This window comes from Grampus griseus, assembly GCF_964374135.1.
Source record: "Grampus griseus genome assembly, chromosome: 6".
Classification (NCBI taxonomy): domain Eukaryota; kingdom Metazoa; phylum Chordata; class Mammalia; order Artiodactyla; family Delphinidae; genus Grampus; species Grampus griseus.
The window spans coordinates 35,815,664-35,939,134 of record NC_139000.1 but is presented as its reverse complement, the minus strand read 5'-3'; the positions used below and the strand labels follow the sequence as shown (position 1 = coordinate 35,939,134).

At 40.3% G+C, this 123,471-nt stretch overlaps 1 protein-coding gene and 1 pseudogene across 10 annotated transcripts; one reads left to right on the top strand and one right to left on the bottom strand.

Annotated features, from left to right (window-relative positions):
- Positions 1–5,069: 5,069 nt before the first annotated feature.
- On the bottom strand, positions 5,070–5,834 carry LOC309824450 (large ribosomal subunit protein uL30-like; annotated as a pseudogene). The gene has a single exon. The product of its transcript is annotated as a large ribosomal subunit protein uL30-like (transcript).
- A 9,417-nt stretch (positions 5,835–15,251) lies between these two features.
- On the top strand, positions 15,252–85,877 carry MELK (maternal embryonic leucine zipper kinase; the record flags this gene model as incomplete). 9 transcript variants are annotated; one of them, XM_082657329.1, is made up of 18 exons in its annotated part: positions 15,252–15,337; positions 16,620–16,705; positions 19,518–19,634; positions 19,753–19,797; positions 23,686–23,829; positions 24,767–24,835; positions 26,600–26,692; positions 31,451–31,549; positions 49,323–49,391; positions 50,810–50,908; positions 57,434–57,520; positions 64,389–64,517; positions 68,170–68,292; positions 75,183–75,414; positions 76,434–76,530; positions 77,739–77,907; positions 82,920–83,023; positions 85,508–85,877. In XM_082657329.1, the coding sequence occupies 18 exons, from the start codon at positions 15,280–15,282 to the stop codon at positions 85,683–85,685; spliced, it is 1,998 nt and encodes a 665-aa protein (XP_082513455.1). In that variant the 3' UTR covers positions 85,686–85,877. The 9 variants fall into 9 exon arrangements, with proteins under 9 accessions (XP_082513455.1, XP_082513456.1, XP_082513459.1 ...); XM_082657330.1 differs by lacking the exon at positions 19,753–19,797; XM_082657333.1 differs by lacking the exons at positions 19,753–19,797; positions 23,686–23,829.
- Positions 85,878–123,471: the final 37,594 nt, after the last annotated feature.

Here is a 123,471-nt window from a genome sequence, read left to right as displayed (position 1 = left end):
CAACAGAACTCTCTGCATTATTTCTTACTACTGCATACAAATCTATAATTATCTCAATGAAGATTTCAACTAAAATACACAAAATAGAGTATAGAAAGTAAACACTAAATCTTCTTTCCATACCTTATCCTAATTCCATTTTCTAGACAGAATGTTAACACTATAAAGTATATCCTCCCAGACATTTTCCTGTACTTACACATTTTTCTAAACAAAAATGGGGCTGTGTTTTGTTTATATCAGTAGCTTATTTTGTTCACTTAGAAAACAGACATCGTTTCATGGCGTTTAGGGTTGCCAAATATAGCAAATAAAAATGCAAGATGTTCAGTTGAATTTGAATTTTGGATAATGGATAATTTTCTTAGTATAAATATGTCCCAGCATGTTGCCATTTTCTTTGGCAACCCTAATGGCAGTATATTACCTAATTCTTTTGAAAAGTTGGTTGCACAGTAGTCCACTGACATTTAGCCTTTTCCTATTGATGAGGGTATTCTTTAGATCAGAGTGTTCATCATAATTCTCGGTAATTCATAAAGTCTCTTATATTTGTATGGTGCCTTAAATTATTCAAACTTCTATCATATTTCATTAAACAAAAATTAACTGAGAATTACAGCAGAAAAATCCTGGGCTTTGGATTCCTGGCTGTTATTCTTATCAGATACTTAAACTTCTTGAACTTCAGTCTCCTCATTTGTAAAATAGGAATAAGAATACCTACTCTGCAGGATTAGAAATAACGTGTATACAACCCCTAGTAGTGCCTAGCAGAGAATGGAACTCAAGAGATAAATCATTGTTATTTACAGTAATGTTAAGATCCTGTGGTAGGTGCTAAGGGATAAACGGAATTAAGAAACATATTCCTGACATTTTTGGGTTACATTTTTTTTTTTTTTTTTTTAGCGGTACGTGGGCCTCTCACTGTGGTGGCCTCTCCCGTTGCAGAGCACAGGCTCCGGACGCACAGGCTCAGTGGCCATGGCTCACGGGCCCAGCCGCTCCGCGGCATGTGGGATCTTCCCGGACCGGGGCACAAACCCGTGTCCCCTGCATCGGCAGGCGGACTCTCAACCACTGCGCCACCAGGGAAGCCCTTGGGTTACTTTTAATTTTGAAATAATTTCAAAGTTATTGGCAAGTTGCAAGGATAGAACAGAACAAGGAATTCCCACATACTCTTTACCCAGATTCACTAATTCTACATTTTGTCCTATCATCCTCCTCCTCCTCCTCCTCCTCCTCCTCTCCCCCACTGTCATGTTTTCCTATGAACAAGAACATTCTCTTATACAACCATAATTTAATTATCGAAATTAGCAAATTTAGCAAATTCCCAAAGTAGTTTTCAAATTCAAATTCCTGAAATATTTTTAATAGGTTTTTTGGAGCTATCTCCTTTTCTAGTAGGACTATGGCCCCAAACTTAACTTTATGTGGCTTCCCATTTTCTCTTGGATTGGATATAAGAATCAAGGCACGGTTTGTAGCCTGAGGTGTGCGAACCTGACTGGCCTCAGAAGAGAAACAGCATTGCTATGAACAGACTGAAGCCTTTGCTTCCCGTCCCCACTGATGACTCAGCCGCAAATGGTGCCGACATTCAGGCACTCATTCCACCACCAGAGAAGCACAGCTCTCGCCTTGCCTTGCCAGGCTCGGATACTCTTACGCTGGCAGAGTGGCTGCGTGGGCTTCCTCTGAAATGCACAACTGCTCATCTCCCTTTCCTGGTCAGCACCCCTCCCAACTCTAGCCTGGCACACAAGGACCTTCACAAAGGGTTCCCTGATTACTGGCTCTTCCTTTCCTGCCACACCCCTTGTTTCCTGTGCTCCACCCAACATACCTTTCTCCCAGGAGACTTGTGTTTTCTTGCCTCTGTGCTTCTGCACATAGAGCTCCTCCTGTCTGGGGAATGCTCTACACTCGTCAAATTTTTCTTTTTCTTTTTTTTTCAAGGCCTAACTCCAGTACAAAATACCTCAATCCCCTGATCAGAACTAATTGCTCCCCATTTCCAGCTCTAAACAGCATGGCTGAGTGCACTTGTATTTGGTGCTTCTGTCTGGTCCTTTATTAAAGTTGGTTGTCTATGGATCTGGCTATTCTGTCTTTGAGATTCCTTGGGCAGAAGACACATCTCTTTTCTTCCCTTTTCTGGCATTGCCCTGAACAGGGTGAGGCATAGGGTAGACACTGGTGACTGATAAAAGAATGAATAGCATGAATTACCCTGTGTGAGAGAGGCAGACACTTGGTTATAGAGATGATGCATGTAAGTGCACATTAATCGTTCAAAAAATTGTAGAGGGTTTTATTATTGCTGCTAATGGTGTTATTATTGGTAGAGATGTTACATTCCAAATGGCCTGACCCACCCAGTTAGTGACTCAAGAAACAAGAAGCAGCAGAATCATATCCAATCTCCTTATTGTCCATTTGAGGAAACAGGTTCACAGAGGGGCAGGCACTTCTTTCAGGTCAGGTTCCACAGCTCAGAGCCCTGCCTCCCTGCACTGGACTGTTTTGTCTTGCAGCCTAATTACTTTCCTTAAGTCAGTAATACTCAAGCTCTTTTGAATATGTACACTCAACATAAGTTTGAAAAACTTTAAGTAGATATCTAAATTTTCTCACCATACTTTTAGTAATAATTTTTATAACCTCCTTTATTTATATAGAATTCTAAGTTAAAAAAACTGTAATTTTCCTTACTACTCTTAACCATGTGAGGCAGACAGGCTTGACTATATTAGCCCCATTTTACAGGCAAGACTGGAAACATTCCCATATTTAGTATAAGACAGATCCAGGATATAAACCCTGGGCTTCCACACTCACAGCTGCTCTTTTCGCATTACTTTTTGACACATCATTTTAAAGTCATCTGATTTTACAATGTTTCACAGTATCAGAGTGACATCTGTAACATCTAATCCTGGCAGGTTAACTCCTGAGCCAAGCAATTTAATTACCTCATAATCTGGCACATTTTAAGGCACTGTTAATACCTCCAATTCAATCTCACAGCTATGTTCGTAATAGGGAAGAATATTTTGTATTCTAGTACAAGTTAATCAGTAAAGGGATGTTGCCTATAAGCTTAAATTATACATAACGGCCAATCTCTGGCAACCCTGCCTCCCAGGTAATGAGCATTAAGCTAAAATACCTTTGTTTAGCTGGCCAGGCTCACCTGTGAACGAATAACACATCCCCTCCAGAGGCTGACGGGAAGTGTTTGACTTTACGCCCTCCCCTTTCAGTATAAAAGAAGCCTGGAGGAAAAAAAAAAAAAAAAAAAGCCTGAATTCTAACTCAGGCAAGATGGTTCTTTGGGGCACGAGCTCGCCATCTTCTCAGTTTTCTGGCTTTCTGACTAAAGTGTCTATTCCTTGCCCCAACAACTCGTCTCTCCATTTATTAGCCTGTTGGGCGGCGAGTAGTATGAGCTTGGGCTCAGTAACATGTTTGAGCGCCCCATGAACCAAAACTGCAGCAAAGCTGGTCTTTTTTTTCCTGTTTTTTGCGGTACGTGGGCCTCTCACCGCTGCGGCCTCTCCCATTGCCGAGCACAGGCTCCGGACGCGCAGGCGCAGCGGCCATGGCTCACGGGCCCAGCCGCTCCGCGGCACGTGGGATCCTCGCGGACCGGGGCACGAACCCGTGTCCCCTGTATCGGCAGGCGGACTCTCAACCACTGCGCCACCAGGGAAGCCCCAGCAGAGCTGATCTTAAAGGACCAGGGGACACAATAGTTAAGCATGTTTTCAGCTCTTAAGCTGGGCCTGGCACACCCTCACCAACTGCTTAGATGGCAAGTTGAGGCAACTAAGTGAGTGACAGGAGCAGAGGGAAGGCCCATTTAGGGGTGGACACTGATGACAAACACAAGCAGTGTCAGACCCTCTTTTTAGGTCTAACATCTCCACAAGTGTTGGTCTACATTATCACTTGCAGGGTAGAGGGCAATACTTCTGGAGTCTAGAATATATAAGGAAAGGGTCCAATTAAGCTGCTTGCCTGCAGCCTAAAAGACCAAATATTGCTAATTTCATCCATGCCAAACCAAGAAAATGGTTCACTCTTTCCTGATTTGGGTTTAAGGAGAGGACTGATCATCAGGGAAACCAGAGAATTCCATCCTGAAGCCCGGAAGAACTAAATGGTGGGCATTTCCCTGAGTCATAGATGGTACAGGGACTCAGTAATCTACCACCGTGTTCTTAAAAGGAAACACTCATTTGGCTTGAAGGGAAAAACCTACCTTGGTAAGCTCTGGTCTTCCATAGGACATGGAACCAGAAGAGACTAGGAAGGTCAGAGCCTGGGTGACCAATCCTGATAGTGCGGGACTTCTTCACATAAGGTGCATGGGTCCCTGAGTAGGGTCTACAAATACTCTAAACTTCCAAGACAGAATTGGAGTTTCTGCATGTTTTCCTGGGGAAAGTGTCCTTCCCTTCTCATAGATCCAAGAACAGGTTAAAATCCTGAGCTAAAGAAAAGCATTAAGCCAGCTGCAGGCAAGGATAAGGAAGCCATCATATACACTTAGAGCTCTGTGTAAGTCTGAGAGCTCACAACGCTGTCACTGAAGTTAGAACATGGACTCACAGCAGAGACAACCGAGCACTGCTTTTGTGCTCTTCTAACTGTACTTACAATTCTTTCTAAAACAAGGCCCTAGGAACCCCTAGGCTCAAGTACGTCCCTGGGGTTGGTCCACTGCTGTCTTGTATTCATGCTTGGGTATTCATTCACCAACATTAAACCCCAGGATAGAAGATGTGACAAAGCATCCCTCCTCCATGGCATGAGTCTTTTGCTGGTTTCAGAGGTGGATGGTGACCAACACCAAAAATACATAGGAATGTTTCCTTGGACCTGGCGTGGGATGAAAAGTGCCTGCCATGACTATCACCATCTTTTCCCTGACACTTCCCCTCCAGTTTCTGAAGATATAGTAGAAAATAATCTTTTTTGAAGATACTGGGTAACAATTCCATAAAACAAAAACACATGCTTCCAAATGCACTGTGCTTTCAAATATTCTGGGTTTAGTTCAGCTGCCGGATGACCTGACTGATGCTTTCTCCTCGATAGTCAGGTGAGCCCACCTCCTTGAGGAAACCCACTCTATTCTTGGTAGCCTGGCGGGCCACTGGGAGTTGGAAAGGGCACAAAACCCCTGAGATCGACTGAAAATTCTTCCTCAGGAAGGCAACTTCATGAATGAGGTCTCCCAAAGCAAACGAAACCAAACTTCCCCAGGTGCTCCTCAATCACTGTGTAGTCTGTCGGATGGTTTTGTTCTTGACCTTGGCTTGTCCACGTTTCAAGATGAGTTCCCAAACAGACTTCAGATTTGTAAATCCCCAGGTCATATAAGGTTCCACTCTACAAAGCGTTTTTATGGTTTTAGGGGTTACTTTCACAAAGACACCACTGAAAATCTTATTCAGGCGAAGTCTTGCAATGGTCCTCTGCACCAGTGAACTCACCCCATTAATCCTTTGGATGAATACAACAAAGGCCAAAGAATATTTATCTGGCACTTTCAAGCCATGAGGTTTCACTTCTAGTCGTCTGAGGTGCACCCTGTCACATAGCTGCTGCCAGGAATCATGTAGAAACCATTCTAGTTGCTTAAACTTGAGCCCTTTTCCATTCCTCTGTTCCTCCTTGTGCAAAAGCGCCTGCTTTGCCTGGGTGGCTTTGAGGGCCTGATAAGCCTTCCTCTTTTTCAGGAGGTTTTCTGGAACCAAAGGGATCTTCCTTCTTTGCTCTTCCTCCATCTTTCCCATACTGTGGCTACTGCTCATGTACAGCCCCACCGGGTGGGGAAGAGAGGAATGGCTCTGTGTCTACTTGACCATAGAGACGTCTATTCTAGCTCAGGGGTCCTCAACCCCCAGGGCGCAGACCGGTACCGGCCACACAGCAGGAGGTGAGTGGCCAGCTAGTGAGAGCGAAGCTTCATCTGCCGCTCCAAATCACTCGCATTACCGCCTGAACCATCACTTGCATTACCCCTCCTCTCGTCCCATGTTCAAATTGTCTTCCACGAAACCGGTCTCTGGTGCTAAAAAGGTTGGGGACTGCTGTTCTGCCTCATGGCAGGGCGACCAGGACTGCTGCGCCTTCTTAGCAGCAGTGAACCACGGAGGCCTTGCTAACCCTTATTCCTGCCAAGAGTTGCACAAAGCTTCCTTCGCACTGCCTCCAAGCTTTTTACAGCGGTGTCATCTTCAAAATCCAGCCCTTTCCGTTTCAGCTGTATTCTCATAATGCTGGAGACCAGGCTATAAACACTGAATGGCTTCCCACCATGCATTCTCTTGTTATAATTTTAAATAGTCACAAAGGTTTTAATTTTTGGATAAATTGTAAATATTTTTAAAACAACTGGTTATTGTAAACCTCTGAAAGTAAAGCTGTAAGTCCTTAAAAGATATGCAATGGATTGGAAATACCAGAATGATTTGATACCCACTATTATCCGATAAAAATTACACGAACAAAATAAACAATTTACTTTTTAACTTGCTTGTTTTCCCTCTTTTTTCTCCTAACTCATATTTTGGTTCCACAGAATGTTATCTTAGTTTAATTTTTTTTTTTTTGCTTGAAAATCTTTTATCCAGTGCAATAGCACACTTCATTGCAATAAAAATACACATATAACACTATTCCACTTCACAGGTAGGCAGAGCAGAAAAATTTAGGGCAGTGAAACTACTCTGTATGATACTATAATGGTGGAGGCATGTCATTATACATTTGTCTAAGCCCATAAAATGTACAACACCAAGAGGGAACCCTCATGTAAATTGTGGTCTTTGGGTGATAATATAGGTTCATAAATTGTAACAGATGTACCACTCTGGTGGGGGATATTGATAATGGGGGAGGCTATGCATGTGGTTGGGACAGAGGGTTTAGGAGGAATCTCTGTACCCCTCCGATTTGCTGTGAATCTAAACCGTTCTTTAAGAAAAAGTCTCTTTAAAAAATACATATATAAATTTATACTTAATATTTTTTTCTTTCCTCTTGCTATAATTTTTTTTTCCTTCTGGATTTTCATTACAATTGTAGTAATTCATGCAGCCCATGAAAGTCACATAAATAATGACCAAACAGTAAAACGTATTAGAAGGACTTCTCCTGTGATGCTAGGTAGGTGTTTCTGGTACCTTGAGCTATCTAATGGACAATTTGTCCCCTGGGGGTTTTATTCCTCGTGGCAACATATTTTAGTAAGATTTTTACAGGGGAGAGGTATACTTGTCTTTTGTTGGATGGGAGAAGGGCCACTGGGCAAGGGGAGGACGAAAATGAGACTGTGACTACTAGCGACTTCTCTGCAAATCAATTTTAGGAAAGAGAACTTAAAGTTGAATTATGTAAAAACTTTGTATGCTCACGACACCACGAAAATCTTCACGTGCCCTCCGGGGAGGGGCACTCCAGGTCGAAGACCAAGGCCTTAACTCACCTCTCAGCAAGCTCCAGAAGCCTCTTAACCATCCCACTCCCTGGGCCCGCTCGCTGTCCTAGGGCGACAGCGCCCCGCCTCGCTGCGACCGCCCAGACGCCGCTGCGTCCCCGCCCCTTCCGGCGCGCGAGGTTTGATTCCCTTGGCGGGCGGAAACGGCCAGAGCGTGGCTATCCAAAAAGTTTCTAGGAGATCTCTGCGCTCACCGGTTCCCTTCGGACGGCAGGCCGGCGCGTCTGTCTTTCTGCCTGGCCCAGTCCCTCCCGGCCTTCCGCCCTCAGGTCAGTGTGTCCCGCGTGGGTGAAGGCCGGGGTTCCGGCCGTGCGCGGCGCGGGGGACGGCGGCTCGGGCCCAGGGTGCTCCTGGCTCACAGGAGACTGGGGAACTTCACCGGAGTCCCACCTTATGAGCACGGTTCCTTGGATGAGATAGCCTTTCCGACCCCTGGTTTCCTCTTCTGTAAGTGGGATAGGGATCGTATCCGCCTCCGGGTTATCGGTGAGGTAAAGCGCTTGCCACCTAGGAGGCTGTGATAGATGTGAATTCCCATTACATGTTTCCATGACACTGACGGTCCGGGAAAGAAGTTCAAAGAAGGGTTTCGAGTTATTTCTGTTCGTACAACTCAATTTACTAGGCAGTTCAGTAAACAAGGAAATGTGTTATGTCTACTCACCCCCTTTTCAGAGTCCAAATCCTTCCTTTTCCTTCACCTTCCCAAAGTAGTGGCTTAAGAGCCTTAACACTAAAAGGGGAATATGCACCGAATGCTATAGCACTAAAAGGAGTGACCTACCGGGAGACCAGTGGGAAAAAGGGAGACTTCCAAAGGAGGGCGTCCCAGGAGAGTGATCAGGCCTCTAGCTCCTAGGATGAATAATTATCCTTGAGCTTCACAATTGGTATTTCTTCTGGTAGTGGAAAGGGGGAAGGTAGTGCCTGGAGTTTTGCTTACAGCTCAGTGTTCCTAACTTTTTTGTTCATATTTTGGTTTCTATCTCTGTGTTGTGTGGGATAAATCAGAAACATCCTTACTGTATCTTCATGGGCGTGTCTCACCAGTGGATCTGTCCTTTCAGTATTTCTACTATGGACCAACCAGATGGCCAGATCAGTCCCTTACTACCTTTGGGAGTGAATGCCTCTTTACTGGTGCTCCCAGAAGCCTCTGCAAGGGAGCAGGACAGTATGTTAATTAAATGTATTACAAGGCCACATTATATGCCATTCTGTATTTTACTTTTCATTTGAAATATCCTCAGCATCAGTGTCATACCAAGCTCACTAGATAATGTAAATGTATTATACAGCAGGTAATAGCATAGCCCAGATAAGACTATGTTGGTAGGAAAATGCCCCCAATTTGTTGCTATCTTATAAAATTTACTGATAAATTTTCTTCCACTATCTAGGCAATTCCTTCTTTCCTCAGAAAAGTTCAAGACCCCAATTGTATATAGCTCCAGTTCTTCTACTTAGTCACATTCAGAAGGACATTCAGGTGTATGGGGTCTAGTTTCCTTCTTCATTATCCACAGTTGGGAGGCTGTCTTCCACATTGACTGATCATATACTTCCTTTAGCAGCAAGTGGGTTACTCCAGTCAAAAGTCTTTTCTGTGTTCTGTATTTCCAGACTCTAGAGGATAAACAGGGAGAGCACTTCAGAATATTTAGAACCAGCTCCACTTCTACAAAATTTAAAAGCCAAGTAAAATCTGCTATCATTATAGCAGTTTTGCAATGTAAACACCAGTTTTCTTATACCGTAGCACAAATGATGTTCCCTGGATTCAGTAGATACAATTTAGGGCCACATTTGTATTACTCGCCTAAAGACATGGTGTGATTTGAGGGAAGGGGGTAGATAACAAAATGGAAGGAAGAAAAATAGGAGGTGTGTGATTTAGTCTTACACTGGTGAGAGTTGATCTCTGCTAGTTGACTGGAGGCCATAACCTGGAAGTTCAAAACTCATTTGGGAAAAATCTATCAAGAAGTTGGTTATGACACTCTTATATCCCTGTCTGGGAAAATGAATTCCAACATCATACTAATTGCTTTCTCTTTCTGAGTGTGGCAATTTGAAATAGCCCAGTCCTTTGTATGGAATTTAGGCATGTGCAGTGGTGGCAATTTGGAGTCTTACTTATACTTCCTAAGGCCTGCTTCTTTCCCTTTGTCCATTTCCATCTAATGTTTTTTTTTGTTTGTTTGTTTTTGTTTTTTGGCGGAGCTGTGCAGCTTGCAGGATCTCAGTTCCCTGACCAGAGATTCAATCCAGGCCATGGCAGTGAAATCCTAACCATTAGGCCACCAGGGAACTCCCTCCATCTCATGGTTTTTAAACTTTGAAATGTCTGTTTGTGTTTCCTCTTTAACCCCTGTGTTCTGAATGCCCCAATACTGCATTAGTTGGAGCTTTGCTCTCTAAGGAACCTGATAGCCTACTTTTATAGCAGACCACTTTCTAAACAGATTTATAGCCTAACATTCCCCCATTTCCAGAGTCCTGCTCATTCTCTTCTCCATCATCAGGATCCCAAAGGTTTCTTAGCCTTGTGTTGACCTCTATACCTTTACTGCTATTTTTCCTGTTTTAAAAATTCTTAGTCCTATGATTCCTGTCTTTTGGGGGTGTGGTTCCACTTAATTCCCAATTTGCTCCAATAACAAATGCCCTTTAAAAGGTTTCTGAATTAGTAAGGATATTTCTAATCCTGTGTCTCAGGTGCCCAGGGGGAATAAATATGTCCTCTCTGCTGTCTCCTTGCCTGGAACAACTTTTGCCACTCCAGTGGAAGCGGAAATATTTCATATTATATCACCAGCTTTCCGCTATTATCAGGACTTGACTTTGCTTCCTTTGTTTGCCTACGCTGTTCATGCAGATTCAGCTAGATTAAAAGTTCCACCTGCTTATTAAGTTGGTCCAATGCCACCTCTTCCTAGGAAATGACTAATATTGTTTATTGGATCAGAATGTCTTTTGCCCATGATCTTTATCTTTCTTGCTATTTTAGCTTTGACATTGCTACTAAAACCTTTTTTTTTAAGCTGATTTTTTTCTTGAGTTTTGATATTTTTCCTTCCAGAACTTCTGCTCTAGTGTTCATTTCACTGACCAAATTTTTGAAGACTTTTTACTTGCTAAATAGCATACCTTTTATCTCCAAGTAAAATGATTCCTGGAATCAGAGTGCTTTAGGCATTTTGTAAGGAAATTTAAAGGGATCTTAAAAAAAAAAAATCCTCTGTGTCTCTTGGGCTTTTGATAATTTCATTCATTTTTTTTCTCCACTTCAGTTTAAGAAGATACCCATCTTCACTGTAGCAAGGACCTTCCCTATTGCTCTGTCTTTTCCTTTATAAACTCACCACAGTCCTGAGGTTGAACTCATAACTCTAGGTCTTCCAAAGTCATACCGTTATTAAGGTTTAATAACATGCTGGCCACTCAGCTCTGGATGAGCCAGGATGAAGGACAGAGAACTTGAAAGTAGTAAACATGGTGCTGGCCACTTAACCAATCACAGAGCCTTCAGCAGACTTGCTAAAACCCTGCCTGTTGGTGAAGGGAGACTGTCTGGCTCTAGAAATGAGCACTAGCACCAGGTTTCCACTACTGAGAGGCATTAATTAAGATGTATGAGTTTTGCCCTTTCCAGGTAGAACTTTGCCCAAGTCCCATTTGGCTATGCATATACTTACCTAATCTTTGTAAATGTTACAGAGAGTGGGATCCTGGGATCTTGAACTCTGTGGTGCCATACCTAGTCCAGTGCTAGGGCACAGAAGGAGATTTGTGCACAGGAGTCAGACCAGGCAAAGGAGTTTATCACTAGCTGGGTCTTGGACTCAAAGCCCTTTGTGAACTCCAGAGCCCTTGGTGTGCTGTGCTGACTCAGTGACCTCCACTTCCCTGGGCCCCTCTGATTCCTGCGTGGCTTTCTAAGGGGTGTGGAAGCATCTCTTTCCAAGGTTGAAATCTCAAGTCCTGTCCTGTCACACTGGCCTAGGAAGAAGAGCTCCTTAGAGAAACTATCTATATAGGTTCAGAGAGCTTGCACCCCATGTCTACCTCTAAGAAAGCTCCATTTTGCAGTACCTAAACTCAGGTCCTAGGACTTAACCTACTTAACCTATATAGGAACACTTCCAAATTTATTTAGAAATCTACTTCCTAGAAACTTTCTTTTTAGTAGTGTTGCTTTTTTCCTTCCTTCTTGGCTTCCATGAAACTGTATTCGAATTCTTGCTTTTCTAATTGTTATCTCCATGCTCTTCCTCTTGCCACTCCTAGCTATGGGTCTGGTATAGGAAAGGCCTTATCTGTCTTAATTGTCTGTCTTTCACTTTACAGTCTTTACTGTAATTGATTTTGTGTGTGGTGTGAGGTAGAGATCCAATTTTCTTTTTTCCCATATACCTAACCAATTGTCCCCGCTCCAAATCTGCATTTCCTTTTCCTGGTACCTCTGAAAGCAGTTTAAATTCAGTGCATGTCAGCCTTTTCTTCCTCTGGGATCTTTGCACCTAAATTCTCTCTTTCTGGAATGCTCTTCCTCTCATTCTTTTTGGGTTAACAATTCCTGTTAAGGCCTATCAACCACAGACCATTAGGGACACATCCGTGATTAAAAAACAATTAGGTATACTTAGCTTGCTGCAGCAAGAGAAACCATACACCCTAGGATCTTGGGCATCTCAGTAAGAGTGAGTCGAAAGGGGCTTACAGGATTTGAGCTTGTGCTAGGGAAGCAAGGACCAGTTTTTTGTTTGTTTGTTTAGTTGCGGCATGTGGACTTCTTTTTTTTTTTACATTTTTTAATTTATTTGCGGTATGTGGGTCTCTCACTGTTGTGGCCTCGCCCATTGCGGAGCACAGGCTCCGGACGCGCAGGCTCAGCGGCCATGGCTCACGGGCCCAGCCACGCCGCGGCATGCGGGATCTTCCCGGACCGGGACACGAACCCGTGTCCCCTGCATCGGCAGGCGAACTCTCGACCACTGCGCCACCGGGGGAGCCCTGGACTTCTTAATTGTGGCATGCAGGCATGTGGCATGTGAACTCTTAGTTGCAGTGTGCATGTAGGATCTTGTTCCCCATCCAGGGATTGAACCCAGGCCCCCTGCATTGGGAGCATGGAATCTTTCCCACTGGACCACCAGGGAAGTCCCAAGGACCAGTTTTGGAATGGATACTGTCAAAGAGCAGGAGCATTTCAGCATTTGGGTATCTGAGGAAGCAGGAAGTGGGAGGAATGAGGTAGTGCTGAGGATGTCCTTGGTGAGAAAGCAGCAGTCTGTCAAATAAAGGAACATTATCATTTTAACTGCTTCATATAGAAACATTGTTTACATGGTCCTGCACAGTTCCTATTGGAAACGTTGTTCAAGTTGTGATGGGAAGGGCTGATTTGCTTTTTCTTGCTTCTCATTCTTTGAGTTAGATCTTGACTTAAACATTACCTTCTCAGTGACCCATTCTAACCACTGTTGCTTATTTTCCCCAGTATTTATTACATACTGTTATTTATTTATTTATTTATTTACGGCTGTGTTGGGTCTTCGTTGCTGCGCGCGGGCTTTCTCTAGTTGTGTCGAGCGGGGGCTACTCTTTGTTGTGGTGCACAGGCCTCTCATTGTGTTGGCTTCTCTTGTTGTGGAACACTGGCTCTAGGCGTGCGGGCTTGAGTAGTTGTGGCATGTGGGGTCAGCAGTTGTGGCACATAGGCTTAGTTGCTCCGCAGCATGTGGGATCTTCCTGGACCAGGGATTGAACCCGTGTCCCCTGCATTGGCAGGTGGATTCTTAACCACTGAACCACCAGGGAAGCCCTTTATTACAAATTATAATTATTTAATTCGTTGTCTGTTAATTTTCCTTTTGTCTTCTCCACTGGAATGCAAGATCTATGAGGGCAGGAACAATATTTCTTCTCTGTTATAGCCTTGGTGCCAAGTGCAGGTCTGGCACATCACTGGTGCTCAGTAAACACATCTGTATGGATAAATGAATGAATACAAGAAAGTTCAGAGTTAATAGTCTGATTGCATTAGCAGTTCTGCCAGATACAGTGCTAATCTCTAGTTAAAGTCAACTAGGAACTTATCCTCCCCAAATAAGACAAAGCTGGTGTGAGTATGACCTCATGTGTACTCACCCCATGGTGTCTTGTAATTCTAGTTAATTTTAAAACTCAGGAAGACAAAAATCAAATAAGACCTCCTAAGACTTTTACAACTAATTTTTTATTATTTATTTATTCATTTACTTATTTAATTTTTATTTTATATTGGCGTATAGTTGATTTACAATGTTGTGTTAGTTTCAGGTGTATAGCAAAGTGATTCAGTTATACATATAACCATTCTTTTTCAGATTCTTTTTCCATACTGGTTATTACAGAATATTGAGTAGAGTTCCCTGTGCTATATAGTAGGTCCTTGTTGTTTATCTTTTTTATATATAATAGTGTGTATGTGTTATTTTTATAAATTATTTGATATATACTTAAGAGTATAGGGACTTCCCTGGTGACGCAGTGGTTAAGAATCTGCCTACCAATGCAGGGGACACAGGTTCGATCCCTGGTCCGGGAAGATCCCACATGCAGCTGAGCCCGTGTGCCACAACTACTGAAGCCCACCCACATGCCTAGAGCCCATGCTGTGCAACCAGAGAAGCCACTGCAATGAGAAGCCTGTGCACCACAACAAAGAGTAGCCCCCGCTCGCCACAACTAGAGAAAGCCTGTGCACAGCAACAAAGACCCAATATGGCCATAAACAAACAAACAAACAAACAAACAGAGTATATGTAACACACGTAAGTTGTGAAGCATAATAAAATATGTATCTCATTACATGTATCTTAAAATTGTATATCATTGGAGTCTTAATTTGCATATCCCTGATGACTAATGAAATTGAGCCTTTTTTCATCTTTTTATTGGTTATTTGTGTTTATTTGTGAAATGCCTTTTTATTTCATTTGCTTATTTTTCTGTGGGGTTGTCTTTTTCTATATTGTTGTGATGGAGTATATGTATTCTGGATGAAAGTCCAGTTATAAGTGTTACAAATATTTTCTCATATTTATGTTGTTTTTTTCTTAAATGATGTCATTGGATATGCAGAGGTTCTTAATTTCAGTGTTATTTAATATTTATTTATTTATTTAAATAATGCTAGCTTTTTAAAATTTATCTATCTATCTATTTTTAAAATTTTTTTTAGTTTTGGCCTTGCCACACGGCTTGTGGGAGATAGTTCCCCGACCAGGGATTGAACCTGGACCCTCGGCAGTGAGGGCCTGGAGTCCTAACCACTGGACTGCCAGAGAATTCTCTATTATTATTTTTTATGATTAGCACTTTCTGTGTCTATTTAAAAGATCCTCTTCTATCCTGAAATGATGACAATACTATATTAAAACTTCAAAGGCTTACCTTTCATATTTAAGTCTTTATTTGATCTGGAATTGATTCTTATGTATGGTGTGAGATAGGAATCCATTTTTTTATATGGCTAATCAGTTTTTCCAGTATCATTTATATGCCTAAGACTTATTTATATTTGTAGTTACAAGAATGAAGGCGATAGTCTCTCTCTTTTTTTTTATATAGTAGCTCTATTTTTATTTTTTAGGGATCTCAATAAGAATGAAGGAGATAGTCTCTTAATAGTTCCTTTTTTGATCATGTACTGTTTTTGTTTTTGTCTTACAGGTTCTTTTTATAATTTTGAGTAAACTTCCAGGAGGACTATGAAAGATTATGATGAACTTCTCAAATACTATGAATTATATGAAACTGTTGGGACAGGTAATTATTTTCTTCTTGGAGAGGATAGGTCATCTATTTGAGAGTATAGTGTATTTGGGCAGCCAAGAGCTTTTTAGCCTAACTTATGTAGTTTTAAAATTCTTCAACCTATTTTAGTAAGAAAAAGTGGAGCAAGAGAGAGGAGAATTGTAGGAGGGGCCTTGTGGTTCATTTTATTTAGAATAAAAGTCACTAGAGAGTTTTGAGCCAAGTAGTGGTCTGACCTTTTGTTTTTAAGGTTCACTCTGGCTGCTTGGTTGTGAAAAGACTGGCTGGGAGAGGGCAAGGATGGAAAAACATAGATGTTAGGAGGTTATTGCAATAATTTAGGTGAGTGATACTGGAGATGATGGTGACTTGGATGGTGATAGAATTGAAGGTAGTGAGATTCTGTGTATAGAAAGGAGTGAGATTCTGTATACAGACATATACACACATATGTACATTTAAGTATAGTATATTGAGGCATAACACATAGTAAAATAAGCAAAGTGTACTAATTTTGATGGAGTTTTTGTACACATATACCCGTATGTTCCCTGCTCAGATCAGGACATAGAAATTTCTAGTCAGTGCCTGCTGCCTTTCTCCCAAGGTAAACATTAATATATTTTTGAAGACAGAGCCAGTGTGATTTGTTGGAGGGTTGGATATGTGGTGTGAGACAAAAGCGAGGGGCTAAAAATGGCTTCTGGATTTTTGGCCTGAGCACCTGGGAGGATGGAGTTGCCATTTACTGAGATGAGGAAGACCATGGGAGGAACTACCAGGAGCTTCTTTCTAGAAGCGCTCAGCTGGCGGTTTCTTTTAGATACCTAAATGTAGACCTTTATCCAGCTTTTGAGCCAGTTTTGAAACATAATTGCTTATTTTTACAGTTTTAACACTGAATGGAAATTTCATATTACTTGTCTTTTGTCTCTCCAACTTCATATTGTGTTCTGGCAATGTTAATTATAAAGCAGGTTTAATTGCAATGTTAATTATAAAACAAATTTCTAGAGAATGAATCCTTTTTTCCTACTTCTTCATTGCAAAATTAAAGATATCCTATCATGGCGAAGAGTCTTTAGTTAGTCATTGGATGAGGAGAGGCTAGGATCATGGCCAACACTTTGGAAGCAACAAGAAGAAAGGGCCACAAACTTCAGAAAAATATAGATCAATAGACCCTTATAAAAGTATGTGGAAAGGTTTTTTGTGCCTGAGTTCTCAGTTTGCTCTGATGATGATATTTAAGTTAGTTTGCTTCTCTCTTCATAATACATTTTCCCATACTTAGGTGGCTTTGCAAAGGTCAAACTTGCCTTCCATATCCTCACTGGAGAACTGGTAGCTATAAAAATCATGGATAAAAATGCACTAGGGGTAAGTTTAACATTACTTAAAAAATATTTATAGATCAGTTTTGTGAATTAAAACTTGAATTTGCTCTAATGTTCTAGTTACTGCTCTTTTATTAGAATAATATTTCCATAGCCAGTTATGTATAAATCTATGGTTTTAAAAAGTAATCTGGGGACTTCCCTTGTGGCGCAGTGGTTAAGAATCTGCCCGCCAGTGCAGGGGACATGGGTTCAATCCCTGGTCCAGGAAGATCCCACATGCCACGGAGCAACTAAGCCTGTGCGCCACAACTACTGAGCCTGCATTCTAGAGCCCGCGAGCCACAACTACTGAAGCCCACGTGCCTAGAGCCCGTGCTCCTCAACGAGAGAAACCACCGCAATGAGAAGCCTGCGCACTGCAACAAAGAGTAGCTCCCGCTCGCTGCAACTAGAGAAAGCCTGTGCGTAGCAATGAAGACCCAATGCAGCCAAATAAATAAATAAATAAATTTTTAAAAAAAAGTAATCTGGGGAAGGAGTTACTTTGTTCTTAATTTTAATACAGGGCAATGGCACATATTGGAAGTTGACAGGGTCCATTTTTCTGCAGTTGTTTCATAGTCTTGTAGGTGTTTCTGGGTATTGATATTTCCCTTCTTTATCTTCTCATGATACCCTTACTAAATGTTGATCTACTTTATAGTATAGATCGATCTTATGTCCCAGAATTTTATTCAAAGAATAAATTTTACTCAAAATTTATTCTAACTATTATTAGAAATTATGAAATCCTTTTCTTAATCAGCCTTTTTTTCCTCTACATGAATGCTTCTAGGATTGAGTTGCTCATTACCTTCTAAAGCAGCCCATTTAATTTGTGATCTTGGCTATAATGTGCATAAAGTTTTCCATTTTTCTATTAAGGGAGGATCTGTCTCTTTTGATGGTCTTTGGGCATTATATACCCTTCCCAGTGTTTGAAGTCATCCTGAGTGGTCTTTTTTTTTCTAATTCTTTCTACCATCTCTTGTATGGTTTCGTTTCTATGCTTTGTTCTGGTCTCTTTCTGCTGAGAATTCACTAGTCTCTTAGTATGCATCTGTGATTGTTTGTCTTTTTGGAGATAAATTAAAAAAATTTTTTTTAAATCTTTTTTTTTGTCCTCTGACCAAAAATCTCTGAGGGTTAAAGTTTTTTATTCTTTGCGATTGAGTTAGCATTATAATTATTATTAGTATACAGTTGAGTAAAACAGCACAAACATTTTATGTGTTGATAATTATCAAACATAAAAATCACTTTACTGAAAATGCATATTTATATGAGACACGTTGGACTTTTTTGGGGGTCTCTCTTTTTGTTAGGACGAGACAGAGTTTAATATCAATTGTTACTTTATTTTTAAGGATGGAAGTGCTGATTAACATACATAAATTAGTCAAAGAGAATATGTTTTGTTATAATAACATCACTCACTTCTTTGAACTCCTTCTGAAATATATGCCAGAATCACACAATGATCTATATCAGAAATTATTTTTAATAACCTATCAACTGACAATTCAGGCTCTCCTTCAATATTTTTGTTTTCAGTGCTCAATACTCTATTAAACTAATAAAAAGGTATTAAAAAACATTTTTCTTGAGCATTTAAACATTGGTTACAAAACTGATTAATTCCCTTAAGCAATTTCAACTTCAGTTATAACTTTAGTATGACTTATTTACTTGGACACAGCAAACACTTAAATAGCAGACAAAATGTGAACTGTTATTACAAAATGCATTACCACATGAGTACTCAAAACTTATTCTAAATCATCAATATGATGATATTAGTTCATTATTTCTAAACTTGTTTTTGTATTTTTTATTGTTACTATGTTTATTTTAGTTACTTCTTGGGACTCTAAAAATATTTTGATTACTTTCAGGGTTTTAGTCATCAGACTCCCACATCCCCCAAAAAAGAAGGAAAAAAAATTATCATATCAAAATAGTCAAAGTTACAATTGATTCTTGGTTAAGAACTAATATCTGGTTGCATGGCCCTAGATAATTGGATATTAAACCACAGATCATTAGATCAAATCCCTTTTTATAATAAAATTTTACTTGTTTACTTCATGGATATCTGGATTTCTATCTTTAATATGGACTTTGAAAGTTTTTCAACTTGGTTTACCCTCCTCCCCAACCAACTTCTTTTTTTAAAAAATATTTATTATTTATTTAGGCTGTGCCAGGTCTCAGTTGCAGCACACAGGCTCTTTAGTTGCTGCATGTGGATTTCTTAGTTACAGCATGCATGTGGGATCTAGTTCCCCGACCAGGGATTGAACTCAGGCCCTCAGCATTGGGAGCATGGAATCTTACCCACTGGACCACCAGGAAGTCCCCCAACTTCTTATTTTGAAAAATTTCAAGCTCCTTGAAAAGTTGGAAGACTGAGACAGTGAATACCTTTAATGTACATTCACCAATTTTTAGCTCAGCATGCTTCTTAATGGACATTGCTGGGACCGAAGTGGTAGCCAAGGCATGTACACTGAGTAGTGTTTCTGTCATTTTCCTTGTTTGGAATGCTAACCTTCTAAAGGGAGTCTGAGATTATTTTAATTTTTCTAGATGTTTTACTATTGCCCCACACTGAGCTTGTCTTTCATAAAACCCTCAAGGCCTTTTTAAAATGTACACACAAATAAGTTTTGTTTTTTATTTCTATATTGTTGAACAAATTGTTTTGAGGCTGTTGATTGCTTTTGCTACTTAGTATTAAAGTTGGTGATATTGATGCTTGGAGCACTTCCCAAATAGGTTTATTGCTCATTTAATGAAATGTTTTGTCACAGAGTGATTTGCCCCGGGTCAAAACAGAAATTGATGCCTTGAAGAACTTGAGACATCAGCATATATGTCAACTCTACCATGTGATAGAGACAGCCAACAAAATATTCATGGTTCTCGAGGTCAGTAGTATGTTCCAGAGACCTAAAGTTATTTGGTCATTGTCTTAGTCTGTTTGGGCTGCTGTAACAAGATATCACAGACTGGGAAGCTTCTGAACAACAGAATCATTTCTTACAATTCTGGAGGCTGGGAATTCCAAGATCAAGGCACCATCATGGTCGGGTGAGGGCGCTCTTCTTGGTTCATAACTGGTACCTTATTGCTGTGTCCTTATATGATAGAAAGGGCTAGGGATCTCTCTGGAGCCTCTTTTAGAAGAGCACTAATTTCATTCATGAGGGCTCTGCCCTCATGTCTTAATCACCTCCCAAAGGCCTCACTTTCTAATGCCACCATCTTTGGGGGTTAGGATTTCAACACATGAATTTTTGGAGGGACACAAACATTCAGACCATTCTCACTCATTTTATCAATAGTTATGGGAAAAGTACATTTCACCTGAAAGATTAAATTTTTTTTTTTAAACATCTTTATTGGGGTATAATTGCTTTACAATGGTGTGTTAGTTTCTGCTTTATAACAAAGTGAATCAGTTATACATATACATATGTTCCCATATCTCTTCCCTCTTGCGTCTCCCTCCCTCCCACCCTCCCTATCCCACCCCTCCGGGTGGTCACAAAGCACCGAGCCGATATCCCTGTGCCATGCGGCTGCTTCCCACTAGCTATCTACCTTACGTTTGTTAGTGTGTATATGTCCCTGACTCTCTCTCGCCCTGTCACAGCTCACCCTTTCCCCTCCCCATATCCTCAAGTCCGTTCTCCAGTAGGTCTGTGTCTTTATTCCTGTCTTACCCCTAGGTTCTTCATGACATTTTTTTTTTCTTAAATTCCATATATATGTGTTAGCATACGGTATTTGTCTTTTTCTTTCTGACTTACTTCACTCTGTATGACAGACTCTAGGTGTATCCACCTCATTACAAATAGCTCAATTTCGTTTCTTTTTATGGCTGAGTAATATTCCATTGTATATATGTGCCACATCTTCTTTATCCATTCATCCGATGATGGGCACTTAGGTTGTTTCCATCTCCGGGCTATTGTAAATAGAGCTGCAATGAACATTTTGGTACATGACTCTTTTTGATGAAAGATTAAATGTTAAATGGCTTACCTGTTTGAGTTCTGTAACAATTTAGATCAAGTAGGCATATATAATAAATTGGAGATACATTGTAAATGTATCCTTTCTGATACCCTCCTAATGGGATGGTGTAATTTAGTGGACAGAATATGTTAGAATTTGTTCCTAGAGGGAAGGATTCATTTCAGTGTTATATGATGTATTAGCCTAGGGCTGCCACAAATGTGGTTTAAAATAGGAACTTACTGTCTCATAGTTCTGGAGGTTAGAAGTCTGAAATCAAGGTGTGTACATGGTTGCTTCCTTCTGAATCATCTGTTCTATGCCTCTTTCCTAGTTTCAGATGGTTGCTGGCAATCCTTGGCATTCCTCGGCTTATAGATGCACCATCTCTGCCTCTGTCTTCAAATGGTGTTGTCTTACCTGTGTGTCTGTGTCTGTGTCCAAATTTATCTCTTCATACAAGGATACAAACAATTGGATTAGGTTCCACCCTAATCCAGTATGACCTCATTCTAACTTGATTACATCTATAAAGACCTTATTGACATATAAGGTCACATTCACTGGTACCAGGTGTTAGGACTTGAACATATCTTTTTGGAATGACACAGTTCAACCCGCAGCCTATAGGTAGACTTTAATGTATGTGTTATTTGAACCAAACTCTTTCAGGTTTTAACCTGCCCCTTTTGGCTTGAAATGTAAAGTCTTTAGAACATGTATCATTCATTTCGTTTCATTTTCCTTAGTCTCAGCCAAATAATTTGTAACTGCACATCATTTTGACAGATTAACTCTGTTTTAAAAGCACATTTTAAAATTCATAATGCTGAAAGTTTTGGACATACGGCCATTTTCTCTTTATTACATTGTAGATCCACCCACATGGTTTACAGTGGTGAATTTAAAGCCTTTTTAAAAGTTGATCCTTTTGTCCAAATTAAATACTTCAAAAAAACCCAAAATCCATGAACCTGGGACAAAATTTAAAGGATACAAGAGAGGGGACTTCCCTGGTGGTCCAGTGGTGGAGAGTCTGCCTTCCAATGCAGGAGATGCAGGTTTGATCCCTGGTTGGGGAACTAAGATCCCACATGCTGTGGGGCAACTAAGCCTGCGTGCCACAACTACTGAGCCCATGTGCCTCAACTAGAGAGCGTGCGTTCCGCGAACTACAGAGGCCCTGTGCTCTGGAGCCTGTGGTCCACAACTAGAGAGAGAAAACCTGCACGCCACAACTAGAGAGAGGCCTGCGCCGCAATGAAAGATCCTGCATGCGTTGAGGAAGATGCTGCGTGCCACAACTAAGACACAGCCAAAAAAAAAAAAAAAGAAAGAAAATAAATTTAAAAAATAAATATTAAAAAAAAAAAGATACGAGAGAGTATATATTGAAAAGTAAAATTCTCTCTCTCCTCTGTCCCAGTCATCCTGTTTCCTTTCCCTTATGTTAATCACTTACTTTTTTGGTTTCCTATGTATTTTCCGTGTACTTAGAAATACCTATGTATATTTTATATATATATATATATATATATGTGTTTTCACATATATTTATGTGTAGCTTACTGGTTTCTGTCATACAAATGGTCACATACTATAATATTATTCTGTACCTTTTTTCCCCCCTATTTAACATGTTAGCTTGGAGACCATCAATGCATATTCATAGAGATTTTTGATGTTTCTGTTTTACTCTATTTTGTATTTCTTTATTTGAAAATACAAAGTAGGCTGTTTTCTTTATGTAAATCTTATTGGATAGCATTTAAAAAATTGACTAAGTATAATTTATATACAAGAAAATGAACACATTAGGTACATAGTTTTTGAAAAAGGTACATACCCATGTATTTCCCACCCCACTCAGGGTGTAAAACATTTCCACTACACTAGAAAGTTTTCTCCTGACCCTTGAAGTTAATCCCTGTTACCCCACCATCCCAGTGCCCTTCTCAACAACCACTGACCTGATTTTTATCACCAGAGATTAGTTTTACCTATTCTAGAGCTTGATAAAAATAGGATCATACAGTGTGTATTCTTTTGTATTTGGCTTCTTTTATTCAGCATAATGCTTTTTGCAAGTCATTATATCAGTATATTCTCTTTTACACCTTGCTTTTTTCACTTAATATTGGAGATTGTTTCATATCAGCTTATAAAGAGTTTCCTCTTTTTTTTTTTCTTCCTTCTTTTTATGGCTGCATGGAATGCCATTTTATGTAGTGTGAGTACGTTCGTGTTGTTTCCAGTCTTTTGCTGTTACAAGCTATGCTGCTGCAGTGAATGATCTTAAACGTGCATTGTTTTTTGATGTGAGAGTGTATCTATAGGAACAGTTCCTAAATGTGAACGTATGAGGTCATAGGCTATCTCCATCTGTAATTTTAATTGATATTGCTAAAATGAAATGAAATCTTAAATGGAAACCCTCATTTACAGAATAGTGGAGCTACTCTGGTGAAGAAGGGATGGAAAACCTAGATAGAGCTTTGTGCTCTGGTACCCGTTCTTTTGTAGCCTCTGAGGAACTTGTGTATAATTGGTTCTTTCTGGTATAGACTAAAAATCACTGATCTTCCGAATGGAGAAGCAATAATTGCTGCTGGGTTTTTGTTTGTTTCAAGTAACTACACTAAATGTGAGTGCATTAAGATTAGAATGGGTATTAATACTTTGCTATAAAAATCTAAAAACCCTGAATGAACTTAAAATCACAGTGGTAGTTGGTTCTACTTCTACTTACTGGTAATAAAACTGCTCGAGACCAAAAGCTGTTGTTCTCTTTCTTGGAATACTGAGAGTGTATTTTTGAATGTGCCTTACTTAGTTTGTTCCCTTGCTTGTAAATTGAATTAATAATATCTCTGAGTTAGGTATAATTTTTTATTTTAAATTCCTCTGAAGTGATTTCTGTAAGTAGTAACAATATTTATGTGACTATTGCTCTTTAAGTATTGCCCTGGAGGAGAGCTGTTTGACTACATAATTTCCCAGGATCGCCTGTCGGAGGAGGAGACCCGAGTTGTCTTCCGTCAGATAGTGTCTGCAGTTGCTTACGTGCACAGCCAAGGCTTTGCTCACAGGGACCTCAAACCAGTAAGTGACTGCTTCACAGATGGTCACCTGAGAGTTCAACATCATTTACCTGTCATTACTAGGTTTCCAAATGTTCTTTCTGTTTAGAATTTGTCTGGGCTTTGCTTTTTGTTGTTGTTGTTGTTCTATTCCTAATGTATCACTTCTTTTTCCTCCTTGACTTTTGACTCCTGGTAGGCTCTTCTGGTTAAACTTATTATTGGCATTCTTTTTCTCTGTCAATCATGTGTGACATTATAAATATCTTTGTAGTCAGCTGCAGAATATGAACCTCAGGGTTTTATTTCTAGGAAAGAAGAGTTGTAGTATTTTCTTTGAGAATATTGTCATTGAGTATTTTCCTCTCAATACTCTCTTCCTGACACCATCTTCCTTTAATTTTCATTCCATTATGCTTCAGAAAGGAACAGTTCAGTGGAATGAACAGACTCAACTTTTCAAGGACAGAATAAAAATTTGATACTCTTAAGTCTGTAGGCTCTGACTGATATGCATGATGGTGAACATGGATTTTAATGTTATTTGGTACTAGGGTTAGGGACCTAGAATTGGTCTAACAAGATATGGCAGTTTCTATCCTTTTCCCTGTTTCTATCCATTCCCTCTGTTTATATCCAACACTTTGATTTGAGTTCAGACTTGCTCTTTTTGTTCAAACTTGCTTTTGGCACACATTGTGTTTGCTTGTAGTTGAACCTCAGAGCACCAAAGAGAAAATGGTTTATGCTAATGTGTCTTGAGGGGAAGCAGGATAGTTATCAACATTCATCTTCTCTTCCCTTATGTTCTTGTCATTTCATTCTTTTTTAATGATTTTCATTCTTGTACCCACGCTGTTTAATATAAACAACCTTAAAGTGATTTTAGAAATAGCTAGAGGTGGGATGTGATATAAGGAAGACAGTATATAGTTATGAAAATATCTTTGTTTTTTCAGGAAAATTTGTTGTTTGATGAAGATCATAAATTAAAGCTGATCGACTTTGGTCTCTGTGCAAAACCCAAGGTAAGTGCAGAGATAAAAATGCATTTATTTCCTTTGTCAGTGTTCTTCTTAGTATGTTATCTTACACTGACTTCCACCTAGTCTTTATTGAGCCTGGTTGCGTCCATTGAGAAGAATGTTCAATTTCATGGTTTTTATAAGTTCTCTAGATGATTTTAATATACAACCAAGGTTGAAAACCACTGCTCTAGGTCCAGGGTTGGTCCTGCTGAAGACCCCATGGGTATGCTGTGAGAGAATTTACAGCACCTAGGTGACAGGAGGCCGTCACGGTGTGAATGCTGAATTGACCGTGTTCTTGCAGTTAGAGTGTGTTGCCACTAGATGATGCCTTTGTTGATTTAGATATGAGTTTTGGGAATTTAGTGCAAATCTGTTCTTTATTATCCAAATGGTTATATAACTAGCAGTTAGTTACATTTTGAGAGACAATCCCCTTTCCTTCTAATAGAAGAAGGAAAAAGTCCATATGCACTTTAAAATTTATACCGTGATATATTTCTTTAATTTGCACTCCATAGTTAGGTACTGGTGTTCTCCAGCATACCTTCTCTTTGAGGTGACTTTGAACTTCTCCTGTGTGGCTGCTGTAGGAAGCTTCCTCCCGAGTTCTCTAATGATGGTATTCACAGTCTCTAAAATGAGCTGTCTACCCTCATTAAGGATGTTGAAATTTCAGACCTGTCTCAGCCCTTTGGAGTCCCATGATTATTTCCTGCCCCAATCAGAATTAGCTGCATGCAAAGGGAGGCAGATTTTGCCCCTTTGGCTGAATGTCTGATTCTTTCTGATTTTCCTCTCCTTCCCTTGGCTCTTCAGAGATTGTCAGTCGAGTCTCGTGTCTGGGAACCAAATGCTAGAAGGCATTTTTTCTGATCAGCAGGCAATAAAGATAAAGCATACTTTGAGCAGATATGCTGGTTTTAAGTCATGTTCATCACAGGAGGCAGTGGAGAATGTGTGTGACAGACTCCCTTAGCCTTTATTTATGGCTGCCACAGATTCAACCCACACAGACACCATCTCAAAAAGCAGGGGTTGGCTGGGAGAGGGTGGCCTCAGCTTTCCTAAGCTGAGGAGCTTACTTCTGGGTGTGTGTAGCAGTTGTAAATGAAATCTCACAATTTCACAAGTCATCTGCCATTTGTGGAACTCTGTATAACTGTTGGGTAGTGGTATCACTTTCATTATGTCTCCATATTTCTGTGGGAGACCAGAGGAGGTTGAGCAGATTCCTCATTTGAACAATCTGGAAGCTCAGGTCGTGATTTGTGTTATAACCGAGTCTAGAAAGCAGACTCCCAAGGCACTATTCTGTGTAGCATTTGCTCTCTTCCCTCTAGGAGAAAAGAAACTCTTCTGTATTTGTAAAGATTTGATATTGGAGATAGGGTCCCATAGAGAAATAACCCTTTTTCCTTGAGTACTTGGGAGTGGGAAGACATGGGTGCTTGGATGTATGCTAAGCTGATTATTATGCTAATGGATGCCTAGGAAGTACGAACCTGGCTTGACTGAGCTAAGGGGAGAAGGATTTTTTTTGTGTCGGGTTGTCGTGGTATTGGAAATCGGGGAAGAGGAAGCCACATGTGCGTGCATGCACATAGGCAGAGTATTGAGTTGGCAGCAGAAGTCTTTTATTTTTATTATTTGGGGTAATTCTTCATCTAGCATCTCTCTGCTTGTGCTGAAGAATGTTTATCAGGGTTTTAATTTTCTTAAGGGCTGTAGTTAATAAGTGTTTCATTTTTATCTTATTGGCAGGGTAACAAGGACTATCACCTGCAGACATGCTGTGGGAGTCTTGCTTATGCAGCACCTGAGTTAATACAAGGCAAATCATATCTGGGATCAGAGGTAATTATTCACTGATTAATTCAATATATAACCAATATACATTTATTGGTGACCTGTAGTAAGTCAGGCATTGTATGTTGAGGGTGAAATGAGGTAAGAAATAAACTTGTTAATCAAAGAGCTGTGTATTCAGAGAGTGAGATATGTAAAGTAATAAGTGAAATGAACAACTTGCAGTAAATATAATAATACACAGTATACTTCTGAAACAAGGATATATTTCTGGTTGTTGTGGTTGCTTGTTGTGGTTGCTTTTGTGTTTAACTGTGCCATAGTTTTAGACTGATTAGTCCAGCCAGGTAGAACATGAGGCCAGGATTATAGGCGCAGTTTTCAGAGATGCTGGTTAGCACAGAGAAAACGTGTACTTTGTTCACAGCCAACTATTCAAGGCCAGCAGTCCCGTGTAAGAGGCCCAGGCTCAGAAGGCCTGGGCATTGCCTGCTTAACCACTGGCTACGGCGAGCTAGTCAGCCCCTTCCACTCTCTGGAGTACTGGTTTTGCTGATATTAGTATCATAAAATTAAAAAGGTTTAGTTGTCAGAAGATCTGGAAATGCTAGGTTGAACAGTTTTCTTTAGTTAAGGACATCTCCAAATCTTAATATGTTCCTGTACAGTGTCTTTTTTTTTTTTTTTTTTTGCGGTACGCGGGCCTCTCACTGGTGTGGCCTCTGCCATTGCGGAGCACAGGCTCCAGACGCGCAGGCTCAGCAGCCATGGCTCATGGGCCCCGCTGTTCCACGGCATGTGAGATCTTCCCAGACCGGGGCACGAACCCGTGTCCCCTGCATCAGCAGGGGGACTCTCAACCACTGCGCCACCAGGGAAGCCCTGTACAGTGTCCTTTGAGAGTAGAACATCACAGACGGCAGCTAGTCTCAATTTTATGCACCTACAGAATCCACTTTTTACGTGGAGCATCTTTTGGAACTGGTGTTATGTGGGAGAAACTTTGAGATATGCCGGTTTACTTAATTTGTAACATGAGAAGATGGGGACTAACTTGTTTTTGGTGACCTTTTATTTGGATATAATCTCAAACTTACAGAATAGTCACAAATGTGGAGTGAGGAACTTCTGTATATATTTAGCCAAATTCATAATTGTTTACATTTTTCCCTATTTGTTTTATCATTCTCTATGTTTGTCTGTATGTGTATTATTTTTTGAACCAACTGAGAGTAAGTTGGAGACATCATACCCCTTTATCATTAAATACCATGTATATATTTCCTAAAGGAAGGACTCTCTCTTTTATAACCACACTTTAGTTATTGAAATCAGATAATTTAACATTGATACAATTTATTAAATATTTATTTATTTGGCTGCATTGGGTCTTGGTTGCGGCGCGTGGGCTCTTCGTTGCAGTGCGCGGGCTCCAGGGTAGGCGGGTTCAGTAGTTGCGGCGCACGGACTCTAGAGCGCTTGGGCTTAGTTGCCCTGTGGCATGTGGGATCTTAGTTCCCCGACCAAGGATCGAACTCGCGCCCCCTGCATTGGAAGGTGGATTCTTAACCACTGGACCACCAGGGAAGTCCCTGATACAATTATTTAATCCACAGTTCATATTCAGATGGTGTTAATTGTACCAGTAAGGTCCTTTATAGCTATATTTTCCCTCTAGTCCAGGATTCCATTCAGGATCATGCATCGCATTGTTGTGTTTCTTTGGTCTTCTTTAATCTGAAAGAGTTCCTTAGGCTTTCTTTATCTTCATGACCTTGAAATCTTTGAGGAAGCCAGTTATTTTGTAAAATGTCCCTCAATTTGAATTTTTTTTTTTAAAGAATCTATTTATTTACTTATTTTTGGTTACGTTGGGTCTTTGTTGCTTCAAGCAGGCCTTCTCTAGTTGCGTTGAGTGGGGGCTACTCTTCGTTGCAGTGCACGGGCTTCTCATTGCAGTGGCTTCTCTTGTTGCGGAGCACGAGCTCTAGCGCACGGGCTTCAGTAGTTGTGGCACACGGGCTCAGTAGTTGTGGCTCACGGGCTCTAGAGCACAGGCTCAGTAGTTGTGGCTCATGGGCTTAGTTGCTCCGCGGCATGCGGGATCTTCCCAGACCAGGCCTCGAACCTGTGTCCCCAGCATTGGCAGGCGTATTCTTAACCACTGTGCCACCAGGGAAGCCCCCTTTTACTTTCTGTCTCTATGAGTTTGACTATTCTAGGTACCTTGTATAGTGGAATCATACAATATTTTTGTGTGTGTGTGACTGCTTTATTTCACATAGTGTAATATCTTCAAGCTTCATCCATGTTGTGTAGCATGTATCAGAATTTCGTTCCTTTTTAAGCTTGAATAACATACATTGCATGTATATATCACATTTTATTTTTCCATTCATCCATGGGTAGACACTGGGATTGCTTCCACCTTTTGGTTATTGTGAATAATGCTGATAGAAACAAATATCTCTTTGAGACCTTGCTTTCAATTCTTTTGGATATACACCCAAATGTGGAATTGCTAGATCATATGGTAATTCTATTTTTAATATTTTGAGGAACTGCCATACTCATTTCTGTAGTGGCAGCAACATTTTACATTCCCATAACAGTGCACAAGGGTTCCACATGATAGATCCTTTCACAAAAATCCTTTGGAGCGAATACTGTTACTCTGTTTCATAAGAAGATGAAGAAATTGAGGCTCAGAAATTAAGTGCCTTTGCAGGGTCACAGCTGGCAACTATGGGTCAAGATTTGAACTGAGTGAGGCCTTACTGCACACCTCTACTCTTTTCACTGTTCCATTCAGTCTCCCAGAAGGAGTGGTAATCATATGCCTGATGCTCACAAGATTCCTAGAGGTCTGGTGATGAGGCCCTGCTGGTTTGAATGCATCAAGATTTTCCTATAGGATCTTGTTTTCTTATCCATTTTAGTTCAACTTTCTATCCTTCTAGGACAGTTTCTTAAGGACAGTGTACCAAGGAATTGTCTGGGGGCACTTGTTAAAATATGCAGAGCTCAGGGCTGTGCATGTTTAGAGTTTTTGGTTTTGTTTTCTGAGGTGGGGCTTTAGCAATCTTCATTCTAAAAAAAGTATTTTTGGTTATTCTGTTGCTCATGGTCCAGATCATGCTTTAAGGAATGTTCTATGGTAAACATCTCTAATTCATTTTGTAATTTCTCAGAGGAAGTGGTTTCAAACCCCTCTTCCCCCCAGTTATTTTTTTCTTATTTGGCAGTTGGTAGCTTATAGATTTACTTGTATTTTCTTTGGTTTATGGTTTTAGTTGATTCATTTATTCTCATATCCATTTCAAAACAGTGAAGTGAAGGTGCTTTGATGCGTTAACTGAAGAATACTTTTTCTGCTTTTTTTTCTCTCTAGCAGGCTTTTGTAGATTTCTGTGGGGATGTTACTACTATTTTCTTCATCTTTTCCTTTAACCTCAGATGTAATCTCTCTTTTGACCTCTTCTTATGGCATTTGATGAGGCCATGTTAGCCCACTCTTCCCTGTGTAGTCTCTTTACCTTGACTATAACACCCTGGTCAGGAGTGCCATGCCGTCAAGACTCAATTTATAGATGAAGCATTTGATATCTTTCAGGCATAAATGGTTAATTTCTGACCTCCTGCAACTTGGAAGAAAAATCTGGTGTTTGCTTGAAAGTAAATTGTTCACTCGGGGCTTCCTAGTTGAGTCCTAATAATTTGATGCGATTTGGTAGGCAGGACTAGGTGTGAAATTTGTGTTATTTCGTATAGGTACTACCTAGATGTGTGATGCTGCTGAAGTTATTTTAACTCTATTTCTCCCCTCTGTCCTTTCCCCCCACCTTTTTTTTCTTTAAACATGCTACATGCTGCCCTTTTACCTCTTAAAATTTTCCTAAGGTAAAGGCTAAGCTCCTTTCTGGGACTTTTTTTTCTTGCCCCCTCCCCTCCCTTTAAAAAAAATTTTATTGGAGTGTAGTTGCTTTACAATATCGTGTTAGTTTCTACTGTATCCTTTCTGGGCTTTTGAGATTTGTAGGCCTATTTGTGCTGGCAGGCTAATTTCTATTCTCGATCCTTGAAAAATCAATTGTTGAATTTTATTAAGGTGTCTCTACATAGAGAGGACTTTACAGTATAGCTTAGTTACATTTGCAGATTATCAGCAGTAAATTTTAAGACTTGTTTTGACATCCTCATGCATGTTTACATAATCCTCATATGTAATAAACCCTGAGTAGTACTATAGTTTTGTCTTTCAGAATCAGAGACCTAGGGACTTCCCTGTTGTCCAGTGGGTAAGACTCTGCACTCCCAGTGCAGGGGGCCCAGGTTCGATCCCTGGTCGGGGAACTAGATCCTGCATGCATGCCGCAATTGAAAAAAAAAAAACGAAAAAGAAAAGATCCCCCATGCCACAGCAAAGATCCTGCATTCTGCAACTAAGACCCACTGCAGCCTAAATAAATTTAAAAAAGAATCAGAGACTTAATCTCATCTTCTTCCTTATCATGCCGAATCCATCCAAGCCAACTAGAAGTGATTTTCTATTGAGCATTAGAGGGGAGTGCACTGAACTAGTCACTCTGAACTGAACTGGTCACTGGTCAAGAGACCTACCTGGGTGGCCTGCCATTGACTGGGTGACTTTGGACAAGCCTTCCTTTCTGGGCTTCAGACTGTACAAGGAGCAGGTTGAATTGGATGATTTCTGAGCTCTTTTCCAGCTCTGTGAAGATTCCATGTAGTGCCATTTTGAAATGCGTTCTAATTTTTTTTTAATTATTATTTTTTTCTCCTTCTCAGGCAGATGTTTGGAGCATGGGCATACTCCTATATGTCCTTATGTGTGGCTTTCTACCATTCGATGATGATAATGTCATGGCTTTGTACAAGAAGATTATGGTGAGTATTACAAGGCACAGAATTTCATTGTAGAAGTTTTCTATGTTGCAAACTATATGCTTCTATTTATAAAAGTACAAGAATAAGCAGAAGTAATGTATGCTGCTAGAAGTCAGGATAGTGGTTACTCTTGGAGGTGGTTAGTGACTGAAAGAGACATGGTGGGGCTTCTGTTTGGTTTTTGATCTGGATGATGGTTATACTTGTACTCAGTTTTTGAAAACTTATCAAAGTATACCTTATGATAGGTGTACTTTTCTATATGAACATTATACTTCAGTAAGAAGCTTAACAAAACAAAAACAAATGGGAAAGTAGACATGTAAGCTGATTTTTCTGGTAAGAGTTTTTGTTTTGTCTCCTGAAATGATGCCTTAGTAAGTTGCTGTGTTAAATCACATTTTTGTTTATAGTTATGTTAAAATAAGAGAAACTGTTTCTTTTTGAAGGTAAAATTTGGCTTTAAGGTATAATAAAAGCACAGTTAAGAGTACTGTAAGCTTTGTTAAAGTCATACATGTCAGAGATAGAAAGTAGATTTGTGGTTATGGGGCTGGCGGGGGAGGGGTGGAGTGGCAGTGGGGAGTGACTGCTAACGGGTGCAGGGTTTTTTTTGGGTTGATGAAAACATTCTGGAATTAAATAGTGGTAAAAATTACACAACTTTGTGAATATACTAAGAACCACTGAACTGTACACTTTAAAAGGGTGAATTTTATGTTATGTAAACTATATTCAATTAAAAAAACTCAAAAATCATATATAGGAAGGAAAATAGTAAAATTCTTTTTAAAGAGTTAATATTCAAAGCAAGCTAACAAAAGAAGACATGTAAAGAGGAAGAGCACCATATTGTGTCCATAGCAAACCAAAGTCAGACCAGCAGAGCAACTTCTCTGAATGTGGCTTGAATTCCGTTCTGTTTAACAAATATTTCCTAAAGGTCTTCTTTGTATGAGATACTGAAAGACGTGAACAAAGATCTATGAAACTTCATCATTGTCTGCCAGATTTCTTGTTGGAGACAGATACAAGGCTATCTAAAAAGGGGAAAGGGTGAGGGGTGCCATTTTATAACAGATCTTAAATGAAGTTAATACAGGAGTGGGTGTGGGATTTAGGAGAACATCTTATAGTAAGTGAGGTTTGAGCTGGGCTTTAAAAGAAGGTTAGAAGCACTTCAGAAAGGGTTGTGGGAGAGAGCATACCTGGTAGGCAGTATCAGCCAAGGCGTAAGATGGGAGAAACGTGGGAAGAAATGGTCAGAAGTTTTATGTGGCTGGACCATTAGGTCTCTAACACCCTTTAGGTAGGGAGACTACCTACATCAGCTCTCATTTCTGGAAAGTAGCACACAGAATTGAAAGTGGTAGAACCAGTTGGCTCTTTGCCTACCCTACTGAACAACCAAGTCTGAGGGCACTGAGTTCAATCTGCAGTTATTTTATTTATTTGACTTAATAGTTTTTCCTGTATCCCACCCTGGAAAAAGCTTTAAAATCAGTGCCAAAACTGCAAGAGTAGTTTTGGGAAGTGATGGAATTGCAGTAGTTCCAATTTCTTGAAGGCTGAGGAGCTCTGATTCTACAGGATCAAAGAGAAGTCATGTTAGCAGTAGCTGTTGCCACTGTTTTGGGGAACCGTGAGTGCTTGTGCTTCTCCTTGGTGGGGGGAGATGGATGGGGCAGTGGGCTGGAGGCCAACCTCCTGGAGCCTGCTGGGGTAGCCAAGACAGCCCGTATTTCCTCCCATCTCTTCTCACAAACCCTCCCCTAAACTTTGCAGGGTAGCAGTTGTTGCCTTGGCTCTGCTTCCTGCCTGTGACAGCAGTTCCTGACCTCACAGAGCCACATTCCCCATGTCAACAACAGGATACAGGGAGGGTAGTGTTAGGATTGCTTTGTAGTTTCAGCTTTAGTTAACAGATGTGGAGTGGGAAGGAGGCTTGGTCTTTGGGCAGCTCAGTAACAATTTTCCAGTTAACACTTTCTAAAAACATTAGGTTGACCTCTTGAGTTATTCCCTCTTTTTGCTGCTCTTTCTATAAAGTAGAGCTCTGTTTTTTGGTCTGAAAATAACTTTAGTATTACAAGCTACTAGTATGTTTTACCATATTCTTTTTCTGCTGGGGGTACTGCATGCCAGAGAATAAACTGACCGACAAGGTTCTCCAAAGATGAAGTAGAATTGGATCTGTTTGGTGTTATAGCATGAAATCTTATACCTTCTAGAATTCTAGAAAGACGGTGTGGGGACACATGATCATAGAATTTCCTTGTTGGAAAGGATCTTACCAATCATGTTTTCTCCTCTCTGCTTCTTGTTTCATATTTAAATCCTCACTAAAACATCTCTTGCCCTGGCTATGTCCAGGTAATCTCTCTCAGGGCGGGGGAAGCCTTAGCTGATGGACTTAGCGCAGTGGTTCACAACCCCGGCAGCATACCAGCATCTCTTGGGGTGCTTTAAAAAATATAGGGTCCAACTCCTGGAGCAGTTAAATCAGAATCTCATTGGTATTTTTAAAATCCAGGATCTCTACTTTCTATCTGTGGACTTTGGCAAATTACTTAGCTTCTCTGTGTGTCAGCTTCTTCATCTGTAAAATGGGTGGTAGTCATAATGTGTGTCAGCTTCTTCATCTGTAAAATGGGTGGTAGTCATAATGTGTGTCAGCTTCTTCATCTGTAAAATGGGTGATAGTAGTCATAACGTAGTGTTGTTAGGATTAAATGAGTTAGTTCATTTATCGTAGTGCTCAATAAATGTTAGCTATTATTATTTTTAATGAAAGGCTCAACAATCTTTTTTAAAAAAAATATTTATTTATTTATTTGGCTGCACTGGGTCTTAGCTGCGGCACGCAGGATCTTTGTTGCCGCATGCGAAATCTTCTTTGCAGCGTGCAGGATCTTCTTTGCGGCATGCAGGATCTTTACTTGCAGCATGTGGGCTCTTTTAGTTGCGGCATGTGGGATCTAGTTCCCTGACCAGGGATCGAACCCAGGCCCCCTGCATTAGGAGGGTGGAGTCTTAACCTCTGGACCACCTGGGAAGTCCTAGCTATTATTATTGACATACGTTTCTAAATTTGGTTTGCCAGTATTTTGTTCAGGACTTAAAATTTGTTCAGAGATTAATATGTAGTTTTCCTTTCTAGAACTATTTTGTTTGTTTTTGGTTTCAAGATTTTACTAGCTACATAAAGTTGATTGGGAGTATTCTTCCTTTTACTGTTTCTTTTCTTGTGTGTGTGTGGGGGCAGTATAAGGTTGGAATTTTGGGGTGTTATGGAATGTGCTTGAAAGTCCATCTCCACCAGTGACTTCTTTATGGGAAGATTTAAAAATAGTAAGTCAGGTCACATCCCTTTATTGGAAGCTCTCCAGTGGCTTCTTTCCTGTTTCACTCAAGTACTACAAGCCAGAGTTCACCCTGTGGGCTGTAGGTGTTATCCTAGGTGAACTGGCCTCCCATTATCTCAGTGCCCTCACTGCTTACTCATCTTAGGATGAAATTCTTAAATCTTAAGTCTTAAGTTCAGTCTAGTTACTGAACACCTAATCTGTGCCAGGCACTTTTCTAGATGCTTGGGATATATCAGTGAATAAAACAGATGGAAGGTCCCTGCCCTCATGGAGTTTATATTGTAGTGGTAGGGAAAAAATAGTGGTGGTGGTAGAAAAAGATAATAAGCATAATAAATAAATTATATTAAAAGATGATACTTGCTTTAGAAAAAAGAAAAAATTGGGCAGGGTAAAGAGGAATCAGGAGAACAGATGGGGAGGGGTGTGGAGGGAAGAGAAGGGCTGGTTGCATTATTAAATATTAAATAAGGTGGTCAGAGGTGAGATTTGTGCAAGACTTGAAGGAGGTGAGAGTGTTAGTCAAGAGGCTATCAAGGGAGAGAATGTTTCAGGCAGAGGAAGCAGAGCAAAGGCTAGTAGGTAGAAGCATGCCTGGTGTAGTCAAGGGAGGGCAGAGGGCTAGTGCCACTGGAGTGGAGTAAACGAGGAGAGCCGTAGGAAATGAAGTCTCAGGGGACAGGAGCTCCAACTGCCTTGGGCTCCGTAGCTGTTATAAGGATTTTGGCTTTTTCTCCAAATGAAATGGGGAGCCACTAGAGGTTTTTTTTTTAAAATAAATTTATTTATTTAATTTATTTATTTTTGGCTTCATTGGGTCTTTTGTTGCTGTGCGCGGGCTTTCTCTGGTTGCGGCAAGCGGGGGCTACTCTTCATTGCAGTGCACGGGCTTCTCATTGCAGTGGCTTCTTTTGCTGTGGAGCACGGGCTCTAGGTGCGCAGGCTTCAGTAGTTGTGGCACCCGGGCTTCAGTAGTTGTGGCTCGCGGGCTCTAGAGTGCAGGCTCAGTAGCTGGTGCACGGGCTTAGTTGCTCTGTGGCATGTGGGATCTTCCCGGACCAGGGCTCGAACGCATGTCCCCTGCATTGGCAGGTGGATTCTTAACTACTGCGCCACCAGGGAAAAGCCCCCACTAGAGGGTTTTGAGCAGAAGAGAGACATGGTCTGGTTTAGATTTTATCAGGACCACAGTGGCTACTGTGTGGAAGGAAATAGGCTACAAGGAGCCAAGAGGAGAACCATGGAGACTGGTGAGGAGGATATTGTATATTGTAGTAATTTTCAGATAAGAGATGGTGGTCATTGAGGTAGTGAGAAGTGGTTGGATTCTGGGTATCTGTTTTTTTTTTTTGGCTGTGCTACGTGGCATGTGGGATCTTAGTTCCCCAACCAGGGATCAAACCCTTGCCCCTTGCAGTAGAAGCACGGAGTCTTAACCACTGGACCACCAGGGAAGTCCCTCTGGGTGTCTTTTTTAAAAAAATGTATTTTAAAATTAACATAGAGTAAAATAATTTTTCGTGTGTAACAGGTCTACGAATTTTAACACACATATAGATTCATGTAGCCACCACATAGTCAGGATATATGTTTAGACTAATCTGTTGTGTTTTGAAGGTATAGCTAACATAATTTGCTGATGGATGGGATGAGGGGAGTAACCTGAGCAACTGGAAAGTTGGAGCTGCCATCAACTGAGATGGAGAAGACTCCTGGTAGAGCAGGGATGATAAGGAGATCAGTTTTGAACATAAAGAATATGTCTATTTTGTCGAATTTTTCAAATTTCTTGGCATAAGTTTGTTTATTTACCCAGTGACAAAGTGTATATCAGATTTTTATGTATTTTTTTTTCAGATTAGTTTATAATATATAAGGAATCTTATATTTTATCTCTCTATGCTACCCCCTTCCCAGATTTTTCATACAAATGGTAGCATACCACGAACACTGTTCTGTATCTTGTCTTCTTCTCCTAACAGTGTGTCTTGGAAATCACACCATTTCATACCGAGCTCAGAACCTTTTCATAGATTCACTTCACAGAATTGCAGTGTATATATGTACCTTAATTTATTTAACCAGTCCTAGGTTAATTGGTATTTAAGTAGTTTCTAAGTGGTCATTTTGTACATTGTGAATATATCTGTAAGAAAATTCCTGGAAGAGGTCTGGGTCAAAGGGTATGTAAATTAGTAATTTTATTAGATATTGCCAAATTGCTTCCCAGCAAAGTTCTATCAATTTATACAACTACCAGCAGTAGCATGAAAATGCCTATTTCTCCATAATCCCATCAATATAGTATGTCACCTTTTTCTATGTTTAAGATTTTTTTTTGGCTATGCAGGAATTGTTTTATTTTTTTTGGTCAAATTTATCAGTCTTTCATTGTCATATTTGGAAAGGATTTCCTACATAGATTATTTTTAAAATTCCCATGTTTCCTTCTAGCATTTTTATTTTATTTTTTTTTACGTTTAAATATTTGATTCACTTGGAATTTGCTTTGCTGTTGTTTCTTGCCTTTAAACATCACTAAAAAAATTGTAGAGATTTGTTTTCATATTCTGGATCCTTGTTTTTAAAAATCTTATAATTGTGATGACAATGTAGCCATATGTACTTGGATTTGAGGTTCACTGTTAGCAGTAATGTGCATAAGTGTATTTCAAATAGTCTTGATAATTTCAGGTTTCAAGACCACTTGTTAGATCTTATTGGGTCTTTTTTTTTAAAATAAATTTATTTATTTATTTTTGGCTGTGTTGGGTCTTTGTTGCTGTGCGCGGGCTTTCTCTAGTTGCGGTGGCTTCTCTTGTTGCGGAGCATGGGCTCTCGGCACACAGGCTTCAGTAGCTGTGGCACACAGGCTCAGTAGGTGTGGCTCGCAGGCTCAGTAGTTGTGGAGCACGGGCTTAGTTGCTCCACGGCATGTGGGATCTTTCCGGACCAGGGCTCGAACCTGTGTCCCCTGCACTGGTAGGCGGATTCTTAACCACTGTGCCACCAGGGAAGCCCCTAGGTCTTTTTTTAACCTTGTGTTTTGGCTGATGGCCTCACACTAAGAGTAAAGGTGTCAGCTCTGTTATTGTTGTTTGCTTGTGCTTGTATCAAACAAACAACGTTTAATCTGTGGTTTCTTTGCAAGAATCTTTTAAAACCAGTTGGCTATTTTGTGAAGATTTAGTTTAGTTAAACAAGATACTATGATCTGTAAATCCATTTAACTGGGCACAGTAGTTCACAATAGGCACAGAGTGGTGCAAGGTAGAGCCACTGTCACCTGTCATGTGTCACTGTCACAGTCAAGGAAGAATGACTTCATTCTGTAGTTTATGTAGGGACTAGTGAGGGTGCCATTGCCAATCCATATACTAAGTTTTAATAAAGTTTAATTTTTGTCTTATTTTTTAGATAGAAATGAAAGTCCTAATATATTCTTTCCATGCCCTAGTGTGTCTTCTTACATGCCTTTGAAGACCCCCAATCAAGAATAATGAGTGGTCAACTCTACATATTCTTTAGATGGTCTCTCAATTAATATAACCCCTCTCAGCCAAGTTATTGAATATCAGTAAATTAGGGATTATTCTCCCTGGAAATTTACTGAAGTTATGGCTGAGCTGAATAAGAGCAAAAGCAAATGTCAGTATAACTGGTGCAGGAATTGACATCCTTCTGTGAACATTGAGTCTTCCAAGGATACTTGATTTCTTGGTGATGAGTATTTGGGAATTGCAGTAAACCATTATACCGTAAAGGATGACTGTAATGGGGAGTTCCCTGGTGGTCAGGGAACTGGGAAGTGAGATCTCATAATCTGTAAGGATTTTTGAATACTTGCCTTGATCATGCAAAAGTCTCAATAAAGATGTCTGACTTTGAGCAGTCTACCTTCCATATACCCTGTGGATATATACCTAGTAAAACAAAATGAGGTGTGGATTTACTAACTATAAACTTTGATTGTAGAATAATTATATCTCCTTTATAGCAATGATTATACAGGGCTATAATTCTTGATTTGTGATGTTAAAATGATGTAATCCACATGTAAGAAGAATACTTGGCAGGAAGGCATGCATTCAGTTCTTTCAAGTCATACCCAGGCATTAGGGGCAAGTTAAACAGAAGGGTAGGTAGGCAGGGAGGGGGGGTTCGGTGGGTGGGGACATATCTTTGTTTTATCATATTGTAAAGTACTAGCTGTTCTGTCAAGAAATCATTCCTCCCAAACCTCACTCTTGAGTAAGTAGCATAATGTACAATTCTATATATGTGTGAATAGTTAAGAGTCTGTGTTGGAGCTTAATTTACTCCTTTCTAGAGTGCTAAATGCAAGGAAAGTTTGGTTAATATCTTTTTTTTTTTTGCGGTACGTGGGCCTCTTACTGCTGTGGCCTCTCCCATTGCGGAGCACAGGCTCCGGACGCGCAGGCTCAGCGGCCATAGCTCACGGGCCCAGCCACTTCGCGGCATGTGGGATCCTCCCGGACCAGGGCACGAACCTGTGTCCCCTGCATCGGCAGGCGGACTCCCAACCACTGCGCCACCAGGGGAGCCCTCTTGTCTTGTTCTTGATCTTAGAAAAAGCTTCAGTCTTCCACCACTGAGTATGATGTTAGCTATGGATTTTTCATATACGGCTTTTACTATGTTGAGGTAGTTTCCTCCTATTCCTAGTTTGTTGAGTATTTTTATCATGAAAGGGTATTGAATTTTGTCAAATGTTTTTTCTGCATTAACTGACATGATCATGGTTTTCACCTTCATTCTGTAAATGTGGTCTATCACATATATTGATTTGTGTATGTTGAGCCAAACTTGCATTTCAGAATAAATCCTACTTGGTCATGGTGTATAAATCTTTTAATATGCTGTTGAATTTGGTTTGCTAGTAATAATTTTTTAAAAAGTAGAATAATAAAGTTTTGTGTGAGTCTTGAATCTCTAAAGCTGATGTGGAAAGTGGGGGAGGTGCCTTCAGCAGGCCAGGTCTGAGTCTCTATCTCTAGATATACAGAATTAGAGTTCTATGCTTATTTGGGTTGTGCTGAAGTCTCCTCTGCCTAGAGCATCTACATCAGTCTTTTTTTGTTGTTGAAATTTTTTGCTTTTCTCCCCCAGTTCCTTTTGTTTTCCTCCGGGGAGATAGAGCATTCTGAAGTATGTGTTTTTCAAATTTTTGTGACCCTTGCACATGGTTGCTTATTCTTATTCTATTACAAAAGTAATACTAAACATTCCTGAGTTTTTCTTATTTGCCAGACTCTGCTCTGAGTGAGGTAGTTGCTATTATTGTCCCCCTCTTATGGATGAGGAAACTAAGGGGCAGAGACCTTACATAACTTACTCAGGGTCTTATAGCTAGTAAGTGGCATAGCTGGGATTTGAACTCAGCTAGTCAAGCTCAGAGCCCGTTCTCATACCACCATGAGATATTGTTTCTTATCTCTGTAGTTGCTAGTCTCAAGAGAATCGTAGACTCCCAGAGCAGAAAGTGATCCCCATCCCAAGCTTCTTTTTGTGTCCATTAACTTGGGAATGTTCCCAGACATCCCAACTTTTCAGATTTACCAGGACTATATTTACCAGTTCTCCTAATTCATATTAGGTATGGTGCATCAGTTTTTCTACTCAATTTAGGTGTCACCGCTGGTAGAGCAACTTGTCCTCATTTTCTTTATCAGTAGTGTTAAAGCATTGCCGTAGTCAATTATTTCCAAGGTCCAGTCCATCTCTGAATAGCTATAAGTTCTCTGACTTCTATTTATTCACATTCAGTTTTCCTTGTTTGTTTCAGCCTAGTATTCTCCTCTGTTGATATTTTGAATCTTGATTCTGATCTCATGTAATATCAGCTGTCCTTGCCAGGATTGTGACATTTTGTACATTTTTTAAATATCTCTAATCCAAGTTGTTGATTAAAAAACTGAATAGAGGTCTTCCCTGGTGGTGCAGTGGTTAAGCATCTGCCTGCCAGTGTAGACAACACAGGTGAGCCCTGGGCCGGGAAGATCCCACATGCTGCAGAGCAACAAAGCCTGTGTGCCACAACTACTGAGCCTGCGCTCTAGAGCCCACGAGCCACAACTCCTGAGCCCATGTGCCACAACTACTGAAGCCCATGCGCCTAGAGCCTGTGCTCTGGAACAAGAGAAGCCACTGCAATGAGAAGCCCGCACACCGCAACGAAGAGTAGCACCTGCTTGCTGCAACTAGAGAAAGCCCACGTGCAGCAACGAAGACCCAGTGCAGCCAAAGATAGATAGATAGGTAGACAGACAGATAGATAGATAGATATTTTTTAAAAATTTTTAAAAAAACACAACTGAATAGATCTAGACCACCCCTAAGTGTTCTCGGTTTTTAGCCTGTATCAGATACGCTTAACCAAGATTTTGTGGTTTTATCCACAAAGATAAAATAAGTGACTGTTAATACCTTATTGAAATTAAGCTACACTGTATCTGTGGTGTTCCTCATTTACTGACTTAACTCTAAGCTTGCTTTTTTTTTTTTTTTAACCTATCTGGACCCAAACTCCTATGCTATTTATTTGCCTTCATTTGCTATTACTGCGAGTTCACATTCATATGGCAGCCATGGAATTAATGCTCCTAATTATTATTATTATATATATAAAATATATAATATATATTATAAATATATGTAAGTATATATGTATATATTTTTTTGGGGGGGCCGCGCTGCTTGGCTTGTGGGATCTTAGGTCCCCAACCAGGGATCAGACCTGGGCCCATGGCAGTGAAAGTGCTGAGTCCTAACCACTGGACCTCCAGGGAATTCCTGATGCTCATAATTATTAATGTACTGTTTCACCAATACGAGATGAGTGTACCAACATACAAACTTCAGTGTTCTCTACTTTTATTTATTTATTTGAGTACACTAGTGGATCCTGGATGAATCCTTTGGGGGAGGGGACTTATCCCAAGATAATATAAAATTGTTACATCCTAATAGTAGATATTAAATCCAAGTTTTGATATTTTTGGTAAATCAAATGTTTCTTTGGTACAGTGAGTATGGTAGAAAATGTCTAATTCTTGTTCAATAGAGATTTAGCCTTCCTAATTAATATTATTTACTAATACTGTATATTCTTTGTTTCTCCTACTCTGAATTTCATTTTTTTTTAGTTTTTCATGTATTTGCAAGTTGAAAATTGATTCAGATTAGGACTTTTATGCATTATTATGGAATTTAATTTCACACATTATAGATTTTGAAATTTATTGTAATCTTGGCTCAGAACTATTGTTCCGAGTCACAGTGTAATACAGTCTGCTGGTTGAATCTAATTAAGGTGTCGTATCACTTGCATGCAGTATGTATCTTTGCCTAGAATGTTCTAAAATTCCTCACTTGGGAATAACACTTCCCTCAGTTCTTGGTTTGATTGAAAAACCCAGCAATATTTGACACACTGTATGTAACTCTTGTTTAAGAGGCAGACTTTGTTTATCTTTTGTGTTTGTTGACTATTTTAAGCAAAATGCTAAACTGCAGTTTCCAGCATGGTTACTAATAGACTGAGTATTAATCTTATTAATGTCGCATATTCATCTGCTGTCATTGCATTCAAAGACAAGCGTGACTGTATTTCAGTTCTGGGTACACAAATATTAAGGAAATATAACTAATTTAGTAAATGAAAGTTGAGTAGCTTGAAAGTAAAATTGCTTTCTAACAAGTATAATTTATAATTTTAAAGAAAATGAGCAAGTTATCTCTTTATGAGATAATACTTTACAATTATAGGGTTGACTGCAGTACTATTATTATGTGTTGGAGAGGTTGATCACCTGCCTTTCTTAGTACTGTATGAAAAAACAAACAATTTCAAGCCCATTAGTATTCCCAGGATTATCTCACTTATTAGCACACAGATCTTTTTTCCTCCTCCCACTTGGTTTCTCCCTCTATTACCTGTTTCTTAATCTCATTTGCAAGGTAATCAGCCCTTAAATAAACAAGAATTCTCCAAAGATTGAGCAGAAACCAGGGTTAAGGGGCACAGGCCTGGTTAACACAGGGCCTTTTGTGAAGATGCTCTTCCCCAGCAGAATTGTTCCTCTCAAGGCCTTTTCTATTTGATCCTTAGATATATACTTTCAGTATTTAAATAAGGAGCCTTTCTCCCTGTCTATTTCTAGGTATCCTTAGAACTTCCAGTGTGGTACAATGGAAAAAGTATTGTATCTCTCTTCTAGTCCTGTCTCTACCCCTTTATTGCTCTATAACAGTGTTTCTCAACTTTGGCGCCATTGACAGTTTGGACTAGATAATTCTTTGTTGTGGGGGACCGTGTATTGTGGGATGTTTAGCAGCATCCCTGGCCTCTACCCACTAGATGCCAGTAGCAGCCCCCAAATTATGACTATCAGAAATGTCTCCAGACACTGCCAGATGTCCCCTGGGGGACAAAAATCACCTCCAGTTGAGAACCAGTGCCTTACAACGTTGAACAGGTATTTGATTTCCCTGGCTGAGACAGTTTCCTCATCTGTGTAATGTAGTTAGTAATCCCTGCCTACTGCACAGGATAAAATATATGTACAAGTGCTTTGTGTGTTTTTAAGTACTGTGTACAAATAAGAGGTTGGGGTAAGCCTGGCAGCAGAACTCAGCTCTGGACTTTATTTCTGCTAGTACTTCAGTGTAGAGAATGAAGCTGAGAATGTCAGGTCTTGGTGATGGGGCACAGGCCTCATGCTTTGTTTGTCGATAGTACTCTATAGAGCTGTTCTGTTCAAATGGAGAAAGTGGGTGGGTATGTTTCAGGAGGTGATGTGAGCAGGACATGACTAGTTGATGTGTTCTTACCAGGCAATGCTGAGATCCTGAGGCAGCTGCAGTGGGGCAAAGCTCTATTGAGAGGGCATGTGCATCCTCAGAATGACTCTAGCCTTTCTTACTATACTGAATATTTAGCACTCTGGCATGCATGGCTTTGCCAACATGCCATCTTTGCTCTGCTACCTTTTTGAGTAGCCCTATCTTCCCCTCCTATTTATTTCAAATTGAACAAACATTTATTGTCTCTTATGTGCAAGGCATTGGTCCAAGTGCTTTCACATACATTCTCTTCCATTCCTTTTATAACCCTGTAAGTGGCATTACTATACTTGTTTCACAGTAACAGTAGTAATAGTAGTAGTAGTAATAGTAATAGTAGTGGAGGCAGCAGCAGTAGTAGAAACTAGACGGTATTGAGTTCTTACTCTGTGCGTGTGCTAAGTGCTTTATATGTATTAAATCATTGAGTGCTAGCAACAATTTATGGAGTTGATACTGTTATTATACTTCTTTTTACAGATGAGGAAACTGAGGCACGGCAAGGTTAAATAGCTCATCCACACAGCTAGTAAGTGGTAGACCCTGGATTTGGATCTAGGCAATTTGTCTCCAGAGCCTACTCTTAGGAAACAGGGTCAGAAAGATGACATAACTTGTACAAGCTCAAGGAGCGAATGAAAGGCAGACTAGGATTCAAACATAATGTATGACTCCAGTCTCTGCCTGTTTCCAGTGTGCCAAGCACCACACTTCTCATTTACTTAACCTCCCTGCCTCTCTCTGGATAGGATTGCTTCTATGATGCTAACTTACAGCACAGCACAGGGGATCTATTAAAAGATACTTCGTGAATTCAAGTTGGGAAGATAAAAGGGGTGATAAATAAGAGGCAAAGAGGAACTTGGAATCAGGCTCGTGGAGCTCTTGTCATTCAGTGCTTTGGTCTGAAAATTGATTTTTACATCTGATTTCTATAGAATTCTGCTACTTTTAGTTAAGAATGCTTTTGTTTTGGATGGTAGTTTTTGAATTTAAAGGCATAACATTTATTTTATTACATAGTTCTGGTTATGGACCTGTTATCTGTGTGTTGGAGCAGACCAGAAAGGTCTAGAACCTGGAACCAGATTTATCCTCGGGGTGGGCAGGTGATGATAGGAGAGAGGTAATGCAAGTAAGTTAAACCCTTATAGATGGTATATTAGTTTCCTAGGGTTGTTGTCACAAAGTACTACAAGATGGTGGCTTAAAACAACAGATATTTATTCTCTCACAGTTCTGGAGGCTAGTCTAAAATCAAGGTGTTAGCAGGGCCATGGTCTCTGAAGCCTCTAAGGGAGACTCCTTTGCCTCTTTCTAGCTTCTTATGTTTGCCTGAAATCCTTGGCATTCCTTGGATTATAGATGCATCACTCCAGTCTCTGCCTCTGTTTTCATGTGGTGTTCTCTCCTGTGTGTTTGTGTCTCTGTGTCTAAATTTCCCCCTTCTTATAAGAACACCAGTCATATTGAATTTAGGGCCCAGCCTAACCCAATATGATCTCATCTTAACTTGATTACTTCTGCAGAAGCCCCTATTTCCAAATAAGGATGCATTCACAGGTTCCAGGTGGACAGGAATATTGGGGGGTCACTATTCAACCCAGTGCATATGGTATCCAGAGAGTAAGCAGCAAATGGCTTTGTGTGCAGTCAGCATGAGGAGAGACCCACTGGAGTAGGTGCAGGTTCTGACCAGTGAGTAAAGCAAGACAGGACACTCTAGAGGTTGTGCAGGTTGTGATCAGAAATTCAGGTAGATCATGACCCTTTGATCAGTGTAAGCAGGTAATAGGCCGGTCTCTACTTTCTATGGGACCCTGGCAAAAGCAGGCTGCAGTATTTGAGGTACCAGGCATCTGATCAGTTTGCCGAGAAAGAGAACATGTCAGGTACCCAGGATTTGAATCATGAGTGGCATTTGGTCTCAGGAATAAGGAAAAGCTCAGCTAAGAGAGTGGGACCAACTAGATTAGGGCCAGCCATGCAGCAACTGTGACTCGCTTCTGAGTCCCAGCGAGGTGGCTGAAGCATCCAAAAATCCCCCCTTCCCAGGGATAGACCTGGAGCCCAGGCAGCAGTGAGCCTTCAGTGCTTGGTGGATGACGGATAGTAAGGAGAAATGAATTAGAGGCTTCATTATTATAATTCACAAACAAACTGTCAGCATCTGACATTGGCAAGTGTTAAGGTGCCCTGGCAAGATATAAATAAGAGTGGTATCTCTGGGTACTAGTGAGTGCTTTAGATAAAGGGGAATGAAAAATTTAATAACATTAAATGTCATTTGTAAAATGAAAGCTCTTGTCCTTCCTAGGAAACACTTTGTAGGTCAGCCTGTCTGCTCTCATCAGAGAGGCTGAATCAGAGGTTGAGTTGTTTTAACGTTAACACCTTTTCTTTTTAAATAAATTGCTTGATAACACTTCCTTGGAACTTTGACTATTTCTTTAACATATTCAAAATCCAGCCTGTCATATAGTTCTAGGATTCTGAGTGATCTATACTGTCTGTTTCTTCCCTCACTGTTAAGCTGAACTGATTTCTGTGAGAATTATGTCCTAGACAATTCATTTGTAAGAACAGAGAACCCCAATGCTGGTGCTAGTTGAAGCCTTCTTCACCTACTTGCCTCCACCGTTCTAGCCTCGTTCAATTACTGTTGGGTGTGTGTGTGTGTGTGTGCGCGTGCTTGCCCTTGTCTCCCTGGACCTATGATATATTTCTAACCCAGGATCCTCATTCAGGTTATTTTGTCATTGATTATTTTTGGGAGCCCTCTGGATTCCATCAGACCATGTTCCTTAGTTTCCAAAGTTATCACAAACAATTCTGTGGTGAATGTTACTGTTCATAACACTAATAAATTTTTGTATGCCAAATTATTTGCTTAGGATAAATTGCTATAAGTGAAATTGCCAGATCAAGGATATGTGATCTTGAATGCTTTTTATACATATTTCCAAATTACTCTTCAGAAAAGTTTATGCTCTCTCGTTGTATATATAAGCGCTCTTATCCCCGAACTCTAACACTGGATAACTTTTTTGAAGTTTATCAATTTGGTAGATCATTTTCGTTTAAATTAATGGCTTTTTTTTTTTTTTTTTTTTTTGGCTGCGTTGGGTCTTCGTTGCTGCGCGTGGGCTTTCTCTAGTTGCAGCAAGCCGGGGCTGCTACTCTCTGTTGCAGTGTGCGGGCTTCTCATTGTGGAGACTTCTCTTGTTGCGGAGCATGGGCTCTAGGCGCGCGGGCTTCAGTAATTGTGATGTGTGGGCTCAGTAGTTGTGGCTCGCGGGTTCTAGAGTACAGGCTCAGTAGTTGTGGAGCATGGGCTTAGTTGCTCCACAGCATGTGGGATCTTCCCAGACCAGGGCTCAAACCCATGTCCCCTGCATTGGCAGGCAGATTCTTAACCACAGAGCCACCAGGAAGTCCCTAATTGCTTTTTTATTGCTAGATTTAGTTGAACATATTTTCATGTTTATTAACCATTTAAAAGTTCTTGTTTTGGGAATTACCTGTGAATATTCTTTGCCCATTTTCTTTTGGAGTGTATGCTTTGATCCCATTTCTTCTTTTATGGAACATATATTAATTGAGCACCTTTTATATGTTAGGGCCAGACAATTTCTAGGTGAACAGCACAGACAAAATCCCTATGATTAAAGAGTTTATATTCTAATATAGTGAGGCAGAAAATAAACAAATAAATATGTAGTATGACAAGTAGGGATAAGGACTGTAAAGAAGGTGCCATGAAAGGCAGGTAGAGATGATGGTGGGCAGGGATGCTATTTATAAAGTTGGTTTGGGGAGGCCTCATGATACCACTGGTATTTAAGGGGAGACATGAAGAAGATAAAGGCACAAACTCTGCTGATATTGGGGAAAGCATTATAGCGGCGGGAACAAAGAGTGCAAAGGGCCTAAGGCAGGACTGTGTTTGACTTGTGATGTGATCATAGTTTGATGAGTGCGGGAGAGAGTTAGGAGGTGAGTTTCAGAGGTAGCAAGGAGTGGGGTGGATGTGGGGTTACAGACCACATAGGGCCTTGGAGCCAGAGTGAGGAATTTGGATTTCATTCTGAGTGAGTTGGGAGCCATTAGAGCGTTTTGAATAGTGAAGTGATATGACCTGACCCAACGTTTTGAAAGAACATTGGTGTTGGTAAGTAGAGACTAGACTGTGAGGGACAGTGATGGGCTCTGGAAGACCAGTTAGGAGCCTCTTGCAATATATCAGATGAGAGACCCTGCAGGTGTGATACAGGTAGTAACAGGTGATTCTGGATATATAACATAGAACCAATAGATTTGCTGATGGATTGGATGCGAAGTGTGAGGGAAAGAGGAGCTAAAGAAGATCCAGGGTTTCTGACCTGAGGAGCTGGTAAGGCAGTCGCCATTTGCTGAGAAGGGGAAATGTGGGAAGGAGAGGATTGGTGGTGATCTGTGAGAGCTTTTTATGTGATGAAGTGTATTAATCTTTTGCCATTTAGGCGGAAAGGTTTTTTCCCTCAATTTGTTGTTAATTAGCTTTGTTAGTTGTGTTTTGCTGTACAGAAATGTCAGCTTTTAAATCTTGTCATCTGTTAATCTTTATAGTTTTTTGGTATTGCTGTCATGCCTAGACAGGTTCTAAAAAATAATCACCGATGCTTTCTTTAAGTATTCTCATGGTTTAGTGTATGCATTTAACTCTTTAATCTGGGTAGAATTAATTTTGATATAGACTGTGAATTACAGTTCAATCTTAATTTTTCTCATATAATTAACCTGTTATCCTAGCATCATTAAACAATTTGTTCTCTGCTAAGAAAAATGATTCTATCATTTCCTTTGAATTGGGAAAGAGGGGTGTGTGACAGATTGTGTGAAGAGGTATTATATCACGTATTTGTGTTTAGCAAGCTCCTAGTCTTGTTTTGGTTGATAACTTGGTGACTGTAATCTCTGAGTATAACAGGTTATAAACATTTATCTCCTGAGTCTCTTCCATTCCCAAAAGAGGTACTTGCCTTAGAAGGTGGCTTTCATCAGTTCCCTCAATGATTGTGAATTCTGCCTTGCGGATGATATGTGACCTGTTTTTAACCACAGCCTGTGTCCTCCTACCAAATATGCTTTTCTGTGACCCACTTTTGTCAACTGACAATTCCTCTGGGATTATAAACTAAAATATTGCTTCAGCAATAAAAGCACTGACTACAGTGTATACTTCCTGTCCATTTAATCATACTATAGATTCCAAAGCCCTGTAACATTTACGTTTGCCACTCTTACATTATCTGTGCTCTAGCCCTTACCCGATAATGTGGATATTTTAGAGGTGACAATATATTGTGTTTAACTAACTGGATTTTCTTCTTTAAGGCAAGAAATGGGTTTCTTATGTTATTAATAATGTTTACGAAATCTTAAACTTGGATGAAGTCCTCAAGCTTGGAAGTAAACCTCCAGCATGTTGTTAACCTTAGAAATTTGTGTTAAGGCTGATTGAACCTAAATCTCTTAAATGCTTTCTTTGTTTTTTGTAGAGAGGGAAATATGAGGTTCCTAAGTGGCTCTCCCCCAGTAGTATTCTGCTTCTTCAACAAATGCTACAGGTAATCTTTGTTATTTATTTTAAAATAATAGAAGTCTTTTGTTATTATTTGATTTTAAGATGTCTGTAGTGCTACTACATTTATCTATCAGCTGTAAAAAATTCCATTCATTGTTATCTACTCTGCAGATATTCTCTACTAGGTGCTTTCTTTGCAAATGCATTTTTTAAAAAAGACTGCTACCATATATCTTTGCTGACTTGGTTTTTCTTCCTTTTTCCTGAGCATTGTCTGTTTTCTCTAACCAGCTCTTGCTCCACTGTTTTCTGTTTTCTTGCTCCCACTCTTTTTCCATTAGATATATAGTAGATACGAAATAAATGCTTAAATGAGCTGATGTACAATTGAGTGGGCCTCATGATCTAGTGCAGTGGTTCTCAAACTTTAGCATGTATCAGAATTGCCAAATGGGCTTATTGAAACACAGATTGCTGGGCACCACCCTGAGAGTGTCTGATTCAGTAGAGCTGGGGCAGGGCTAAGAATTTGCATTTCTAATAAGCTCCCAGATGACACTGATACCGCTGGTCTGGGAACCACACGTTAAGAGCCACTGATTTGGTGTTATGATCTCTAAGGGTGAAAGACAGGAGTGCTGAAGTCTAGTTATCCACTCTACCAAGCAATAGGCATGCCACCTAACCAGGTTCTGACCTATAAAATGGGGATTCTGAGCTTGGCCTCAGTGCTTGCTACATAGTATTACGTGGATAAAATGAGATTAATGGGAAACACTTTGAAAAATATGAGTACCTTATTAGCAATATTTTTTTCATTATTATGTATTCAGTTTTTCCATATATTAAGCCATCTCTACTTTTTATTCAAAATTTACCTTAAGCTCATCTACCTTGAGTAGGGCAAGACCACCAAATCTCCATAATGAGATTGAAAACACCTCATCCTTTCTTCTAAACTCCCCAAAACTTAATCTTTGTTGATTAATTTTTCTCTCCTCACATTTGAAAATTACAAATGGAAAAGAAAGGTGTGCTTTTCAACTTGTTATATGTGATTGTAAGCTCATCGGAGGTAGAGATTGCATATTCAGTGTGAATGCCCTGCATTGTGCCTGCTTGAATATTAAATTGGTGAATATTTCCTGTGAATAGGTTTTCCAGCAAAAGACTATTACATCATACAATAGATTGACTTAACTTCATGAATAATGTCCATACCAATGAAGTTCATGTTTGTTAAACATTTATCTTCTAAGCCTGTGTTGGTAGCTATAGTTTTCTTGCCTCTATTCCCTTTTTAAAAGAATTTATTCCAAGGCCATTTTAAGGTCTTTGACAGCATTTTTGTGATGATAAAGTTTACATCTGTTCTGATGAATTTTGAGTTCTCAGGAGGAAAGGTGTTCTATGCTCTCTATTTAAAATGTTAATCTCCAGCTACCTCTCGATGGCCACTAGGTGGACCCAAAGAAACGGATTTCTGTGAAAAATCTATTGAACCATCCCTGGATCATGCAAGATTACAACTGTCCTGTTGAGTGGCAAAGCAAGACTCCTGTAAGTAAAATGAAATCCAGTAAAATTAAAAAACAAAGACAAAAACTTTGTGTGGATTCAGGATGTACAATGATGTGGTCTAAATACAAAAGAAAATATATTTTGTAAACTTATCTGTCAGATTGGTGTTTGGGAGATTGTAACTGAATTGTATATTTGCCCATTAATCTCTAGGACAGTGGCTCCTAACCGGGCCTGCACATGAGAATCACAAGGACCTTAAAAAAAAGTGTCTGTGCTCTGTCCCACAGCAATTAATGGATATTTTTTAAAAGCTCCCTGGTGTTTCTCACGTAGTCAGGATTGTGAACAGTGCTCTGGGAATCTTAGGCAAGTTACTTAACTTTTCCAAACCTATATATTTGTCTGTAAAAAGTAGGTTAAACCTGTTCTTTCTATTTCCCAGAGTAGTTATAAGGTTATAGAGGTTCTCAAACTTTTAAGTCTGAGGGCCCCTTTATGCTCTTCTTATTCACTTATTAAAATATTTAGTGATCGATTCATTTAAAAGTAACAGTACTAAACCTATTACAGTTTATCACAAATATTTTTATGAAAAATGACTATTTAAAAAATAAATTTAGTGGGAAGACTAGCATTGTTTTACATCTTTGCAAATTTCTTTAAAGTCTAGCTTAACAGAAGACACTTGGATCTCACCTGCTTCTGCATTGTTTTGCTATGATGTTTTGATTGGAGATCCTCAGGGGTCTACAGACCATACCGTGAGAACTGGTCTAATATATATATGAAAGAACTTTATTTATTTATTTTTAACATCTTTATTGGAGTATAATTGCTTTACAATGGTGTGTTAGTTTCTGCTTTGTAACAAAGTGAATCAGTTATACATATACATATGTTCCCGTATCTCTTCCCTCTTGTGTCTCCCTCCCTCCCACCCTCCCTATCCCACCCCTCTAGGTGGTCACAAAGCCCTGAGCTGATCTCCCTGTGCTATGCAGCTGCTTCCCACTAGCTATCTATTTTACGTTTGGTAGTGTATATATGTCCATGCTACTCTCTCACTTTGTCACAGCTTACCCTTCCCCCTCCCCATATCCTCAAGTCCATTCTCTAGTAGGTCTGTGTGAAAGAACTTTAAATAACACAAAGTACTATGCAAGTTTAAGCAGTTATATTAATAACTATTCCTACATTAATGTTTTAAAAAATAGTTTTTAACAAATGGCAATTTGAACTTGGTAAAAATGTGAGCATTATTAAAGGGTATATATAATATTTTTTAATTGAAGTATAGTTGATTTACAATATTGTGTTAGTTTCAGATGTACAGCATAGTGATTCAGTTATGCATATGTATATTTTTTCAGATTATTTTCCACTATAGGTTATTATAAGATATTGAATGTAGTTTCCTGTGTTATACAGTAAATCTCTGTTGCTTATCTATTTTATGTAAGGGGTATGTATACTTTGTATATTAGCGAACTATTGCTGCATAAAAATCCACCCCAAAATTTAGTGACTTGAAACAATAATAATTTACAATTCTGTGGATCAGCAGTTTGGGGCTCAGCCAGACATTTCCTGTGTGAGTCTTACCTGGGGTCACTCATGTGGCTGCAGTTAACTGGTGACTTGACTGTGACTGGATGGTCTAAGCCTCACTCAGAAGACCAACTGTTTGTGCTGGTTATTTGTTGGGCCACACTGTCCAGCGGGCTAGTCTGGGCTTCTTGATATGGCAGCTAGATTCCAGAAGAAGCCAGAAAGTGGGCAAACCCTAACACTCAAGCTTTTTTTTTTTTTTTTGCCTGCACCGCGTGGCATGTGGGATCCTAGTTCCCTGACCAGGGATCGGACACGCGCCCCCTGCATTGTAAGTGCAGAGTCTTAACCACTGGACTGCCAGGGAAGTCCCACACTCAAGCATTTTTCAAGCCTCTGCTTGCATTGTGCTTGCTAATGTCTGGCCAAAGCAAGCCACAAGGCAAAACCCAGAGCTAGTATGGAAAGTATAGCCATCAAAGTTGGTACAGTTCTTATCCTCTTTTCATAGATAAGGAAATCAAGAAATTAAACATAACTACTTCAGAAATAAATCTAGTGAGAAGAGTGGCACTGCTTTACATCTTTGCTGATTTCTTTAAAGTCTAGCTTAATAGAAGACACTTGGGTACTCATCTGTTTCTGCATTCAGTCTGTTTTGATATGTGTTGTTTTGATTAAAGCATATGAAGAAAATGCAGCCTTACACAGATACATAGTTAGAAAAGCATTTTAATGCTTTAAAGGAGAAATGTTTTAATAGCCTTTTCAGTTAATTGGGGATGTTTTTTTGACAATCTACTACAACGTCTGCAATGGAGAGGGGTATGTGCATGGGTCAACAGAATAGCTTGGATACATGCCACATTGTAGACCTGATACAGCTGTGGGGTATTTGCTTTCTGGAAGAATTATACCAATAAATATAAATACTTGGAAAAATAGACTATGTTTGTTTTTAACCCCTTCTCACTAGTCTGCCCACTGTTATGACCATGCAGCCTGATCTGAAATTCCTCCTGATTCTCCTATGACTGTCAACCCCTAAAATCTCTCTTCTCCATATTTCCTTTAACCTTCTAAGACATCTTTAGTATCTATTGAGCAAACACAATTAGAGCTGCAGCTTAATGCTAACAACCATCAACACTGAGAGCCTAGGACAGTAGAGTATACGGTGTCTGAGCAGCGCAGCAGCAGGGCCAGGGGAGCTGTGACGTGCCCTTGTGAGGTGGAGAACATGGGTGGTGCACATGCCTGTGTTCAGCCATTGGGGGTCATCATTTCTCCACATGTGGGAGGGCTTTGCATGTCTTCTCAGCCGTGATCCTTAATAGGGTAGGATATGCTACTGTTTGCAGTGGAACAGATGCCCAAATGAAGAAAGTCTCTGATTTCAACAACACAAATATTATTTTAAATTGGGGCACAATATAAGGTAAGATACATAGTTTTGAGTGTTCCAAAAAAGTATATGATTTTCCTTACATCTTAGTATAATAATTACTAATATTTATTGAATGCTTACTATAATAGAAAAGTGTGCTACTGTAGTACTATAATATAATATAGACAGAGCCCTTAGATAGTACCTTTAAAGGCTTTGTGTTTTTAACTCTTATTAACTCATTCAATCCTCATACAAACCCTCTGAAGTAGGTACTGTTATTGTCCCCATTTACAGGTGAAGCAACTGGGCACAGAATCATGAAATAACTTGCCCAAGGTCAAACAACTAGTAAGTGTAGAACCAGGATTTTAACCCAGACATAAGGGCTCCAAAATATAATGGATCTGACAGGCCAGCTAATTCAAACTCAGGGCCTGTATTCTGTGTAGCTGTAGCCTTTGTGATGAGCATTAGTTGTCTGGTCTCTGTTGGAATAGCTACTGGAATAGAGTCATGGAGAGGTGGCATTATGGTGTGGTAGGAAAAACCCTGGGCTAGGATGAAAAATGCCAGTTTCAGGCAAATTGCATAAATTTTTCTGAGTCTTCATTTTCTCACCTCTAATATGGGTATTCTAATGCCAGTCTCTTCTGTATGTTTGGATCCTGTTTTGTCATCTGTAGAGTGCCTTTAAATGTTATGTCATTAATCTGTCATGTCTGCCTTACAGAGCTGTCGCAGGGATCAAATGAGTTATATACAGAAGAGCTATAAGGGATTATTGCTTTTTGAAGTATTTGCTTTTCTGCCTCAGTATTGTGTTTTATCAAGAGGAACTATAAAAAATAATTCAGATTTACTTGGATATTTAAGGTATAGATGCTATTCTGTAACTCTTTGTATGATCTCCTTGTATCATTTTCACATGTAGCTCTAGTACCCAAATATTGTATCAAATAGAAGTTATATTCAGTTCTATTTTCTGCCCTACTGAACAGGAAATGTAGTAGGCACGGATAATCCAAAATAATTGGCTAGCTTTGGGTATGCATTTTTGTACTTAATTTAACTGGAGCATGTGTGGCTGAGAATTCAGAGTACTTAAAGTGTTGAGCCCCTTTGGAAAACTTGAGATAAACCGTATTTTTCAGACTTTGGTGTCTTGTCCCACTCTTTTCATTCTTTCCAGTTCAGGAGCCCAGCAAAGAAGATAGCATCTCCTTCCTACCTTCCTTCCTTTCCTCCACACACCTTGTGGTAAAGTTACAGAGCAAGAAGCTATGGGGGAGAGGTTTTGGTTTTTAAGAAAGTAACTTAAGATAATGGAGGGAACCCCAGAAATCATTTCCTTCATGCTTGAGCAGTGGTATCAACAAGAAGATACCCAACTGGGTGGTAAAGTGTCCAGGCGTCTGAGGTTGAGCCCTTCCTGAAGCAGGAATCTACATTTTGGGGAGCTGCTAAGGTCAAAGCAACACAATGAAAACTTACTTGTGGCATTTTTGACTTTCATAAAACCATCAGTATAAACCTTTGTGGTCTCCCCATTCTCCTTAGCCCTTGAGGTTGAGCTTGTACCAGCCAATCATGCAGGTCATTGTCTGTACTGTTCCTCTAGTTTCGTGATGGCAACATGACTTTCTCTTGAGTCCGATGTTACAAGTGTGGTGTCCAGAACAAGGGAAGGTCATGATATTGCTCTGCCACGTGCTGGTACCTTGAAGGTCAGTGAGAACCTGAACTATGTGATCTAAAGAAAGGGCCAGAATGGTAAGGGGGGTTAATCATTAAAACAGTGGTTAAAGGAACTGGAAAAGAGAAAACTTGGAGAGGAAAGTTTGTTGATAATAGGAATATTCAAATTTCTGAAAGTTCTTATACCAAAGAGGAAATAGAATTATGACTGTTAGTAAAAATAGTTAGCAGTTTTTTGAGGGCCTACTCATTTATGGTGATGTATTAGGTACACCCCATAGGTTACATATATTGCAAGGCAGGTGCCATCTCTGTTTTACAGATGATGAAACTGAGGTTCAGAGCGGTGTAGTAATATGCTCAAGGTCACACGGTTATTTTGTGATGTAATGATTAAAACCAAGGTCTCTCTACTTCCAAAGCCTGTCAGCTGTCAGATTGTACCAATTCACAGTGGGTAGGGATCACAGGGAGACAGATCTTAGGGGAAGAGGAAGAAGCTAACCATCTCAGCTGTTCTGGAGAGGAAGACTTAAAGCAGAAAATGAAACATCCCATATTGGGGCTGTTGTGAAGCGAATTCTTACATTGGAAAGATGACTTTTTTTTTTTTTTTGCGGTACGCGGGCCTCTCACTGCTGTGGCCTCCCCCGCTGTGGAGCACAGGCTCCGGACGCGCAGGCTCAGCGGCCATGGCTCACGAGTCCAGCCGCTCCGCGGCACTTGGGATCTTCCCGGACCAGGGCACGAACCTGCGTCCCCTGCATCGGCAGGTGGACTCCCAACCACTGCGCCACCAGGGAAGCCCCTGGAAACATGACTTTAAAATTACATTCCTTATGATTCTTTTCCCATATGATTTTATGAACTCCTGTTCCAGGTCCAGGCCAGACCCTTCCTGCCTTTTCATTCTCAGTGATCCTTGTTTGGTTCTGAGAACTCATTTCTGGCCCCATCTCTGGTGAGGTCTCATCATGCAGGGATCACAATACTTAGATAATTTCTGTCCTTAAGCAAAATAAAGTTTGTGTAGCGGCTGTGTCACTTCTTCCTTTTAAAAATTGTGCTTTACTGGTACCTTCAGCGTAATGATGATTGTGCAGCATCTATGGCACCATCATAACGGCTCCTTGGATTGTGCTAAACCCAAACATAACCTGGGGGACAATATGCTACAAGTCTGAGCCACTCTTTTACCCAGTCTGTTGTCCTGCCAGTGATTTTGGATGCCTAGATGACTGCTCTGTGATGCAAATACCAGTCCCTGTCTTGCGGTAGGGGAGGAGAATATAGTCCCTTGGCTGCACAGCAGAATTGTAACAGTTGATCAGATGATGAGGGGGATGTGAAGAGCTGGGAAAGAGCTCATCATCTTCTTGAACTTCTTATTGTTATCTGCTTATATCTTTAAAAATTGCGGAGAATGTTTATTCGTGTTTTTTTTAAAAAATAAATTATTTATTTATTTATTTTTGGCTGTGTTGGCTCTTTGTTGCTGGGCGCGTGCTTTCTCTAGTTGCGGCGAGCGGGGGCTACTCTTCGTTGCAGTGTGCGGGCTTCTCATTGCGGTGGTTTTTCTTGTTGCGGAGCACGGGCCCTCGGCGTGCGGGCTTCAGTAGTTGTGGCTCGTGGGCTCTAGAGCGCAGGCTCAGTAGTTGTGGCACACAGGCTTAGTTGCTCCGTGGCATGTGGGATCTTCCCGGACCAGAGCTCGAACCCATGTCCCCTGCATTGGCAGGTGGATTCTTAACCACTGCGCCACCAGGGAAGCCCGAGAATGTTTATTCTTACCCAAGAGTTTGACAAACTCATGTTGTTTTTACATGTTGGTGTTTGATTTTGCCAGGTAATTATGGTAATTTTAAAATTTCAAAACCATAAATATTTTGTAAGTTTTTGTTAATAAAGTTGATAAAATTTTTTTGTAGCTTATTCACCTTGATGAAGATTGTGTAACGGAACTTTCTGTATATCACAGAAACAACAGGCAAACAATGGAGGATTTAATTTCACTGGTAAGAAATACAGCATGAATTCGAGAGTAATATCTTTTGTTTCATCATTGTTTTTTATTTTATCAGTACATTAAAAATAGTATAGCATTTTTCAGACCTATGATTTTACCATGGGTGTAAATATTGCACTTATTTTATGTTTATGTGTGTTTTCCACTCAACTCTTTTTTCTGATGTCTGGTGGATATACTCTTTAAAAATGAGATTGATCAAAGAGACAATGGAAAAAAAACTTTTAAGAAACAGAACAAATGAGTTCAGAGAATTGACAGAGTTTCAATTTTGACTACTTTAAATTCTCTAACATGGAACTGTGATTCTGTTGTAGAAATGAGGTAAACACAAAGCAGTTTTCATTTTACCTGAAAGCAACCTTGTAGCATCGTATCACCCCCAACCTTATGAACCAAATACCATGGAATCATCATCATGATTTCTGGTATTGGATCATTTTAGCTCTTTCAGATGCTTAATCTCTAGATGACACATGTGTTTTTTTTCTAGAGATGGAGGCACTCACAGCTGTCTCTGAGTACAATCTAACATGATGGGCAGGGATTGCAGCCAACATGGCTCCTGGTTCAGTACTATGTCTCTCATCACCTATGAATCGTATTTGTTTTTTTCTCTTTTCTAACTTGAAAGGTAAAGGCCTTAAGCAAATTTTTTTTAAACTAACCAAACTTTACTAAGCCACAATTTTTTCAGTGAGGAGGAGATATGAAGGAATTCTTTTGAATAACATAATACGTCTTTTGAATGACAATTCCAGACAAACAGAACATGTCTGGAAAACAGAATGATAATTTACTTTTTCATGGAATGAAAGGGGATGGTAAGAATTGGGAACTGCTGCCAGATATGTCAGGTCCTTAGTATTTTACAATGAAAATTCGAAGTTTTCGTGTAAACAAGTTAAAAAAAATTACATGACCTTTTCTTTGGAATGCTCTTTAATAGAAAACTATATTTTGGATGCAAAAAATTTCTTTTTAAATTTTTTTTATAGAAAATTTCAAACACCTACAGAAGTAGAGAGACTAGTATAATAACAATGGTTTTCCATGTACTCATCATCCAGTTTTAACAGTTATTAACACTTTGCCAATTTTATCTATATTCCAACACTACCCTCCATCTGCCCTTTTTAGCTAGAGTATTTCAAAGCAAGTCCCATGTATCATGTCATTTTATCCAGAAAAAATTTAGTATGAGATTCACAAACTTTTAAAATCTGAATCTTAAAACTAACATACTCAGAATTTCAAGAATCATTAGGAAAAAAAAAAGTCTTTAAAATAGTATCCTTTATGTGGTGTCTACATATAATTTTCAAACTTAAAAGTGAAATGGAAATGGGAATTGTCTTCTTACTTCTGATACAGAAAACAAAATAATGAGGCATGATAGATTGTTTTCTGGTGTTACATCTCTTTAAAGATCTGTTATCCTGAAAGCTAGGCATGACCAACATCAAGAACGTGTGAGGAAAGTAATAGTTTTTCTTCTTGTGTACTTTTCCCTCATTCTTAAATGCCTGTTTATACTTACTTTCCAGTCCTAGGGATGAGTAAACAACATCTTCTTAACCTTGCCTGAACATTGTAATCACCTAGGAACTTTAATCCTGATGCCTAAATCCCACCCCCAGAAATTATTATTTCATTGGTCTGGGGTATGGCATAAGCATCACAATTTTTAAAAGCTTTCCAAATGATTGCAGTGTGTAGCCAGGAGTTGAGAAGTATTACTCTAGATTCTTGCCTTCAAAGTGTGATCTAGAATCAGCAGCATCAGCATCACTTTGTGCTTGTTAGAAATGCAGAATCTCAGTCCCACCTCAGACCTGCTGAATCAGAATCTGCATCTTAATAAACCCTAAGTGATTCATCTATACATTAAAGCTTGTGAAGCATTGGTCTAAGTCAGTGGTTCTCAACTGGGAGTGATTTTGCCCCTCAGGGGACATTTTTGGTTGTCACAATGGGGATGTGTGTATATGCTAATGGCATCTAGTGAGTAGGGGCCAGGGATGCTGCCAGATATCCTAGAGAATAGCCACTCACCACAAAGAATTATCCAGGTCAACTATAAAATAGTGTTGAAGTTGAAAAATCCTGGTCTGGGTGGTCTCAGAGAATTCACATTGGTTCTAGGTACTTTCCAGTTTAAAGAACCTTGGGAAAACCAGGTTTGAGATCAGCCGTGGTCTGTTTTGGCATCTTGGGAGCTCTAGGGGCTGACTAGACAGGACAGAGATAAGTTTAATGTGATCCATGCTGGGTATGGTGCTGCTGAGCTTTGTGTAAGAGAGAGAAACAATATTATTCCCAAACATTCAACTCATGGAACTACCACTTTTATATTATATACATGAGCATTCTTTTTTTTTTTTTTTTGCGGTACACGGGTCTCTCACTGTTGTGGCCTCTCCAGTTGCGGAGCACAGGCTCCGGACGTGCAGGCTCAGCGGCCATGGCTCACGGGCCCAGCCACTCCGCAGCATGTGGGATCTTCCCGGACCGGGGCACAAACCCATGTCCCCTGCATCGGCAGGCGGACTCTCAACCACTGCGCCACCAGGGAAGCCCTACATGAGCATTCTTAAACTGCTTTTTGTATGTGGAAGTGAGAGTCTCTCATGTGTCATGATTTTGAGCCATCTCATAGTCCTGTTGAGATTTTCTCCTGTGGTGCTAGAGCTTCCACTTGATAGCTTTCCTTACTTTCCCCCGATCTTCCAGCCTTGAGTGGCTCTGGATTGTGAAGCAGCCAGTTATGTATCTGGCTTCGCTGAGGGTCGCATGTGCACATGAGAACCTACAGACCAAGACAGATCCTTTCCTCTCACCCCTGCAGTGCAAACACCCATGTATTCTGGTGGTGGAAGTTTAAAGATTGAGGGCCTCGGGAGCAAGGTCAGGAGAAGGATGGTGGGCCACTCCTCAATTTCTCAAACCCTCTGTTCCAGTAGCTGCCTCTCCTCAGCCCAGGTGCCCGGGCAGTCCTTTAACATTTAACTTGCCTGAACAGTAACTGGGGATTTTAAAATGTTTTTTGTTTTCTAGAAATGGAACCTTCTTTATAACAGGTAAACCTGTTGCTTTACTTTCAGACATTTGACTTTCAAAAGAGGGAGCTGCCTAAAAGATAAGGGAGACATTGGTTGCATTAGACTTGGGGATCGACATCACCTGAAAAGCATTACTAATGTGTTGATTTATCTGTTATTAAACATAGAACTCCCCTGTGCATCTTATTTTAATAAGTAGTATGAAGTGGCTATGGCAAAAAAGTTATTAAAAGGATGCTTTTTTGCCTAGGGAAGTAGAGTTTCCAGGATTATAAAACTGAGGCCTATTTAGAAAATTCCACCTAAAACCCTTAGCGCCTTCCAGGTATTGTTTACAATGCCTGGGTTATGCCATTGTTGACAAGCAAGTGGCAACTTGTTTCTGAGCAATTGTCTGTAATCAGTTTATGGCATCTCTTTCAAAAAGGCAGCTATCACCCATGAGACCATGGATGTGGGAGGTACAGAAAAAACCTTTTTTTTTTTTTTTTCAGTACGCGGGCCTCTCACTGTTGTGGCCTCTCCCGTTGCGGAGCACAGGCTCCGGACGCGCAGGCTTAGTGGCCATGGCGCACAGGCCCAGCTGCTCTGCGGCATGTGAGATCTTCCCGGACCGGGGCACGAACCTGTGTCCCCTGCATTGGCAGGCGGACTCTCAACCACTGCACCACCAGGGAAGCCCCCAGAAAAAACCTTTAACATAGCTTCTGGAAAGTAGAGAGTGATTATAACTATGTAGTTTTCACCTAGTTTCCAAGTACATCCTCCATGAAACCTTTTCCGTCCCTCCTTTCCCCCAACCTTTCTGGATTAAAGGCAACATTCCATGATAATTTATCACAGTGTTATACTTCTTCCACTATATTGATAGATCCATTATGTAAATTTCAAAGCATATACTATGATTGTGGCCATCTAAAATGTTAACAGATAAAATTTATTAATAAAATCAGAGGTGATAGTAGACCTCTTTGGCTCATGCACTTTGTGAGGTACATAGCACAAAATATTATTTAGCATTAAAATTTAACACTTTTGTAGGGCAGAGGGTCTCAAAGTCTTGAGTACATTATTTAGAAACTTTCAGTCATTCGCGTAGATTGAACAGACATGTTTACATCAACACTTCCTAAAACCTCACTAAAATAACAGTAAAGGAATAAAAAGACAAACAATTCACAATGAAGAGAATAAAAGAGGAGACAAAAAAAATGTCAGTAAAATTTTAGAAGTTACAAAATGGCTAAGTGGCAGCTGACCTAGCACTTTGGAGAAAGCTGAAGGCAAAGTGCCTGCAGTGGGAAAAGGCAGTAAGCAAATTGATTAGAGCCCTGGAGCTCCAGAAAAGCTCAGGAATCAGAGGTCCTAGGAACCTCTGGAGTCAGGGAAGTGAGCAGGGTGGAAACAGGAAGGTTGGTTGAAAGTCTGTATTAGGAGCAGTTAGATTGCTAGGTCCCTCTGTTTGCCTTGTGCTGTATGATAGCCACCTCTTCTCCACTCCAGCAGAAGATTGGAGACATTGAACAAGAGGCACTCTTGTACCAGATGCAGCTCAGGTGGGGGTGATGAGCCATTCTGAAATGGATGCATTGACACACACATTCCTCTTACTGAACAGTGAACCACTGCCTCTAACTCTCTTCCCTATTCAACTCTGAGAATGCTGGGATCAGGATTTTATCCTAATTGCAGTGGGGTTGGGGAAAATATTGGAAGACTCATCTCTAGGGAAAAGCCAAGAGAGCCAGGTTCCTGTCTCTTCACCTTAGAGAGAAGCCCATAAGGTAATGAGCAGGCCTAAACTACACAAGAGTCTTAAGTAGCTGCGTAGTATACTCTTTGCTTTCAAATAGAGACAGACAGCCAAAGATCACCAGACTTTTGAGGACGGCCTCTAACGTGAAAGTCAAAGATCAAAACAAATGGGGTGGTGGGAGAGAAGGAAGAAAAAGCAAACATGCTCAGAAAAAACAGATAATGCAGGGAGTGGAAGAAAATAGCCAAGAAACAATAATTAATATTCTCTGAGATAAGAGAAGCTATTTCTTTTTTGAAATAGGAATAAGATGACTAAAAAGTAACATTTTAAGAGATACTCTTGAAGATTTAAAATATGACTACAGAAATGAAAAGCTCAGTAGAAATGTTTGAAAATGAAGGTAATGTGAAATCTTTCAAAAGTAGAACCTAAAGACAGAGAGATGCACAAAGAAAAGAGAAGGGGTAAGAAAGGTCCAACATAGACATAATAGAAGTTGCAGGAAGATAAAACAGAGAAGAAGAAGGGGAAGGAAACCATCACAGAAATAGTACAAGAAGAAATATTCCAGAACTGAAAGGTATGAGTTTCTAAGAATGAAGGGACTTAACTAGGGTTTGGCAAAATGGATGAAAATAGATTCACACAAAGGCCTGTTTTAGTGAAATTTCAGAAAACTAGGGGGGAAAAGGAGATCCAAAAAAGTTTCTAGAGACAAGAAACAAAAGGTCATACACAAAGGCTTGGGAATCAGAAAGACTTTAGATTTTTCGATAACTGTGCTAGAAGCTAGAAGACCATGAGACGGTGCCTTCAAAGCTGTGGAAATTATTGTCAGCCTCGAATTCCATACTCAGGCAAACCAGAGTCAAGCGTGTGGATAGCATACAGTCATTTATCAGACATGCAAGATCTCAAAAAATTTACCTCCTCTTCATCCACACTCAGGAAGTTGTTGGGGGAAATGTTCCACCAAAACAAGAAAGTAAACGAAGAGAAAGGAACAGGTAGGATCTAGGAAACCAAGGGGTATATTGTAGAATAGAAGTGAAGGGAACCCCTCAATCGACAGTTGAGTTGCAGGCTGGGAAAGAAGCCAGCCCAGAGTGGAGCATAGAATGCAGACATCAGGTGGAATGTCTCCAAAATGAGACAGAGGAGGAGACAGATTAGCTGATGTGTTGTGAACATGTTGGGAGGAGGTGAAGAGTGTTGGAGAGTGTGGAGTTGAGTTAGTAAGATGACTAACTGCTTCTTTTTTATTTTTAACTTCAAGAAAAAGTTTCAAAAGAAGAAAATGCAAGGATAGCACCCTGTGTGGTTTGGTTGCAGGGCTGATATTCAACCAGTATGGCCATACAGATTATTAAGATACTAGAATATTTGTATACTGATTGGTAAATAACTACTACACTGAGTGCCCTCCCTGTTGCCCTGTAACCTCCCTTAGGCCTGGTACCTCCCTCCGGTCCTGCCTCATATCCAGCAATTAAAAGGTTAATAGTTGGCATGGCAGGGGTTTCCCAGGAACCTACTCATATTTTGGCCTCTGTTTTGATTCACTGGGGTCAGGGTACCAATTAAGTATTTTGAATATTGCCTTTACTTAGTTGCAAATACTATTTATATAATCATAATAATGTAAATGTTGATTTAACTAAAAATTATAAAACTATAGTAGGAGGATGCAGGGAAATATGTTCGGGGGAAGGAAGGAGTTGTAGTAGAGCTAAATTCTTATTTTCTGTAGTAAGAAATCTAGAGATAATATCCGAAGCTGAAAAAAATTAAAGCTGTATATGCAATTAATTTAGAAATATAGAAAAAACAGCCAAAGGTGCCTTTTAGGAAGTGGAAATTGTGTGTGTGTGGGAGTGGTGTAGGGGATTGCTGTCTTTCATTATATGCTTTAAAGCCAAAAAAAATATCTAAATTCTGAATGTTTGTTACATTGAGGAAAAAATTAATTTAAAATAAAACATTATTTCAAAAAGCAAGTTTAGTCTTCTAAACAATTTGATTTTCTTTTCCTCCAGTGGCAGTATGATCACCTCACAGCTACTTATCTTCTACTCCTAGCCAAGAAGGCTCGGGGAAAACCAGTTCGTTTAAGGCTTCTTTCTTCCTGTGGACAAGCCAACTCGACTGCAGTCACAAACATCAAGGTGAATGTCAGAAGCTTTTGTGTGAGTGCCTTCTGCTCTTGCCATGTGCCCATCTTGTTCATAAGTGGATACATGCCAGGGAAGTTAACTTTGCTGATGTCAGGGGCCCACAAGCAAGACATTTTTATGATCTAAATATTTTTGATGAGGAAAATGGGAAATTCTGAATGCGAACACTAGAATTTTGAATGTCTACATGGCATTAAAAACAAAAAAATTTCTCCCTCCCCTTTTTTCCACAAAAGTAACTCCTGATGTAGAATAATTTTAAGCCACAGATAAGCTAAAGGAAAATAGAATTTACCTATAAAGCTACTACCACCTATAGATAAAATAGTTTATATTTTATTGTATCTTTCCAGTCTTTTTTTAGTATGCTTGTTTATATAATTTATGTAAATTATAGGACATATTATACTTTATATAACATGAAGTATTTCAGTGAATATTTTGATACTCACTTATATTAAGGGTTTAGGTTGTTTGTTTTGAGCAGCAGCTGTAGCTCATGCAACTCAAATTCCTTGTATGAGTTATAACCAAATTATTTTTTTCTATTTTGTTGTCTTTGTCTCATTTTCCTTTGTCATGAACATTTAGAATGGTGGAGAAGCCTTACATATTTGGAAGCACCATGTCATTCCTAAGTGCTCAAATTAGTGTCTGTTTTCTGTGTGATTTTTTGTATCTCCCATGCCTTAAAATTCCACCTTCCAAATACTTTGCCAGATAGGTGTGGAGCTTTGTAATATAATATTCCCTCCATTAATTCAAGTTGCAGTTTAAATGGTTTTAACATTAGGAAACTGTACTTTTGTCATTCTCAGAGAGAAAGAGTTGGCCCTCTTCATGGAATCCAGTATAGCAGAAATGATTATGTGTGTGAGGTGATATTTTTTTCTTTAGATCTCAAAACTCTGTTTTTAAAAAATGTTCAAATGCCACCTCTTTCATAATCTTTTTTTGAACGCTGAATGCCCCCCCTGCCACCGTCATTTCCTTTAACAACTCAATTTTGACCTCTCTTCAATCATGTGCTGCAGGTATAGTGGGTCTTTTGTCCCTGCCAGACCTAATTTGTCTCCCTTCTCTCCGTAGTTGGTCTTTTGACCAAATTAAGAACCAAAAGTGTTAGTGTAAGGGGCTGTTGTGTAAAGAAATCTCTGAAGTGAGATAATCTTATTGCTGGGTTGTTTTTCTAATCTGTTCTTCGAGAGTTGTACTGGGCTGGTGAATATCCCATGCCCAGGCAGATCTTTTACCCACGGACTCCATGAATCATCCTATCCCTCATCCTGCTCACAGGGCAAACCCTTTAAAGTCTCACACCCAAGTCAATACCTTTGGGTCTAAGAGGACACAAAAACATAAACTTTGCTTCTGATCAAGGTAATTTCAGAAAGATATTAGATACCTCCATACTTAGAATAAACCTCAGCTAAATTTTAAGGTTTATGACACCCCAGTTAAGGTTTAAGACCTTAGTTTAAAAGGTCTTAGACATTTTCCTAAGCCATTAGATTTTCTTATATCTGGATTGGTGTGGTCTCAATTCATCTGCATATGTGAGTCATAGAGTATCCAAGTAGAAAGGATCTGGGAAGATGTTTACTCTTATCTTCCATCTAATGAGCATTTATTTACCTAATAATTTAATCATTTGGGCATTTATATTATTGAGCCAATTTTTATAGCCAATAAAGAGATATTTTAATGACAAGCAATGAAGTAGAAATCAAATTTTGGGTTTTTTTTCTGGTCTTTATGCAACTCACTAAGGCTTGAAGCAAGCTATATAGTCTCTTTGTGCTATTCTCCTCCTTGATAGAATCACTCTTTTTTCTCTGGAGTGTTGTTTATAAGAAAGTAAGTAATTCTGAACGGTTAATCAATAGATGCCACTTTCAGTGAAACAATAATACAATCTGATCTGAGAATCACAAAAGACCACGTATCAACATCATTAGCATTTTCAGGCCCCGTGCTAGCTCTTGGGAAACAAATCTGTGTACAGGGTAGTGCTTGTTGTCTAACAGTTAAGTTGAGGCAAGCTATACGTATAGATAATACTACATCGTAGTAGGTGGCGGGTGCCAGCTAAGCGCTAGAGGTGTGCGGTAGGGGCTTTAGAGGGTGAGAGTGGTCACCGTGGGTGATCTGAACTGGATCCATATTTAAGTTTAGAAAAATACAAAAGAAGGAGCACAGAATTCAGGGCAAGATAAATGGAATTAGCAAAAACTCAGGCACCTAAATGTGCTCAATGTATCCTTTTGGCAGTGACTAGACTTGTTTGGTTAAAATAAAGAGTTCAAGGGGGAAAAGTAAAAGAGGAAGAGAGTGAATGGGTGATCTGGAAGGGTAGCTGAGAGCTAGATTGTAGGGAACCTTGAAATGCCAGGTCAGAGGGTTACACTTTGTGCTGTAAGTAATGGGAAACTGGGTTTTTGAGCAAGACATGACATGTCACCAACATGACTGATTTTCAGAGTTCATCCAGTTGTATATAGGATTGTTCAGTCAGGGATGTTTATGTGCTTTTATTATCTACTGCAGTACCCTGGCAGCCTTCATTCATACGACACTGTGCTTTTCCCCACTGGGCATAGACTTAGCTTTAGTATTTTTCTCAGCCTAGCACTCCATGTAGCTAGTTCTAGTTGATGGTAATTGACAACCCTGGAGAACTCTGTCACCCCTGGTTGAGAGGGTGGGAAGATTGGTGGCAGGGACCATGTTGTCCATTTGAATAGTTCAGGTATGAGAAGATTTGTCCTTGAATCAGAAAATTAGAAAAGAAAGGATGGAATGTAAGAAATTCAAGTACAGTTGCTTGGCCAGGCTAACTAGATATTGAAGGAAAGGAAAGGAGTGAAAAATAAAAAATCCAACTATACTCCATAGTCTTAGAATTTAGGGTATATCTAGTGTACTCCTAGTTTTTTTGAGGGGGAGGAGTGAAGGAAAATAAATGACTGGTGGTATTATTAGCATAGGACCCCGAATAGCCTGTCTCCAGGAGATCTTTCATAAGTCTAATTTATTCCTAGTAGAAATTGCGAGCTACTCAGTATGTTCTTGCAACCAAGAAACCTGTATTTCAGAGTCCCTTCCATCTACTTTGTCGGAGAGCTTCTTATTTATAGATTTGCAAAACAGTTATTTGTCTGGTGTTATAGTGATTATCTGATAATGATATGCTAAGTAGATTGCCATATAACATAAGAATGTTCCAAGGCATCTTGTTTGAGAGTCAGAGATTCTCCTATCTAATAATTTTTTTTTTTTGCGGTACGCGGGCCTCTCACTGTTGTGGCCTCTCCCGTTGCGGAGCACAGGCTCGGGATGCGCAGGCTCAGCAGCCATGGCTCACGGGCCCAGCCGCTCCGTGGCATGTGGGATCTTCCCAGACTGGGGCCCAAACCCGCATCCCCTGCATCGGCAGGCGGACTCTCAACCACTGCGCCACCAGGGAAGCCCCTCTAATAATTTGAATTAAAAATTTTTGACTTCCTGTTTTGGGTGGTGATCTCCTTCAGTCTACTGTCTCTCATTTGTTTCTGCTTCGAGGACCTTGCCCTGTGCCTGCAATATATTCTTTTAAAATGGAATCATGGTGGTGTTGTTTCTGAGTTCTTCTATTTTTGAATAGTCAAAGAATCTGAGTCTAGAAGATGTGATCGCCAGTGATGAAAATTATGTGGCTGGATTAATAGACTATGAATGGTGTGAAGACATTTCATCAACAGGTGTGGCTACTCCACAAACACCACAGGTTGGTTATTTTTATTACTGTTTAAAGTGGAATATGTTACCTCAATTATAAAAAATATCTAGGTTCTAACATAAGATCTAGTTTGTGCTTGCAAATTTAATGAATTCCTAAGCCATTGAAAATATTAATGGGAGATTGTTGGAATATAAATGAAAGGGAAGCCAGTTATTTCCAAGTTGAAGAAAGCCAAGATTCCATTTTGGAGCACTTCACTGCTCTTTTTTCCTTCCCTTCCCTCCCCATCTCTTTAAAAAATGAGGTATAATTTACATGTCCCTGTTGCTCCACAGACTTATCAGTACTTGATATTTTTTGTTATTTAATATCTTCTAATCTGGTGAGTGTAAAGTGATATCTCACTGTGGTTTTAATTTGTACTTTTCTGGTTATTTATTTATCTCTTCATATATTAATCAGCCAATGGTTTTTCCTGTTTTATGAAATGGCTTTTTTTGTGTCCTTTGCCTATTTTTCTGTTGGATTGTTTCTTGGTGGTATTGAGGAAGTTCTTAATTTAATTTTAATTCTAATCCTTTGTTGGTTATGTGTTGCAGGTATATTGTCTGAGTTTGTCACTTGTCTTTTTACTTTGATGGCAGAAGTCATTAATTTTAATGTTACAGGTTGTCAGTATTTTCCTTTATGGTTTATAATTTTTGTGTATTTTAAAAGAAACCATTCTACAGAAGTCATAAATGCATTCACATATATTGCTTCTAAAGGTTTTAAAGCTTTTCCTTTCACATTAAGTCTTTAGTCTGTGGAGAATTAATTCTCTTGTATGGTATGAGGTAGGGAATCAATTTTTCCCTCTTATAATCAGTTGTGCCAGCACCATTGACAAGTCCAGTCTTTCTGCACTGATCTACAATGGCACTTCTGTCACATATCAGGTTGTTATATAAGTGTGTCTGCTTCTGAGAAATATTTTGTTTTATTGGTTTATTTGTACAAATACCATATATCTTATTTCTTTAGTTTTATAATATTTCTTTTATCTGGTTGGCCAATTTGCTCCCATCTTCTTTAAGAATGTCTATTCTTGCTCCTTTGCATTTCCATATACATTTTAGACTCATTTTGATAAATTTTACATACACTTCAACTTGGGGAAAATTGAAGTCTATATCCTCAAATCCCCCATCTGTAAACACAGTATACCTCTCTATTTATTAGGTTTTAGTTAATTACTTTCAATAAAATTTTATAACTTTCTCTAAAATGATCTTACATATCTTTTACTAGATTTATTCCTGAGTACTTTTGTTTTTTATTGCTATTGGGAATGGTAGGTTGTTTTTTTGTTTGTTTGTTTGTTTGTTTGTTTTTGCGGTATGCGGGCCTCTCACTGTTGTGGCCTCTCCCGTTGCGGAGCACAGGCTCCAGACGCGCAGGCTCAGCGGCCATGGCTCACGGGCCCAGCCGCTCTGCGGCATGTGGGATCTTCCCGCAAGTGGGATCATCCTGGACCGGGGCATGACCCCGCGTCCCCTGCATCGGCAGGCGGACTCTCAACCACTGCGCCACCAGGGAAGCCCATTTGGTAGGTTTTTTTAAATCACATTTTTAAACTGTCTGATATTGGTGTAAAGATATGAAACTGATTTTTGTGTATTGATGTTATATTCAACAACTTTCCTAAACTCTTTTAAATTCTTACAGTTTATATATTCTTTTGAGTGTTGTAGAAAATTATATCATCTATGGATGACAGTTTTGTTACTTCCTTTCCAGTTCTCATGCCTTTAATATCTTTTTATTACTGCACTTAGTAGTCCTAGCAGTATAGTAAGCATTCTTCTGTTCTTCCCAATTGTAGAATGATGCTTCTAATATTTTATCATTCAATATGATGTTTGTTCTCTCTTTTTCCCTCCTCTTTCCCCTTCCCCCTCCCTGTTCTCCTTTCCCTTATCCTTCTTTTCCCTCTTTCCCCTCTGTGCCCCCCGACCCCATATTTTTCAGATTAAGACCTTTTTTTCATCTAGTCCTGGTTTGCTAAGATTTGTTTAAAAATTATGAATCTCTGTTGCAGAAAAAAGGATAGAATTCATCTATTGAGATAATCATCTGGTTTTGTTCTTTCCATTTGTTAATGTAGTATATGTTATATTAATAGATTTGATGCTAAACCAATCTTGTATTCTTTAGATAAGCCCAGTTTGTCATGATGTATTACTATCTTTTTTTATACATTGCTGGGTTTAGTTTACTAACATTTTGTTTAGGTTTTTTGCTTCTATGTTCTTAAATAAGATTGGCCTATTATCTTCTTTCTTATATGATTTTTTTTCTTTTGAAAACTTTATTATTATTGATACATAAGTAGTACATAGATACATTCATCTTGTAAAAAATTCAAACAATATGGAACAGCTGAATAAAGAGTGAAAGCCTTTCTTCTCCTGTTCTTGCATCCCATCCCATCTTATAGTAATCGTATCTGATTGGCATTAAGATTGCCCATCCCATCTTATATTAATCGTATCTGATTGACATTAAGATTATAACTAGTCTTTGAAAATGACTTGGGACGTATTCTTTCTTTTTTTTTCTCTGGAATGGTTTTTAAGAGCTATTAATTATATTTTCCTTGAATGTATGATAGAACTTATTATGTAACTATCTGGGCCTGGAATGTTTCTGTGAGAAGCTAGTCAACTACTGATTCAATTTCTTTTGTATTCATAGGACTACACAGTATTTCAATTTCTTTTCGTCAGTTTGGTGAATTTTGTTTTTCTAGTGTCCATTTCATACATGTTTTAAAACGTTTTGGCATAAAATCAACAGGAGGATATTATGATCTTGTTAATGTCTGTAGTATCTGTGTTTATGTCCCCCTTTTCATTGCTGAAGTGTATTTGTTTATTGCAGCTCTTTCATATTTTGGATCAGTCTTACCAGAGTTTTGTCAATTTTATTAGTCTTTTCAAAGAACCAACTTCTGGCCTTACTGATTCTATTATATTTTAGTTTCCATTTTGTTATTTTCTGCCTTTATTTTTCTATTAGACCAATCTTATTAAATTCTGTTGTTAAATCTTCTGCATCCATACTAATATTTTGTCTGCTTGACCCATAAATTTATCTGCTTGAGAGTGGGATATGTTAAAAATCTTCTAATGGGATGGTAGTTTGTCATTTTCTTCTTGTAGTTCTATTTTTGCTTCATATGTATATGTACGAAGGTATATAATTAGCATACAAGTTTAGAATTTTTATTCTGGGGAATTGAACCTTTTATCATTTATAGTGATCCTCTTTATTACTAGTTATATGTTTCTCCTTGAAGTCTATTTGTTTCTCTGATATTAAGATAGCTATATTGATTTTTTTGGTTGTTATTTGCTTGGTTTATATTTTTTTATCTTTTTATTTTCAACCTTTCATGCCCTTATATTTTAGGTATCTTTTTTTTTTTAAAGATTTTTAAATGACTTTTTTGAAGTATAGTTGATTTACAATGTTGTGTTAATTTCTGCTGTACAGCAAAGTGATTCAGTTATACATACACACATTCTTTTTCAGATTCTTTTCCATTATGGTTTATCACAGGATATTGAATATAGTTCCCTGTGCTATACAGTAGGACCTTGTTGTTTATCCATTCTATATATAATAGTTTACATCTGCTAATCCCAAATTCCCAATCCATCCCTCCTCCACTCCCCCTAGGTATATCTCTTAAAAAACAGCATATAGCTAGATTTGGTATGCAAACTGAAAATCTTTGTCTTTCAAGTGAGAGCTTACCAAATTTACATTTATTTTGGTTACTAATGTTCTTATCATGTATGTGCTGTCTTATTTTGTGCTTTCTATTTGTCCCACTTTTTCTGTATTTTTTCCTATATTTCTTGTTTCTTATGTCAATTTTTCCCTTCATTCCATTGGTTTCTGTTTTATTTTAATATTTACTCTAATCTTTTAACATGCTATTTAACTTAACCAAATAAAAAGTTAATCTGCATCTTTACTTTTCTTCTAAACATATGAAATCCTTAGAACACTAATCTCTGATCACCCTCTCTTAGATTACTAAATACTATCGATATGTAAGTATTTTAGCTATCTATTTTTTTTAGCTTTTCGTTTTGAAATCTGTGTATTCACAGAAAGTTACAAAAGTAGTAAACGGAGGTCTCTTGGACCTTTCACTCATTTTTCTCCACTAGTTACATCTTTTTTTTTTTTTGAAAAATGTATTTATTTTATTTATTTTATTTTTGGCTGCGTTGGGTCTTCATTGCTGCGCATGGGCTTTCTCTAATTGAGGTGAGCAGGGGCTACTCTTTGTTGCAGTGCACGGGCTTCTCATTGCGGTGGCTTCTCTTGTTGCAGAGCACAGGCTCTAGGCGCATGGGCTTCAGTAGTTGTGGCACGTGGGCTCAATAGTTGTGGCTCATGGATTCTAGAGTACAGGCTCAGTAGTTGTGGCGCATGGGCTTAGTTGCTCCACGGCATGTGGGATCTTCCTGGACTAGGGCTCGAACCCGTGTGCCCTGCATTGGCAGGTGGACTCTTAACCACTGCACCACCAGGGAAGCCCCAGTAGTTACATCTTGCATAACTGTGGTACAATTTGTTTTTAGCTCTATACATTTTTAACTTCATAAATTACATATTATTTTTAGAATGTATACTATCAGTATTTATTTGATTGACTCACATTTTCTTTTGTTCACTTACCCTTCTTCTTTTTTTTTTTTGCTGTACGTGGGCCTCTCACTGTTGTAGCCTCTCCAATTGCAGAGCACAGGCTCCGGATGTGCAGGTTCAGCGGCCATGGCTCACGGGCCCAGCCGCTCCGTGGCATGTGGGATCTTCCCATACCGGGGCACGGACCCATGTCCTGTGCATCAGCAGCCGGACTCTCAACCACTGCGCCACCGGGGAAGCCCTACTTACCCTTCTTATCTCTCAAATGTTCATTCTAAAATTATGTTTCTTCTTCCTGGAGTACATCCTTTAAAAATTTCTTTAGTGGAAGTCACAATTTATGACAAACACTCTTTCTAAATTGGCTAAAATTGTCTTTATTTCACTTTCATTTTTAGAATGTAGTTTCCTTCTGTATTGATTTCTAGTTTATCAGTTATTTTACGCTCTGTAGTTTGAAGATATTATTCCACTGTCTTCTTGCTTCTGTTGTTACCATTGAGAAATCTCTGTCAGTCAGATTCCTTTCTAGTTAGTCTTCGCCCTGGCTCTTTTTGGGATTTTCTCTTTGATTTTGGTGTTCTGCAGTCTCATTGTTAGGGTTACTGTCTCTGTGGGTAGTGTCCTCTAGAGTAGTACAGCCTAGTAAATACAGATATGGATTTCTTTTTATTTATCTTGTTTATGATTCATTGTGTTTCCTGTATTTGAGGATTTGTATCTTTAATCAATTTTGGAAAATTCCTTGAATAATTGCTGCTTTTTCATCGTCTTTATTATCTATCTCTGGAACTCAGAATAGGCATATGTTAGACCATTAAATTTCATTTTCTATTTATTTTAAACTGTCTTTCATATATCCCATATCTTTCTCTCTGGACTGCATTCTAGATCATTTCAGATTTATTTCACATTCACATTCTTTTTCTCATTTCTATTTAATCTGTTATTTGACCTGTCTATTGAATTTTTCATTTGTATCATTACGTTTTTTATTTCTAGAGACTTTTATTCTTTTTCAAAACTGCTTTAACATTCCTCTTTTCATGTTTTCAATTTCTTTCATTATTTTAAATATACGGACATATTTATATTCTCTACTTGGTAATTTCAGTATGACATCTTTATGGGTCTGATCCTTTTATTTTTTTCTGCTGACTTTTGCTCATGGTGTTTGTATCTTTTGGCATTTTTTTTTTTTTTATAGGCTCATTTTTCTTGGAACTCTGTGCAAATGCTTCGAAGCTTGGATTAAGGGTTGAGGTCTTGGGTTGTGTTGGATTGAAGCTTTTCTTTCAGCTAGGAATTGTGTTTGCTTCTGTCACGTCACTTTCCTGGAACACACCAGTTTAGGACTGGGACTACTTTAAATCAAATTCTAGGCTTGAAATTTCTGGGGATCATGCACGTAGTATGAATTTGGGTTCCAAACCTGTGTGAAGCCTGTCCTGTGGCTTCTTAAAAATTATTAAAGGAAACTCTTTTCTCCTCCAGAGCCATGGCCAGGACAGACACGTTTTCTTGCCGAGCTCTTTGCAGGGCAGGTTTATATTTAATTCACCCTTTCATTTTAGTTATACCCCCTCCTGGCTTTACATGGGAGCTTTGGCTCTAATTTAGCCCCGTGGTGGGTCTAATCTACTCCTACTGTAGATTATACTAGAGAGTAGGTAGATGCCCTTAGGGCAGCGGACAGTTTCAGCCTTGATTACATCTCTGAATTCCTGCTCCTATTTTTAGTTTGGCCTCTGAGGATTTTCCTATCTTTTTTGCAAGCTCCACCATAAATTTAAAAGGATTAAAATATATTTTCTATCCAACATTTCTGTTACCGTATTTTAACATGGTTTTTCTGAGCCGGTCATTGACTAAACTTTTATTTCTTGTTACATATTAGAGACAAACTGGCAGTCTAGGTATGGGAAGCAATTCTTAGGGATTTATATGTGCCCATCCTGAATTGCCTAGAATCTGGGTATGTTTGATTAAATACGGCCTGAAACATGTTGAAAATTACCCGTCAATAGAACAGCCTAAAGTGATCTACATGTACTAAAGAGAACTGAATATACATTTTCAAATTTCCTGGTATTGCCCATAATATTCTTTTGATAGTGTTTCATTTTAATAAAAATGGTGCAAGGTAATTTGCAAATGATTAAGGCATGTTGTAAAGAAATTGACTTTTCTTCTTCAGTGTGCTTTATCCAGTAACTTTTATTTTCCAGTTTGCCAAGCATTGGACAGAGTCAAATGGTCTGGAATCTAAATCATTAACTCCAGTATTATGCACAGCATCTGTCAATAAATTAAAGAACAAAGAGAATGTATATACTCCTAAGTCTGCTGTAAAGAATGACGAGTGCTTTTCATTTCCTGAACCAAAGACTCCAGTTAATAAGAACCAGCATAAAAGAGAAATACTCACTACACCAAATCATTACAGTACACCTTCAAAAGGTATTTGCTGTGTAGATTAAGCAGTGGTAAAACATCTTGAAATTCCTTCTTCTTATCATGCTAAATAAACATATAGCAGGTCAGAAATGGCTAGCAATGCTCTCAGGGATTGCTAGGAGAAGCCAAGCTGCTTTTTAAGCATATGTTATTTGCATTAGTTGAAATGAAAGCATATTAATCACCTTCAAATTTTTTGTATACTCTCAGTATACCAAGATGAAAACTGTTTTGATAGATATTGTTGATCAATTTTATTTTCTTGTCCTTATGGAACCAGTGAGAGTAATGCTGTATGGTCATAGAGAGTAATGCTGTATGGTCAAACAAAACAAAACCCCCGATCTGTTTTTAAAAGCTTGGAATCTTATATTTATTATGAAGTGAATATTATTATCTCTAATTGGTGTACTTTTAGATCATGAACAAAAAGTTAACTAATGAGTAGTAACCAGATTTGTTAATGCAGGTTTGTCACAAACTATCTGGGATACAAATACCCTACTAGAATAAAACACCAAATTTTGGAATAGGGAATATAAAAATAACCAAAGCTTACAACCTCTTTAATAACTTTTGTCAGCTTTCACAGGGGACTATTCTCTTTGCCTGATAGGAGTTGAAAGGTCTATGAATTGAATTAACACCTCTCAGTAATATATTCATTAAAGGCATAAATACAGATTGACTTTTATTTATAGAAAGGAGAATCAGTAATCATGAAATATTATTTATGTGATCTATTTAGATTTTTCATATGATATTTATGATAAAATCATAAGCATGGCCTCAGTTTTACAGTGAAGAAAAAGAAGAGCCACACATGTAAAGCAAAATGATTTTGTTTTTATTATAAATCATCTGGAAATATTTCTTTAAAGAATTAGAGCCTTAACATCACTGGGCAAGTGATTACAATATTTCTGAGCCAATGAGTGAGGTGATATATGCATTATTGATGGAGAATTGGAAACTATAGCATGTCAGCTACATATGGTTTGTGTTTGTTGTTTTTCTAATAGCTAGAAACCAGTGCCTGAAAGAGACCCCAGTTAAAATGCCGGTAAATTCAGCAGGAACAGAGAAGTTAATAACAGGTGTCATTAGCCCTGAGAGGCGGTAAGTGTTCAGTTTTATATAGTTTCTTTAGTATATGTAACCAGATTTCCTTTTTTCATATATGATAAACCCAATTAAGGTAAACCATCATGTAGATTCTGTCAGGGACTGTCTATATGAACGTGGTCTGTGGCCATTACTGAGGCTGTTGCCACTGCCTTTCTCAGGGTGCAATTGTGAGACTCATCAGCAGTACAACTGGCACCTTAACTTAAAATACAGTTCCTGTGCTGGGGCCCATCTCTCCCTACACTTCTGCCAGTGGAGTATAGACATCCACTAACAAACAGCAGTCACTCTAAAATATTAAAGATCCTAAAGGGTGCTTCAGATAAAGCCCATTCCTCTTGTACAAACAGGTCTGCAGCATAAGTGACCTTTCATTATCTTTTATAGCTATTTTTTTGAGCAGGCTCCATTTTGAGGATAATTGGGAGAATTAGAATGTGAACTAGATATTAGATGCTATGGCATTATTATTAATTTTCTTGATATCATGATGATATTGTGGTTATGTAGGAAGATGTCCTTATTCACTGATGATGTATGCTGAAGTGTTTCAGAGTAAAAGGTTGTGATACCTTTTTTTTTTTAAATATTCATTCATTCTGCGCCAGGTCTTAGTTGCAGCATGCGGACTCTTAGTTGCGGTGTGTGGACTCTTAGCTGTGGCATGCAGACTCTTAGTTGCAGCAGGTGAACTCATAGTTGCCGCATGCATGTGGGATCTGGTTCCCCAACCAAGGATTGAACCCAGGCCCCCTGCATTGGGAACGCGTAGTCTTGCCCACTGGATCACCAGGGAAGTCCCAAGAGTTGTGATATCTTCAGATGGATTACTTTGATGTACATATTTTTAATGTATTTATTATATATATGTAGAGAAAGCAAATGTGGCAAAATATTAACAATTGTTGACTCTAGAAGGATATGTCGATGGTTATTATACTTTTTGTTCAACTTTTCTATATATTTGACACTAAAAAAAAGGTAGGGGAAAAATAGTTTTGGCAGTTGACTTGGGGGAAAGGTGATGGCTACATTTCAGTGGAAGATGGCTTTTGTGCTCCCTGAGGAAGAGTAAGATGGCTTGGCCAGGCATACCTGAATGAGGTGCACCTAACAGCCAGGACAAATGCACCTCTGTGAGGGACCCAAAAGGCAGGAAGTCCAACTCTTACTCGTGGGTTCATTGTTTTTTTTTTAAGGTGTCGCTCAGTGGAACTCAACCTTAACCAAGTACATGTAGAGGATACTCCAAAAAGAAAAGGAACCAAAGTGTTTGGGAGCCTTGAGAAGGGGTTGGATAAGGTTATCACTGTGCTTACCAGGAGCAAAAGGAAGGGCTCGGCCAAAGATGGGCCAAGAAGACTAAAGGTAAGTGGACTGGAATTCTTTAATGTGGATTTTGGAAGCTGACTGCTAACTGGACTACTTTTTTTTTTTAAAGAAAAGTACTGAATGAATGAATTGATTAGTATTTTTAATTTATTTATTCACCCATTTAGCTAATACATATTTTTTGAGCACCTAAAATATACATTTTACTATGCAGTGGTCTTTGAGACTGCAGAGGTAAATTAGATACAGTTGCTCCTTTGGAGGAACAAATAACTAAAATTCAAATATTAAAGTTCATGTAGGGGGATTAATCACAGAGGCAAAAGAGGAGGTGGGGAAGCATGGGGCATATATAAGGAACTGCCTTAAGGATGGGGGCTTGAGGTCAGTTGTCCTATCTCTGGTACATAGGAGAGTCCCTGACACATGGGTACCTTTGTAGGCCCTCACGAAATATCTGAATGCATGGGAAGTTAATTTGAACTTTGAGTGTGGTGTGTGTGAGGAAAATAGCAACAGGTCAGGAAAATAGGCTGGCTAAGACGTTTGGACCTTACTTGACAGACCTATTATGTTTTTAGAGCATGTTTAATGTGTCAGTGGTGTGGACAGTATATTTGGTGGGGATAGGAAAAGAAAAAGAAGTGATTAGTAGATATAAAGTATTTCTTACTCCCTTGGATTCTCTCTGAGCATTCATTCAAACATCTAATGAGTGACATTTTTGTTTGAGGGAAGTAAGAGGTAAAGGGAAGAATAAGACACAGCTCATGTCTTTGAGGAACTCATAGAGTGGCAGTGAAAACAGGCAGGGATGTTGCTCTGATCCACGGAGCTTATTGCTGTAATAAAAACATGTTCCAAGAGGTGTGGGGCCCAAAGGAGGGAAGAGCAGGTGGTGGTGTTCCCCATGATTTGGGGACTGGGTCTGTGTTTAGATTTTGCACTGAGAGTCTCATTTTGAGTAAATCTGGGCAGGTTTGGGGGAAGAAAAATGCTGAGCTGCTGGGTGGAAGGGTGCTTCAGGGGAGAATGTTCTGAGATCCCATTTATGTCCTGTCTTAAAGTGAGAGAAGATAGGACTTCTCCATTAGTATTTGTTGCCTTGTTGAACTTACATAATGTACTGGAGTTTTATGTTGCATATGGCTGTTTATTAGGCACATTTTATCTTTTTATTCTAAGAGTTCTCTAGTTGGAGACAGTTGTGAGGTATTTCAAACCGTGATGTTGGGATTATGAAAATCATGGTGTCATTTCTCTGAAAATATTAAAGAAAATTAAGGAAACTTGTCCAATTATATACATTATTGAGAAGCTCGGTGGTTATCAAATACTAATAGATGATATTCTAAAAATGTCCACCAATGTAAATTATTCGGAACTTGAGTGCATTTTTCAGTAGGAACTGCTGTGATATTAGTTGGCTTTCTAGATATTTCCCAGTACTTCCAGGATGTAAGAGAAAAATCACAAGATTGGGAATGAGAAGCCTGGGTTGTAGCCTCAGCTTCATACCGTGTAGCTTGGATAAGTCATTTTATCTCTGACTATCTCAATTTTTTTATTTGTAAAAACTGGAGACAATGTCTATCCTGGCAGCTTCACAGAGCTGGGATATATAAATGAGACTGTATGAGATGTTATATTGCATATGAAATGCTTTCTAAATATAAGGTGTTCCAGTGTCGAGTATCATTATTATTGTCATTGTTGAGCATTTTAACCCCAATGTAGCAGAACCACAGTTGTGATTAGCATACACCTAAGATCTGAAGATTTATCTAACTTTGGATCTTTAACCCTTTCTAATGTTTTAAGTTTTTCAGAACTAAAGGACTTACTTTAGGAGATTATCCTCATTTTCCACCTAGTTCTTTTATTTATTTATTTATTTTTGGCTGCATTGGGTCTTTGTTGCTGCATGCGGGCTTTTTCTCCAGTTGTGGAGAGCGGGGGCTACTCTTCATTGTGGTGCGCGGGCTTCTCATTGCGGTGGCTTCTCTTTGTTGCGGAGCACAGGCTCTAGGCACGTGGGCTTCAGTAGTTGCAGCACGCGAGCTCAGTAGTTGTGGCTCGTGGGCTCTAGAGCGTAGGCTCAGTAGTTTTGGCGCACGGGCTTAGTTGCTCTGCAGCATGTGGTATCTTCCCAGACCAGGGCTTGAACCTGTGTCCCCTGCATTGGCAGGTGGATCCTTAACCACTGAGCCACCAGAGAAGTCCACACCTAGTTCTTTTTTTGTTTTGCGGTACGCGGGCCTCTCACTGTTGTGGCCTTTCTCGTTGAGGAGCACAGGCTCCAGACGCACAGGCTCAGCAGCCATGGCTCACGGGCCCAGCTACTCCGCAGCATGTGGGATCTTCCCGGACCGGGGCACGAACCCGTGTCCCCTGCATCGGCAGGCGGACTCTCAACCACTGCGCCACCAGGGAAGCCCCCACACCTCGTTCTTAAATTAAAAAATTAAAACTTACAGAAAAGTTAAAAGGATGGTACAAAGGGACTTCCTTGGCTGTTCAGTGGTTAAGACTCTGCACTTCCACTGCAGGGAGCACGGGTTTGATCCCTGGTTAGGGAACTAAGATCTCGCATGCTACACGGTGCGGCCAAAAAGAAAAAAAGATGGTACAAAGAACACCTTAATTTTTTAAGATAGCGAATCATATGTAGTTAAGCCCTCTTTGAGGAAGCAATCTATAAAAATCTGGAATTTAAATAGATAAAATAGGATTATTTCTTATTTTTACAAAGGAATCACTTGAATTGTGATTTGAAAGTGTTCAGTTTGTTATTATCTTGAAAAAGCCAATCTAATTTGGTGAAAAAGTCCTGGATTGGAAGCCAAGAGACAGAGGGGCCTGTCATAGCTGTGCCACTTGTTCCTTTTATAACTTGAAGCTGAGGTTCCTGAACTCTAGTCATTTGACAGTCACATTCATGTCGGCATATCAGCATATCATCTGCACTGTTATTTATCTGGTACTTTCTTTATATGATGCATTTTAAAAGCAGATTTATAGAGGTATAATTGACATACAATAATCTGCATATATTAAAAATGTACAATTAATATACTTTGGCATTATATATGTACCTGTGAAACCACCACCACAATCAAGATGACTATTTATTTATTTATTTATCTATCTATTTATTTATTTTTGGTTGTGTTGGGTCTTTATTGCTGTGCGCGGGCTTTCTCTAGTTGCGGTGAGCGGGGGCTACTCTTTGTTGCGGTGCACGGGCTTCTCATTGCGGTGGCTTCTCTTGTTGCGGAGCACAGGCTCTAGGTGCGCGGGCTTCAGTAGTTGTGGCACGTGGGCTCAGTAGTTGTGGCTCCCGGGCTCTAGAGTGCAGGCTCAGTAGTTGTGGCGTGCGGGTTTAGTTGCTCTGCGGCATGTGGGATCTTCCCGGACCAGGGCTCGAACCCATGTCCTTTGCATTGGCAGGCAGATTCTTAACCACTGCCCCACCAGGGAAGCCCCAAGATGACTAACTTTAAAAACTTGTATTTATTTAAAAGGAAACCATATGTCATTAGTTTTTCTAATCATATTTTGCTAAATCTGATTGGAACAAATATATAAAATTAAAATAAAAGTATTTATCCATGTACCACTTAGAGTTATATTGTATAACTCCAGTTGTTATTTTTATCACATTTTGAAAAACCCCATCTTAAGAAACTTATAGCTCTTCTTTAGGTCATAGGTTCTTAAAGTGAAAAGTAAGATAGTTGGGTCTTTTCTAACCTCAGCATTTTGTTATTTATAAAAAGAACTGAAATCTGAAAGACATAGAAAGTATAATTTTGTTTGACAGTGAAGATACTGCTAGAAAGGTAGGGATTTTTTTCTGTCTCCAGAACCTATTAAAACAGTGCCTGGGGAAGTTCCCTGGTGGTCTAGTGGTTAGGATTCTGGGCTTTCACTGTGGCCCGGATTCAGTCCCTGGTGGGGGAACTGAGATCCCCCGTAAGCCTCATGGTGTGGCCAAAATATAATAATAATAATAATTTTAAAAATCAAAATTAAAAAATAAAACAGTGCCTGGCACCTAGTAAGCCGTCAATAAATAGTTGTTGAATGAATGGATGGATAGATTCTAATTAAGAATGAAGTTATTTCTGGACTTCCCTGGTGGCAATGGTTAAGAATCTGCCTGCCAATGCAGGGGACACGGGTTCAAGCCCTGGTGCGGGAAGATCCCACATGCTGTGGGGCAACTAAGCCCGTGCACCACAGCTACTGAGCCTGCGCTCTAGAGCCTGTGAGCCACAACTAATGAGCCCGCGTGCCACAACTAGTGAAGCCCACATGCCTAGGGTCCATGCTCTGCAACAAAGAGAAGCCACCACAATGAGAAGTCCGCACACCATAACAAAGAGTAGCCCCCGCTTGCTGCAACTAGAGAAAGCCCGCGCGCAGCAGCGAAGACCCAGCTCATCCAAAAATTAATTAATTAATTAATTAAAAAAATTTTTTCTGAGAATTATGCTGTTAGTGAATGAGAAAAAATAACTTGACATTACTTTTTTAAAGGGATACTTGTTATATTCATTCCTTCGTAGAATTGTCGTAGAATCACCTCCTGGGATTCTGTAAAATTCCTTAAATGATCAAGAAAGAATTAAGGAAACACATGCAACTATATACAAGTGAAATTTTCTAGGGCATTTTTTTTCTCACAGTTTACATTTCAGGAGTCTTTATCACCGTGTAGGAAGGGGGAAATAGGTAGAGCTCAAAGAGATAGACGTTATTTAATATTTATTTACTTATTAAAAAATTGGTAGGAGAGGAAGATGCAAAGATAAAAAGGGTAATATGGATGCACTTATTAATAAATGTGATTTCTCCAAGCTTTCCCAGTGCCATCTCAATCCAACTTACCAAGAGTTGGTTGTAAATTCTTTCAGTGTTTTTCTTGAAGTATTTCCACTTGAAATGGTACTATGTTGAGGAGTTTGGGACCTCTAAATGAGGTAGGATGGTCTTTGTGTTGATGTAAAGATTTACTTCTTAACCCCTTCTTTTTCTTTTTTAAGCCTCACTATAACGTGACTACAACCAGATTAGTGAATCCAGATCAACTCTTGAATGAAATAATGTCTATTCTTCCAAAGAAGCACGTTGACTTTGTACAAAAGGGGTAAGAAGCACACTTGGATCTATTACTTGACGTCTTTTTTTTTTTTTTTTTTTTTTTACTTGACGTCTTTTGAACTTTGAGAAAACAGAGGTTGATTCCCCTCCCAACCTATGTTTTTAATATAATTAAAAAATTATAAATTGTTTAACATAATTAAAAAATATATTTCTCTTGCCTCATTTTTCCAAAAAGCTTTTTATGTTAGTGTCTGTGTTCATAATTTATTCTCTTTTGTTTTATATGAGCTATAGAAGTTTTTTGGGGTTTTTTTTGCGGTACGTGGGCCTCTTACTGTTGTGGCCTCTCCCGTTGTGGAGCACAGGCTTCGGACGCACAGGCTCAGTGGCCATGGCTCACGGGCCCAGCTGCTCCACGGCATGTGGGATCTTCCCGGACCGGGCACGAACCCGTGTCCCCTGCATCGGCAGGCGGACTCTCAACCACTGCGCTACCAGGGAAGCCCAGCTATAGAAGTTTTTTAAGTGCCCATATTATCACCACTTTCAAAGTTAGACTTTTCAAAATAGGAAAATCTGAACTTGTTCCAGTTTCTTTTGCATCTTCTATTTTTCTTTGATGTTCTGCTTTACAATAATATTTATAAGTTGTAATCTAAATTTATGAGACACCTCAAACAAATCAAGGATATATATAGACTCCTTCTCTTTATGACGTTCTATGTGACAGAACTGGTTTTCAGTACTTTAGAAAATTATTTCACCTTAGCTGTTTCCCACTGTTCAGTGAACTGCCATCAAAGCCTCCTTGGTCACAATCTCATGGTCTGGACAGCCAGACCTCTTCTGGTTGCTTAAGATGTTCATATTTCTAAACATTTCCACTTAGTTATGTCTCTTTAAAATTTCATTATTAAAGCACTAACAAGAAGAGCCACTGATGGATTAACAAAAACATTTAATTGGAACAGTCAGTATAGAGTAAGATTTCAAGAAACAATCTTTTGCAAAAGTAATTTTACTTTTCATTATCTCTAAATGTTGGCAAGCGCTCTTATGTGAACCCTGGCTTTCTTCTTTAGGTATCACTATATCACATCTAACTCTGACCTGTTCTTCATGCTTGGGGTTTATCCACAGCGTTAGAACCTCTCGCCAAATCTGTGTTAGAAAACTTTTGATTATTTTTCCTTCAGCGTATGATCTATCAGATCGGTAACTGGCTATTCACCAGTAATCTGTTCCTCGAACTTCCTGATCCACCTGAAGATCTGCCTTTATCCTTCTTTTTTCTTTTTACCTTCTCTGTTTGTTTTTACCTTCTTTGTGACAAAGCAGAATAACAAAAGCTAAATTTTTCAGTGGTGTGGTGTCCCTAATCTAGGTTATATTCCATTACTATCTTCTTCCAATGAGGAAAATTCACTTTTTATCTTTGATATGACTAAATTGCTCTATGCTTCATCTTCCCATCAGGAACCTTAACTACAGGGTTTACCTTAATGGCATTTCTGATAGCAACTGCTTATTTTTAATAGATCAAGCCCCAAAGGACATAACTAAGTTAGTAAGAAAAAGAATGATATTTTAATACACCTTGTAATACATAACAGATGCAAGTAATTTCTCCCCATTTACGTGGAACAGTGCCTAATCGTGTGCCCCTAAATATTTAGGGAACTGAAATTTAGAATTGATCCTATTGTTTACTGTTTGTATTTATCTATTGAAGATCAGTAAGACAATTAAATAAAACTAAAATATAATGTAAACAAATTAAAAGTTGATTTACATGAATTCAATTTATGCAACTTTGCAGGAACCATACCTATTTCTTAAGACATGTGGAAGGCTTCATATAGACAGGGCCTTTCCGTTATCAGAGTAGTTCATGTGGCAGTTCTAATTATATATGCCATATGTTTCAGCCATGGGAATGTACTGTCTCATTGGACTTTCTTTTATAACTCTGCCCTAAAGTGTTGTAATGATCATAACCTCTTATTACTGTTAGAAAAACCTCAGAAACATGTGTCCTACCGACAGGTTGTTGGCTTCAGCTTTATTTACATGAAAGACAGAAGTTTCTGATGAAGTGCACAAAATAAAATATTCTTAATCTTCCCTCTGCTTTCCTTTGTTGTGAACATTGTGGAAATGGCCTAATGTTCACAGATTACACCATTGAAAGACTTGCATAAAGGATGCCGGAAGATTTCTTGAACATGAATGGCATGTATAGCTATGAAAAAAGGGCTTTTCTTTGGAGCAAGGGAGAGTTCTGGTAAAGCCTTTTCATCTGTATTCTTTTTTGAGATCCTGGTTAGCTTTTGGGAAAACACCAGTCATACTCCATCACTAAAGCATATCTAGGTCATCTGGAAACTGTAAGCAGGACTATATTGCTTAATACGAAATAATGGTTCATTTTCCCCACTGGCCTCCTAGAGGCTTATAGAAATGTCTTGTATTATACAGAATATTCATGGTTCTCCTGCTAACTGGCTTCTTATCTTGTTTTTCACAGCTATACACTGAAGTGTCAAACACAGTCAGATTTTGGCAAAGTGACAATGCAGTTTGAGCTAGAAGTGTGCCAGCTTCAAAAACCCGACGTGGTGGGTATCAGGAGGCAGCGGCTTAAGGGTGATGCCTGGGTTTACAAGAGATTAGTGGAAGACATCCTGTCTAGCTGCAAGGTTTAATTGATGAATGGTTTCCATGCTGCCTGATGAGTATGGGTGTGATACAGCCTACATGGAGCCTGGTGTGATGGGTTTGATTTTTAAAGTCCTCTGGAACTGCGAACTCGTTTCTAAAGAGCTATTTTAAAGACCAATATCTTTTTGTTTTTAAACAAAAGATATTATTTCGTGGATGAATCTAAGGCAAGCCTCTCTGTCATTATCTCTTACTGTCTTTTTTAATCATGTGCTTTGTATATTAATAACTGTTGACTTTCTTAGATTCACTTCCATACATGAGTGTAAGCTCTTAACTATGTCTCCTTTTAATGTGTAATTTCTTTCTGAAATAAAACCGTTTGTGAATATTAGCAGGCTTCTCCTCTTCTTTGTATTTGATTTTGATTCAAATAAAACCTCAAATGGCTTCTTGACTATTAAGTAGAGACTATTTGGGGTATGTTTTATCTGTTATCAAATATGCCTTGGGTAGAAAAACAGATAAGAATTCATTTGCATAATTTTTTCCTGTCTCTGATTTAAGTAGGATTTATTGAGATCGTTAACTAAGTCACAGCTGTGGTTACTGGAGTTAAACAACACATTTAATATGTTGAATAAAAGAGTATTGACTTCAGTATGTATGTTCGGTCAACAATGATAACTATCTGGACTACGAACCCCCACGAAATGTTACTTTATAGTAATTTTCCATTAAGTCTCAGCGTTGGCCTCAAATTTGTATTTTTATTTCACTTTATTGGTCTCTAAAGGCCGGCGCTCAAGTTACATTTGTATGGATTTTACCAATTAAACTAGTTGGAGAAAAAATAGCACTGTTTCTAGTCAGTAGTGAGGGAATGTTTTGTCATTCATTTATTCAGTAAACGTTTACTAAGTTTTTACAAGCGTTGGGTTCTAGGGCTGAAGATGATGCTGTCTAGTAAACTCAAGGAGTTCAGAGTCTATTCGCAAGGCAGATACATCAACCAGTATTTATAGCAGAGAGGGCATGATCAGCTTTGTCTGGAGGAGTAAGGGGTGATTTCTTGAAGGAAACAGTATTTGGTCTTGAAGGATATGTAAGAGAAAGAGAAGACAGAGTGTGACATTCTTGGCAGCACGAATGGTATGTGCAAAGGCATGGAATTATAAAATGGCTTTGTGTGTTCAGGGTGGAGGCAGAAGGTGGTGCAGGGGAAAATAGCAGGAGATGAGAGTTGAAAATTTAGCTGGAAGTAAGTGATGCAAAACTTGAAGGAACTTGAAGGCTCCACTAAACTGTTTGGGTAAAGGAGAACTGTCAAGGGGTTTAAATTTTTTTATAACAGCTTTACTGAAATATAATTCACATACTATAAAATTACCCCTTTAAAGTGTACAATTCAGTGGGTTTTAGTATATTCACATTTGTGCAAGCATCACCACAATCTAATTTGAGAACATTTTCACCAGCTGAAAGAGAAACCCTATACCCATCAGTGGTCACTCCCAGTTCCTCCCCCCACACCAGCCCCTAGCAACCACTAATCTACTTTCTGCCTTTATGGACTGACTGCTCTGGACATTTCGTATAAATGGAATCATATAATATTTGGCCTTTTGAGTCTGGCTTCTTTCAGCTTAGCATAATATTTTCAAGATTGATCATGTTGTAGCGTATTTTAGTACTTCATTCTGTTTTACTGCTGAATGATATTCCATTGTATGGATATATCACATTGTATTTATCCATTTATCAGTTTATGGATATTTGGGTTGCTTCTACTTCTTGGCTATTATGAATAATGGTGCTATGGATATTTGTGTACAAATTTTTGTGTGGATGTAGGTGTTCAGTTCTCTAGTGTGTATACCTAGGGGTGGAATTTCTGAATCATCTAACATTTTGAGAAACTGACAAACTGCTTACCATTTTATGATCCCACCAGCAATGTATGAGGGTTCTAATTTTTCCACATTCTCTCTAACCTTTGTTATTGTCTGTCTTTTTTAGTTTAGTCCTGTGAAGTGGTATGAAGTGGTATCTCATTGTGGTTTTGATTTTCTCTTCCCTAATGAATAATGATGTTGAACATCTTTTCCTGTGCCTGTTGGTCATTTGTACATCTTTTTTGGAGAAATATCTATTTTGAGCCTTTGCCCATTTTTAATTGGGTTGTCTTTTTATTGTTGAGTTGTAAGAATTATATAGTTCTAGATATAAGTCCCTTATCAGATACATTATTTGTAATTTTCTCATTGTGTATGTTGTCTTTTTACTTTCTTGATGGTGTCTTTTGAAGAACAAAAGTTTAAAATTTTCTAAAGTCCAATTTATCTGTTTTTATAAGATATAAGAGAAAATCACTCTTCTATTCCTTCAGCAGATGGCATGGTCTGGAACAGTGATTCTTAAAAACTTTTGACCATGAACCATAGGAAGAAGCACATTTTACTTTGGGATCTATCACATAAACATATTTATAAAACACTGCTTAACCTTAATATAAGAGATACTATTTTCTATTCTATTTTCTCTTTTAAACATGCAGTCTGACAATTGCAATCCTTAATCCTTTTTAGTATATTTACTTTAAAATTTTTTTTAAATTAAAGATCTTTTTTGGGGATCAATTCAGTCTAGAAATGCTGTTATTAATTCTGCCACCCATAGACTGGATCAACTAAAAATAGGTTCCCTGACTGCTATTTAGGGTAAATCTTGCTTTTCTTTAAGGAAAATGTTAATGGTTGCCGTATCATCTAAAAATCTATCACTTAGCTCTAATTCTTTAGAACCATTTGGAAAATTAAAGGGATGTGAGTTAATTAAATGAGGCTGGGTTAGTTCTTAAGAGGCAAATATGGTTTAGATTGTTGACACTAAACTAAATCTGCATAGTTGTAAGTCGGCTCCATTCTCCATTGTCCAGCCACACGTGGGCTTCTTTACAGGGCATATGTGAATCTTATGTCCAGAGGAAGGCAGTCTGAAAGAATGATGAGGGAATTTGTAAAGAATTGTTGAAGGAATTGGGAGTTTGGAACCTGGAGGACTCCCAAAGGGAGAGTATGGGTCTTGTTTTGGTGAGAATAGCAGGCAAAGACAGTCCAGTGAAGAGTTGGAGATAGAGGTCATATCTTATTCATCTTTGTGTCCCCAGCATGTAGTAGTGTCTGAAACATAGTAGGGACTCAGTATATACTTATCAACTCGAACCATATTGGACTTTTTTTTTTTTTTTAAATTTTTGACCACACCGTGTGACATGTGGGATCTTAGTTCCCTGACCAAGGATTGAACCCATGCCCCCTGCAGTGGAAGTGTGGAGTCTTAACCACTGGACCGCCAGGGAAGTCCTTGAACCATATTGAACTTAAGCTCACAATAAAGAGCTTTCAGAAAAACTCCAAGCTACATGACAAGAGAAAGGACACTTAGACATGGAGTGGTTTCCCTGTCATTGGAGGTGTTTAGACATGTTGGACAACCATTTGTGGGATAGGTCATAGAAGGGATTTAAGTACTGAGCTGAACCAATAGTCCTGAAGCTCCTGTGTGCTTTAGCATCTGAGGTCCAGTAACATCGTGGAAGACGATCAGTTGTTTGGATGATGGGAGTAGAGTGACCCCAGAAGCTTTTGCAACAGCAATGTAGGTAATTTTGAATATTTTGGAAGTTGGGAATGATAGAATGGTGAATGAATCACAGGAGCAATAAAAGATTGTGTTTGTTAGCTGCGATAGGGAGAAATAAAGCAATGATCATAGTAGCTGTCAGGTATTGAGTGCCCACTGTGTGCCAGATACTGTGCTGGATGATTTGTATCAGGGGTCAGCAAACTATGGCTTGTGGGCCACCTGCAGCCTTTTCTGGTAAAGTTTTATGGGAGCACAGCCAATATCAAATAGCTCATAATGTCTATTTTTGTGCTTCAGTGGCAGGGTTGAGTAGTCTTGACAATGTATGACTGGCAAAACAGAAAGTACTTACTATCATAAAGTATTGAAAGAAGAAGTTTGCTGACCCCTGATTTAGATCTATGTTTTCAAATCATCATAACATATATTATACACATTAACTCATTTATCTTTATACCAACTCTGCAAGGGAGGTGGTATCCTTTTCACAGGGGAGAATGCTGAGGCTCAGAAAGACAAAGTAATAACTCTCTCCAGGTTGTAAAACTTTTAAGTGCATTGGATTTGAACCAGGAATGACAGGCTCCAAAGCCCATGTTCTTTCCTATACTAGAAATAGAGGTAATACCTCTCTCCTGAAATTGTACCATATCGGAAAGCATGATTATATATGATACTTATTAGATTGCTCTTTTATAGCAGCAATCTTACACAAACTGGTTAAGACATAGGAAAACTTCACTAATTCAGACCTTATTACAGTGTAATTTACTACAGTTGAGTGTGTTATGTGATTCTTTTTAGTAAAAATAGCAAGTTCAAAGTGTCTTCCTCTGAGTAAGGAGAGTACAGTCTACTAAGGGAATAAGAATTGAAAGACTTTCAGCTTCTGGATTCCACAGTGATTTCATGCATTTTAAAAGCTTATTTTTATGATTATGATTATTATGTAATACAGGCCTACAGAATTATATATTTAAAAGCCTTTCTTGTAGAGTAGGATCCACTTCTTTCCTTTTCTAATTTCTAGAGGCTGCGTGCATTTCTCAGCTCATGGTCTTCATCCTCCATCTTCAAACAAAGATGATCACAGTGGACCCACCCAGATAATGCAGGATTGTTTTCCTATTATAAGACCAGATTTTGCCAACTTTAATTTTGTCTGCAAGCTTAATTCTCCTTTTAATATCTCATTTTCATATATCCCAGGAATTAGGTTGCAATGTCTTTGGTCAGGGGGCATTCTTCTGCCTATCACAATGGTCATCTGATTTTTGACAAAAAAGCCAGGACAATTTGATGGGGGAAGAACAGCATTTTCAACAAATGGTGCTCAGATAACTGGATATCCACATGTAAAATTGAAGTTGGACCCCCTACCTCACACCATATAAAAAATTAACTTTAGAGACCTAAATGTAAAAGCTAAAATGATAAAAATTCTTGGAAAAACATACAGGATTAAATGTGACCTTGGATTAGGCAATGAGTACTTAGATATGACATGAAAAGCACAAGCAACAAGAGGAAAAATAGATACATTGGACTTCACCAAAATTAAAAACTTGTGCTTCACAGGACACCATCAACAAAGTGAAATGACAACCCACAGAATGGGAGAAAATATTTGCTAAACACCCATCTGATAAATGACTTGTATCCAAAATATAAAAGAATTCTTAAAAGTCAACCATAAGGGCTTCCCTGGTGGCACAGTGGTTGAGAGTCCGCCTGCTGATGCAGGGGACACGGGTTCGTGCCCCGGTCCAGGAGGATCCCACATGGCTGCGGAGTGGCTAGGCCGTTGAGCCATGGCCGCTGAGCCTGCGCGTTTGGAGCCTGTGCTCCACAACGGGAGAGGCCACAACAGTGAGAGGCCCGCGTACCGCAAAAAAAAAAAAAGTCAACCATAAGAAAACAATACAACTTAAAAAATGGGTGGGGCTTCCCTGGTGGCACAGTGGTTGAGAGTATGCCTGCCGATGCAGGGGACACGGTTCGTGCCCCGGTCGGGGAAGATCCCACATGCTGTGGAGTGGCTGGGCCCGTGAGCCATGACCGCTGAGCCTGCGCGTCCAGAGCCTGTGCTCCGCACGGGAGAGGCCACAGCAGTGAGAGGCCCACGTACCGCAAAAAAAAAAAAAAAGGGTGAAAGATATAAATAGATGCTTCATCAAAGAAGATGGCAAATAAATGTATGACAAGGTGCTCAACATCATTTGTCACTGGAGAATTTCTAATTACAACAAGATACACTATACACCTATTGGAATGGCTAAAATCCAAGAAACTGTAAATATCAAATATTGGCAAGGATGTGGAGCAACAGGAACTCATTCGTTGCTGGTAGAAATGCAAAATGGTACATTCACTTTGGAAGACATTTTGACAGTTTCTTACAAAACTAAACATAATCTCACTATATAACCTAGTAACTGTGCTCCTAGGTCTTTACCCAAATGATTTGAAACTTAGGTCCACACAAAAACCTGCACGTGAATGGTGTTATACCAGCTTTATTCATAATTGCCCCAAATTGGAAGTCACAAAAATGTCCTTTAATATGTGACTGGATAAAGAAGCTGTAGTACATCCATACAAAGGAAGAATATTCAGCAATAAAAAGAAGTGAGCTGTCAAGCCATGAAAAGACATGGAGGAACATTAAATGCATATTACTAAGTGAAAGGAATCAGTCTGAAGAGACTACTGTATGGTTACAATTATATGACATTCTGGAAAAGGCAAAACTATGGAGACATTAAAAAGATCAGTGGCTGGTTGCTAATGGGATGGGAAGGAGTGTTGAATAGGAAATTTTTAGGGTAGTAAAACTATTGTGTGATACTGTAATGTTGGGTACATAATATTATGCATTTGTCAAAATCTATAGAAATTTAAAGCACAATGAGTAAATATTAGTTGTCTTAGTCTATTCAGGCTGCTGTAGCAATGTACTATAGAGTGGGTGGCTTAAACAACATTTATTTCTCACAGTTCTGGAGACTGAGAAGTCCAGGATCAAGGTGTTGGCAGATGCTTGCTTCCTGGTTCAGAGATGGTTGTCTTCTCGTTGTGACCTCACGTGCTGGAAGGAGTGAGTGAGTTCTCTGGGGTCTCTTTTTTGGGGGGAGGGTGTTCTCTTTTGTAAAAGCATTAATTCCATCCATGAGGGCTTCATCCTTATGACATAATCACCTTCCAAAGGCCCCACCTCCAAATATCATCACATTGGGGATTAGGTTTCAACATATGAATTGGGGGGGTGAGGGACAGACACAAAACCTTCAGTCTATAGCATTACTATAATACGAATTTTTAAAAAATCATTTAGAAGATGGGATATCACAGGAAGAAATGTATACTGTGACAAGAGAATCTAACTATTACAAATGTATGAAACAACCTCACTAAAGGGAGTGGGGGAAAAGGTGCTGACTTAAGTAACTTTGGAAATGAGAAAAGTGTGTAAGACTCAATGCAAAAGGAACCACACATAAACACTCTACTCTAGATGATAACGTTGTTTCCCATGGGCATACAGTTCAACACTTCTGATACTTGTATACTAACACTGAAGTAAATGGATTTTGGGTGGTGGAAGCCAGATTTCTCACTGTTGGAGTGGGGATTTACAGATAAACAAGGGAAGGAGGCTAAAATGATCCATGTGGTGTTTACCTTAATATAGATACAGATGGTTTCATATAGAAATATATAAAGCTATGTATAATTACACAAGTTCATATTTGCACATAATATTTCTTTGTCCTGTCAGCTGAGAAGGTCTCAAAGACACTACGACAGCAATAAGCAGATGGATGCTCAGATCTTAGTTCCTAATACCATTCTCTAGTAAAAGGCACCAGGGCTTCTTGGAGAATTGGCTAATTCTAGGACTGGGGCTGGAAATAAGCAAGATGAATCTTGATCATCTCTTAGTGCCAGAAAGTAGGGAAGTGCTAACAATGACAATAACACTCACACTGATGGGGGTGTCATTAAGTGGAACAGTTGGGGTTGTTGGCAGATTTTAAAACACTTAAGATGTTTGAAATAGCAGTTACTGTAAAAGCTCTGTTATATCCTAGCTGGGAGACTTTGAGCAATTGCTTGGCCTCTGAAAGCTTCAGGTTCTCAGCTGTAAAACAGAAAAAATAATGCCCTCTTCAGAGGGTGGTTGCAAGAATTGTTAGAATATATGTGCAACTCAGCACAGGGTCCGCCCCAAGGGTCCGCAGACAAACTTCAGTGTCTTCCTCACTGGACTCTATGTAGAGTGGCTTTGCCAAAACACAGATCTGATGTGTATGCCTGGCCCTAGTCCCTCCACTACCAAACTTAATGCCCCCAAATGATTAGCCAGTTGATCCCATGCCATTTATTGAATATTTAGTCATTTTTTTAAAACATCTTTATTGGAGTACAATTGCTTTACAGTGGTGTGTTAGTTTCTGCTTTGTAACAAAGTGAATCAGCTATACATATACATATATCCCCATATCTCCTCCCTCTTGCGTCTCCCTCCCACCCTCCCTATCCCACCCCTCTAGGTGGGCACAAAGCACCGAGCTGATCTCCCTGTGCTATGTGGCTGCTTCCCACTAGCTAGCTATTTTACATTTGTAGTAAATGTAGTAGTAGTTTGTAGTAGTGTATATATGTCAATGCCACTCTCTCACTTTGCCCCGGCTTACCCTTCCCCCTCCCCGTGTCCTCAAGTACATTCTCTACGTCTGCGTCTTTATTATTTAGTCTTTTTTTTTTTTTTTTTTTTTTTGCGGTACACGGGCCTCTCACTGTTGTGGCCTCTCCCACTGCGGAGCACAGGCTCTGGACGTGCAGGCTCAGCGGCCATGGCTCACGGGCCCAGCCTCTCTGCGGCATGTGGGATCCTCCCGGGCTGGGGCACGAACCCGTGTCCCCTGCATCGGCAGGCGGACTCTCAATCACTGTGCCACCAGGGAAGCCCCTATTTAGTCATTCTTGACTCATTTTTAACTTCATTTAGTTCAGCTACTCAGTCAACATTTATTGAATTTGAACTTGATACTTGGCACTAGATGGGATATGGGAAAGAATAAATGTATTATCCTGCCATCAGGGTGCTAAGGGTCTCAATGAAAAACACAATGGGCAGCACCAAGATGCATAGAAGTTCACACATGGGCTTTTTTGGTGTCTGTCTTCCACCCGATCCTCATTCTAAACCAGTGTTCCAAGAGGCACCTGTTTCTCATAACATATGAGAAGGGTCTGGCTATGACCTCTTATTCCTACTTTGAGGCATTGTGAAGACTTCTCTAAGGCCAACTGTGGCATTTGTATCACTGTCTATGAGCCTGTGCACTTTAGCAGGAAGAGCACTGGATGCTGGGACTCAAGTGCTTAAAGAACTCAGCAGACCTGATTCTGCTGTATGACCTTGGGCAACTCACTGTCTCCAGGATTGATTCTATAAACATGAAACATACATGCAAATATGTACAAACCTCTTTCAGGGTTCCTCTTAGCTGATACTGCAAATGACATCAAGGTTTGATGTGTAATTTAGAGTGATGGATTAAAGTTTAGCCAATATAAGTAGCTCCCACAGAGTGGCTACAAACACCTCAACACGTGACATAAATATAAGGATACTCTGGCCTGGACAACACACTGCCTCTATATTTAGATGTCCATCCTGCTGATCTGTTTGGTGTTCTGAATTCCCAGTCTGGTTTATACACTCTAAAAAGCCTCAGGCATTCGCTTGATGGAGAGAAATAACTTGCATAGAAAAATGTTTTGAATTACTGAGCTTGGAGTTATAGAGCAGAAAGGTGTAATTCCATAGGAGACTTTAAGAGAAGTTTGGTGGTTAATGGGAAATTTCTTATATGTGTCCTAAGAAACGTAAACCATACAGAAGGCCAGGGTATATACTCAGAGGTGAGAGTGGTGTACTTTGATATTTTAGAGTCAGAGGTGCAAAAAAAAGTCTTTGGGGGAAGGGGGTGTCTCTCAGGATTTAATATTTTAATTTTATTTTTATGTTTTAATGTATTTGAAATGTTAAACTTGATTCTGTTTGGGGCTGGACATTAGAATTAGGAAATATTGATTTGTAGAATTTCAGGGGCCCTTGAGATAAATCTACTGCCTTCTCCCCACCCCTGCGCCTGTCCCTGCCATGTCCTTAGCTGAGAGGAGGATCTGTTTTTAGAGAGAGAGATGGAGAGAAATCATAAGGGACAAGTCCAGGGTGACAAGATCCACCATCCATCATGACTCCTGACCACGAACAGTTGGAGCCTTTCTCTTTACTCTGTGGGTTTTTTTTTTTAATTAACCCTTTTTCATTTTTCCTACTTTAGAATTTCACATTATAGTCCTTTGTTCATTCTCCTCTTTTCTCTCAATAATGAAAATGGATATAATATGAACTTAAACTCACTTGCCCTGGGTCATTGCCAGTGCTTAATAAAAGTATATTAGTATTTGTAGTAATGATAATAACCCACAGATAATGATGTCGCTAAAGACCAAAGGGTCCCCTTGCATGAGAAGCCCCCCCTTCTAGTCACCTAGCTTTGCTGAATTTAATGGAGACCTTGACTGCTTCAGATAGTCATTGTCCCTTTTAAATTATCAAGGTTTCATGGAGACAAGCATTCTTCACTTAAGGGTTTTCCAGACTGTCTGATGTGCTGGGCTCTGGGTAACCTTGTTCCTATGTCATCATATGTCATGCTGTCTCTCGGAAATTGTTCCCTGATGTTTGCAAAAATGAACTACTTAAAGGAAAACTAAAAAGAATTCCTTTTAACTTACACACACACGCACACACACGCACGCACACACACACACACACACACACACACTCTTAGTTCACTATTGGAAATGGTTACATTCAGATAAGTGGGTCAGGATCATGAGGGGATTTGAAGCTGTGTGATGTGAGGTATGGTGGAAGGCATGGAGGTAGCCAGGTTTCATGGCGACAAGACTGAGCAGGAGGTGTGACAGGCATCTTCAAGTCTGAAGATATATGGAAGAGAGATTTGAACTCTTATGGGTGGACCCATTTGGTATAAAGAAGACAGAACGCATGGGTATAATAAGAAGCTGGATTTGGTTTGCTATGATGGAGGCCTTTCTCCTTAGCTGTCTGGGAAGGAAAGATGCTTGGCCAGGAAGTGGCCAGTTCCCTATCCCTGCAGTGCTCTAGTAGAAGCAGGACAGTCCCTCAACTGGGACTATTGAGGAAGGGTTGTAAGGATTTAGTGATGTTTGAACTAAATCACTTGAGGTTCCCTTTCAACCCTGAGAAGCAATAATTCTAGTGGTTCTTGACATGAGAATCTATGATCTGATTTGTATATTGCAGCGTGGGAGCCCCAGGACTTTCTTGATATAAAGTTCAAGTCTAGGATCTGGCTTTAGGAAGGGGAAAATGGCCCTTTTCAATGGCCTAGCATGTCCCCTGGCCCCAGGGTGATATGACTAGATCTCAGCCCAGGGAAACTGCAACTGGATCTAGCCACTGTCAACTACTCTCTGAAGAATAGGTGATGGAATTGAAAAGAGATGGGAGAGGAAACAAGCCATTAAAGTCAAGAGAGGAGGCCTTTGAAGGAGGGATAAACAGCAGTGCTGGATGCTGCAGAAAGGACAAGAAGGCTAAGCAATGAGAAGAGGGCATTGGATCTGTCAAGGAGGAACCAGGGGCAGCTTCAAGAGTGGTGGGGCAGAAGCTTGACCTCAGGAACACAAGAGAATTGCTGAGAAGTAGAGACAAGAAGTTCAGAGCACATGCTCATGGATTTGGCTGCAAGAATGATTGGATGGAGCCTAGACAGGTAAGACCTATGAAGATGAAGATCGAAGGCAGAAGGGAAGGAGGATGAGGATGAGGATAAGTATCGGATCTTGGAGGCAGAAAGGATGTTGGGTAGGAGAAAGAGAGAGAACTTCAGTATGGCATTTCTGGTTTGCAAAGTGCTTTACAAATGGCAGTCCTTGATGCAATTTGATCTTTTAAGTACTAATATTCTATGGTCTGTGGATATCATCTCCATTTTTTTCAGATCCACAAATGGACTCCAAGCAGATGGGATGAGGTTTAAAGAGAAATCCTTTGGTCAGAAGGGGATATTAGAGTATGGCTATGGAGGAAACTGTCCAGCGGTAGAGTCTCCAGGGGTACCACCACTAACTTGCTCATTGCTGAATTCAGTTACTGCGTTATCTCTTCCTGTCCCCTGACTCAGTTGACCACTTCCTCCATCTGGAACTCCCTCTGCTTTTGATTTTATTCTCTTCTGGTTTTCCTAACACTCCTTCTCAGTCTCCTTTTCAGCCTCTTCCTCTGTCTGCCCCCTAGATGTTAATGTCAAGACATTAACATCTCTTCCTGCTCTTCGCACTTCTCTAGATGTTCTCATTTTTCCTGTGGCTCATGATGGTTCCCAAATCTGAATCTCTGGCCCAGACCTCTCTCCTCAGCTCCAAGCCCCCATGTCCACTTTTCCATTGTATGGTTCCATTTAGATGTCCCATAGGCACTTAAAAGGCAATGTTTCTAGACCCAAACTTTTTATCCCCCCAAACTCTATTTTCTCCTATAATCCCCGTCTTTAGGGTGACTATACACCCCAGGTTACCTGGGATAGTCTCAGTTTAAGCCTGTTGTCCCAGCATAATTATTAATAATCCCTGCTTTTACTCTGAAAAATGTCCTGGTTTGAATGATATAAGGTCACTTTATTCATTTTTGACAGTGGCATGACCATTCAAATGCCTGTGCCAGGAACTTCATATTTATCCTGAGCCCCCTCTTGCTTAATTCCCACATTCTATATTGTTCATCTCACTCCAGTAGACTGAGACCCTAGAGGACAGGGACAGTGTCTTTTTCACTTTGATATTCCCAGTGTCAAGCACAGAGTCTGGCCTATACACACACTCAATAAATGTCAAGTAAAGGCTATGAAGACGAAATTAAGGGATAGAATTAGAATCACAGAATATTTGAGCTGGAAGGGCAGGCCTTTAGGCCTGTCTTCTCATTTTATATAAGGAAATTGAGGCCCAGTGTGGTCAATGGACTTGACCAAAGTCATGGCCAGTTAGTGGCAGGGTCAGTATTGGGCCCCATATCTGTTGGAACTTACCTAAGGCTCTTTTCTAGGTGGTTTCAATTTTCTTCATTAAGTAGAGGGACAGCTTAGCCGTCACCCTTCATTAGGTTCACTGTGTGCGTATGCGTGTATGTGTGTGTGTCCTAGGGATTTGGGGTGTGGCATGGAGGGGGAAGAATAGATATTCTTGTTTCTAGTAGTGTTCAAAAGAGCTGAGCAGACCTTTCAAGGCTTATCTGAGAGGCATTATACCCATTTTCTTTCTTTTTTTTTTTTTTTGCGGTACGCGGGCCTCTCACTGTTGTGGCCTCTCCCATTGTGGAGCAATGGCTCCGGACACGCAGGCTCAGCGCAGGCCATGGCTCACGGGCGCAGCCGCTCCGCGGCATGTGGGATCTTCCTGGACCGGGGCACGAACCCGTGTCCCCTGCATCGGCAGGCGGACTCTCAACCACTGCGCCACCAGGGAAGCCCTATACCCGTTTTCTATTGCAGATATTTTCACCTCCTTAACATTGCCAGACCAAGTGAAAATAAAATCTGATCTGACAGGAGGTCAGGTGTTATCTTATTTATTTATTTATTTATTTATGGCTGCATTGGGTCTTTGTTGCTGCACGTGGGCTTTCTCTAGTTGCGGTGAGTGGCTCACGGGCTCCAGAGGGCAGGTTTAGTAGTTGTGGCTCACAGGCTTAGTTGCTCCGCGGCATGCAGGATCTTCCTGGACCAGGGCTCGAACCCGTGTCCCCTGCATTAGCAGGCGGATTCTTAACCACTGCGCCACCAGGGAAGCCCAGGATGTTGTCTTTTGTTTCTGTTTTTAAACTTAGAATCAGATACTGTGAAACACATCCTCAGCACAGCAAATGGGCGGCTATGATATCCTTTATTGCTCCGTCTGACTCTTGTGTTGGTGGATGCAGAGATTCTAGAAAAGAGGCTGTCTGACCACCTTTAGTAGAATCCTTTCCGCCTTCTTTTAGTTCACCTCTGATTCTTCTCTTAGTCTTGCCTTGGCTAAGACATCATTTGATTTTGAAAAACAAAATCATTCCCTTTCTGAATTTTTTGTTCCTCATTTGTAAAATGAGTAGGTTAGGCTATATACTCTCATAGCTGCTTCTAGCCCTGAATTCCATCATGTTAAGGCTCCTCTGTCCATTGCTTGGAGCAGACTTATACATTCATATCTGTTATATATATATATATTGTGTGTGTAAATATGTATATATATATAGATACCAAAATCTATGACTCTGCTTTGTTCTTGGCCAGACTGAATATCTCTCCTATTCTAACACTTGATACTTAAACTCATCATTCCTTAAATGTCCAATCCTCTTTCTTTTCTAAACACTCTAATAAGCTTATTATTTCAACCATTTATATTTAACATTAAAGTTTAATCATGAAGTTGTTAACCATAGAAAATTATTAAATAAGTGAGTTTGGAATGAGCATGGAACAGCTGAAAAAAATGAGTGAGTATTTCAAAATGAACACTTTGGAAAAGAAATTTATGCATAGAAAACAATGGAGAATTACAATTAAGAGCTCTGGGGATCTCAAACTGATTTGTCCAGCTATTACATAGTCATTTCAATTTAAATTAAAATTGTAACTATTTTCTAGTCTACTAAAAATATGAGATGTCACATTAAGAGTTTTAATGGTGCATTCGCTGGGGAATGCAAAAATGTGAGATTGTAGCACATAAATAACTATATAGTGAAGAATGAATAAATTCTCTGCCAAAAATGAATATGATAAAAACAGAAATGACAGTGGATTATTTTATTCCCTCTAGTGAAGCGCAGCTCACACATTAGAGCAAAGAAATAGTTCACAGGGTGTCTAATTCCATATCACTTTGTCAGAGCTGATGAAAAGAACAACACAAAAAATTTTAACTGGTTGATGAACTCAGGCATAAATGAGGCCATATATTTTGTTCCCAAAGTAAAATATTTTTTTAAGCCACAGAAAGTGGGTTGATATTAATATTTGATAGCCCTGATTCATAGAAAATTGGATTAGTCAAGGTTTAACCACTGTAGAACATGTTTAAGACAATCAAACTTCTAGAGGGGAAAAAAAATGATTAAGTCAAAAGCAGGAGGTGTGGTTTCCTGGAGTAGGCTAAACCCTGTTTTTTGTGTGTGTGTGTGTGTGTGTGTGTGTATGTTCATGTGTGGTTATGTATGCTAGAATGGTTGGTCAGAGTGGGTGGAATTCTGATGATAGAACACAGAAAATTTTGGATTTTATTGTAATACAAGTGAATTAAGAGAAAAGAATCAGCATCTGAACATCTGGAGAAAGGAGAGAGTTAATTGAAGTAAGAACCAGGGACAAAAGAGTTACTATAACTAAGTTTGTTTGAGCTTGCTGGTAGCCAAGATAAAGAGGAACCTAGTGGGTTTTATAAATCTTGTTCTTATATCAGTGTCTTCCTATTTCTAAATTCCTGGAGGAATTTGTCGTTTAGAGCAGTGGTTCTCAAACTTGAGTGTACTTAATGATTATCTGGGGAGTTAAAAAAATAGTGGTACATGAACCCTGCCTCTAGAGATTCTGTTTAATTTGTCTGGAGTGAGACATGTGCACCTATATTTTTTTAGAAGCTCCTCAGGTGGGTTTAAGGCACAACCAGACCTGTGGCTCAGTGATGTAGAAACTTAAGGAGAACAAACGAGTAATCACTGTTCTGCAGAAGATGCAGAAACTCTTAATACAACCAATTATCATATTGATTCTTAATACAAGAGGGGTATTGATTTGTAGTTCAGTGAAGGCATTTATAAAACAATTCAAATTCAGTTTTCCTACCACATCTGTACTTTCCGTAATCCATTCCTGAAAATCAGACATTTTGCACACAATCACTAACAGGGATCCAATTTTCCATCATTTTAAATGGGAAAAAAATTCAGTGTGTCATATGCAACCCAAACCTCTAAACCAAACACAGTGGCCAGCACATAGCAGGTGTTTAGTACATATTTTTGAATGAATGCAAGCCTCACACCTGGTGGACCATGGAGGTGTTTGTGTAATGGAAACCTTGTGTTTTGTTTCCTAGCACTAATCCTCCAACCTATTCTTTTAGGATTGCTCCCTCCACCCTGGCCCATTCTATTCATATGGTGGTTGATTCAGGAGTGGGTACCTGGGCCAATAAGCCTCCTCCTGGGGCTTTTAAGATTTGGGATAGAAGAAAGGCCAGATTTCTTTCTTCCTAGGGGTTAAAAACAGAAGAGGTGAAGGTCAGGAATCACTGACAACCATATTTCCTTTCCTTTGAACCTGAGAATTGGAGAAGACTGATATGGGAATTGAGAGAGAGAGAGAGAGGGAGAGAAAATTACAGATACTAGCCAGAGAAGGGAGATGAAAAGTGTGGTGACCAAGATTGAGCTTCTGGGTTTTGCCCCTGGGACCTAGATGCATTCTTTTTTTTTTTTTTTTTTTAATGGTATGCGAGCCTCTCACTGTTGTGGCCTCTCCCACCGCGGAGCACTGGCTCCGGACGCGCAGGCTCAGCGGCCATGGCTCACGGGCGCAGCCGCTCCGCGGCATGTGGGATCTTCCCAGACCGAGGCACGAACCCGCATCCCCCGTATCGGCAGGCGGACTCCCAACCACTGCACCACCAAGGAAGCCCCCTAGATGCATTCTTGTTCTTGGGTTTCACGAGATTCTCTTTAATCCTTACACTGACTTCCTCTTTCTTGCTTAAGTTCATTTGAGTTGATTTTCTGCTTCTTGTGAATCCTAACTAGTATAATTTGCTAAATGAATTAATAATTGAGCATGAGTCGGATGGAAAAAGAAAGGGGATATAGGGCATCTGGGTTCATGAGTGTATATAAAACAGCGATCAGAGAGGGACTGAGTTGAATTCAGACTTGGTGAACTAGGACACAAGCAGGGCATGCCAGATTCAGGAGAAAGAAACATGCAATCTGTTTATGCACAAGGTGGTTTTGAGGATCAAATGAGTTGAAAGGCGTAAATGTGCTCTAAAAGCTGGAATAGAAGGAATCTTTTCAATAAACCCCAAATATGCATTCTGGTGGGGGGGGGTGGTTGGTAAAAAAGACAACAAAACCCTCAAGCCACAGAGATTACCATGAAACGTGAGGGCCACCGTTCTGCAGCCATCATCATCCCCTCTCACGCCCAGACCTCTGCTGCTTCTCTGCAAAGAGCACTCAGCTCCACGCTGCCATAGCACCTGGCTCAGCTGCTCTCTGCATGTGTGTTCAAAGTCATTCTGCTTCTTGTTCCTTGTCTATCCTGCCTGGAGACACTCAGACTGTGTGAAGGACACCATCAGGGCCACTGTAGGGTGACTCCGGTGACTGAATAATGCATGAAACCAGCAGTGGCCAAGGGGGAGACTCTCCAAGTGGGTGGTGGGTTGAGGACAGGGTCTGGTCTCCATCTGTGGGGACCTGACTTTCCTATCCATGGGATCTTTCAGATTGATGGATCAGTACATATGGATGAAGTACCTTTAGTAGGTTTCCTGAAGTGTTTCTTAGCTGTACTGGAAAGAGGTATGGTGACAAATTAGACAATAGTGCTTAACAGTTTATGAAGGATGCTCATGTCCAATTCATCTCATTTGGGCCTCACAATAGCTCCGGGAAGTAGAGGGGTCAGGGGTTGTTATCTATCATCTATTGAGAAGGAAACTGAGACTCCAAGAAATCATGACTTGCCAAGAGAAGATCAGTCTTGTGGGGTGACTTTTAAAAAAATACTTCTAGATTAAGTGAACTCACAAGATTCTTCCGTTCTTAAGGCAAATTAAAAAGTTTTGCCTGCTCTGTGTTTCTCATTTATAATTAGAAAAAATTATGGTAAAATATACATAACATAAAATTTATCATTATAACCATTTTAAGTGTATAATTAAATTGCATTAACTACATTCAATGTTGTACAACTATCACCTGTATCTAATGCGGGAGCTTTTTGGTCATCCCACGCAGATACTCTGTGCATTAAATAATAACTCCCCATCCCCCCACCCCCACCCCCTGGCAACCACCAATCTACTTTCTGTCTCTGTGAATTTGCTTATTCTAGGTACTTGATATAAGAGAAATCATACAATATTTGTCCTTTTGTGTCTGGCTGATCTCATTTATCATAATGTCTTCAAGGTTCATCCAAGTTGTAGCATGTGTTAGGATTTCCATCTTTTTAAGGCTGAATAATATTCCATTGTATATATACACGACATTTTGTTTATCTGTTCATCCGTTGATGGACTCTTGGTTGCTTCCATCTTTTGGCTATTGTGAATAATGCTGCTGTGAGCATTGGTTTACAAGTATCTGTTAGAGTCCCTACTTTCAATTCTTTTGGGTATATACCTAGGAGTGGAATTGCTGGATCACGTGGTAATTCTTTTTTTTTTAAATTTGTATTATTTTTGGCTGCATTGGGTCTTCGCTGCTGGGTGCAGGCTTTCTCTAGTTGCGGCAAGCGGGGGCTACTTTTCGTTGAGGTGAGCGGGCTTCTCATCGCGGTGGCTTCTCTTGTTGCGGAGCACGGACTCTAGGCACCCAGGCTTCAGTAGTTGTGGCTTGCGGGCTCTAGAGCACAGGCTCAGTAGTTGTGGCGCACGGGCTTAGTTGCTCCACGGCATGTGAGATCTTCCTGGACCAGGGATCGAACCGTGTCCCCTGCATTGGCAGGCGGATTCTTAACCACTGTGCCACGAGGGAAGTCCCACGTGGTAATTCTATGTTTAACTTTTTGAGGAACCACCATACTGTTTTCCACAGTGGCTACACCACTTTCCAGTCCCACCATTCTTTCTATTTTTAAGCCAAAATTCATCCTCTGCCACAGCTCTCCAGCATCACCCATTCATCTCCACTCCCCAAACATCCACCCTGTATACAAAGCGGATGTGCCTGTCCCACTTATTAGAGAAAAAAAAAAGTTGCATTAATAGTTAAAAGTGTGGTATTACGGCTGTGTCTGGCAGTAGGTGATTGATGGCCTCCATTACACCCCATTAGATATTTTATTCTTGTTAAATGAAGAGCAGCCAACTTTGTCAAGTATTTTTAGCTCCCTCTGGTCTTATTGGTCCAATCTATTCTTCAGGACGGCCTGTAAATGGCCACATATGGCTGAGTGTCTGCAGGACGGATGGCCGTGCAGCTGGCGTTCATTGGCCACCAATTTACCCCGGCCCCCTTCATTGTGAGCCTGACAGCGCCGGGGAGCCTTGTAGATCTAACCAAATATATCTATTTTCTAATTGTCTATTTATCACCTTCTGGGGATTTGTGGGCCTCCTATCTGAAGGCAAAGGGGGGATGGCCTTGAACAATGATCCTTGTCAAGGCTCTCGCTCGCTCTAAATTAGGGCCTAGTTGCTAAATAACTAATTTAGTCCTGCTATCAAGCTGAAAAAGTGGGTATTCAGTGCAAAGTGCCAGCTGGGGAATTGATTATGTCTTCTCTCAGCGAGTGTGATAAACCTGCCGCCGAGCCACTGTGGAAGGCTGGAGACAGCTCCCCGGGGGCAGCGGCATTTCATCACCGAGAATCGGCAGAGGGGCCAGGTCCACTCCCCGTGTGGCAGCTGAAGTCTGGGGCACTGGGCTTGCTCTGCCATGGTGCGCACGGGGACTCTGGCCCTCTCCTCGTCCTCGTGGTCTGTGGCTTCTGCTTGGAGCCGTGGGGACCTTTGCATCTGTCAGAGCATGGACTAAGGTGAGAACTGGGGAGGGGAAAGGAAGGTCATCCTGACAGCTCCGATTTCCAATTAGAGTGAGATTATTGAAGGTAGCCCAGGCCTGGGGTAGGGGAGGTGGGAGGAAGTAAATGGGAATAAGAGGTTCTTAAGAAAATGTATTAATAACAGCTACCAGATTTTGAGCAGAGAAGGAGGCTGGGTAGCTGAGAATAGAGAGTTATGGTTTACTGTTTGGAAAATCTAACAACAAAAACAACACAAGCAATCAATTACTCAGCCCTCCCCTGGGCCAGGACCTGTGCCAGGAGTCTTCAAATCTGTGATCTCCTTGAATCTTCTCAACATCCAGGCAGATCAGCGTTCCTACCCCAATTTGTACTTAGAGAAAAAGAGTTTCAGAAATGTTATCTAATCAACTTGTCAAAGGCTGAACTCTGCCCATAAATATCTTCCCCATCCAATTGTTTACAATGCCTGAAATGCCTCCATTTTTCCTTCATTCAGTTGGTCTTTATTGAGTACCCTTCTGGGTGCCAGGAGCTGGTGTGGGGACTCAGTCAGACCAGGTCCTGCCTTCATGGAGCTGACCTTCTAGCGGGGGAGACAGACTACACAGTGGTTCTCAACACAATCAGACCCAAAGGCCCCTTTGCAACTCAAATCTTTTGAATGGCTCCTTTGTCATTCTGAAACTAAATTCACAGGTAACACATTCCACTTTTTTTTTTTTGGTCATATAAAGATTTTATTAGAGGTAATCTATTAGGAAGTAAATGTTTTCCTCCAAAGGAGTACAAGACAGTAATGCATCTGGAAAACGAGTGAGACCGTTTTATCCATACTTCCTTTCTCCAGAGAGGTACATTCTTTGCATTGTTTTTTCCAAAAAACTTAAAGTTTTTTTTGGAGTATAGTTGCTTTACATTGTTGTGTTAGTTTCTACTGTACAGCAAAGTGAATCAGCTATACATATACATATATCCCCTTTTTTGGATTTCCTTCCCATTTAGGTCACTACAGAGCATTGAAGAGAGTTACCTGTGCTATACAGTAGGTTCTCATTAGTTATCTATTTTATACATAGTATCGATAGGATAACACATTCCACTTATTCACATAATTTAAAAAATCAACATAGCCTTTTACTGTAATGTAATAGAGAAATAAGAGGAAAGTAATTTTAATAAAGTAATATGTATTTCAGTATTCAAATGTTTGGTCATAAGTACACCAGAAACCATCATGAAGCATTTGGATGCTCACTTACTTGTAACGAATGTTTGAATTTAAGGAAAAAAGAGATGATGTCTAACTGAGTGTTGATGACATTTTCTCTTTATCTTTGACAATTTGAAATAAGGGTTAAAAAAAAGATATTGGTAAATATACTTAGAATTGCTTTGAATGTGACAGCTACAAATGCAGACTGATACAACTGTAATAACAGTGACTCAAATATCATGAATGGTATTGCCACTGAGAACGTCATTTTCTGAAATGAGGAGACTCCAAGTTGAAGAAAGTAAGGTAATCACTTGCTTTCCATGGTGGTTGCATTCCTGGAAAAGTCAGCGCCAATTAAACCAAGCATATGATCCTTTTTGTGTAAGATGGAGCCTGAGTCTAGATTTAGATAATTATGAGTGGTTTTTGACCCACATGGATGTCTGGTTAAAATTCAGATGTTGTAAGGATGTGAGACAACCCATGACTTGCTTTGCCATCATCGGGGGTTGGTTCTGCCCTATTGAGAATTGCTGAACTATATAAAAGACAAGTAAATAAACAAGAAAATAATAAGTAGTGATAACTACAATGATCAAAATAAAACTGGGTGACAGGCCAGAGAGTGTTTGAGGAGCTGCTTTGGAGTAGGAGGTCAGGGTTTCTCGTTTGAGTTAAGTGGTCCCTCTAAGCCCAGATGCTCCTGGGGAGGAAGAGACAGAAGCATAGCATCTTTTGGAGGATTTATGACTCTGTGAGGCAGTCAGGCGGGGCGTGGGGTGGGGAAGGAGGGTCTGGAAGTTGGCCAGGCTGGAGGTCCAGAAGACCCAGGCTGGGTGCTGCTTTACCAGTTATTGAGTGACCTTGGGCAAGCCACTTTTTTCTTTGTGAGCCTCAGTTTTCTCACCTGTCAAGTGGAAAGAATGATGATCACATTGTCCTCTTCTCAAGTTAATGAAAAGATCCAAAGTAATGGGAGCAAGTGTTTTATACACTGTAAAATTCTAAGAGGCCTTATTTATTTATTTATTTATTTGCGGTACGCGGGCCTCTCACTGTTGTGGCCTCTCCTGTTGCAGAGCACAGGCTCTGGACGCGCAGGCCCAGTGGCCATGGCTCACGGGCCTAGCCGCTCCGCGGCATGTGGGATCCTCCCAGACCGGGGCACGAACCCGTGTCCCCTGCATCGGCAGGCGGACTCTCAACCACTGCGCCACCAGGGAAGCCCTAGAGGCCTTATTTGTAATGGGAAAAATTGGAAACAACTCAAAAGCCTCCAAAAAAAAAAAAAGGAAATTATTTTTTTTAAAAAAGCATGGTACAATCAGTTAGTAAATTATATTATCATTAAAATGTTGTGAAATAATAGTTAATGCTATAGAAAGCTGTTCACAGGGTGTTAAGTGAGAAAAGCCAGTTACAGAATAATATGGAGGGTATGATGCTATGTTTGCAATTAAGAGAGGAAAATCATGGGCTTCCCTGGTGGTGCAGTGGTTAAGAATCCGCCTGCCAATGCAGAGGACACGAGTTCGAGCCCTGGTCCGGGAAGATCCCACATGCCTCGGAGCAACTAAGCCTATGTGCCACAACTACTGAGCCTGCGCTCTAGAGCCTGCAAGCCATAACTACTGAGCCCTCGTGCCACAACTACTGAAGCCCGTATGCCTAGAGCCTGTGCTCCACAAGAGAATCCACCACAATGAGAAGCCCACGCACTGCAACGAAGAGTAGCCCCTGCTTGCCGCAACTAGAGAAAGCCCGTGCGGCAATGAAGACCCAACACAGCCAAAAATAAATAAATAAAAATAAAATTCCCTTTAAAAAAACAATTAAAAAATAAAAAATCAGAGAGGAAAAGCAGGCAAATAAAAAACCATCAACAAACAAAGAAAAAGAATTGGAAGGATGCCAAAATAATAACCAATGTTATCCCTGGGAATTAGAGTTCATTGTAATTGTCTTTTTGTTTCTCTATATAATGAACTGTACCGTTCTTGAAATAAGAGATCAAGTTGCAAACATGATTTTTAACATAGTTGTCACACACCAAACCCCCTGCTAGAATCACTGTGTGTCTGGGTGGGTGGCCAGTTTGCTATCTTCTTCTTTGCATTTCACACATGCAAAGATCAGCAGTGTGACCACTTGTTGCCCAGGGAAAGCTTGTGTTGTCCCAAGGAACATCTGGTTGTTTTTATATTATGTTCTCTGCTCTCAGAGCTTAAGTCTTGAAGCTCAAAGTTCTTACAGATGTACAGGGTTCTGGGCTAGGTACCATTATTTTAATCCTCATGACAGCCCTATGAGGCAGGCATTATTAACCCCACTTAATAGGTAAGAAATGTAAAGCTTGAAAGATTAAGTGACTCACTACTGGTCATACGTTTCCTAAGTGGAAGAACAGGATTTAAATCCGGGATGTCTAATTCCCAAAGCGAACTCTGAGCCACTGGGCATAAGTTTGTAACCACTTGGGAGATTAATTATTGGCCAAGTTTTCATGTCTCTATAAATGCAGTTGAAAAATGCCTAGAGCTTCAGTGTCCTCCTGGCTAAAGAGCCACCTCACAGCCTGGCTGGGAGCGTTAGCGCGGGAGCAGAGGAGAAGGCTCCAGGGTGCTGTCTGTACAGAGGAAGCACGTGGTAAACATGGCTTCCTTTCTCTGGCTTGGGTCGGGGTCGGGATGATAGCCCTGCCCTCAGCCTCCCTCTGCCCAAACTGGAACCCATTGTACTGGTGGGCCAGTCTTGGGGGAGATTCCAATGAAGGACTCTTGGGACCTGGAGGGCAGCCCCTGTGAAGCCCCAACCTCGGAGGGAGGGTCTTGAATTTAGCCGAAGACTCCCAACACCCAACTGTTCATCCACCCTGCCACTCACCCATTATCTCTCAGAAAAGAGAGATTTACCTTCTATTCAAGTCCTTACTAAGTCTTTTATGTTACAGGGCTCACTCTCAAACACCTGATATTAACCCACAAAGCATTATTTGGGGATGACATATTAGCTCCCAATAACTTCAATCAATGCTATGCTTCAAATGCTTATAAACGTCACTTAGGCAAAAATGGAGACAAAAACACTAAGCACAGATTTAGTCATTTTTCCTTATAATTGCAAGTGTTGGATGTTATAAACAAGCCTTTTAAAGATCCCTTTAAAAAACAATAGGGTCTAAGTGGTTACTTTGCAGAGCTCATGAATAGAGAATGGGTACTTGGGGCTAGGAGTATAATTTCCAGTGACAGCATCATCCTAAAATGCAAACCATCCTGTATCTTAAATGACTTGGATGGAAGTGAAGATGATGTTCTCTGGAAAGCTGTGTTAGATGACTCGGGAAGTGGCTCTAGTGGTGGTAAAGATACCAGTGTCAAAGCTGTATGTGAAGAGAATGAATATAATTGTTTCATGAATTAAATGTGAACTTGGAAAAACAGTATTCCTAAATATATTTGTAATTCATATAAGACTTTATATTAATTTTCAATTAACATATTAATTTATAATTACTATATTGGTATAGTAATATGTTTTATATAAGTTACTTGACATATATGTTAAATTAAATTTTAAAATTTATTAAATAAGTAGACCTCTATCTCATCTATATTCCTAAAAGTTTATACACGCAAATTGGTCGAAAGCTTTGTTCTGGAAATTTCTATAGGGAAAAGGCAGATCTCTCCATATTTGAGGTTGTCACATGGGTAGACATATTAACTGTAGGCCTACTATGTGCCAGGCATGGTATCAAGCACTCAGTGAGGGAGCATTGGGGGAGTAGAAGCCAGAGCCCCAAACCATCATCTGAGTCCTGAGGGTCTGATTGACCCCTTCATCTTCCTGACAGCCAGACTGCTGGAGCCCAAAGGGAGGTGAACCCTTGCACAAAATCACACAGAAGAAAACCCGAGTTCTGTGGCAAAGAGAGGAATGACAGCAGGCAGCCAGGCAAACCTGCTCTGGTAGCCAAAGACCATCCTTTGCACGCAGTAGCGTCCCTGTCTCTGAGCCTGAGCTTGGCCTAAAGAAAAGCAAAGAATTAGTGCTCCCAACGTGAGATATGTGTTCTGCTGTGGAGAGGATGCATCCACTTGCTGGGACAGGCTGGTGTCTAAAATAGGTTGATATCAGTGGGGTTAACCATTTTTTCTCAATGCTCCCTAAAATAGTTTTGAAAATTTGTATCCCTTCTTGAGCATTTAAAAGTTGACATCTAGAATATCTGAAGCAATTTAAAATAATTTTAAATAAACAATTTAAAATATTTACAAAGGATGTAATGTCTGGTGTACTATAAATATAGACATTGTAAGATAAAACTCTCACATCGCTATTTTAAATGTGTCCAATAAAATACAAATATCATAGCAATTTTATACCCACCACCAGCCTTTTAAAAAAATACACGAATGAGCTCTTATTTAACAGTAGGAAATTATATTTCCAATCCACTTCCCCCACAGAATTTTATTCTAATGTAATATATTTTTATGCTTGAAAGTCTTTTATTGATTTTCCTATCATACTTCTCTGCAACAAAAAGATGTATATAAATTGAATTTTTTAATTTCCTGTGACCATAAGCCTCTAAGAATTAAAAAAAATTCTTCTGGATTGAGCTATCATTTCAACTATTAGTAATACAAACTTGATTAAAATAACATGAATATACTGCAAATTTTGATAATTATTAAACAGTTAAATTTTATTGGAAATGTTTCTCTTAATGAGATGGATGGGGGAAGACCACCTCATACAGCCATGCAGTCTGTGCACCACAAAACTCTAGGGAGAGCCATTCACATAGACTATGATGCAGATGGCAACCCCTGGAATTATGCAATGAACAACCTGCACAACTGTATGTGGTGGCCCTGGATTTGGGGAGTGGTGTTTACAGAGCCTTGATTAAAGGTGACATTGAGAACACTGTTGAATTGTCCTTTTATTTGATGTCCCAGAAGTTTGGACTCAACAGGACAATACAGCATAACAAGATTCAGGGTGAAAAGATACATGAGTCTGTTTGTACAGTAGAAGGGGTGTTATAGAAGGGCAGATGGAAATGGAAAAGTGGCCTGACGCTTCCACCATAGGCAGATCAGTTTTAGGAAATGTTTCATGTGGAAGTTGAGAACCCAGAAATAGATTTCCTTAAAGTTATCTGTGCTAGATATCCCCTGGAAAGTCTATATACCCTCAGGAGCTGTGAACCTCTGGGGCATCTCCACAGTCCAGCTAAGGATGCCTACAGAGCTGTTCGTGGTGCTGACCAGATCGGAGGTTTTCTGCCATTAGCCAGATCCTCTGCCTTTTGGCAGGCCCTCTCAGCCAGGACCAAATCCACAGAGCCCACCACAAAGCCCAGCCCTGACTGTGGGCCTGGTAAATGCCTCAGACCAGCCTAAGGAAGAACATAATAGTGCCTGCTTGTTTAGAATTGAGTAAGTTCCAGGCACTATTCTCAGCATTTTAGTAATCTCATTTAAACTTCCCTCAAAATCAACAAAATAGGTACTGTTATTCTCATTCTACAGATGAGACTGCATGTCTTGTCTTAAATTCCAGAAAGACAGTGGTCAACATGGAGTCACAGGATCTAGAGGAAGGAGTTGCTTCTGATGGGGGGGATCTGGAAGGCTTTATGAACATGGTAGAATCTGAACTGGGATGTCAACTGCTGTTTAGTTACTTCAGTCAAAACAGGCAGCTTAATCTGAAGGATCTAGAGAGCTATGGCCATATAGTCTTAGCTTGGAGTGCCTGAGTCTGTCTGTCCTGCTGATTGGGAGTTCCTAGGTCACGTCTGTGCAGAGCTCAAGCATAATAGTTTACTGGGCAGTAAACTATTAAGCTCATCATAGCGTCATTTTGTAAAAATAATTCCAGCTAAATAAACCTTGGTTTCTCATAGGACTAGAACAGGAGTCAGTTCTTAACCAGGCACTCTCATTTCCCTTGCAAATAGGGTTGCTCGGGGGCCCTGCTGGGTGGAGTCACCTCTAGGCTCTGCAGATCTCAGAAGCCCTGTGGATATTTTCAAACATGACCTCTGCAAAATCCCATACCCTAGCCAGGCAGCCCCTACCTGACTGCTCCTGAGACAGCCCTGGGAGGATAGTGCCTCCCTGGTGTCCTCCTGTGGTGGTAAGCGGAGTCTCTTCATCAGGGCCCTTCTTGCCCTTTTCCCCTGAACCACACTCAGTGATGTGGGCTAGAGGGCCTGACAAAAACCCCTACTCTTCTGCAGAGTGGGCACCACTAGTTTTGGGGACAGTGTTCTGCAGAGGGACCCTCATGGGCATGAGCTGGGGAAGGGCAGCCCAAATCCTCAAGAGTATCTCAAGAACCACGTTGTAAAGAGATCCTAGCATTTCCCCAGGCAGTGCCCACTGTCTTAGTATATTTTTCCTGCAATCCTGGGCCATTTGACTTCTCTGAGGAAAGCTAGAAAGCTTTTGGAGCACACTCCATTCCTCATTTCCTTTTGTCAGACTTACTCTGTCATGATGATTTGTTTTCCTTCTTTTGCCATTAAAAGTTTTTTTGTTTTTGGTAACTTTTGAATTTTAAGACAATGAATTCTGGTCATGCCTATAACATCAGCACCATTTATTGAGTTCCTACCATGTACTAGGTGCTTTTCCTGGGATATTTCATTTCATTCTGCAAAGTGGGCAATGTTGGCCCCATTTTACTGATGAGAAGACTGAGGCTCCCAAAGGTGGAGTGACTTGCAAGGTCATAGCTGGTAAGTGACAGAGTCAGGATTTGAACCCAGGTTTCCCTGACTCTAGAGAGCATGTTCTCTGCATGGACACTCTTGAGCCAGCTCCTCTAGGCCTGTGCCCTGCCTGTCAGCACCTTCTAAAGTGTAGTTTCTGTCACTAAATGCGGCTCAGAGTAAATGGAGGCGCGGCTTTCCTTGATCCACATGTGGCATCAATGCAGCATAAGGACTGGTACCCACCTTGCTGTGTGGCTTTGGACAAGGTATTAACCTCTCTGGACCTGAAGTCCTCATGTATAGAAAAAGCATGGAATGGATGATTTCTCAGGGACTTTGAACTTCCAGAATCATGTGCTTCAGATGCCACAGTAAATTTAGGGGCTTTGTGGAACTGCAGCCCATCCAATATTCTCCCCAACTTGACCTTTTCTTAAATTCATTTCATTAATTCTCTTATTCATAAGAACGCATTTTCATTTCATGGTTCCTATGTTTAGTGCTTTCTCCTGATGATGCTTCTCTTCCCCGGTATAATTTTTTGTTCCATTAATTTCCAAGGACCATTTTGCCAGATCAGAATGTTAAGAATCATTCACACCTCTTCCATTTGTCTAACCAACCACTCATCCATTTCTCTCCAGAAATAATTGTATATGGTTCAATAAGTTTATTGTTCAAATCTGTTTACACTTCAGGATGCATCTCATCAGGATTCATTTTAAAGGGTGGAAGCCACTTTCCAATTATCATTATTATATCTGTTTCTCCAAGTTTTCCAAATATTCTTTTTCTTCATCTGCAGGAGCTGTGTTTTAAAAATTTATTTTTCTTTCATGTTGAAGACAGACTTTAAATGAAAAAAGCACTAATTCTTTTCAACATTTACTTGCCTCTGTTTCCCCAGCTCACTGGGGCTAGTGAATCACCTGGCCCTGATGATGGGCTTTTTCTGTCTTCAGCACGACTCTGCCTTTATTTTGAGAAGTTCCCCGTTAAGAGCTCACTGGGTCTTTGTGACTCTGTCAGGCTGCAGACACAATGGGCAGGGGAGGTCCGAGAAGGGAGAGAGGGGAAAAAGAAAGAGAAGCAGAAACAGAAATCTAGGAGCAAGAAAAGGGGTGAAAATTTAAAAATGAAGACATTGCCTGTTCTCAGGACAGACGACAAACCAGTTGTCAGACTAGCTCCAGGTCTGTCTGCTCCTGAACCCTCTCAGACATGGGGATAGAACTTGGGGATCTGGGGCCCAAAGAGTGGGTTCCAGCTCTGTTCTGCCAGTTAGTCTCTGGATGGTAATTCCTTTGCCTCTGCCTTAGTTCTTTAGTTGTGAAAGTGGGGATAATAATAGTTCTTGCTTCATAGGTTCATGTGGGGATTTATTCAATTATTTATTGGTTCCTACAATGTGCCAAGCTCTCTACTGCACTGAGGATATAGCAGAGAGCAAATCCCAGACCCCATGCCTCTATTTATGAAGTTGTGGTCAGATCAATATATTCATTACTCATGTAAAATTTACCAGTACTACAAGGGAGTCCACGATGTACATTGGGGAGCCCTGGGAGTCTAGCAGGTAAGGAGAGGGGAGAGCAGAGGCAGGTGTGGCTGGGGCAGAGAGGATGGGGAGCCCAGGTCCCGGTGAAGCGGGGGAGGGGAAGAGGGCACCAAAGATGCTTACACGTCATAAAGTAGCTCTCAGCTCTGGGTAGCTGCTCCTATGAGTACTTGAATTGTGACTGCAGGCTTCCCAGGTCCTGCAGCCATCACCCTCTGAGGGGGAACAGAGCTGTTTAATGCCTCCTGTCCAACCGTGGGACAGCAGGGACAGGCCCATAAGGAAGGAGCTAGGGTCAAGGATCCCCATAGTTGGGGCACCAAGGAGCCTGGACCCACCTGAATGGGGGCCCAGCTGCAAGAGGGTCTGGAGTGAGGTGACATGAGGCAGGGGCCACAGGATTTTCTGAAACTGTCTTCAGCTGTGGTTCACACCCTGTGGCACGTATCAGAACCACCGGGTGAGTTTATTTCAGATGCAGATATCTGGGCTCCATACCTGGAGGCTGATTTACCAAGTTTGGGCCAAGACCTGGAGTCTGTATTGTAATAAGAGCCCCAGGTTGGGGTCCCCCCTGAGAAGCACTGCCCATTGGCAACTTGACCTTCTGAACAAACTTGGGCCCTGTGTGGATTCCTACAACCTTGGTCAGCAGGGCTGAGAGGCTTCTCAAAGGAAAGGACCCTTTCTGCTTAGGTCTGAATGTACTAATAGTAGCAGCTTCCCAGAACCTAAAAACATTGAGCTTCTTGTCAAAATTCATATAGCAGCATGAAACGGGAATTAAGGAGACATAGCCTGGTATGTAATTTCAACAAAGCTTCGAGAACCCAGCCAGATGTGCTGTCAGCTGTGGGAACAGCCTAGCAAGTCCAGTGAACATCTGGATCTAGCGCCTGTTGACGGCAGACACTAAGGGAAGGGAGGCCATAGGTGGCCTCCCTGGCACTGAAGAGTGGAGGGGCCGCTGAGTCAGAGGGGGACCCAGCTGTGGGAATCCTGCCAGACCTAGGCGTCTGCTCAGGTGCAGGCCCTGGAGAAGATGGAGGCAGCGGGATGGAGGACTCTTGGACTTGATGGCAGGGTGACCATCCATCCTGGTTTGTCAGGGACTTTGCTAGTGTTAGCACTGAAATTTGCATGTTCCAGGGAACCCCTCAGACCCTACTTCTTGACAAGGGAATTGCATTCTCCTGGGGTGATTATAGCTCCACCATTGCTGTTTGATCTTGGGCAAGTGTCTTAACTGCTCTAGGTTTTAGTTTTCTGATCTGTTAGACGGGAAAAATATTGCTTCCTTCATAGGAGGATTTTTGGGGAGGAGTAAATGGAATGCATGTAGACCCTTACACAGTGCTTGGTACGTTTATTCATTTGACAAATATGTTTTGGCCACTATTACCACATTTCACCATATTTCATTGAATCTAAGATGCATGAATTGTATGGTGCACAATGATCAATCTATTAAGGAAAAAAATGCTGCCAGTTAAACTTTGATCTGCGGTTGGTTGGTTGCAAGTTGTAGCCCACTCTCAGAGATGTGAAACTATGAGAAAAGGCCCAGTTTAGAATCAGCGAACCAGGTAGCACGCTGGGAACCGCTGAGGCTACTGTGGTGAATCAGGCGTTGCAGTCTCTGCCTTTGCTCAATTTGCAGCTCAGGGCAAGTGTCTAGGTGGAGATAATTTTCTAAGAAACCTGAAGTGTAAGCAGGTCTCCTTGAAGAATGTGGCAGGTATCCGGTGTTCAATTTAAAACGTCACGATGTGAAGGCAAGTTTCAGGCTGTCCAGTGTGCCAGAAGAGCAAGTTCTTGGGTTCCCATTGGGACATGATTGCTTTGTGACCTAGGGCCAGTGGTTGGTGGAACTCTGAACCTCATGTGTAAAAAAAGGGGTTGATTCAGCTCTGAGGTCCTCCCAGCTTTCCCTTTAGGGGACCCTGTAGGTGTAGAGGCTTCCTCTCCCAATTCTGGGAACTGCTTCCTCCAAGTTAGATAGCCTGACAAGGGAACTCAGCCTCGCTCACTGCCTGACCCGGGAGGGTGGTGAAGGTGCTTGGGGATGGGCAGAGGAAGCTTCAGGTGTCAGAGTCTGGGACTGGATCGGAACCAGTGAGAACATCCTGCCTCACTGTTCCCACTGCTGTTTTCTCTGAAGAAACACACATTTTCCCCATTATTGTCAATTCCCGATATGGGGAAATTCCATCTGCTGGGGAATGGAGAACAGAACCATAATAGCATCTCCCCTTTGCCCCCAGTATGCCTGATCACCTGATCATCTTCCAGAGGAGGATCCTGTAAGGTCAGGTCGTGGGACATTTCACCCCTGTCCTGAGGGAGACGCGGTCATCGCAAACTCTGGGGAGGGCACTGGTTTCTGCTTAGTGCCCAGAAGTAGCACTGAGTTAACTCCTCGGGGGAAAACTCTGGGCTAAGAATGCTGTTTGCCCCATAGGAAATTCAGGGCCTCCTTTATGCATTTCGTTACCTGACACCAATGTCGGCTGATGGGGAAAACGCTGAGTGGACTGAGGGTGGAGCCACCCTTGGGGTCCCTCCTGCTGGAAGACTGGGGTTATTGTGGGAGCAGAGGGATAGAATTAGAAACCTGTCCCAGGATCCTGGTTGAGGGTAGAAAGTTCCATGTTGAGGTGGGGTTGGAGAGCTGACCTGGTAAAGATGCATCACTTGAAAATATACTTACTTGTTTTTTCCAACTAGATAAGTAATATTTTTTCATTGCAGAAAATCTGGAAAAATACAAATAAAAAAATAAAAGAATAAAATAAAAATCATGGCAATCTTACGATCTATATTCAACTTCCTTTAAAATTCTGATGTATTTTTTCTCAGGATTTTTTCTAAACACAGGCCTAATCTGTACATTTGAGGGGTCCAGGGCAAGAGTACTATTGGAGTCCCATATACCACATGTTTAAATCATTTTCCTAAAAAGGTTGTTTTTCTTCTAAAATATTCAAAATTATTAAGATGAGTGGGCAAACTTCGAATTATAATTAATAAATATTGAGAATTTACATAAAAATTATTCCAATAAAGCTGAAAACTTTAATTTTCAAATGTTTGAGTAAATTAAGCTAAATATTCAAAATAGTAAAACTCGATGCTATTTTAATGGCCAAGGTCCATCTAGTTGTCAATGTAAAGACCTGGCATCATGCTTCATGCATATTATGTCTAGACCTACATGCATACAAATTTAAGAGTAAAATGAATTATGTGCTACTGCAAAATATTCCTCAGCTGTTATGTGCAGCTGTTGCAAATGTGCTAATTAGTGAGTACCTCTGGAACCACGAATTAGAACATGAAGAAAAGCAAGGAAATGGACACTTGGCACTACTGGGAGATAATACTTTGTTATGCAAGAAAAGATTGCATTTCATGCTATCTGAGAGGAAGTATTTGACAAATTAATTTGTCTTTTCTCTTCCTTAAGCACGTCCACTGCTCAAATCTTCCCTGCACTCTGAGGCAGTGTCTGTCTCTGGTGTCAGGAGCAGCACAGCCCACACAGTGTTGTGGCACTGGGATTCAGTCCCTGTTTGTTTTTAAAGACAGAGGGCTAGAGGAGACATAGTTACTAGGGCTTAAATGATGTTAGTTTTGAGTTGATATTTAAGGCTACACTATGCAGCACCAAGCACCAGATCCCAAGCAACAGAAGTGCCCATGTCTTCTGGAATAACTCTTTGCGTGTATGTTTATGAAATGTGGAGTGCCCTAAACTGTGACCCAAAACAGGGACCATCTTTGCTTAGGTATAAGGATATATATACACATCTGTATAATTTTGGAATATTAGGAACATACTATAGGTATTATTTCCCCAGGTTTCTATATCATGAACATTTTCTTTATAAGTATCTTCTTAAAATTTATTTTTAATGATTGCACAATAGTCCATAAACAGATATGTCATCATTGATTAAACTAGCCCCCTACTGTTGAAATTTATGTTGTTTCCAATTTTTCTGTCTTGTAAACAACACCACGATGAACATCCTTGTGCACATCTGGGGTCCAATTCTGGAAGAAGTATCACTAGGTCAAAGGGGATATACATTGTGTACATAGAATTAAATCAGGGAGGAGTCCCTTTAAAAGCCGCATGTTGAACTGATAAGCTCTTTTATCCCCTGTTAAGGATTGGTCCCAGGGAGACCAATGATGCAGGCAGCACTAGATTGACCAGGGAGTGGAGTCTGGAGAACTGGATCCCAACTATCCATGTGAGCTTGGGCAAGGCCCTTCCTCCCTGGGTCCCAGTTTCTCCATGTCTACAAAGAGGAGTTGGACTAGATATTTTCTCAGCCCGTGCAATCAGAAGCACTCTGATTCTGGGAATCTTTGCTGGGTGAGTGGAGCCAAACTCAGTCCTCAGGGGCTGCATCCATAAGACCACTTTGCCCCCTGCTGGCTGGTTGCCGGATGCCAGTCTTGTTCGTGCCTCCTTCAGGCAGAGACCCTGGAAGCTTGCTGGCCTCACAGCAACTCAACTGCCTGCTGTGAGACCAGCAAGCTAGGAGAGGTGGAGAATTGGCTTCTGCTCCATTTACAGAAATTACATTCTTTGGGCTGTGTTCTCGATGTCTTATTTCATTCATTTGTTCAGCAAATGTTCCCAACTTCCTCGTTTGTGCCAGGTCAATGTGAGGTGGCTGGGAACTCATTTTTCACCCTGAGGAATGCACAATATAGAAAGGGTAGAACAGGCCACATGTTACTACTATACAGAGCAGAAATAGAGGTACAGAAAAAATGCTTCAGACGTTTAAGTATATGGCTAATGCTGGACTCTCAAGCTTCTGATATTCATTTGTTTGGATAAAGAGCGCAAATAGATGGCTATGCTGGGTTCAACGGTGTCCCTCCAAAACTCACGTCTGCCTAGACCTGTGATGTGATAGAGGCTCCTTGCAGATGTAATCAAATCAAGATGGCATCACACTGGTGGACCCTAATCCAATGACTGTGTCCTCACTAGTAGAGAAAACAGAGACACAGAAACACAGACGGGAGAGAGTCCTGTGATGACAAAGGCAGAGATTGGAGTGGTGCAGCCACAAGCCAAGGAATGCCAAGGATTGTCAGGAGAAGCTGGAAGCCTAGAACCTTCAGAGAGAACATGACCCTGCTGATACCTTGATTTGGGGCTTTTGACTCCAGAACTGTGAGAGAATAAATTTCTGTTGTTTTACGCCACCCAGTTGGTGGTGATTTGTTATAGCAGCCCAGGAAACTAATACAATGGTGACTTCCTGAGGATGAAAGTTGGCAAACCACAGAGTGCTAGAAATCTAATAGTGTGTGAGTGCTGTGAGTGTGTGTGAGTGTGAGGAGCCAGAAGGCCTGAGCTGTAGCCCTGGTCCAGAGGCTGACGGTGCTGGAAGCAAAGCCCAAGGAATGTAATTTCTGGAAATGAAACAGCAGCCACTTCTCCATCTGTCCTAGCTTGCTGGTGTCACCCTGGGTGAGGCCTGTCTCCTCTCTGGGCATTGGTTTCTTGGTCTGTATGGGAAGGATTGGACTAGACTGGTGGTTTTTATAATTCATTTTTCTGCTATTTCATTTCCTAAAATTATATTCTTGGGGACTATGCCAAAGCTTTTTTTCTTTTTTGAGAATCAGAACTCTTTTTCTCAAAAAAAATAAATAACCATAGGGCCCTTTACATAAAAGAGTACATATAAGCTCTGCAGGTCGCAAGATCTTGGGGCTGGGTGGAGCACTTCTGAGAACTCCTAACCCACTTCTAGGGCGTAAGGTTGTGCTCAGTCCTACACTGGCCTCTGGCATTGAAAAGGGTGGCATTTGACGTCGGATGATTGCAGACTACAACCCAGAAGTGAGTCACTTTCTTCATTATTTAACTGGAAGCTTTGTTTGCCCCTGAGAGTTTACAAGCACTGGATCACAGAACTTTCCCATGGGCCCAGAGAGGGTAAGTACATTTGTTTTTTGTGGCTGCCATAATAAATTAACCACAAACTTGAGGCTTCAAACACAATTTTATTCTCTCACAGTTCGTGAGGCCAGAAGTCCAAAATCAGTTTCACTGGGCTGAAATAGGTGTCGGCAGGGCCACAGTCCCTCTGGAGGCTCCAAAGGATGTGTATGTGTGCATCCATTCTTTGCCTCTTCCAGCTCTGGCTGGCTGCCAGCATTCTTTGGCTTGTAGCCACATCACTCTAATCTCTGCCTCTGTGGTTACATTACCTTGTCATCTGCCTGTGTCTAATTTCCCTCTACCTCTCTCATGTAAGGACCTTTGTGACTGCATTTAGGGCCCACCCAGATAATTGAAGTTAATCTCTCCATCTCAGTATCCTTAATTTAATCATGCCTGCAAAGTCTATCTTGCCATGTAAGGTAAGATTTACACCTGATATTAGGACGTGATATTTGGGGGGTGAGGGGATGGGGGCATTATTCATCCCACTATATAGAAGTGATGTGTCCACAGTGAGTCAGTGGCAGAGACACATTCCATCAGTCTCCTACTTTTTTATTCTCACCCCCTCCTCTCTGCCCAGTAAAGAAGCTGTAGAAGGAATTTGGAGCCCTTTTTTGGGTGAGGGGTGGAGGAGGAGGCACTGTCTGCTGTCAGCCTCTTGGGCAGCACCTGTTGATCTCAGGGCACATGGACAGCAAGGCCACTCCCACAGAGAAACACAGAAGAAAGCCCACCTGGGCAGCCATGTCTGGAGGCAGCCCTTTGTCAAAGGCTCATCTGACTAGCGTGGGAACTTGTATACACTGAGCTGGATCCTGTGTGAAAGAGCTTCCCCTTCTGATGTAATCCCCTCAATAACCCTCAGAGACAGAGATTATTAGGACCGCTTTACAGATGAGAAAACAGACTCTGAGAGGGAAAGGGCCTTGCCTAAAGGCTACACAGCTAGTGAAGGTTAGTGTTGGAATCCAAATCTGTCACTGTGTGAAGACTTCAGAGTATCCATTTGGGTCTGGGTTTCTGCTACCCTGAGCACAGCATAAGAGCACTGGATTTGAGTCTGGGAGCACAGGCTCCTCTTCTAAGTAGTTCTAGGGGCAACTCATTCTAATTCTCAGAGCCTCTGTTTCTTTATCTGTAAAATGGGGCTGAGAGCCCTTGATCTCCCTCCTAAGTTGTCTTGAGGTTCCAAGGAAATTGTGTCTGGGATAGCCTTGTACCCCCACTGCCCACAGAGGAGAGGCTATAGGTAAGGTTTCACCAGATCAGCAAGCTGTGAGCAGCCTTCCAGGAAGAATGGTGATGAGAGGGTGTGCTGCACGCCAGGCTTTGCTGGGCCTGGCACAGACAAGGGCAACTGACCCCTCTGAAAGGCAGCAAGCAGGCTGTGCATCCAAGGTGATCTAGCTCTAGCCGATGGCCATTTAGTTTAATTCAACAGGCATTCACTGGGTAGTGATTCTAGGACAAGCCCTGACCAGGTGATGATGGCAAGAAATGGTGGCTTCTGCACAGTGACCTCTCAGGCCACAAGGGGAGATGGGTGTGTAAATAATCTAAGAGAAGGTAGCATGAGGTCGGTACTGGGAGAACGACACAAACAAGTAAATGGAGGCACTGAGAAGGGCGTGACCAACTCTGACCCAGGGCAGGGGCTTCGGGGAGGACAGTGGAATCATAATCCTCTATGTGGTCCAGTTTCCTTAGTGTCTCCAGTTTGATCCTCACTCCCACCCTGGGGAGACAGAGTAAGGATAGTTACTAAATAACTTTTTTTTTTTTGCTGTAAAATTAAGAGTGTAATGGCCACTGTAGAACATGTAGACAATGCAAATAAACAAAAAGAAGAAAATAAAAATCACTTATAAGCCCATCGTCCAGTGACGCCCCATTGTCCATATTTTGATGTATTTTCTTCTAGTACTTTTTCCTCCATAGATTTCACTCTGGATTCCGTCTTGAAGCTCACTTTTAAAAAACTTAAAGAGGAATAATTTTGTGTCACTAATGGTTTTGACAGATAAATTGGGTACCATCAGATGGTTGTAACATCCTTTAACCAATCCCTAATGATCAGATATTTAGATATTTCTCATCACCCCTTCCCCCCACTATTATAAGCAGATTCTGGGATAAAATTCTTAAAGTTCTTGTATTTTTGTTCACACAGTTAATTATTTCCTCTGGACAAATTCTTGGGTTTGGAGTTGCAGTGTCAGAGGGTAAGCTCATTTTAACAGCCAAGTTTGCCCCCCACAAAGGTCATTCTGATTTATATTCTCAGCAGCAGTGTTTGAAAGGCCTGTATCTCTCCACAGTCACTGATGCTGGCTTTTATCACCTTTTAATCTTTGTCAGTTTGATAATCAAAAATTTCCTCTAGGGCTTCCCTGGTGGCACAGTGGTTGAGAGTCCGCCTGCCGATGCAGGGGACACGGGTTCGTGCCCCGGTCCGGGAAGATCCCACGTGTCGCGGAGCGGCTGGGCCCGTGAGCCATGGCCACTGAGCCTGCGCGTCCGGAGCCTGTGCTCCGCAACGGGAGAGGCCACAACAGTCAGAGGCCCGTGTACCGCAAAAAATAAAAACAAACAAACAAAATATTTCCTCTAGCTGGTTTAATCTGTATTTCTAAGTTGATTAGGGATTTTTTTTATTTTTTTTTTGCGGTACGCGGGCCTCTCACTGCTGTGGCCTCTCCCGTTGCAGAGCACAGGCTCCGGACGCGCAGGCTCAGTGGCCATGGCTCACGGACCCAGCCGCTCCGCGGCACACGGGATCCTCCCGGACCAGGGCACGAACCCGTGTCCCCCGCATCGGCAGGTGGACTCTCA